The sequence below is a fragment of the Sylvia atricapilla genome, chromosome 1 (genome assembly GCF_009819655.1).
Source record: "Sylvia atricapilla isolate bSylAtr1 chromosome 1, bSylAtr1.pri, whole genome shotgun sequence".
NCBI lineage: Eukaryota > Metazoa > Chordata > Aves > Passeriformes > Sylviidae > Sylvia > Sylvia atricapilla.
Genome location: NC_089140.1, coordinates 68,261,722 through 68,398,804, shown reverse-complemented (window position 1 = coordinate 68,398,804; position 137,083 = coordinate 68,261,722). Strand labels below are relative to the sequence as shown.

Genomic DNA, 137,083 nt, shown 5'->3' with positions numbered 1-137,083 from the left:
ACACACACCAGCCCATCAGCAGAGAACAGCGTGCATTCAGAGCAGTGTCCACAGGCAGAGGACTCAAACCAGGCAAGATATTAGTTATGCACAGCAGCTCCCTTTTAATTCTTTATTCCAGTAATGCCTTGCAAGCATTTCAGTAAAGGATCACAATAGAGGCTGCACACATGTGAATACCAGCTCTTTCAGAGCAGTAAGGACTGCAGTAATGGTAGCATTGGTAGCAGTTCTCTTAGCAACACTTTTTTTTTAGTGCAGGACCACCCCCCTAAGTGGTGTTTGGATGAAATAAGGACTAAGCTTACTTATTGGGTAACTGCTGAACTCCACAAGTAATTTCACTCTTGCTTTGTAGGAGATTAGGATGAATGAAACTTTGCTAACTGCTGTTAACAACATTGTAGATTCATTCAGGGTTCTTGCATCCTATAAGAACATAGAAACATCAATTCCCCCTCACTCACTGTAAAGAAATGACACTTACCTTTGCAAAGGCACACAACAGGGTGCAGCTGCACTGCTCCCCCCTGCCTGGGTAGAGGTTCATCTGGTGCTGCAGGGACTAGGAGCAAACAATTGCCCTGCAAACATGGAACTTGGAGACAGGGTATCTACAGGTGACTAAGATTGTATGTTACACTCTGGACAGCCTTTTAGCCTAGAAAACTGCCCATCACCTCATATCTCCTAAAGGGAATTGATTGCCCTGTAGAATCAATCCCTTTACAGTTAAAGGCAGGTTAGTGGTTATCTTTGGGAAACATGAATTTTATTCTTGAAGAGAAAAAGCCTGGGTTTTTACCTGAGCTCTTGGGTTGCCTGCTAGTACAGGCTTAAGCTTCTTTGCATGAAATTTTTGCATATAGAGAGGAGAGCTGAAGGGAAGATAAGTGAGCTCAGCATCAAGTCAAATCACATTCAATACCCATATGCCTGTACTATAGTGCCTGGAACAAGTTAAATAAGCTGCTGAACAGCAGTAGGGAAGCCTGCAGCTATCCTGTGAAATCAATTTTGACAGCTTGTAATGTGGAATTCAATACCTTCTCTTTGACCTCTCTACCATGTATGTCGATAATGAGCAATTGCACGATTCAAGTGCAGTGTCTTGTTTTTATCAGCTAAAGCAGCTTTTGCCTCAATTAGCTAAGCTGTTAAACACAGGAGTTTCCATATATTATCTCTCGTCTTTAGCTGAGCTACTACAGTTTCCACATGCTGCTAAATTCGCTGCTAAATTCACAGCCTGAGAATTCTTGTTTTATTGAGCTTAACCTTTCACTGATGTTCCGGAATAAACTGAGAAGTGAAGCTACAGAAATCTAGACAAAACTAACTTGCTTAATCTAGAGAGAAATAAAGTAGAGGAGACAGTTTAGGACACAAAAAGCCTTTATGTTTGAGAAGTTAACCATTTCAACAGAAGACTCTGAAGTATTTTGCAACTACTGTTACATTGGACAGTCAAGGATACAAAACTGCTGACAGAAGCAACAGTGGAGAGCACCAAATTAAAAAATGCATGCTTCAGCACAACTGCACAGATTCCTTCTCTCAATGAATACTTGCCTGCTCAGACTATACTTAACTCCTATCCATCTCAACTTTACGCCTCATCCTCCTCTCCTTCCTCTTCGAACTCGCCCTGCTCATCAGCAGTGGCGTCCTGGTATTGCTGGTATTCAGAGACCAGGTCGTTCATGTTGCTCTCGGCCTCGGTGAACTCCATCTCATCCATGCCCTCGCCGGTGTACCAGTGCAAGAAAGCCTTGCGCCGGAACATGGCCGTGAACTGCTCCGAGATCCTCTTGAAGAGCTCCTGGATGGCCGTGCTGTTGCCAATGAAGGTGGCCGACATCTTGAGGCCGCGCGGGGGGATGTCGCAGACGGCCGTCTTCACGTTGTTGGGGATCCACTCCACAAAGTAGCTGCTGTTCTTGTTCTGCACGTTGAGCATCTGCTCGTCCACCTCCTTCATGGACATGCGGCCCCGGAAGATGGCGGCCACCGTCAGGTAGCGGCCGTGGCGGGGGTCGCAGGCGGCCATCATGTTCTTGGAGTCGAACATCTGCTGCGTCAGCTCGGGCACCGTCAGGGCGCGGTACTGCTGGCTGCCGCGGCTGGTCAGCGGGGCAAAGCCCGGCATGAAGAAGTGCAGCCGCGGGAAAGGCACCATGTTGACCGCCAGCTTGCGCAGGTCGGCGTTCAGCTGGCCGGGGAAGCGAAGGCAGGTGGTCACGCCGCTCATGGTGGCCGACACCAGGTGGTTGAGGTCCCCGTAGGTGGGGGTGGTCAGCTTCAGGGTGCGGAAGCAAATGTCATACAGGGCCTCGTTGTCAATGCAGTAGGTCTCGTCCGTGTTCTCCACCAGCTGGTGCACAGAGAGGGTGGCATTGTAGGGCTCCACCACCGTGTCCGACACCTTGGGCGAGGGCATGACGCTGAAGGTGTTCATGATGCGGTCGGGATACTCCTCCCGGATCTTGCTGATCAGGAGGGTGCCCATGCCGGAGCCCGTGCCTCCGCCCAGAGAGTGGGTCAGCTGGAAGCCCTGGAGGCAGTCGCAGCTCTCCGACTCCTTCCTCACCACGTCCAGCACGGAGTCCACCAGCTCAGCGCCTTCCGTGTAGTGCCCCTTGGCCCAGTTGTTGCCGGCCCCGCTCTGACCTGCGGGGCAGACCACAAGCCAAGTGCCACGTTAGCGCCCCAGGGACAAACACACAGAATGATGCAGCTGCCCCTTCCCTACGGGCTCCTCCCCTCTCTTCCATCCCCACTCTGCTACGGGGACTCAGGTTCCCCAGGGCCACTTGCTCACTCCAAATCTTTTTCTGTGTGCACAGTTCCTACTCTGGGAATTCCTCCATCCCACCGTCACTCACCAAAGACAAAGTTGTCAGGACGGAAGATCTGTCCAAAGGGGCCGGAGCGCACGGAGTCCATGGTGCCGGGTTCCAGGTCCACGAGGATGGCACGGGGGACATACTTGTTACCTGTGGGAGGAACCATCAGCAGCGTTACAGCCCCCTGGCAGTCGGCAGCCAGTGTCACAGGAGCCCTGCTGGGCTCCTTTCCGCTTCCCCACTATTTGCTGCTGAGGGCATGGAGAGTGTGGGAATTCAGAAAGATCCGGGGATGGGAAAACAAAGCAGCCATTTAAGCTATGCTGGGGCGTCACCCACTGCAGGGAGGGCTGAGGGACCCCTGCCTGCACATGCTATGCCCCCTCCCACGGAAAGCTCATTATAGAGGGGCGTTACCAGTGGCTTCATTGTAGTAGACGTTGATCCTCTCCAGCTGCAGGTCGCTGTCTCCGTGGTAGCTGCCCGTGGGGTCGATGCCGTGCTCATCGCTGATGACCTCCCAGAACTGAGGGGACCGAAGGGTGGTCAGTGCCGCCACGCCCCTCTCTCGCCCTCTGGCCAAATCCCCGCCACGTGGCGCGCGGGGATTCGCGGCGCGTGGGTGCGGCCCCCCGGCCAGACGGAGCCGCTCCCGCGCCCTGCACACCCCCCCGCCACGGGAGGGGTGTGGCACCGCCGCGATGCCCCTTCCCCCGCCCGCCCAGGACCCCTGCAGCCTGCCAGGGGCTGATGGACAGCAGCTGATGCCCCCGCCCTACCCTTCTTCCCCAAGGCGTGTCGCACCCACGGCGCGGAAGCCCCACTGCGTTTCCCCCTAAGATAAGGCAGCCGGGAACCGTCCCGCGCAGACCCTCCGAGGGAGGGGCGAAGCCGACGGTGCTGCATAGCGAGAAGCCGGCGTCCCTCCCTCCCGGCAGCGCTCTCCCCGGGACACGCGGAGCTCGCCTGAGCGGGCACCGCCCCACGCGCGGAGGTCCAGGCGGACGAGAGGGTCTCCGGCCCGTACCTTGGCGCCGATCTGATTGCCACACTGCCCGGCCTGGATGTGCACGATCTCACGCATGGTGCCGGTGTCCGAGGGTGCCGCCCCGCTGCTCCTGCCGCCTTCACCACCTGCGCCTCCCGCTCCTGCACTCGCTGCTGCGGCGGCCGCGCCCCTCGCCGCCCCTTAAATCGGGCAGCGCGCCCCGCCCCGCCGGTGACGTCATGCGGGAGCGGAGCACAGCCAATGAGCGCGCGGGGGCGGGGCGGAGCGGCGGCATTGTGTTTCCCGCGGGGGCGTGGCCAGGCGCCGGGGGGCGTGGTCCGGGGCGTGGCCGGCGGCAGCGGTCGGGGCGCGCCGCCACCGCCCCGGTTCGGCGCTGACAGCGGGGACAAAGGCGCCCAGCGCCACGATGGGGCGGCCGGGCCGGGCCGGGCCGGGCCGCCCACGTGTGAACCACGGAACCTCTCTGCGGCCGCCGACCCACCCTTCGCCCTCCCGCGGCCGCCGCAGTCTTTTGTTCCCCACGAAGCGCATCCTTCCCTGCCGCAGCAGCGGGCGTTGCCGTCGGGGGGGTGGGAGGGGGAACCCCGCGGCTGCCCCCGCCCCCCGCCGGTGTCTCCGTTCACACGGTGCCGGAGGGAGTCTCCCGCCCCCGTGAGAGCACTGCTTACCCGCCGGCATCACCAGGCGCCCTGGTTGCCGCCCGTCTGCCCGCACATGCCCGCACCGGGTTTATCTACCCCCGGCACGACGCGGGTGGGCTTTCCCCCAGCACGGGCTGTGCGGTGATCCTGTCCGCCAGCCCTGCCCTCGAGCGGTCCCCGCCTGCCTCTCCTCGGTGCCGAGCTCGGCTTCTCTTTCTATGCCTAAAAAGGTCGGGTTTGGTCCCCGAAGCTGAGCCAGGAGCCGCTCTCCAGCCAAGCGCCCTGTTCCGCGCTGTCCCCCGTGCGGCCGCAGCGACCCGCGAGCAGACAATAGCGCGGGTGCTGCTGCACAGGGCCAGGGGCTTGAGGGGGGTGGTTCCCTCAGCTCTGCAGCAAGCGGGTCTTGCTTGCTCTTCGTCTCTACGTTGCGGATTTACAGATGCTGAGGGATGAAGAAAGGAAAGGGGGGAAGCAGTAGGAGAGGGTTGAACATGTGGTCCCCAGAGACGATTTCTAGTCCCCCACTTTATTTTCGAGCAGCCCCGTATGTCCCCGCGGGCATTACAGCGGTGGCAGGGAGGGCAGGAGGGGGCCCCGGCGGCGGGCAGGGCACGGCACTTGCCCACGCCGCCGGAGGAGGAGGAGGTGGCGGGGAGGAAGAGCACGGGCAGGGCGGCACCGTTCCCGCCGTGCCCGGTGCCCTTCGGCGCGGTCAGCCCGGCGTGGCGGCCCCTCCTCGGCATCGCCTGTTTCGCACCACGGTCTCGGTGTGCGTGTGCAGAAGCGGGAGGGTGCGGCCCCCTCGGGAGGCTGCTCCGAGCCCCGCACAGCACAGGCAAGCTCCCCGCAGCCAGCGCCGGGCGGGACTCCGCTACACCCCGTTTTAGCGACCCGCTAGATGAAGGCTACTTCATCTATTCGACACTTCAGCTACTCTAGAGGTGCAGATTAAAGCACATCACCATTTTCAACCCATATTTCTTCAATATATTTCTTCTCCTTTCTCCCTCCTTTGTTCTATCCACGTGCCGATGTCCCTAATCTCCCTAACGTGGCTCATGCAGATCGATAGCCTTGCCTATGGATTACTCCAGATCTGATTTTACCTTCTTCCGAGGCAATCATCAGCACAACCCGGTTTCCTCTGATTGATATGCCAAAGCATTTACACCTTTCTTTTGTTTGCCTTACAAGATGGAGAAGGCATCCCGTCTGCAAAAGACATGCTAGAGAATACACCCTCACGTTTGTCTCTCCGGTTGTGATTTTGAGAAAAATTAATCCCATCATTTGCAGTCCCTGTGAAATCTGTTTTTACTGGCCTAAGCCAGGAGCAATTTAATTATTTGGTTGACTACGCTTCGCAAACAATGTGTAGTTGTAATTCCAAGCGAACATTTTTGTGGCATGCTAAGTGCATAATCAACATCCTCATCCACAATTATTTGTTCAAGAATAGCTTGCAGATTAGTAGCTCCAGGGGACCACTGACCGCTCCAGGTAATGATTCAAAGTAATGCCAGTCTTTCCCATGGCTGCGGCGGGTGTGCTCCTGAAAACCCTGTCATAGCAAAATTCGGTGACAGCAGAGCTGGTGCAAAATACAGGTACTGTGACTGTTTGCTGCTAGCATTTCCAAGTATCCTGCGTGTTGTACATTGAGTATTAGGGTTTTTTTACAAGGAGAATAACTGCCATTTCGATGTGTAGGGGAGTAGCTGATTTTACACATCCTCCATACCTACGCTAAGCTCATTCCTAACAGCTTGAGGCTTCAAAGGAAGCCATTTTAAAATCCAATTCAAGGAAAACAGATTATTAACAGTGGAAGAAAGAAACCCACCCCAACTACTTTGCCTTAAAATAAATTGTTACACATTTTTGAAGCGAGGGGGATTCAAGTATATCTGCTGTATAGAAATTGTTGAGACTGTAAGAAAAATAAAATGGGTGAAATGCTTATTTTTAAAATAAACAGCTGCTTTTCAAAGGGATGAGAGGGGAAACCCAGGTTTAGTGTTTCTGCAGCCCTTAGACCAGACTCCTTAGAGGTGAATGGCAGCCGCTCAAATCACTTCGGGAGACTTCAGACCAAGTCCACTTCAATTCGAAGGTGTTTGGGACGGAGGGTTCCTCAAAGGTTCGGCACAGCTCGTCGCGAATTACTCGCAGGAAAATGAAGTGTTCAGCTGTTGGCTGCCCGTGCCTCACACTGCTGTGTCTGTCAGCGCAGCCCCTGCCCCAGCCCCGGGGCCGGCCCTGGCTGGGCTCCTCCATCCCCATCTCCCCGGCAACCGCCCCCCCGGCCGGCAGAAACGAGCTAGCTGGGGGGAAAAAAAAAAAAAAAAAAAAAAAAAAAAAAAAAAAAAAAAAAAAAAAAAAAAAAAAAAAAAAAAAGAGAGAGGAACAACAACAAAAAAAGCCTGCCTGCAACATTTTCACTCGCCAGGCTGATTTCCCGCGGTGCAAAAGCACTGTGGGTAGGGGACTGCGGAAACGGCGGCAGGGCGGGTGAAATGCCAGCTTGCAAGGTTGTTCGCAGTCGTTCTCGATTTTACAGAGGAGGAATAGCACCATTACAGTCAAGAGTTTGTTTACTGAAGCTCAGAGGATCAACCCAGTTTTATCTAACGTGCCCTTTTCCCACTCGCTTTTGTGGTTCCCATCCTCCCATTACAAGTTTGGGTGTGATCACTGTCAGAGCTATTGAAGTGGCACTGATGAAAGAAAGTCCTGGTTTCCTTGCTAGATGCAGAAGGTTGAAAAAGCCAGCTAGCAAAAGCCAGCTAACAAAACCCCAAGGGAAAGACTCGGTCATTTTAATTTATAATAAAAAATATGTGCTTTTGTGGGATGCACTGCAGCATAGTTTGTGGGTCATTAGAATGTTTTCTCTAAAAAGAAACTTGCACTCATCCTATGGCTTAGCATCGCATTTCACAGAGATCCCACTCCTTGTCTGTGGCTCTTTTCAGATGGGTGGAAAGTCCTTACAGACCTCGAAGTTATGCCTAAACGGCCAAGAGAGGCACCTAAACCTTCTGTAGGTTGGGGGAAAGGATGCTGTATAATGCAAAAATTAGAAAGAGGTTTGGACCCTCACGAATTGAGGGCTTAGACCAAAGACCAAGCTGGACACTCAGGGTGACTCATTAGGTCATTTAGGGGAAACCAGTATTTTGCTCCTCAGCGTGAACTCAGGAGAAGGTCAGTGAGGGGTGGGCTGGGAGGACCCTGTGTACATTTGAGAGGAACTCAGGGTGATGAGGTGGAGAAGGAACATTTTGCAAACAAATTTTGTTGAGTATCTCCGTTTCCATGTGCCTTCATGGCTTTATGTACAGCTTGCTTGCCGTCTGTGTCAGTGGCTGGAGCCACCTGTGCCAGCTGCTGGGAAAGGACAAGGCTGGTAATAGCCATAGCCGTGTGCTGTGACCCTCATGATCCTTGCTCCCAACAAAACCCCTGGCTGTAACACAGCCCAACTGCACCACCCAGACCCAGACCCCTGGGAAAATTGTTAAGCTGTGGGAAAGCCAGCAGCACAGCCCCCTGCCTAACGAGAAAATGTACTAATGCAGGCTGAGAGAAGGTTATAGATCATCAGTGGCTGAAGGGCAAGGTAGAATCAACACCAGCATGGAAAAATGTGAGGTCCTAAAGTAGGAAAACAGGGAGGCAGCAGAAGACTGCAATGCATCAACACTGAGGGTGCGTTCATGGGAGCAGCAAAGTCCAGCCCTCCTCCCTCTGCCTGCAGCTGCCTGGCCAGCACACCAGAGTCTGTCTCTGCCCACCGCTGCAATACTTAAACCCCACAGCTCATCAAGGCCAAGCTGCCTTCAGGCCACAGTACCCAGGGTTAATGCCATGAGACACGCACAGGGTGATCCAGGGCTGGGCAGTGAGGGGTGGTTACACTGTCAGCAGAGGCTCCACACCATCCTCTCTGCTGGGTGGACTCTGGTCACCCAACAAGCCCCAGTGGATGAGGTCTAGGCCATGGACCTGCTGTATTCACAGCCCCATGTCCTCCCAGGCAGCATCCCAGGGGAGCAGTGTCACCCTTACAATGCTGCCACGCTTGCCAGCGGGGCCCAGGACCAGGGCAGCTGTCCTGTAGCCCCTGCCAGTGCTGCCCATCCTGGGCCATCTCTGGGTCATCTCTGCTTAGGCCAGGAGCTTCTGGTGCATCCTCCCCACAATGGGCTTCAGCCAGATGGCAAATTTTTTTTTCTCCTTTACTGCTGCTACAAGTCATTGTTCCTAGCGAATAGTTAAAAGTCTGTGACTGTTTAACTCTTTTTTGAGAGCACCTACCTGCTCACCAATTCCTCTTTATTACACAAGGTAAAGACTACTTTCACAAAACGAAAAATGGAGCAAGGCTGTCAGCCAGAACCCCACTCAGTACTCCCAGAAAGGAAAACCCCAGCCCTCAGCTTAAGGGCTCTCACTGCAGCACTTTGTCAGCAAAAATTACGGCAGTAAGAAGCCCCAGAGGAGGCTCTAAAGGACATCCCAGGACCACATGACCCCTTTCATGTGCATAGTACCACATATTGTGCACTTGGTTTCCCATAGCACATAATGGACCTGTGACAGTGTTATTTCCTGGTTCATCTCTTTCACACTAAGGCTGACAGGCATGCCCCCATATAAGCATATAATAATAATAATAATAATAATTCGAGCATTTATAAAGTCTTTAAGAATATATAATATGTGGGAATATAAACCACAGAAGTTCAAAAGAGAGATGAAAAATGGTTTCTCTTGTCCTTTCCCTAATTAGGAAATTACTAAATGACAAGAAGCAAAGAGCGGGTAAGAAGAGGCAAAGGGCACTTTGCCTACTACTGGGCGAGAGTGTTGATGAGAAATTGATCTGCTCTCTAATAAATTCACTTGCCTGGCCACCAAACATGCCAAGATGTTGAATGGATGCTGGGGTCCCTGAACCAATGATGGGAAAGCATTTTGATTCCTGTGTGCTCTGCTTGCCAGGCATAAATATTAATAAGGTTCCAGCCTCAGCACTGTTGCTGATGCAGCTGTTTCTACATTCATGTGGAACAAATTCAGTAAATGCAAAAGAGCAAGGCATGAAAGAAAATGTTCACTTGCTTGTCTGAGTTATTCTTGAAATCTGGTCTTGCTCCTTTCTTTCATAAGTAGGAATTTTTTTTTTTTTTTTTTTTTTTTGGGGGGGGGGTGTATGTTCGGGCAAGTACAATGGGACAAATTTGCACAGTTTGAGGATCTTGTTGCAAATGGTAGTGTCAGAGGGTTGAAACGCTGGCAAGACCCTCATTTGCAGCCGTCAGGTCAGAATCTGGAACCGCAGCGCTACAGGAGCCACATGTTCAGCGAACACTCCCTTTTCGTTTCGATTCTCCTTAAAAATTTTTTCTTTCCACATCAACGAGTCATCCTTGAAACCCCGATAGCAACAAGCTGCCCTACACCAGTACTAAGTCTAATTTCTACTGAATCTGTTGCCTCCCTCGACCAGCTCGGATTTGGTATGTTAGGGAAGCAGCAGTCTTTGTAACCGGTTTGAACAAAGAAATTTTTTTTCAAGGTCTTCTGCCACCACCCTGCTCTCTCCTCCCTGCAGTTACATTGCGGCTGGCAGCGCTGCTTGCTTGTAAGAAAGAGTGTGCTTGTCAACTCGTTAACACTTCCTTTTTGCCTTTGCTAAAGGCATGATCGTGCAAATTAATTGTGAAGACCTTATCAAGCAGCTGCGTTGGCCACTCAGATGCCTTTAATATGCATTTTCAGAAGAGCGGAAAGAAATATGGTTTTGAAGGCTGAAAAAACGCTGTCCCAGATCACTCACATGTATATTAAATATCTGTCTTTCTGGCAAAGAAAATGACGGAGAGATTTGCCTCCCCCCGGCACCAGTTGCCGTCCCGTGTTGGGCAGGAGGGAGATGATCTGTGTGTCAGGAGCTTGCAGCTGAGAAAAGCAGGGTTTGGGGGAGCTGTGCAGGGCTGTGCCGTGCTGTCAGTGCGGCAGCACACCAGTTCTCCTGACGGCTGCATTTACACAAAGGCTTTGATCGTCTGCCTTATTAAAGCTGGAAGCATCCTCACCAAGACAGAACCAAGAGCACAGCTGAAAGCACCATTTCCACCCCTTCCTTCCCCTTGTGCTTTAAGGAATTCCTGCGCTGGAGTCGCAGTGATGAGGAAAAGGCAGCAAGATTGGGGTGTGGTGGCAGAGGACCACTGCGCCAGCGCTGACATTGTCACTCGGGGACATCAGTGTAGGCGATGGATAGGCGCTTGTAGGGGAGCAGGGGAGAGAGTCGACCTGTGCCTGCAGAGTTGCCCGGGTTTTACGGGCTGAGGCCTCCCCTTGGCACAGGTGGGGATGCAGGTAGGTAAGCAATCCATCCAGCACTACCTCTGAACACACACACTGCAGCATTTTACACAATGGCTAGGTGAGGTTCCTCATTACAAGGGTTATCTTCTGCTCACAGGAGCAGGTATTTTTTCAATTGATTTGTGTAGAGGCTGGCATTCTGAATGCATTACAAAAAGATATCACTTCCAAATGACATGAATTCCTTTGTCTCGCTCTCTCCTCCTGTTTTCCCATTTATGGGTCTTCACAGGATTTAGGAATACTTGTCACTGATTTGTGTTTGCCTCATGAGAAACATATAACTACATACACACAAATCTTTCAATCCTGAGGAAGGCCATCATCCACCCCACGACACTGTAAAAGCAGCAACAGTGCCTGGCACCAGCTTTTTCAAACACAAAAGCAGAAAAGGGGGATAATCTCTCATGCTTTCTGAGAGGGAGCAGAGAAGGATATTTTTCAGCTGCTGTTCAAGGGCAGGACACAGACTTTTTGAAGATGCAGTTTCAGCCTCTTGGGATCATATTTTGAAAATGCAGTAAAGGGACTGATAACATTTTCCTGGGGTGATGTGTTCTGACAGCAAAACTATTCTGTCTGTTCTGTTGTCATGCAAATAGGGAACACCCCCATCTTTGGCTACTAGTGTGAATTATTATTTTAAACGTTTTTTTAACTCAGGAATGTGGAAACAGATCACTGAAGTGATGTTTGCAAGAGTTATATTTGTGTATTCACCAATAACATCAGATACACTGATGAGGTGTTAAACAGTAGCTGCTTGACATACTTGTGCTAGGAAATAAAATACACACCAGACCTGTATCATGCTTTCCAAGAACTGTACTAGGGACCTGGAGATCCTGGCCAAAGCAGCCATATCCTTATAGATCAGGTGACATTTGCTGCTCTCTAGTAATGTATAAACTATTGCTTGAGATATTTGCTCTTTCTGCCAAACCACTGTGTTCGACAGAGCTGCAAGGAAAAGCCAAGAGAAAAAACTGGATTGAGCTGAGGAACTTCTGAATGAAGACTGGAGGCTGCTAAGGGACAATGCCAGGCTTGTTAGTTTCCTGCCTTGCCCAGGGAAGAGGATGCAAAACAATCAAAGCTGATTTTGTACAGCTAGTTTTGCTTGCAAATGGAAAAATCAAAAGGCCATGGCATCACTTTAAAAAGTAATGAAAGAGAGTGGCTGTTTGGAGAATCAGACTGAGAGGCAGGCCCTTGCTGGCATGCTGGAGAATGGGACAAGCCATATTCAGGCGCGTCCAGTTGGACCTGCAGGTTAAGGGTCTTGCGACAGAGACTAATAAGTCCAAGGCTCAAAGGCTTTTGCTTTTGTAAAGAGCAAAAGAAGATTCATGGAAATCCTGGCATCAGCAGAAGGAAAGCACCCAGAGGGGTGGGGAAGAGACCAGAAGTGCAGCAAGTTCCATAACCATGGCAACAGCAAACTATCTGTCAAAAAAAGGAATTTCATTCCACTCCCAAAGCAGCCTGAATCTCGGTCAAACCTTTGTTTATGTGGCTGCCAGTGCTGCATGTTGAATCAGTAATTTCCATGGCTATGAACGTGACTCTCTGCAGACTGAGCAGACAAGTGAGCCCCTGAGTCTGCAGCAGACTGATGTTCCCTCTGGCTCAAGGACACCACACGCCCTCTGCATGTTCTGTACCCTGGCCTTGCACCGTGCTAGGTGACCCAGGGACAGAAAAATGTCAGAGTCCACCAGGTGTGTTGTATGTCACATACGACCTAGGAATTGAATTGAGCAATATAAAGGAAAACATTTTTCAATACTATCTCATGGGGGTTTTTTCCCTTCCCTTCTCAGCCTTTCAAAAAGTCAGTTCCATTAGGCTTTCACACCTGTGCCCTTCCCTGTCAGGTCACAGGTGTGTAATAACCCATTGCTCCTGGAGATCTCACCACACTGCTGACATTTGTGTAGGAGAGTTGGTGCTGGTAAGATGCTTTGGGATTCTCCACCATGAAGTGATCTATCTGCACACAAAATGTGATTTCCAGTTGACTGAATAAATCTCCTGTCCCCAAGGGGAGCAGTGAGTCACTCTGTGTTAGTGCCTCCCCTCCAGCAGCTACGAAACCACACGTCCCAAATGCTCCAACAGATCTGAGACAAGGTCCTCCAATGACTCATATGACAATGAAAGGAAACTGTCTGATTTGATAACAGCAGAAATTTAGGCTGGGCTCACAAAGGTCCTTACAAGCTGTGTGTCACACAGAGTTGTGCTCAGCTGCAAGGAGATAGGCAACAGTTATTGTACTCTTCCAGTCTGCAGAGGAGTGAAATAAAGCAGGGTAGAAGAGATTTGCGGGAGGCCACTGGGTTAATCAGGCACAAAACCTAACAGGCATGATTTCTAATTAAACGCACTGTGCAGAGGATCACAGCTCACAGAGAATTGCTGTGCCACCTGAGGCTTTGTCCCACCTGTACAGAAATTCTAACAGCTGAGGTTACAAACCCCATCCTCCCCCCAAAAAAAACAAAACAAAAAAACCCCAACCAACCAACACAAAAACTTGTCAGCTTAAGTCTTTTGGAAATCAGGAACTGAGTTTCCTTGTAGCAATACCTGTCTAGGTACCAACATGTATGTTGAAGAGGTGTTGCAGCAGTTCTGCTAACACTGTCATAGTAGCTACTGCAGATGTGGAATTGTTTGTACATCTATATTTTGCATTTGCTTACTAGTGGTTTTCAGACTTCTTTTTTCAGAGAGGGCTGGTTTTGACATTTCTTTGGATTGCAAGATTCATACCATGAATTTGGTCCAGTCCCCTTGCAGATCTCTTAAACTGATTTTCATACAACTTCACCGATTCCTCCATTCCAAAAGCCCTCCACAACTTTTTCAGATGTTCCAGCCTGCATTCTCTTTCCATCTCTTTTTCTGAGACCACAACTCAGGCTAATCAACACTTGATGAAGTGTTTTGAGTTTTCAGGTTACCCCTATAGCCATGGTTAGATGATTCAGGAGCAACTTCCTATCACGTCTAACCAACAACCCATGCCAGGACCCTAGGAAAAGGTTTTGATTCCCCAGACTGACTTATCATCATATTAGATGAGCATGAGAAAGAAGGACTGGGCCAGCCCCGCCTTGAACTGGTTTAGATGCCCACTGCATTGCAACCATGGTAACTGTAAAGTGTAAGCAGACACTTCTCCCTTTCTTGCTCACCTGATTCTGCCCTCCATGATGCCAGAACAAATTTTTGAGCAGTGGCACAACAATCTACATCAGAGGACGGATCTGGATGAGAAAAACTATTCAATGATGGAAAAAAAAAAGAAAAATAAAGAAGTATTTTTTTCCAGATTTTCAGGTGCCTTTGATGTAGAGGGAGAGAAAAGGGCCTCATCAACCTGATGGAAATCTACATACAATGAACATCCAAGTTTCAAACAAAGTACATCCCTGGAAGCCTGGGACTGCAGCACAGCTACTGCAGCAGTAGCCTGGTGTCATGGAGCCTTAGCAGAACAGCTGGAAGATTTTGCTTGGCTTTATCAAGAGTCATTTACTCCTCTGCACAAGGATGATAAATCAAGAAAGTCATAATATCCTAGGCATCAACAAGAGCTTCACTCACATACACTAATGGTTACCTGCATTCTCACACATCAAATTCACTCTTTATTCTTGCAGAAACCAAAGCACAGAATACATTTTGGAATGAGAAAAAAAAATTGCTGCTCTCAGTGATATCCTGGTTTATAAATGTTCTTTATGGGTCTTGACTCCACAGTTGCCAGGAAGAGGATTTATTCCTCACTTAAAACCTTACTGGAGGGAGATGATGATCAGTAAAAATCAAGGTTTAGGATCTAGTGACTCTTATGGGCAACCTAACTTTTGGAGAAGAACAAGGTAGACAGAAGTACATACCTTTAAATCACCTCTCCTGGAGTTTGGATCTCACCTAGGCAGCAATACATATACATCCATATAAACATGCAGTGCTTTTGCTAAGGTATGTTTGCTTTATCATTATTTTTCTCTCCAGTGTCTCACTACCGCTGAGGCTCATTTTAGCCTCACACCTGACAATCAAGGCAGACTTATGGATGCTGCTTTCAAGGCCACAGGAAAAAAAAAATGGACATTTTAAAGGGAATCCAAGAGGATCCATACACATAGAGTGCTTTCCCCTCTCATTTTGTAGGGATTGTCATGACCTTGCAGTGCTGAAATCAAGAAATTCATTTCACACTTGATGGTCTGGTTCTGCACAGCTCTATTCACACACCTGCACTGCAAATAAAAATGCTTAACCAGCATTTTAGTTGCTAGATGAATGTTTTTCCTTTTCTGAGCTTAAACAAGGATTTAGCACAATTTACAGAGAGCAGCTGCATTTCACAGAAAAGCACTGAATACACAGAACTGCCAATGTGCAAAGGAGCCCTGTGACTCACTTTTAGGGGTTTGCAGGGTTTAGGATAAGGGAAGTTACAAGCACTTTGGAGAAGACTCCTGGTGAGAAGAGGAACAGATCACAGCATGATAAAATAGGGGCACTTCCCTTTAGGGAGAAGCAAGCCTCAGAAGCAACACCAGACATTTGCACCTGACGTTGAAAGACCAGTGAAGAAAATTCTTATTTCAATCCAGCAGATTATTTTAACAGAGGTTTAGCACATAAGGAGGCCCAAACTTCTACTTTGTGGGAAGACACACTGAGCTGGAACTTTGTTAGAACAGATCCTCCACTAGGATTCCATTGCAGAGGCCAACTCTGACCCACCATAGCAAAGAAACTGGCTCTGAAGGAGAAGGATTTGCCTGCATGAATAAATCTGTCTGTAAAGCTGAGCAATGCCTTACTGCTCACACTCACCTGCTTTCAAGTTCAATGGAAAGCAGCCAAGAGCGGTTCTTTCTCTCTCAAAAGACAGACCAAAAGTAGCTCAGGTGAACTGTGACCTCATATTTCCTCTTCTCTCCATTGATCAAGCAAGCCTGGGGCAAATTCCTCCATCACCTGCAGGCGTCTAACCACAGGAATCTCATCACCACCACCACCACCTGTGTGGCTCCCAGCAGACATTTTATCCTGTCCCTAGATTTTTATTCCTGCAATGCTCCTGGCTCCCGGCTGTTTTAGCTGGCAGGCCTACCTACCCAGCTGCAGAGTGAACCTGCAGCTGCAACAGGCAGAGAGAGAGAAGTGTTTGGTGCGTGCAGCCAACTCTCTCTCCCTTCCAAGGTGGTTTTTGTCACCTGTTTGCCTGTCTGCTTTCACAGCTGCCACAGGCAAAGTGTGTCAGTTTGCAACAGGCTGTGGGGCCAGGGAAAGGCTGATTTTTGAACACCAACGCAAGACTCAGCTTCTGCAGTAGCTCACCTTGTGGGAGGCCAACCCATGTTGAGGGAAAGAGCTGGGACTGGCTGTAGAGTGGGGGGCACGGGAGGACCAGCACAAGCCTGATGGTGCTTCAGCAGCGAGGCAGGGGACAGACACAGTGAGGGGCACACATAGATCGATCCCACAACGCTTTGTGCAAGAAGCAAGTGACAAATGTAGGGCAGGGAAGATGGCGTGCGACCCCCCTCCCCCCAAGCTGATTCTGTGCCATGGGATGTCGGAGTATGGCAGCTTAACCGGGCTTAGCTGCGTCCTGGGATTTAGTGTCAGTGCGGCAGCATGGGCAGAAATTAGCAGGGCTGAGGATTTTCTTTTGGCAGATGCCAGGAGAACTGGAGCGGCTCAGGGAAGAAAAGTGATGAAGGGCTCCTTCCACCCATTTCTTCAATGGGAAAATGAAATCTTACAATTTAGAAATGGAAATTTTGATTCCTAGCGGTGTGTAGGAATCTGGATGCAGAAGAAATGCTGATTAAAATGCCAATCTGTACCCTTAACGTGCTCGTTCTTTGTGCAGCGATGAGTGCCCTGCCGGTGGCGTGAAGATACGTGTTTCAAATCGTAAAGGGCCCACGGCCATCGGGGAGCCGACAATGTTCTTATCAGCAACAGACGGCACAGTTACTGAAAATCCTCTCCAGTAATGACCGACTTTGCTGCACTCCGGTGAAAAGAGCGATGAGCACAAAATTCACACCCAAAGTAGGGCTTTTAATTATTCACGGCTCCATATTCTCCAGAGCTATGCAAACCCGAATCACTCGCTTTGTAGATCCCCAGTGCTGAAAATCTCCACAGCCGAACGAAGCCAAGGTCGCCGTGACCTTCCTCCCCCTTCCCGAGGCTGCACAGCACCACGCTGTCCCTTTCCCTTCAGTCTGAAGCCGCGGGGCTCCTCTCGGGCCACTCCCGGTGTGCCGTGAGCGCCGCCCGCACGCAGGGGCTCACCTGCCACCTAGTGGGCTCTCCCCATCCCTGCGGCCGCCTCCGCCCTAGCCCGAGCCCGGGCGGGCAGCGGGGCAATGCCCGGGGAGGCGGGAGCCCGGGGAGCCGCGCACGGCGCTCACCGGGGCTGCGGGTGTGCTCCCACACAAGGGGGGTGCCAGCGCACCGGGAGGGTCCCTGTCTGCTGGGATGGGAATAGTGGGAAACGGAGGGGATGTGCAACCACCGGGGGGAGCGAAAGTTCGGGAGGCAGGGGGCACGGAGGAGGCGCGCCCCCGGGGGGCTGCACCCGGCCGTGCGTGTTGGTGCCGGGGGCTCTGTGCACGGAGCGGGGCGCGGGCACCGGCGTGCGCGTCCGTGTACGGGCCCGGCTGTTCCGGGGGGAGCGGGAAGCGCGTTGCCGGGAGCCGGACGGGGCGGTGCCTCCGGCGGGGCGGGCACGGCGGAGCGGGGCGGGCACAGGGCGGAGCGGGGCGGGCACACGGCGGAGCGGGGCGGGCACACGGCGGAGCGGGGCGGGCACCGCCTCCCCGGGGCGGGCCGGGCTCGGCCTCCCGCTCGGGCCTTGCGTGCTCAGGCCTGGCCGCGGCTGGGGAAGCGGCGATGGAGGCGGCGGGCGGCGGCGGAGCGGCGGGCGGCATCGCCCTGCACGACTTCAGCGGGCAGCTGGGCGAGCAGCGGGTGCACTTCCACGCCATGCGGCTGCGGGACTCGCTCTTCCTCTGGGTGGGCGCCGCGCCCGCCCTCGCCAGCCTGGCCGTCGCCATGTGCAGCCCCCGTGTGAGTGTCGCCGCCCGGAGCCCCGCCGCCCCCAGCCCGCCGTGCCGGGACTAAGCCGTGCCCTGTGCTGTGCTCCGCTTGCAGGACAGCATCCCGGTGGCCGCCTCGCTCCTGGGGGACCCCTCGGACACCGCCTCCTCCTGCCTGGCGCAGCGCTTGGGTAGGTGCGGGGAAGGGCGCGGAGCGGGCCCGGCTCTCCGCTGGCCCTGAGGCGGCAGCCCGGGCTGGGCGGGCGCGGGGGGATGCGCTGCCCCGGCCTTAGTGCCTCCACTGCTGCGGGTTGCGACAGCTTCCATCCAATCCACCGTGTAAGAGTCTGCGGCACCTGAGTCAGCGGCCTTGCGCACGCTGTGTGCTGTCAGAAGTGAATTATTTGTTATCCTGGCTTTGGGTGCCAGGCAAGGTGCGATGGGTGCGATGCTGTGCCTGTCCAGTGGGGTCTCAGGTGACCTCCCCTGTGTAAACCTGTGACACGGCTGTGCTGGTGGGCGAGGTGGCCGTCGTGCCAGGCCACGTGCATTTTACCTGAAGACGAAGCCGACCCTCATCACGTCTCGCACCTTTTAGCCCCCACATTCCAAGAAGTTCTGGTCTGGGAAGTCCAGGGTTGTCTCACAGATGCCTGGGCTTGATCTGACTGACCCAAATGGGCACTGCTCGGGATGCCTCCATTTCCATCACGTGCAGTATGCTACAGCTGCTGCAATCGCTGAAATCCCCAATCTCAATGACAACTTGCAAACTCCTATGTCCATACTAAAAATATTAAAAATGCACGGCCTAATGCATGACAGCACTTTCACCTCTGCCAGCTGTATCATCACCCACCAGTGGCCGACGCAGCTCCAACTGGTGAATTGCTGATGTGCTTGTTGCCAGGTTTTACAAGCAACACGCTGCTCAGTCTCACCTTACTTCCTCTGTTTCAGATGGAAAGGCCACAGAATTATTAATGATCTGTGTGCATATCACCATTTCAGATAGTATGTCCTGAGTTTTGTATTGTCAGGCACTTCCGTGAATCTACACCTGCTTTTCCACCGTGGTCACATATAAAAAAGGGTTGCTCACAAGACTGATCTCTGAAAAACAGTATTAGCATCTTTTCTTCTTCACAGTAACTTCTCTTTTAATAGACACTGTTTTAGTCGACCCTTGTGGCACGATTTTCTCTACACACTTAGTTCAATCTTTTCCACTTTAAGTAATAATTTTATGGGGTGCTGTATAACATGACTTCTTTATGTGTAATTAATGCCTTATCCTTAGGAAGTCAATAAAGATGTAGTCAGAGAGGATTTACTTTGGATAAAGTATAATAGTTTTTTCCATTTTCCATTTGGTCTCCTTGTAAGTTATTTCTTCTGAATCTTGCTTGCTCTAATCATCTGTGTAGCATTGCAACCCAGCTGACAGCTCTAAGTTATCTAAGTGACTCCCATACTTTTTTTTTTTTTTTTTTTTTTTGTACATGTGCTTGGTATTTTCACTCTTAAAAGATTTATTACATGTTTCATAGCTGAAGTTCATAATAACTTGCCATTTCTTCCATTAGTTCTGTCAGTGTTCCAGGACAGAGGCTGCCTGAGTCACCTGACTTCTTTCTCCTTGTGAGTTGTGTCCGTTTTGCTGCCTTTTTTCTTATCTTTTCCTCCCCCCCAAGGTGCGTTTATTATTTCCATCACTAATTTCCCATACTTTGTTACTGAGAATTGATACTGTTGCTTGGTACTGGTTTATAGGTTACTGTTTTTCCTTGGAATATAATGCACCTTCCTATGTTCTTTTTCTTTGTGTGCTTTAGGTGTTTTTTGTTATTTCATCTTAAACTTCTGAGCCAGCTATGGCCATTCGAGGCTTTTGGTCCATGTTCCTTTGTATCCATGACATCTATCCACTGGGTTGCAAGGTTTCCTTGCCAGTCAGCTCCTTGCTTATCATTTTTATATAATGTTCTTGCTTGTCTGATCCTGATTTAGGTATGTTATTTTGAGGAAGGCCTGTAGACCTTTTTCACCTTTAGTTCAAAGGGGAAAGTTAATAATACACATATGGCTTTGAATAATTATGTGCTTGTTCTTTACCCGAGCTTCTGGGAAAAGAAATGTATCTTTTTGAAATCTCACACCATGGTCTTTCAGCTGGCTTTTGACAGTCCAGCAATTTAGGTCAACTCATGGTCATTTAGTCCAAATTTATTTATCCTGAGACTGGTGGATCTGCAAGATCATCAACAAGCATCCCTGTATCTTTGTTTCCCGAAAGTGCTTGGTAAGGAAGTGTGTGCTCGGTAAGAAAATGCGTGCTCCACCTCAGCTAGAATACCCAGCTTTGCTGTTACTGGTGTTTAGTTTTTCTTTGGGAATTTAAATCCTTGTTACTCCCACAAAGTCTGTAATAGCAGGGATGCTATTCACAGCTAAGTCTGACTTGTCACCATTTTTTCCGTGCAGTTTCTTGTCTCCACAGGCAGTAGCAGGAGTAAGTAGCATGTGATGCCATTTGCACGTAACTATTTCCATTTCTTACACTTGCCAGTTGCATTCCATCATCTGCTGTGTGTTCCTGCAATGTCAGGTTTCCTGCCCTGGAGCAGGAGTTTCAGTGCATCACGGTGCACACGTTCTCCTTTTGTTTTATTTATAGTTTGGCAGGGGTCCTAGCTACAACAGCTGCATTTCATGTATTTGCTCTATCTCCTTCCTTATTTCTGAATTGTTTTTTCTGTTGCTGAAGACACATGTGCTTCATTCTTATTCCTTTTTCTACATACATCTATCTATATCTGCTTGTATAAGGTGCAGGAACTGTTTCCCATCCTGCCTGATTGCTTTGGCACAAGATGCGTCTCACTAGTCAATAAACCCAAATTCTAGGAATGTTTCCTGTATGATACTGGTGGCCAGTTCTTGAGGAAGTCCTTGTCCATTGGTGCCTCCCTCACGTGCATATCCTGAAATCACAGTCCTTTGGGCTGCAGTACTGGTTGGTGCCATGTCTTCAGTCTTCCTTCTGTAGGGACTGGCAGACTCTTGGTGAAGATCACCTCAACCTTTTCTTTGAGTATTTCTCAGCTGGGCACTGGTCACTTTCATCACCTCTTTTCCCAGCATAAATAAATTCATATCTAACCTCTTCTGCTCCTGCTGGGCTCTTCTTCAAGCTTTGGTTTGGGCCTCCGCTCTGTACATGAAGTTGTAGGAGCAGATCTGTGCTGCTGTAGTTTCTCCTGGTATTCAGCACATCCCGGATGATGGCTGTTGAGGATGGTTTTTTTCCACTTCAAAGAGCCAGTGCAACAGGGGTTATTAACCAGGCTGCATGGGAAGCAGACCTGCCAGAGGGCTTTTTAGGTAAGCCTTGTCCTTTGCAGTTTTCTGCTTTGCTCTGAAGCTGCAGATGGTCTTCCATGGAGGCATAAGATCTGCCCTCTTTTGTCCTTTCCACAGGAGTGCACATGTCCAACTGAATCCTCAGGAAGCAGGAACAGAAAAGGTCCCCCTGCCCCTCAGAGCTGGGGCAGAGCCCTGGGAACAGAGGTCCTTGGCACACAGAGGGACTCCCAGATTCACACTGTTCCTGGGAACTGGAACAGCATCCCAGAGACTCTATAGGCAAACATAATTAAGAAGTTCAGTTTTGACACTGCAGTGCACTATATAGTTTTGTTAGCTAGGATAATGGCATTAATTAGTTCAGAATCAGCATTGCATTCATTTAGGGCATGATGATGAAGCACTAGTGCTTAAAAAGCATGCTGATTTATACCACAAAAATCTAGTGCCAGGTGCTAATTTTTGCAATCAGAGCACCACACTGCATTATATCAGCATTTTGTAGTGCCAAGTCTTAAAAGGCAGATGAGTCCTTGGATTTCAAAAGCAGCTCTACTTACTGAGTCAGGAAGCTGGTAACCTGTTAGGATAAAAAATAATAAAAAACTCATTTGCATAATGAAAATGCCTTAAATGACTTGTTTAACTATGTTTTATATGTACATATATATATGGGTTTTCTGTATTTATTTAGTTTCCTATTTAGAAAGAGACACTAATACTTCTAAGATCTCAATCCTATTTTGAAGTTTTAAAAATTCAGATAATTTTTTTGAATATTCAGCAGAACAGTCTAAATTATGTCTGGGATCATTAGCTCCCAGCTCATTCCTGGACAAGAATATCTCATGACCCAAAATCTATTTTTTGTCTTCTATTTTACCCAACTCAATTTAAGTTTAGTGCCTACTTTTCCTATATGGTGCTTACATTTCTCACAAAGTTTAGCTTCAGTAATGTATAAAAAGAGCCACAGATTTGCTATATGACCATGGTAAAATCTAAATAGGATGGTATTTTATTTATAAAACACTTTGTAGTGTTATCTCTTCTACTCTGATAATTAAGTCTTCTTGTCCCACTGGACAGGACAGGTTTTTTTGTCACTGTTAATTAGCTCTGTCATGGAAGGCAGCTCTTAATTTTGTAGCACCTCTCTCTAGGTACTTGTCATTACAGTAGCCTGGAACTTGTGCTTGGCTTCATCATGTTCAGCAAAGGCTCTCCAGCCTCTTGGAGGATTCATGGACACTATGAAAATAAGACTGAAGGAAACAAAATTGTCAGCAAGCTTAGACAGAACTGTTGCATAGCTGTTGCATTTTGGGGGCTTTTTAAGGCTGAATTTCAGTGCTAAGAGTCCATTACAGTCTGTGGTTTCATTTACAATGTGAGATATTTAAGAAGTGTCCAAAAATCCACTACAAGCACTGCAAGGCTTTCCAGTGACTAATGGTGTCTTGTGTCAGGTCAAAAACTATTTGACAGCCACCAGTCTTACATTGCTCACTTCTGGGATGTGCAAAATCTTGTCCAACTCCCCAGTGGTCAGGGACTTGTTCTGCTGTTCCTTTATAACTGCAACCAGCACAGCAGGAGTGGAGAACATCTTAAGAGATCTGCATGATGTGGCTTTTTAAGAGGCTTGCTCAAATACCATCGTCACTTTTATATAACAATAGACTCTGGCTGACTACTCTGTTTTGTGTTTTAGCCAGCAAGACCAAAAAGCAGATATTTGTCAGCTACAATCTTCAAAACACAGACAGCAATTTCACCTTACTCATAGAAAACAGGATCAAAGAAGAAATGACAGCTTTTCCAGAGAAGTTCTGATTGTGCATCATTGTAAAAGAAGATGGAGGTTTTGTTTCAGAAAAACTGATTGCAATTTTCCCACTAAGTTAGTATGTTTCTTTTGTATTATTTTGATTGAATTTGTGGTTGTTATTAAATATAGATACACTTAACTCGGATTTTCTTTTTTCAAATAGTATTTGAATTTTCAAAGTTGGTTGGTTTTTTTTTTTTGGTTTTTTTTGGTTTTTTTTTTTTTGGTTTTTTTTTTTTTTTTTTTTGCTATCCTGCCAAGTAGGATAGCAAATGGATGCTGCAATGGATGATCATCACTGGAAAAGTGCATGTGGTGTCTGGCCTCCATGCAGTACTAGGATCTGATGGCAAATCAGTTCCAAATGCTATCTGTACAATTAATCTGCTATGTAGTAGCACTGAACATAGTATAGCAGCTTGTAGTGTTCAAATAAAGAAACCTCACATTTTTGTATGGTAAAGCTGTGACATGAGTGGTACTTTCGTCCTTTCAGCAACCCTCTTGGCTGTAGGACTAGTGCTAAACAATGGATTTCCTTCCATCCCTTGGGCACTAAGAACACTAGATGGATTTCACAAAGGGTTGTGTATGCATCCCTGAGGACTACACAGAAGGAAAAAGCACAAGCTGAGTTCTGGAGCAAGAGATAAATCTCTCAGGCTGCTAGAAAAGCATCACATGTAAATTGAGCTTATACATAAAATCAGAGAAGTCTACTACCATGACCATCAGTGAAAAGAATCCTGCTGTTGCATCTCTGGATTTGCTTTCAGGGAGGATGGGTAGGTATCCTTTGAGAGGCAGATCTAGGGACTGCTGGAGTTAACTATCCAGGTTTTCCAGATTTTGGTGGTGGTGGTTTGTTTGTTTGTTTTTTTCCCCCCAAGTTGAGCCCTGACTCGAGCTCAAGCATCAGCTTCTGATACAAACCAAAACTAAACTGCTGATGCTGCTTCTAGATAATTGTCCTAAGCACCTACAGAAAAGTGATGAATTTACCTTGCTGTGCTGCCACAATCAGCAATTAAACACTGTAACCAGGAGGCTGCTGCTGTAGAAGGCACAACTGCTGAGTCTCTTGTCCAAAAGTGTTTGAACACCCAGAAGCTTCAGTGTCCCAGACGTGGTGTGGGTGCAGAGGGCCCCTCCTTACCTGGTGGGAACAGCTGCCTGTCCTTGGCCACAGTTCAAGATCAGAATAGCAAAAAGCAACTGTTGAAGGGTATTTTCTTTTTAATTTACACCACCCAGGAAACAGAGTCAACTATGCTTCTGTAATTGACTATAAGGGATAATTAGTTGCAAATCAATGTGCTGCTTTAATTAGCCTGATTTACAAACAGCTCATTCTGTTTGTAGAGCAGGGTAGGGCTATTTGCTGAGACATCAGCTGCTGCTGGGTGTTTGAGAAGTCCCTGCAAGGGAGCCAAACCAGGGAGAGCAAACTGATGGGACAACGTCATTTTATTCTGTACATTTACATACAAAGTTCTTCTCAGTAGGTACAACAGATGTAACATCATGCAGACATTTAGCTTGTAAGACTGTTTTCAGTACTTGATTTAAGCTTGTGCTATGAGGAAGCACCACCAGACTATTCATGATCAAAACATACAGTAACACGATTCTTTAAAACTTCATCAGAAACTGAAATGGGGAGGGAGATCTCGCCCACTAGACAAAACACACCGTACTCCTTTCCCGAAACATTTTACACAATACATTTAAAATGAGGTTTGTAATTTCATTTTTTTTTCTTAAAAAATAAAATAAAAAAATGTTACAGTGGGGGAGATCATCCCCCCACTCAATAGTGTTGTCTTATGTGCCAGCTACAGGCGCAACTTGATTTGACATTCACAGAGTTCAGTTAATGGCACTTCTGCTTCCAATTTGGTGACCAATAAAGTGTGTGGCTCCAGGAAGTGGCAACAGTTAAGTAAAATACTTCCACTAAAAAGAATGACAACAACGACAAAAAAGCCTGCTCAGTGAAACCCAAAAGTAAATCACACAACCCCCTTTCAGAGTGGTCACAAAACGCTTGCAAACAGGTGACTGTCGTTATCCGTTTGCAGTGTGTCTGGCAACAAAAGCAGTACTGAAACCTTAAAATGGGGACAAAACCCCCAAGATTAAGCATAATGTCACTTCACATTTTTGTTTGAACTTGCAAAGGTGGTGAAAGCCCTTATGGTAAACCCAAAGAAAAATCTACTGATGGGCTTAGAGGTTACTGAAGGTTCACAGAAGAAGGCCAAAAATGGACAAGACAGCTTGGACTGCTTCCCCTGTTGTGGTGGCCAGCAAGAGCCGCCTGAGAAAAGCCTTTCCTGGTGATGGCTGCAGAGGAGACATGGCAGGGCAAGCATCCCCATGCTTCCTTTCTGCCTGCTGCATCAACCTGGTACCTGGCTCCTCCACACAAGATAGGTTTAAGTGAAAGCTTTCCAACTCCGTGAACATGTGTGGAAGAACATAATCGTCACAGAAGTGTTTATGTTTTCAGGAAAAGGAGCAAAACTGGAACTTCAAGGCAGGAAAATAGTTTTTGCTTTTTTGTCGTGACAGAGGCAGAGGGCCAGACCGACTAGAGAAGCTGGGGCTCCCTTCATTGCAGATCAGTACCAACTACCTGGTTTCAAGCAAAAAACCAAAAAAAGCAGCAAATCAAATCAACCTCATAAGATACTTTTCTTAAAAAAAAAAAAAAAAAGTTGCTGCATGTTCCTGTCACCTAGTGTATTTACTATCTAAATGTTGTTATCTTTAAACAAGTGTTCTTTTCCCTGTGCCTGCCTGTCATTGGAGAGCAGCCACCAGAACAGGAAACGATAAAGCGCTGTGGACAGCGGCGGTGAGCTCACCAGGGCCACTGGCGGTGCTGGAAGCAGCCGGGTTTACAGGCTTGGGATGGTCTGCAAGAGCTGTACTGCAGCTTGAGCACACGGGCCACGAAGGAGACCATGAAGGAAGGAGCTACTGGCTCCATGGCACGATGGATGGCAGGATGCTGCTTTCTGCCTCTGTACTTTCACCTCCTCCTCCTCTCTCAGGCCCTTCTCCTCTTCCCTGAAGCCTTGTTTTGCTTCTTCAGCTTTTTGTCGTGAGCCCATTTCTTTTGTCCCCGAATGCGTGTGCTTGCAACAAGCTTCTCGCATCAAAGGTATTTCACAAATTTGGTGTGTGAATACTGCACGAGTGGGGAAGGGCTGGGTCCTTTCCTCGGGTGAACAGAGACTGCAAAGGTCTCAGCACAGAACAAAAAGAAGCGGCTGCGCTCAAGCCTGACAGTAAAACTTGAGTGTAAGAAAGATCAGGCTCTTCCTGTCACAGCAAGTTTAGCAAAAGGTGAAAAAAAAAACCAGTAGTGTAACTGGGCAAAACTACCATCAACTGGTCCAGTGTTTCTTACCAGGCTCAAGAAGAACCCAAATGTCCACATCATCCTCTGTAAAAATTAGCAGCTTTAGGACAACATTGTTACTCTGAACACAACCACCTCTGTTGCTTCTGCAGGTCTACCTGTCCCCCTGCGTCTGTCAGTGTCTGGGGCTGTGCTACTTTACTGCATGGCCTGCCGGGGAGCATGGACCTCTGATTTACTGGGGACTGTAAGAGGACATCGGCAGCCTAATGGAGGATGGAAATCGTTAGGTACAGTAGTTAATCGACAATATATACAGCAAGGGAGGAACGGGGAGGGAAGGCAGAGGAGGAGGAAAGTGCAAATGAGCACTGCCCCCTGCATGCGAACGCAAGATGTACATCAAACAAAGTGGCAATCATACGGACACTCAGTACAACATTGACATCCTGCTGCTCTGTTTGAACGTCTGCACTACCGAGCAATCACAAATGGATGGCCTGAGTGAGAAAGGAGAAGAGGGAGGGACAGAGGGGAGGGTTAACTACAATGCAAGAAAGCTGTTTACAAAGTCCTTGCATTGAACTAGATCCTCACAACAGTCTCTTGAGTGAGAACCAAAAGCCAATGGCCAGAGAAAATAGTTGGTTTGGGGGCTGCAGGACAGAAGTTGAGTGGCTGCTATCAAAGTGCTATCTGCACAGCAAGAGGTAAACTGGATGTTCATGTTGTTTAGCATTAATCCAATTTAAGTCAACTTTTATCCTGAACTAAAATCTTACAAGAGCAGTTGGGAAAGTGGGGAAATAAGGGTGAATTCATTGTGTATTCTTGGATCAGAACCAGAACACATCTCTTAAGAGCCCAAGACAGCTCAGTACATCATTATTCACAGGCTATCAATTAATTCCTTTCCAACAGTCATTTAACCTGTTTTTCCACTTAAATTGAAAACCCAAACCCTGGTTCTAAAAACACTTAAGACCATACCAGGACACTCATTTCCCAGGAGCAGAAATCCCAGCTATGCTACCTTTTGGAATAAAGGTATAGATCATTGCCCATGCTCCGTACTATTTATCACTGCTGGTCTATGCTTTTTTTTCCTGGAGCAGTCAGAGATCCTGGGCCTCCTGATAATTATAGCCATTCTAGGCTAAATTCATTTTTGCATCATAGGTCAAATCATTTGCATCATCTACATTACTATTAAGGACCAGTGGCAACCACCTAAAAGAGATTAATATACTCTTAAAATGCAGAAAGCTGATTCTCATTGTAAAATCAGCTTGTTTGGGTAGGATTTTCTCCAATGCATTCAGTGAAAACAAAAAAGGACTAATTTAGAAAGTAACTTTTAAGTGCACATGGGCTATAAAGACAAATACAAGCTGCATAAAATGCAGTCAGAGTTTGAGTCACAACAGGTTTTGCTTTGCTTTTTCTTCCTTTTTTTTTTTTTTTTTTTTTTTTTTTCATGTATACAAACACAGCAGGCAATCTGGGCACTTGGACTTCCTAGACAGGCAGAAGAATGTTGCACAAGTCTAAGTTTAAGTCAATTCAACTTTGCAGTAAATCCCTCTTTCCTTTAAAGAAACACAAAAACAAAACAGAAAACAACACTCCCCCTCCCCCCATGGTTTCTTTCTTGGAATGGCTGCACCTCTTATAAGATGGCTTCATTTTTGTGATCTATGAAAGGAAAAGGAAATAAAGTGCTTCTTGAGAATAAATCAAAATAAATATACATATTTAATGGCAGGAAAAAAAAAGAGTTCTGAAGGGCTACCGCCAGCCAGGTCTTTTCTCAGAAGAGTCTTTTCCCCCAAAACTTTTCAAGAGTAATCTGCACAACCATTGGAGATGCCAAAATTTGCTTTAGTAGCAGAGTTGAATTCTTCTAAGTTTGTGTCTGCTCCATCACTGGTTTGTAAAATCTGTGCAAAACACCTTTGCCCAAAGTGCTACTCCTCCCGCACAACAGCGTCAAATAAAATACAAAAGGAAGAGAAGAAATATAAGAAGGGGAAATAAAATAATTAAAAAAATAAAAAGGAGAAGGGAGAAAAAAAATCCACCCAGTTACATCTACTTCATCCCGTTGGCAGTGGTGTTCTCCGAGATGCCGTCACTCACAGCTGCTGAGTCATGGAGGCCAGAGTAATCCTTGAGTTCAGAGTTTGTCAGGAGCAGGGGCTGCTCCCCCTTCTTGTGCGGCAGCAGGGGCTGCCGGGTGTAATGTTCCCCGTCCGGGATGTTCTCCGGCAGGTTCTGGTTCTTGCTCTCGGGCAGCAGCAGGATGCAGATGATGCAGATGAGTGTGCAGCAGGCAAAGATGACGTGGTGGAGGAAGTAACCTTTCTGGTTGTGGAGCTCCATGATGGGGGCGGTGAGGCGGCCGAAGCCCGCGCTGGCCAGGACCAGCCCCAGCCCGCCTCCCCTGCAAAGGGAGAGGGGGAAATAATGGCACTCCAGTATCATTTCACACCCATTTAACTGCCCCCACATAAGAAGAGGAGAAGCTTTACTGTATGAGTGTGTAGACAGCACTCTAAAGTGTTTCCAGTTCCAAGTATTCCCACATTCAGTAAAGGAAAACCAGATTTTGCTTAGCATGCCACCCTTCTCCACTTAGACAAGACACACCAAGGAGCAGTAAGTGCAGGAGTCAATTTTGGCTGCCTCTAAAGTATCTGGCACCATTCAGCAGTGGAGGCAGGAGATTAGACTTTACAAGCCACTGCCTTGATCCATTATACCAAACACTGAGTGCTGGAATATTTCCTACATAAAATCATGTTATGGCTGGAACTTCTCAACACATTGGAGATGTGAGAAAATCCATAACTTTAAAAAAAAAAAAAAAAAAAAAAAAAGTAGTGTGAAAATAGACTCATCTTCCTCCAGCTGGAGGCTGGAGGCACAGAGGCTGCTTGTGAAAGGCGAGGAGTTCCGTGCTCTCTCCTGATGCTTGGCTATGCAAGCAAACTCTTGCAATTCCTTGTCTTGCTGATCAGCATCTCTCCAGGCCCTGGTGCAGGAGACCCGGCCCAGCTCACAGTCCTGGGTCTGTCTCTGCTGGGTGCCCCCACACAGAAGTGGCCCTGCAAGGGCAGGCCATTCCCTCCTGCTGTGACATGACTGAGGTCTCCTGCCAGCAGCGTCATCCTAAAACGACTCATTTTAACAAAATCTGTGAGAGTGGCAGCTCCTCCATTTTCCAAAGCCCCTGCTGTCTGCAGAGGGAGACCTCCCTGCGAGTTTAATCACTGGCACTCTGCTTCCCTACTGTGAGGGCAACACACTTCCTACGGGACATGACATCTATTCCTAAACCCTCTGGAGATCAGAGAGGCTCAGATGTTCAGACCCTGGCCCAATGCAGAACTGTTACTATCAGCAAAAAACTGGCCCTTACAGAAGATGACTTGCAGAGGGCAAATGGACTGCTTTATGTCAAATACTTGGAAAAAAACAGTTTCCCTGACTATTAAGCATCCTAGAAATCACTGTGCAAATAAACCTACAAATGCCAAATTCACTCAGCCAACCGCAGTGTTAAAGCTGATCTTCACTCAATCCTTTCCAAAATCCACTGCTGCTTACTTGACAGCTGAAGGACAGCAAACATAGGTTTCAAAAGATGCTCTTGGGACACTGACTGGATCAAAACCTCATATATGTATGTTCCAGTTCTTCAGACTCAGCAGAGCATCTTTCATAGACAACAGTGACTTCCCCAAATGCTGCAAAAGCCCCTTTTAAAAACCTGCCAGCTTTCTGATGGCAATTTAGAAACCCAGCTGAATGCAACTATTGTGCAACTGGCCTCCCTGCAACTTCATTAATACACTCACATGAGTAATTGACACAACCAGTCCCAAATGCATGGGAAATCTCTCTCCAAGCTGGCTCTGGAGCAACAAAAGCCTGGCTCATTTACATCGGTGATTGCAATGGCTAAATTGTATCTCAACCCCCCTGAGAAGGACCTGAGGTGAGTTTTAAATGCTGCTGTAGAAGGACATCAAGCAAGCTGAAAGAAAACGGGAAAAGGCAACAACAAAGACGGCTCTGTCATTTATGGGTCAAGTGGCTTCAGATTTGCAGGGAGGAAAAGAGTTTTTCCATATGACGTCAGTAATTAGAGTGGGCATTACTTTTTCCAGTGCCATCAAAACCTGGCAGAAGAAGGCTTGAAAATACATTCTGGTGTGTGTCCTTAAAATGGGTGTCTTTAAGGTTTAACTACACCGCAGATGTGGAAATGTGAAGGGAAGAAAAAAATAGAGAAAACTGAGAATGCTGTCACGAATTTTTTGTTGTTTCTGTGCACATCAGGAAACCAGCTACAGTGCAAGAGAGGCAGCACCCTCATGATTCATGCTGTCTTTGCAGGTGACAAGGGGCAGCAAGTGGAAAAGAAAAACATTCTGAGTGCTTTGGGGTATTGCTCCTCCTCAGCATGGGGAATTCCATGGCAGGGGCCAGTGTCTGTACTTCAAACTCTCTCCAGATGCAGAGTGGAGCCTGGAGAGGGAGTGCGAGGGCTGCTGGCACCCCTGGCAAGTCCCAGCTTTCTCCCTCGCACCTCTGCCTGCCAGTGGCTGCCGTGGGAGGCATTCCTATGGCATGATGCCCACGGATGGTGGATCAGGGCCACTTTCCCAACCCCTGCTCAGCCACTGACACTGGGGAGGGATGGTTTGCACGAGGTTTATGGTTCTAACCTATGTGGGCAAATCACAAAGGAACCTTGGTTCAAAATGTTGTCCTCAGAAAGGTACTGCTTGTTCATGGGGTAGAATTTCCTTGCTTGCTACCTCAATGTTTGCCAGAGAGCAGCAAGACATCCTCACTAAGGGAAGGGTCTTGTCCTTCTCAGCACTCGGCAGGAGAGCAGAGAATTGTTAATCCTGTCTTCAGACAGCCATGTCTGCACTGAGCAAATGGGTCAACACACAACGTGACTCAGAGTACAAGCAAGCCAGAGAGATGCCCAGGGGGCTTTGGGAGAGCATCTGGTCCAGCCTCTTGCACAAAGCAGGGCCAGCACTGAAATCAGACCAGGTTTTCCAGCTTGGCCACTTCTCAAAGTCAGTCCCTGAAAAACCTCCACAGCTTTTCCCTGCCTGTACATAAGGGATATTTTGTGCACTCAGTCGTAGGCCAGAGATTCAAGTAATTCACCAGGATACCCTTGGCCTCATGGAGCAAGCACCGCCTTTGAGAAGAAGCCAGGCCTTATTCAGGTCCCAATAAACAGCTCTGCATCCCACTGTGTTGAGGAATACATTCAGTGCAGTAGCTGGGTGGGCAAGATGTGGTGTCAGCTGCAGACTGAGCTCTGGGGGGCAGGATCCCAAGACGAGAGGCTGTGAACTGGTGCAGACTCTCTGAGTGAATGTGACTGCCCACTGGCTCCTGGGTGGTCAGACAGGAAAGTTTCCTCAACAAAGCCACAACCATCTTCCACTTGACAATAACTGAGTATGTGGAGGATGAGGAGACGACAGGCTGTATTTTGTTCAGCCTATTCTGATTTAGTAGACATGCAGGCTGTAGTGGTGTGAAGATTATTCCATATGGATTATGATTGACACTTTGTGCTTTAATTCAGCATTTGGATGGAGGTCTGCACTGAAGTCCTGGGTACAAAGAAGTGTAGGTCCTGATGAAACCCCCCCCGCCTACTGCCAGGAGACTGGGGTGCAGTGCACAGACCAGAAGGACCCTTCCGTGACACGTGATGGTGTGGAACACATGTTGCTGGAGCAGGTGTCACCTCTTAGTGATGAAGATCTGGCTGTTCTCCTCCTGGAACTGCTCATCTCAACACCACAGCAGCAGAGATGGATGGGTGCTGTGGGTTTGCTGTCATGCCACTGCTACCCCAAGGTAATGGCAGTGCTGCTTTCTGCTCTCAGGGATTTGCAGATAATGGATTTGATTTGGGAAACCCCAGAGACAACCCCAGTGCTCTCTTTGCCTTCCATTTCCTTAAGGCTCCTTGAGATCCAACCAAAAGCATATTAGTACCATACAGTGGTTTGGAAGAGACCTTAAAATCATCTAGTTCTAAACCCCAAAGGGCATCCAGCGTGGCATTTTGGAGAGCAGGCTATGAGGGAGTAGCCAGATCCCACCAAAAGGCAAGACAGAAGGCAGCTTAAGCACACCTCTGCATGAGACAGATTTATACACTAAGCTACACCTCCTAATTGCAATCCTGAGTGGATCTTATAGTGTTGGTAGGATCACAAAGCAGTGCAGAGTGTCATCCTTTCTATAAATAAACAGGGACCCTGAGGCATATCTAGCTGTTGTCACTCGCCTGGTGTCACCCAGCAGAGCCAGGGGAAGCATAATTTTGTCTCCCAACCAGGATTTTGCCTCCCTCCTGGTAGCAACAGAAGTGATTTAAAGGAAAAAAAGCTTGCTACATTCAGACTACACATCTGACCCTACTTGGCAGGCTCTCTTCTGGCTGACATGGTCAATTCCTTATCTGTGTGTCTTTCAGACAGAGACAAGGAGAAAATTAAAAAGGCATAAAACCACCACACTGATAGACACACACATAAACAAATAGCTATTAGTGTTTCAGGCTGCTGTATAACCTCACTCCTCACACTGGCTTTTCCTGTGGAAATAATACTATCCATAAAATGCATTCACAAATTTAGATAGCCTGAAAAATAAGACCATGGAGCAAGGAGACTCTGGCTACTCCGATGACAGTTTTGCAATAATACTTTTGCAAAGTTATTGAAAAGGCATATAAGTTGGAGGGCACAAATAAAAATGTATCCTCTTTCCTCCACTCTCTCTCCTTCCTTCCCACCTACATGACCTACATTCCTGGGAAATTCAGTGAAGTCAGAGCAAACTCCTGAATTGCTGTGGCACTGCTGAAAGCATAATCCAGAACACAGAAGCACAACCTCTGTGCTGTGAAAGATAACAGTGCATGTATAAAATGATACAAACCCCTGACCATACAAAGATGCGCTATGGGAAACTCTCTAACAAAGACCATTTGTCTAATTTCTCCTATTTCCCAGGATGCAAGTGCTCCTCTTTAGAAAAACTTTGAGCCTCTGCTAAGCTACGTCTCCATGTGAAGAGAAAGACAGCTTTATCTGCAATAAAGGGCTTGCAGAGGACCTCTATGCACCAAAAGCATTTACACCACATGTTTCAACACCTCCCTTCTCCTGCAGCACCCCTGCAGCTGTCCTGGTTAACCTGCTCTATGGAGGCAGGGATTACTGGCACCTATGCCCTCCTCTGCACAACCATGGAATTTCTCCTTTATTATCAAGATGCAGACTCATCCGATTACTGCTTGAACAAATCCCACAGGGCTGGTGAAGCAATGACAATGTTCAACCACACAAACTGGTTCAGCTGAGTATTTAAGACCCCACCAAGCTGCAATTCATGCGCTGCCAGGCCTGCTGATCATCACCATGATGGGACACAAGGTGGAGCCATGGAAAACAAAGCCTCTCTATACACAGACACGCATTTACTGGCGCAGACTGACTGCAGCTACTGTAAAAAGCAGCCCTTAAATTGCTGTCAGGTCTCCAACTACGTGGGGCTTCCCCTCCCAACAATGTGTTAAGTTACACAGCCCATAATCAATTAAATGAGGATAATGTTGTCCCCATCTTTTGAGGGGGGGGGGGCTCGAAAGTCTCACCTGATTACTGTGGGCGTGATTTCAGCACAGAAGAACACGCTGAGGCTCCCAACAGCATGCGAAGAAAACATACCCACGATGGAAAACGCAACAGAGAATTTGTCTTTGACGCTGTCACTCATACCTGGCAAGACAAGTGTGTGCATAAAAAGTAAGAATGAGGTAAAACTTCTAAGGAAGAAAACAATTAAAGAAGTTTATATTACTCTTCTCCCTCAATAAGAATTTGAGTAATTTTGTAATATTAATTTAAAACTGATATTTATAAAATCCACTCCCCAAGCATCTGAGATACAAACACACAGGAAAAACACATAACATTATGCCTAAATTGGCAGTGATCTCTGATTTTTTAATGCTCAGTCACCGCGGAAAAGGTAAAACCCATGAAAAAACAAATCTTTGGGCAATCTTGTAGGCACCAGCCTCTTCCCTCTCATGTTTAACAGACAAGTGGAGGCAGGCAGCATTCCTCAAGCTGCCAAACATCTTGTAGAGTGGGGCTTGGGCACTGGAGAGGCATCCAGGACAAGAGGGGAAAGAACTAGAAGTGCTCCCATCTCTGTGCTAAGCCTCTGCATGTAATCAATCTGCAAACTCTGTTGTAACTCCCAGCTTGACAACTCTGGGTGAGAACAGCCGATGCCAAGGACAGTGAAGCACTCCCTCAAGTCAGGGCTGTTTGCTCAATCATTTCACGGCTGGATGGCAGCAAGGTTTCCGGAGCAAACGGTGTCTATCAAGCACTTGCAGAAACCCCAGTAAATCTAAACAAAGCTCAAGGAAATTGTCTCTGGCCATGATGACAGTACATCTCCCATTTGACCCCTGCTCTCCACCTTCTGTGGGCAGGGTTTGGATGGCAACCCATCTCTGACCAGGGTTGTACAAGCTCATGTGGCCTGTCCTGGCCAGCGAGGAGGCCACATCACTCACAGACACTATTGCACCGTACAAGGGGAACAAACACATCATGCCTGACAGCAGCACTGGGGAAAGGACTGAGGCTTTGCAGCCAATGCTCCCTCACCTTTCTACACACACGTGCCAAGGCCTGCCCAAGGAAAGAACTGCTGTGTGCAGTCCCAAGCAGGCATACTGTCTGGGTTGGATCCAATGAAAATTAACACCTGCTTTTGTTCTTGCTGAATATATCAGCTATCAGGAGAGCAAAAGGTATTTGGGAGCTCTTTGGTTACATCTTCTGAAATGTGCTACAGCCTGCTCAGGGCTAAGCCCTTTCTGCAATGCACCCCAAGGGGAGAGAGCAAATTCTGCCAGCTGATGAGGATGTGGGCACAGCACCTTGCAAATTATAGGTCTCTGGCCACTCTTGCATAGTGGGTGAGGCTACACCATTGATGCCCTCGGGGAGTCAAGAGTGCTCAGCAGAACAAACCTTGGAAAAGCTGGGCAAGGGCAGGTCCATACAATCTGATACACAAAGGTGAATTTTTTCCCCTGTAGTTTGTCACTGCATTGCTCTTACAGTACTTCAGCTTGGGAAAGTATCTTTTTAAGGTGTTTAAGCCCCCTTATCAAAAGCCTCCCTAAGGTGTTTTAGTCACATTTCCTTTTCTGGAAAAAAAACCCCCCAACCTGAGATTCCTGAACTGGGAATGCTGCTTCTCAGAAGGAAACTTTCTGAGAAAGCCTTACCCTGTATGTCAAACCCTGGGAGACCTCTGCACCTTTTCTTGACATGCAGAGATGAGCCTATGTGGAAAAGATGCTACATGAAGAGGCTGCACATAAATGTCCAGGCCTGCCTGCGAGTGGGGTCTCAAGGCACTGCACAGAAGTGGACAACTGGACTTTCCCCCTGAACCTCTTTGTGGCAGTAGCTCTGCTCTGGGTGTTTTTGCCCAGGTCTTCTGGATCTACCCATTCCTGGGGGAGTGCTTCCCACAAGATGCAGATTTGTCTGTAGACCATACCTGAGTCTGGAAGTTGACTGTATTTTCCAATCACTGGATCCAAGACCATGGAAGTCAGAGAAAGACAAAAAAGAGAAAAGGAAAGAAAACAAGAACATATGGTTTTTATATGTTAATTTATCTGAAAGGAAAAAAAATGGTAAAGCCCACATGCCACCCTAGCCCCACCCTCTGACTCCCAATTCTTTCCCATGCCAAAACCCTCACATCTTTCTCTGGCCACCAGATAGAACATGCTGTTTCCAGGCACATCTCAGCTGGAGGACAGCATGCTAATGAGACAGTGATAACAAACCAGCAGTAAAGCATATTTAAAAGCCCCAGAATTACCACTGGGATTAACACAAAGGCCTCTTTGTTGTTAATGAAGGGGGAGAAGAGAAAATGCCCTCCTGCTGCAGCCCTGAGGGAATGGCCAACAGAAGCTTGGGTTAGAGAGCAAAATCTGGGCATCAGTGCTGTCAGACTGGTGGGAGACCTATTCTTCTCCAAAACCATGAGCTGATGGTCCATGAGTCACACCAGACATCAATCCTAACCACGCAGAAGCACACAGCAGCACTGGGCAGCAAGGGGAAGGGCATCAGTGCAAGCTGGGCACAGTTCTGCTGGTCATCTCCCACCAGGATTCTGTGACTTCCCAGGTGACATTCCAGAGTCTAAAGGAGGGGTCAAATATGGAGACATTCAAGGTCTGCTGCAGGTTTGTAGCTGGTGGAGAATACTCCTCCCTCTCTCTCATGCATCATTCTCAAATTCTGATTTCCTTTTCCAGTTACACCCAAATTACGCTAAATTAAAACATGCAAGATGCTATGAGAGATTCCATAATAAAGAGGGTGACTACTTCTCTCCAAACAACATCTAGGTCTTCTGAGGAAGAGGTGGCCATGGTCAAGAGTGTGGAGAGCTGCTCTGAAGTTCAAGGCTGCCTTTCCCTCTTCTCACAAACGAAAGAGTGGAGTCAGAAAGGCTAACAATGGTGCTGCACTGACAGTACCAATGTAGCACAAAGCACCTAAAGCCATGCCTGATCTTAGTTTTGGCAACTTGGCTCACAAACCCACCTCAATCTGTTATGGAAAAGGTTGTAATGAGTCCTACAGGGTATTGCCTCCAACCTCCCTCAATTTTGAAAAAATGCAACCAGATTTTTGTGGCTGTGGAGCAGACTATAGGCTCTGACACACTGTCTCTCAACTAAGCAAGTGTGTGTTTATTAACAGCCTCAGCAAACATCTTCCAGCCTTAAAACAAAAACTAAAATGGGCAAATTCAGTGTAGAGAGACCCTGATGGATACCTCTAGATGGAATTTTGTGAGGCTGCACACATGCACAGCATGAATCTGCATGTGAATGGGCTCGGTCCATCAACAGACATAATGAGGAACAGCCATGGGACTTCTCCCACTCTCAAGCTGGGATTGCTGGACATGATAAATATGTGCTCAAAGGGAATGTAAACATCTGTGCCAAGCTGGGAGCAAACACACACGATGCTGGAGTTTCCTCCATGTCATGAAAGAAGTTCCCTGTTTCCCTCCTACACTCCCACAAATAGCTTGTTTGCTAAAGGTTAACTTAGTAAATGCCTCCGGGAAACAGAGTCTGTAAATATGAACAATTCCTGTTGGCTCAAAGCTGCCTTCAGTGTGCAAGAACATGAAAACTTTCCATCCTCAATGCAAAAAGCTCTTTCTTATTAAGGCCTCAATTATTTCAAACTTAGAAATTAAAACCAGCAATAAGCAGTGTTCTGGTGTTCATCTCACATCCAGTTTGTTCAAAGTATGTCTCAACCCTCTTTGCCCTTCCTTGGGGTGGGGTTTTATGGGACAGGGACCTAATGATTGGCAACTGTGAGAGTGACAAAGCACATCCCACATTCCCTCTACTTCAACACCTCTCTGTTTCAAGTTCAACCTCCTCAACCAAGAAAAAAAAAAGAAGAGAATGAAATAAAATTGAAAAAGGAATGGGAATATTTCTGTAGCAGTTTTAATAGCTGAAGCAGCTCAAAAGAGCCAGACAAAAGTTACTGCCTGCAAAGGAAGAGGTAGGACACTCTCACTTTTCACAGGAACAACCCATTTGAAATTCTGTGTCACTTCCCAAAATCATGCGTATACATTCACATGAACCATATATACAGAGTGTGTTAAAACTGGACTCTTCCAGCTGCATGATTTCCTGCGTATTACTTGTTCATAGCAAGATGATAAAAGCAGGCAGAGGACATACACCTTCTGCTCGGTTTAGAGGCCACTTGAGAATCAGACTTGAGTGGGAAAGTTTTCCCTTCCCCGTCTCTATACAGCTCTTTCCCTGGGGGCTATTTCACTACAATAAAATTGAAAGAGTTTCTTGTTTTCTTGGTGACTACCCCGGATACAGCACCATTGCTCAATAAACTTCACCATGGGAATCATCGAGAATACAATGCCTTTTGTTAATGAGCCTGAAAAACAAGTGTTAGGAGAAACCTGCAAACAAATTCAGATTCCAAAACTATGCAGGTGTATAACATGACAAATCAGGGAAAGGTGAAGGAAATGCTAGTATTTCCTGCTCCCTTATTTGCATGTGAGGCTTGTGTGGTCCTCGGAAGCTCTCATCTCCAACTTACAGTTGAGAAGGCCCAGCTGCAGAAGTGATGCCAGAGCTGTCAGTATCATGAAGAGCAGGAGTCCTCCTCTCCTCCCCAGGAACCCGACCACGGGGCACATGGCCAGGCAGGACGCCAAGGCAATCCCAGCCATGGTGTAGTAGTCCGCATAGAAGTTGTGGGTAATCGCCATCTTCGCCTCGTGCCCCATCATGCTTTTTGCAAAACAGTGGTGTATGCCATAGCCAGTCAGCCTGGGGGAAACAGCAGAGGGCAAGAGAGACCATTGCTGAGAGGGCAGAACACACATCGCAGTGTAATTCAGTCTGGGGAGGCATTAATGCAGGAATACAACGCCTTAAGTTAAGAAACCTGTCTCTAGGTGCTACTGTGAAAATAAACGCTGATAAAAAGAAGCAAAAGAAAAAAATTCCATTCAACCAAATATTTGCTGACTTTATTCATATAGCTGCTGCTCATGGCATGATCAAGGCATGGGGAACTTGACAAGAACTCCTAGTGCATGATAGGTTTTCCCACTGTATTTGAGAAATCCTATTCCCAGAAGAGCACATCACTCCCAGGGCACCTGCTGACAGCTACACAGCCAGCACTGCTGTGACAGTGTAGCCTCTGTGCTTGGACACCAGGAACACCCCCACCTGCCTGTGGCATTTGGTCATACTAAATACAAGCATTACACCTCGCTTCCCAAGCTAGCCTGTTAAAACTGAAGGCCCCTGAGAAAGGAATATTTGAAGTTGTATGTGCTGCAATGATTATTACACTTACGAAAGAATAAGCTCTACTTGAGTCTACACATTTACACCACCTTTCATAGCAGTGTGTCTCCTCCTCTTTAAAAAGTTTCTTTGAGATGCCACTGATCAACATCTCACCATTGCATTTCACACCCCTTTCTCCTGTCTCACCTTGTGCCTCCAAAAATAGAAAAAAAAAAAAAAAAAAAGAAGAGAGAGAAGGGGGCTGGAGGTACAAAAGTCAGATGAGAAGTCCCAGTATCACCCCTGATGTTGTACAAAGTAGCAGCAGAGGTGCAACAGGAGAGAAGTCAATGCTCTCAACTGCACCCATCACAGCTCAAGCACCTCTGCCAGGAAGAACCTCCTGTCCCTGGCACCTATACAAGACAAAATCTCATGGCACAAGTTAACAGTGCCTGAGAGAGTGGGAGGCACATATCCAGGTCTCAAAAAAAGAAAAAGAATGGCAGGTACATTACACTGATACACTTCCATCCTCCTAAAGGTCAGGAATCTGAAGCTCTGTCAGTGTAAACTGGATATAAAAATAAGCATAGAAACAGCTGGGGGGGATATGCAGTTGCTGAGTACCTGACAGCCCAGGGCCTGAGGAGCTTCTCTTGCAAACTTGTGAATCAATGCTCTAGTTCAAAACCCCACCCTCAATACCAAACACCTTGCCCCTGATAAAAACCTAATACAAGTGCTTGCTGTTACACAAAAATGGCATTTGCTTTCAATAACTGACTCCTCCCAGAAAAGAAATAATAATCAGCAAAAGAGCAGTAATAAAAGGGCAGATCTAATCAGCTTTTCTTCTGTCTTTCTCTTCTACGTATGCAAACACAATTGCAGAAGCTGCTATTGAGGCCACGATCTATAAAATATTGTTACAGCCTGTTTCCTAAGAATTACTCTATTCTCTTAACTTGGTGAGCAGCTCAGAATAGTTACTTTTAAAACTAAATCCTTGTCTCCCTTAATTTCTTTTTGCTCCTTGCAGAAGGTTCCTTCTCTGTGTACTAAAAATTCAGCACAGCCCTGTCTAACAGGAATAACAGAAGTAAAATTAAATATTTTTTTCACCCTTTAAAACAAACATGAAATCTATTGCCTCAGACTTACATCTGCTTCATGCTCTGCTTGGATGGCAAACAGCCTCCGTGTGCTAATGCCAGAAGTTATTCTTTGGGCTGCCTAGTTCTGATTAAGGGAATTTCCAAAAATGCAAATTAATGTGGGTGAGTTTACATGAATTCCCCATGTAAAAAAAGCCAGTATTCACAAATACATTTAACACTGTCTATTAAATGTACCTGGTGAGCCTAAGGAGAAAGCTCTCTTTCAGAACAGAGGGAGTCCCTCACTGGTGGGTGGAAGAGAGACACAAACCTTGTAAAACCAGAGTTGGTTCTGCAACCAATAACACTGGAGACTGACCAGTCTGTGTGCTTCTGGGTGACTATTTGCCCAGCACAGGGTCCCCTCTGGGTGATGACTGATCCATAAGCCTGCTAATAGGAGTGAGGGCTGCAGAATAGTGCCCTGACGTGAGGAAAGAAAAGCCACAAGAGAGCTACACACTTTAAAACCTAGCAGAGAAAGGGGATTCCCAGTCTTCTCCATCCCCACTTCCCATTTGAAAAACAAACCAATGAAAAATTCAAATGGGCATTTTACAAGATGGGATAACTAGAAAATGCATTGATGGTGCCCTTCCAGAATTTGCAAGCCAATGTATTTCCTCTTTACAAGGTGCTCAGTTCTGGACAGAAGGTCTCAGAGCCTGTAACCTGCAAAACCCTCAGGCTGATGCTTGTTTTTGCCCACATGAGCATGTCCTGAAGCCTTAGGAGGCAAGCATCACGTTGTTCTTTTGGAGACTGCACGTTCTCCCTGTGACCCCCTGCACATAATTTGGGAGTGCTGAGGCACTTTGGAATCTGCCTTTGAAGACACACCAAGCACAGCTGTTACAAGCGGGAGCAACTTGTATTTACTGCCAAGCAGCATCTTCCTCTGCAACACAGCCCTGTCAGACATCAATAACTTGAACCTGCACTCCTGGGGCATAAATGGCTTCAAAACTCCCACCTGGGATGCCAAGCAGATGCCTGCATGCATGAGCACCTATCAGCATGTGACCACAGGAGACAGCAATGCAGTTGCAGCACAGCACCTGAGAAGATGCAGCTCTGCTGCCTGAAACAGCCAAAGAGCTCCTCCAGGTCTGCCATAAAAAATGCAGATCCCTGCAAGAGCTGGTGTTCTTCCAGGATCATTTATCAGAGATGTTAGTGAAGGGTCTCACAGTAGGAAATAGTGGAGGTCCCTCATCGCTTCCCATTGCTGCTCCAGCTCACTGACCACACAACCATGGAAACAAAGAGACTGGACTTACGAGTTCACACACAACACTACGATGTTTTTCCACAGGTTCCTTGTTCCCACCACTTTAACAATGCAGACTTTCTTCGGTCTCCTGGTGATTTCCTTTTCCAGCTCTGAAACAAACCAAATCAGAATTATCATTTCTCTGAGGAGAATGAGAAGGAGAAGATATACTTGTGAACTAAGATATTCTGAGGGATATTCTGGAGAGCAGAACACTATTGATTACATTAACAGGAACTATAAAAACACTGAACTGCCTGTCTAAAGTCCAGTACAGATTCCTCCTTTTCTTCCAGACTTCCTTTCATCTTCTTGGGGCAAAAGAACTAAGAATGCCTTAAAACTCCAAGCCTTCTCCCAGTTAAAAATGTGTATGTAAAGTGGGAGCAGTGTGGAGCCTGACCTCAACAAGCATGATAGCAAATTTCTTGAAGAACTTCAGGATTCTGTTAACTTTTAAACCCCTTCACAGGGAGGACTGCACTGGTGCAGCTAAATGCTCTGCTCCCTTTGTCCAATGCATACCTAAAAAGCCATGGAAAGGACTGGAGCTCAAACTCATTTTTCACGGGTAATCTTTTGAAGTTTGTTCAAATGCAAGTTTCAGAATGAAGTGGCTAGGACATTATGTCAGCTCATCCATCTTCCACTCCATTCTCTTTCGAAATATTTAATTTTTTTTCTGATGGATGTCCAGAACATTAAGGCATTTCCTTAAAGAAAAATCGTTGGGGCATCAGCAGCTGTGCTGTCTTTGCATTTCAGAACTAAAACCCCACCATGTCCTTCCAGTACTGGGCAGCTTCAAGTGAACTTTTCATTGCAATGCTGAAATAACACACAGGACCTTACAAATGTTGCATCTGATACCCTTGTTGGCACGGGACAAAAATGAAGGGCACTGCTTATTTCCCAATTATCATAAAGTTAGAGCTTGAACACCTACCTAAGTGTGCCAAAGCAGCCACTGTTTCCAAGCTACCGGATCAGTGAGCAACAAGTCCAATAAAAGCAGGAGAAGCTGTAGCTATAACGAAGCATCACAAAAAAAATGCCCTCCAGGAGCACAGACTAGGTCTGTTTTTTGGGGTAAAAGCTTTCACTGCTGCTTTCTAGCCTGACTGTGTTTCAAAGGCAGCAGCGTGGCCCTGTGGTGAAGGGTGCACGTACGTGTTCCCTTCGTGCATACACAATGAGCTCGGGTGTCCTCAGTCGCCCACACTGGCCTGCCCTGACCTCTGCCTTACTCTGCTCAATAGCAACCTCCTAAAGAGATGCAAGACAAGAGAAAATAAAAGCAAGCTGCAGGGGGAGGAGGTTAAAAAAAAAAAAAAAAAAAAAAAAAAAGTCACCTGAATTTACAAACTTAACAAAAAAGCCACGTTTGCCAGCTATTATTTGAAAAGTGCATTGCAAAAATAATAAATCAAGCAAACGCTATTTTCATGCAAATACTTGAGCTATTAACTGCTCACAGGTCACTCCTGGCCTTCTCTCTAGAGTAACTATTGAGAAAGGCTTCTGACAAAAGCAGCAAAGGGTATTTATTGTTAGTGATTGTAATTAAGCAGAATATTGCTATGCTACTTTCCTAAGAACCTGATAATGGCCATTTCTCCCCAGAATCTATGCAGTATCAGGCAGTAAAACTAAGGCAGAGCAAAAGAAGAAATTGGTTAAATTGATATTTGTATTACAAAATACATCAAAAAATGGAACCTAATCTCAAAAAATAAGGTCAAAATAATTCTTGTAGCAAGATTCTAGGAAGGAATAACCAAGAAGAGAATAATTCAGAACAATGGAAGCAGTTAGATAAAACATAATTGTAAAGCTCATGACTGAGCTCAGGCCAAACTTTCTACAGCAAAAAAAAAAAAAAGGCAAAGCAAGTACTAGAAGTACAAGGGTTTTGAAAGGCTGTTGGTGGGTGTTAACTGTTTCAGCTGAAGGGCAACAATGAAAGTCACTACCTGAACAACACATCACACAGACTTCATGCAGACAAAATGGTTCACTCTCAAACCAAGAATGACCAGTTCTGGCCTATAATGTAAAACATCTCATCCTCTGTCAGCAGAAGGTACACATGCCACATTCTTCAGATTTTCATAATCTGATAGGGTTTTTTGTTTGTTTGTTTCTCAGAGAAATTTTTGCCTTTTTCTTTTAGGACAGAGAGCAGACTTACTTGTAAATACATGCTGTATTGAGTCACAACTTAATAAAAAAATCAGAGAAGCAACACTCAAGTTTGCTGCACTTTTCTTTGGAACCAAACATTATTTTGCCCTCCACTCCTGCTTTGTTCATACATCAAGGGTTCCTATAATCCATATGTTCTTTGTTTATTGTCATGCATCCTTCTCATGTGCACTCAGGCTTCCCCCCAACTTCTGAGCTAGCTCCCATCAGTGTTTTTCACTGAACTGCTCTTCTGCCCTCAAGCAAAGGCTCACGTGGTTATGTGAACTGTCAAACACCTCCTGTGTCAGCTGCAGTGAGGATCAGACATGACAGAGGAGCTCACCCCTTCTCTACCCTACTCATGGAGCAGTCTTTAGCAGTGGACCCATGCTTCAGCTCTCACGAAGGTTAAACTCCATGCATACATCACAGCATTATACAAAAATTACTCAATTACAGATTTAACAGCATTAAAAAAAAAGGGGGGGGGGGGGGGAGAAAAACAAAAGAGGGAAAAAAGAATCTGGCCTCAAGCCTTACACCAAAGAAAGCAAACAGAACCTGGCTTTTTATAGAGAACCTTGTGACTCCACCAGCTATTTATGCCTCCATCCCTCTACAATGTTAAAACTCCAAATCTATGTCACCTGCTTTAGACGAATGACTTGTGTCCAAGTCTCCAACATAATCCATCTTTCTGATGGCTTTCTCCCTTCTCTGCTTCTATGAATACCAGTGAGATATTCACCAAAAATCCCCACTGCACTGCAAAATCAATGACTTGCAAGACCCAAAATAACATTCCAATAGGAACAAATAAGCTATGTGACTTGCAAAAAAGTCATCAGCTACAGAAGTGGCTCTCACATAAGTCACCCACTCTCTTTGGAAGGAGCCTTCTGAAAGGACCTGTTCTGACTTTGATGTGCATCAGAAGAGTGACAGCTCTCAGGCTGACTGATTTCACAGGTCAAAGTTAAGACATTAAAAGCCTATTAAAACCTCATGGAAGCAAACTATTACTCTCTCAGGACTAACACCAGAAAAAACTCCCTGTACACCCAGATTACTCTTGGATTTTACACTGAAGTCATTGGTACAGAAGGAATTGGCAATAAATGTTTCAATTTTGATTTACCAAAAGGGAGAGCGTGGAATAGACAAATATTTCTATCCATTTATTCAGAGGCCCCTAATAAGTTTTCCCATGCTCCAAAGCCCACACACACTCTAGGCTTCCTATTCAGCGACTTGGTAGAAGAACTGTCAACAAGCTAACTCTTTACATCTCAGTGGAAATCAGAACTATTCACTGGCAGACTTTAAAAGTCTCATGGGAAGGGGAACCCTACCAGCTTCCAACTCACAGTGCTGCTGAAATCTCATGGGACACTCTGCATTTCAGGAGCATGCCTTTCAAAATCAGAAAGTATCTTTAAAGCCTTCAGATGAAACCACCCATCTCTGCATCACTTGGCATAGACAAAACAGACAAAAGCCCAAATCAAGTCGCTGAAAAATGATGTCCAAAATGACAAGTGTCCTGTGGTGATAGACTTCTGCTGGATTTTCCTGGCTGCCAAAAGATACTGTCAGTAGCTCTTTGAACATGAAAAGATCTATGGAAGCCTAGCACAGAGCCTCAGTCAATCCCTGGAGCATGACAGCTCTGCAGCAGGAGGTGGACCAGTCCAAAACACAGAGACAAAGCAAACTACTCTCAGGCAGGCAGAGTTACTGGTACATAGGGTTTTTCTAACTTCCAGGACTTTTGTCCAGCTCTCAAGTCATATACAGAAATTATGAGGTAGGTAAAATACTGACTGATGGGCAGAGAGCAATAAAGGATAGAAAAATAAAAATCATAAGTGGATGACAGGACATTAGTCGTGGGATGACTTGTCTTACTTAAAAAAAAAAAAATCTTGTTTAATAACCTGTGTAGGGAGCTTGGCAAAAACCTCAGAAATGTACCAATAAGGCCTGCTGGTGATAAAGTGAGGCACTACTTTACTATCAAATGTAAGGAAAAGGCAAATGTGCCCTCAGAGGGAACTGGGTGAGCCTGAGATCCAGTGTAGCAAAAGCAAGTGAAAATGTGAAACACAAGGCAAAATTCTCAGTAATTAAGGGGAATTGTTTCTGGTGGAAGATAAGCAAAACCTGTGTTGGACTTGGTTACCTACTATTTGAACACAAGGGACTATATGGCACCAGTTTAATGCAGCCATGATGTATTTGCAATTCAGACAATGAAATAAATGCTGGAATTCTTTCACAATTCTGGTCATCAATATTTGAGAAATTAAAGCTCCGGCATGCTCATTTATAAAAGGAGAGGACGTAGAGAAGAACTTCATCTCTGACCAGGAATAGGGCTGCTCTATTCTCATATATGATGAGGAAAAAGAGATTTAAGATAGGCACAGACAGGAGCAATTGGGAAAGGGAAAAAAGAACTAACCCAGACAGCTATAGTATATTTGAATTGAATGCTAAAATGTACCCGCAGTATAAGAGAGATATGGAGACTGGAATGGCTTTCTAACAAAACCACTGGACATAAATACTAACAGCATTTAAAACGAACCTATTTTCATGAGAGCAACTCTATAACTCTAGGACTATAAAAGCTATGCCATTACTTATTTCAATCCTGTATTTCTAATTACATACCAAAAAGATCAAAAAGTCAGACATAAGGTTGCTGTTGTCATCATCAGTTGCTCATGTGCATTATGATACAGCATTTAGATGATCACACATTAGTTTTTCCCCCAGAATGTTCACTGCAGTCATCCAAAGGGCAGGTGTTAATGAGGTCTCTGCCTTTCCCATTCAACACGTACCCCTCAACCTCATTATCCAAACTTCCCAGTGAGTACAAAAAAATCATAGATTTCCTTAGAGACATTCCTACAGTGCTGTCAGAATATATATGTATTTCATAAATGCAGATGAAATAATCTCTATCACTTTCTTGTAAGAGTAAGAGCAAAGATTACTCCTGTTTTGCAGGCAGGAGATAAAATAGAGAGGATTTGTGTCCAGAATGAGCAAAAATCATGCAGCAATATCCCTTGTAGGTGTTGATATAAATGCTCCCATCTTTCTGCAAATCAAGCCCCAGAATTACACGCTAGAGACAGACACTAAATAAACTGTGATTAGTGACAGCACTGAAAGGGCCTGATTCTAGGGAAATCTCCATCATCATACAAGAACATCCCTGACAGACACAGAGAATGAGTACAGCTCTTCAGGAGGTATTCAGCTTCATTTCCCCAACACTGTCCTCTTTCCTTCTACAACCCTCTGCCTCATTCACTACACACCTTCCAAATTCTGCAACAAATGAGGAACAGACAACAGCTTCATTCCCACATCATCGTCCATCCTATGCACTGATTCGTCCATCCTATGCCCTGTGGAAAAAATAGGTTGTAATCATGTTATTAAAGGCTGTATCGTCATGCCTTCATGCCAGGGGGCCAAGCAGGGGTTGCCCAGGCAACCTGACTTCTTGTATTTCCCAGAGCACAACTTGCCAATGCTTACATTCTTCTAACATCATCAGTGTTAAAAAAAATAAATCCACCCAACAACATGAAGAGCACCTCCAATGTCCTTGTGTGGAACTGTGGCCATCAGGAGGTTGCAGGTACCCACACATGCACTGCTGCTCTCTGTTGTGGGAGCTATGGAGGGAACCTCAGCAAGCGAGCTGGGCAGCAGGGAGGGGTGAAGCAAACATTTTAGGAGTGGATTTTGCAAAATAAGAGTTCTGAGATTGAACCCTTGGGCTTGACAGCTTGCTCTGGAAGGAGGGGGTAGCAAATGATTGCAGCCCCTTGGGTCTCCATATGCTCTAGCTCTCCTCTGTTCTTCCTCCATTACTTCCTCCCAGTGCCTTCTGCGCTTGCCTCTCTAAAGTCTCCTCCAACTATCTTTATTCTTTGCTCCCACAACTTTTTAAAGTCTGTTATTTCCTCTCTTCTCTGGCCACTGGTCCCCTCTTACTGCTCTCCACTTCCACCTGGATCTTGAGATCTCCCCTCCTACCCTTCATATCCACATTCAGACTCAACAGTCCTCCTTTCTCTGGTGCCTGTGGGCTGGGGAAATGCTGGCAGCACCAGGGCTTGCTGCCAGGCCTCTGCACATGGTTCCTGCCCTGTAAAGCTGGCTCCTCTGGGAGGATAGGTAGCACTGTGCACAAAGAGCCAGTGTGCCAGCGGGGCACAAATCAACAGGCTGGAGTGCAGCCAGTGAGAGTCTGCAGAGGACTCAACTAGTGAGAGAGACTCATTCAAATTGGAATAGGGGCTGACAGGCCCCTCTTCTTTCTTTCTTTTTTTCCCCTTCAAATTTTCTAGCATATTTAGCTTTTTCCAGTGGCATGAAAAGGCACATTCTCAGTAGAGTGCACCCTTTTCCCCCTGATCCCTCCAAAACCTGATACTGTCAGATATCACTACTACCCCTGCTAAGGATACAGTCAAGACATGCATGGGCTCTCCTCTTCCATTACTGTAGACCCAGCCAGGAGAAGAGGACCTAACTGACCAGTTTTATTCTTGTTAATCACTATCATGTGCAGCACATCCTGAAAGAGTTGCACAAACTCCATCAATTCCTGCTGCTGGACAACAGAGGCCCAGCAGGAGAAACCCAGACCCTCCTGAAACTGATTTAACATACAAGAGGACAACAGAAATCACTGGCTGAGCACTTTTTTTAAAAAATTTTGAGATAGAAATCTCTGTGGCTGACACACAGCCTTCAAGCAGCACCTTGAACTGTTTTAACTACATTTCCCACATTTACCTGACCACCCTCTGTGAGCTGCATGGAACATTTAAGTTTAACACCATTAAACACCCAAGAAACTGGATCTGGCAAAGGAGGAGATCTGGCAGGTTTGAACTTCACTATCACCATGGAACTATCACTACACCAGTAGTGTAGTGATAGGCGTGATGGTCTAAGTTTATGAGTAAAGCTTGATAGGGAAAGAGACTTTCAGACACAAGGCATTTTCACCCTTCCCTCTGCTATTTACTCAGTGGAAAAGGAAAATGCATATAACCACATAGATTCAAGCCTCATGCTTAGAAAAAAAAAAATATACAGCAGAACAAAACAGAAAAATAGCTTATGTTTAAAGAAAAGTAATGGCAGCATGTTGTTCAGCAGCAAGAAAGGTGAATGATAATTAATTTTTTATTCTTCAGAGGGAAACTCCCTGAAAACCACAGCTTTCCCAACTGCAATCCATACACATACACACACAGAGTACTTATCACCGCCGTACCCCTTCATCTTTTCCATGTTGTGTCCTGCATGCTCAAGTACTGGCAGCTATTTGGGTGCTTTACCTTTGCTGTCCACCTTTCATGATTATATCAGTATATTTCTCTAAGCTTAGAAGGGAATTTTGGGAAGGAACAGCTATAACCTCTCTCCCCACAGGAGCACCACTGGCTTTTGTTTCCATCCAGAGAGGAGCAAAAAGGGAGCTTTGTTTATCAGCCTGGCCAAGCAGTTATTTTCATGTTAAGGAACACCTGAAATGTCTCCCCACACAGGGGAAGCCAAAGAGAAGTGCACAGGGGTGGGTTTTCATGGAAGCATCACATGTGACACTTGGGTAGCTGCTGATACAGCAGGGTCTCAAGTGGAGCATTTCCTGGATGCTCAAACACAGCAGGGTTGGGTGCTGGTGTAGCCAAGGTCAGCTGGCAGCAGACAATCTGTTCCAGGCAACAAACAGACCCTTCAACCCCACACAAAGAAAAAGAATGCATTCTATCAAAATAATGAAGGCCACCTAAAGTGTAACACACCTTCAGAAGGTGTAAATATGGTTGGTGCTTTAGGATTTCCAACTCCCCTAAGCACTCTTTCCTCCTGTTTGTTAAACAATCTTCTTACTTCCTCAGCATTTATGACACTAAGTTCAAAATTACTGTCCTGCAGCTGCACTGAAATATATCTTTGGTTCTCATTCTACAAGGGATCAAGGAAGAGATGGTTCTGGAGAAACTGGTAGTGAAAAATCCATTCTGAATTAATATTACCAAAATGTTTAATTTGCTCATGACTGAAGCTGACTTTTTTGGTAATGTTTTGAAATATTTGTCAACAAAATTCAGCAAGATTTTTTTAAAAATGGCATTTCAATTCACAGTTGAATAAAAATAATTTCCTTGATGCAAAAGCAGATTTAAACTTTTATTTCTAGAAGAGGGTAAAGTTTGAAGCCAACTGGTGAAATTTTGAGTCAAAACATACTAGAGGTAATTTAACCAGGTCTAATTTACCTATGTTTCTTAAGCATTTCAGAAGAAAATGCAACCACCTAAACCCAAAAATCTCATTAAAAAGGCAAATTATTCCTGCACAAAATCACAGGGCACACCAAGTACTCAAAAATAAAGCCACTTAAAGCTGCTGAGGAAAAAGGTCCCTTCATGCAACCACCACCAGCTCTGGGACAGGCTACTGAAGATAAGGGCAATGTAAATTTACAACACTCTAGACTCCTACCAGCATCCCTTGTCTGTCTTTAATTTGTTTCCCATGTAAGCACACTCCCACTCCATCTTGCTGGCTGGGCACTGCCCATCAGCTGCCCACCCTCATTTTCTCCTGGCACAGGTTGTTACGGCAGCTGCTGGACCTTTCAGCTGCATCATTGTCTGGACTTTTAGTTGTTGTCTTTAGAGACATCTCCCAGGGGAGCACTGGCAAGCTCTCCAACCCAAAGACTGTCAAAAACAGGAGATAAATTTTGCTTCATTTTCTTTTCTCCCCACATGGGCCAGCTCCCCATGGAGCAAAGAGGCCCTACAGATGGTCAGTGGCACTCTCCACTACAGGCAGTGTAGCCAAATGGACGAGCAAAATCTTCCAGCAGGCAGTGGAAATGGTGTGATTCATCAGAAAAGAGAGTCATCCTGCCTATTGCTTGGAGAACAATTCAAAATTAAATTTTCTTGCATCCCAGAAATACTTCGAATGCTGCTTCTTTTTGCTATGGAACTCACGTGAAGTGCCAAAATAGGCTTATATGAAATTCCTGTAACTCCTGTAATGATGTGTTATATCAGATACACTAATTTGACTGGTATGTATGAGTAAAGTTACAGTGGGATTTTCAGCTGGAAGGGACTGCAAGTGAGCAGTTTATCATTTAAATGCATTGGGAGTAATTCGATCGCAGGAGGCTGTTACAACAATGCAGTGAGGAATAATAAACAGCAACACAATGGCCCTGAACTAGAGCAAAACAGTTTCCAGCCCTTTCAGATGGAAAACAAAGAATAAAACAAATCACAAACAAAATCCCTCCACACAGTTAGGAAAACTCAACAATGGAATCAAGGGAAAACAAGGGATATCTGCATCAGGCTCAATGGCATCCTTTCTCCCAGACAAGTACCATTTTTTTACCCATTCCATGCTAGAGCAACAATGGGCATGTTATGACAGCAGACAAGAGCAGAGAAAGGGTTCCTCCTCCTTCCTGATCCACTGCAAGACACAAGGCCTGCAGCTTGATTACATTCTTAATTCAAGAATCCTACTATTCTCCTGTCCTCACTCAGACCATCAACACCCCCATGCACCCAGAATGAGAGAGGTGGTCCTTCCTTCAGTAGTTCGTAGTTAATCTTATTTCATCCTTTTGATACTGCTCTTCTCTTACTCTTGCTATAGAAAAGCAGCTTCCCTCCAGGGCTGCATCAGAAAAGTCTTAAAGTGTGGGGCTGCAGAAAGAGTTTAAAGAATAAAAGTGAGGGAAGAGATAATAAAAAACCTCAACAACCCCATCATCAACAAGGAGGCAGAAATGATCATGACCATGTTCTGAATAATTTATAAATTGCAAATGGTGCTGTACTGTCAACTGCTATGTCTAAATGAATTTGCAGTCAAAGGATCCATAGTACTAAGATGTGAAGTAATGCTCTGTTTTTTCACCCTCCTTAAACAGGAATGTTCTCCTGTGTACTCCTACCATGAAACTGCTGAGAAAAGTAATCAGTCACAAATAACAGTCATAAAAGCCATTTTGACATTTAGCATTCCTCCATGGGGAATATCATTATACACATCTTAAATAAATCCCTCCAGCACACGGTTGTGTCTTTATTATTTTCCTTAAAGGAAATTCAGGTAATTTGTATTTTCTTTTCCCTAAAATACATTTGATTTCATCTCCAAATTCAAGAAGCTGACTGACAAAAGCCAAATGTCGGAATTGGTTGGGAAACTCCAAGGCTAATTGTTGGCTCAGGGACCCATCATTTCTCAAGATCCATCATTTATTCTGAGGAAGACTTGCAAAAAATGAGCTGGGGGGATGCAGACCAACAGGTTAATGATGGCTCATACACCCCTCATGCTTTTGAGAACTTTACCAGACAAATGGCATTTACACTGCAAAGCCATGTTGCACGATGCAGATCCAGGAACTGTAACCCCAGACACACAATTACATGCAAGCCAGCTAATTAACACCAGCGTGCTGACTGCACCAAAAATCACACCAATGACCTGGGCATGCACACCAGAGATCCTGAACTGTGCCTTTCATCCCTCACTGATGGAGACAGCTTTATTCATTAGGCACTGATATTAATGGTGACAGTTTTCTGTCCTGGATTAAGCCTGTTCCAGTGGTGACTGACGCCTTTAACGTTGACTGACAGAAACTACATTTACCCCAGAGACCTTTGGCAAGGATCAGACAAGTGCAGAAGTATCACTTCCACCCACTGGCAGAGCTACTGGCTGAGGTTCCCCTGCAGCCCCTAGGGTCAGAGCAGGTAGTGATGGAAAAGTGGGGAAAATGTGTCCACCATTCTCTGACAAGTGTGTAGTCTGATACAGATTGCAAATGACATCGCAAAATGAGTGTTTATGGGCAGAATCAAGACATTGCAAAAATGAGTGTTTATGGGCAGAATCAAGCCTGTGAGAAGGAAAAGGGAGGTCTGAACCAAATCTGACAGGTGCACTAGTGAGATAAAGATCCAGAAGATATTTGCCTTTGTTGTAATTAGACAAACACACATACACATGTGCACAGAGTCTCTTCTGCACAGCAACCTGCAAGACAGGATCTTGGCTATTTCAGTGACAATTTTGGTGATGAAGGGAGCCAACTCTTTCTAAAAACATCAGTAAACCAATTGATACTTTCAACTCTCAAGCAAAAACTGTACCCTACCACTGTCACTTGCAGCAATCTCCCATCCCTAAAGCAGCATCACTCAGACGATGCAGGAGAGGAAAGCAAACCAGCTCTTGGAGCAAAGCTTTAAAGAGAAACTCTAATGTGGTTTAGGTTTCCCATGGGGCTGGCACTTTAGAATAGGGAGTTTGAGTGCTGCTGCTTCTCCAAACCAACAGAGTAAGTGTTGGGTGATGGGCAGGATCCCAGCAAGCAGCTTCCTTAAAACACAGTTTCCAGAGGCACACAGAGCTGAAGACGCACTCTTGTAGCCGTGGTAAAATTCTTCAAGAGATGTCTCTAAAGACACACGGCACTGCAAGACAAGACTATAATTACTAGGACTGTTCAACAGGCCACGTAGTTTTTAACATAGTGCTGGAGTTTGGAATGGATTTTCAAAAAGGCAGAATGAATGAATGAATGAATGAATGAGATGATTTACAGGCAATAAATAGATAATTTAATTCTGGGCAGTAATGCTACGTGCAGCCTTTAGAGAAGAGCTGGGGGTTCGCAGCTGTCTGTCCAACTCACCCGGCACCACTCCTTTGATGTCGGTTTCTGTGCTCATCCTGTTCTTGTGTGTGAACTGAAGGATCAGTTCCTTGGATGCCTCAAACTGTTGTGTAGCCATCAACCACCGAAGAGACTCTGGGAAAATACTTTAAAGAGGGAAAACAGGTTAGGGCTGCTTCCAAGTTTCTGTCAGAGGATGAACTGGTAGAGCTTTAGCTGCTCATTTAACCACTCAGAAGCTATGTAATTATTTCAAAATACAGAAGAATAACTTATGAAACAAAAATGAGGGAAAACAGATTCAGAATGTGCAAATTTATGATACTTCCTTTTACCCTGATTCATAAATCATAGAGGAAGTATCCTATCACACGGAAATATACAACACACTGGAATTTCATAACATATTACAGGTGCTCTGTCCATTAATATAACTTGAAAGAAATGAGAGGAAGAGGCAGTGCTGTCTGCAGTAGGTATTTGCTGCCAAGAAGGGCGTGAATGAGATGCTCAGTTCACACATGGTAATTCAGAGCAAAGAAAGAAAACAGCTGACAGAAGTAATCTGGGTTCTCTTTTAAAGACAGATGAAAGAGAAGAATTACTTCTTAGAATGATAAGCTTCCCCTACTAAAGATAATATTTTGTTAGTTGCCTTAAAAATATGTACATGCACACATTTTAAAAAGTCCATTTTCCATCCAGTTGTTTCTTTCAAGTGCTGATATTAACTAGATCAATGAGCTTTACTGGTCACTCTCCCTTCTGTTGCAAATTCGTTTCTTCTAATGCAAAACCAAAAGAAATACACAGCTCTTAGAACAAACTCCCAGAACCTCCCATACTTCTAGAGACATGAAGAATTTAATATCTCCCTCTAAATACATATTTTTCATATTAAGACATTGTTTTTACCACTCTTCCAAAAGACTTTACTAAAACCAAATTTAACAACTAATTTTAACTTCAAATATGTAATAAAATCTCAATTTTCCTTCACAAAGCACTGATCTTTGCTGCGAATTCTGCCCAGTTCTTGTACTTCTAAGCAGCCAATTGCATCATTATCGTACCATCTCTGAGGGCTGATACAATTTGGAAGACACCTTAGCAAAGCGTCCAAGACAGAGAAAGTATTCTTGGAGAAAGAAATAAAAAGGGGACAAATCAGGCAGACTAAATTATAATCTGAATTGTATCAGCCAATAAAAATATATAACAACTATGATGACAGCCATTTAGCTTGACAGCATACTTACTACCCCTTGTCCTGCACAGATGATTTGGCACATCTTCCAGCAGAAAGACTTGTAAAAAAAAGGCATTTTTTTAAAACACTAAGAATGTTTTGAATGCAAAATCTCTGCATCCTTGGTCCTGTAGAGGGTACAGCCTTAGCCACCAGATTATAAATTAGAGATTTTCAAAAGTCTGCTTACAGGTTCAAACAACAAGTCCTGTGATGACCACCCACATGTAGGGAAAGGAAAGGAACCATGAGGATGGTCACCTTTTGGGACAATCCTTTGGCTTACAGTTCCCATCAGCTGCATTGTTTTAAATAGAGCATGACCACAACCCCTCTGTGCCACTCCATCCTTTGTTTCCTGTCTCCCTCAGAGCAGTACACCAAGCTCCCTCAGTGTTCCTGCTCCAAGGCGTGCATTTTGTTCCTGGTGAACCACAGCCAATGCATGCACTCCTTCCTGCTGAACCTCAGCATTTTCCTTGCATAGCTGGTTGATAGTCTGCTGCCTCCAGGTCATGGGGCCATGCTTTTACAGTCAAGGAAAAGAACTGAAGGTGGAGTAGGGTTAAACTTCCATCTCCTGTTCCACAGCTGCTGCTGCTTGGGAGAGGAGATGGGGAAGGCACACTGGGGGAAAAAAGATCTTAAGTTTGAGAACTCCTAAGAGGAGAGAAGAATCCTTGACAAAGACCAGGAAGGTACCACACGTAACTGCTAGGAGAACTGTGATTCCATGCAGATGGGAACTGGATGCCCAGGGAAAAGTTGCAATGTGTTGTCAATCAGGGGTCTGCCTCAAGAGTAAATCCTGTCGAAAAGCACCAGAAAAGAACTAGCCAGTTCTTCCTATTTCTTTCAGTTTTGATTAGAGTGAAGCAGGAGTTTATTTCTAATTATTGATATCTTTACTGACATTCATGGCATCATGCTGTCTGGAGCTTCCTTTGTACAAGGGAGAAGAAATAAGGTCTCTGTATAACTGGAGCCCCCCTTCCCTTATGGCTCTAATACACACACACTTGAAAGGAGTCTAACTTCTATTAAATTACCTTTATACACCTGTCACAAACCCTTGGGCCCACATCTGGCTTACATGGGTGTCTTTCTGCCCTTTCAAAATGATCTAAGATCCTAGTAGGGCAACCTAAGATCCCAGTAGGGGCATCTGCTCCATACTTTTGTATCCAAGCCCATCTGCCCATCCTTCCTAGACAAATCTGCTGCCTCTCCCCTTTCCCCCATCCATGCCCAGCTTCCCAATGCACTTAGCCACACACCTCCTGGGGACAGTCTAGCCTGCCACGTGCATGTGGCCAACAGAAAAGCAAAACTAGAGGTGGGAAGAAGGCTCAGCCCCAGCCCGGAGGGGGAAACAGCACTCTCACAGCAGGAGATGGAAGTAAGGGAAGTACAGAGGAAGGAGGAGGCAGTGCAGGGGCTATTTGCAGCATCTGTTATTGGACTCACTGCTTTGGGTACATGATGGAGAATTAACAAGCAGTGCAGGTTTACAGTTCTTCTTTTATTACCAATCAGTTAGTTTTCTTCCTTCATCTGTAACACATGCTGCAGGTCCATGTTCCATTCGGAAGGAAAGAAAGAGGTAATAAAATGGTAACACTTCCCAGAGAATATGCAACAGATGGAAGCAAAAAGCCTAAGAGAAAAGTACATACTGTACTGACAATATAATTAAAGAGGCATCCCAACCGAGGTTCATTTCTGCAAATGCAAAAACCCAGGGCAAAACAAATCCTGATCCTAGGGCTATTACCATTATTTATCAAGCTGCTAGGTTCCACAATATGTAAGGGGGACTAATTGACTTGGTTTGGCTGCCCTGCCCAGCTAAAAAGCCACAGAGCTCTTGCAGATTACAGAATAAATTTTAACATTTCCTGCCCCTTTCAATGTCCCTCAGGAATGACCTCTCAACAGGAATGTGAGATCCCGACAAACTACCTGGAAAATGCGTGGCCTCCAGAAGACTACTGAGGGATGCCTGCTCTCCATGCCACCCCCCACGTCCATTGGGCATCTCCATACTACAGTACTGTAGTACTGTCCATCATTTTGGACACAAATGTCTGTAAATATTCTGTTTGATACAGTGTTTTACCCAGTGGCAGACATCAGGTATTTCAGCTGGCAGGCATTACTACATGAAGCTTTGGAGCAGACCAGCATGTGTATAACATACACAGGTAAGGGAAGGAAGAACAGCATCACAGATTAACAAAAACACCCTTCATTATTCATCAAGATTAACACTGTCAAGATGAGGCTATTTAAAAGTTGTATGTTGGAATACAGGGGTAACCCCCCACCTCCACTGCCATTATTTTGCAAGGGACTTGTAACTCTCCTGAGTGTGAATTTTGCCCATGCTGAGGCACGTCTACCTCGGGAATAAGCAGTGAAACCCCCACTGGGGGTTACCATCGTCAACACAGGAGGGCTCTGTAAGAAGTTAATACAAAAATACAACTGTTACATACTGTAACAAGTTTTTACATGTTGTAACTTGTCAGGCATTACAACTAGCAGCCTAGCCCCCCATGGTGCCTAACAAGCTTGGTCCTGGGCAGAGTAGTGGCTTTTTTCCCCATTTTTCTCAGTGTACAATAAATAAATATTTTAGACTTGCTAGTGTTCTTATTGTTATGGTTTTCTACAACACTGCTGTCATATGGCACCACTGCGTGTCACTATTAAGACAAAACAATAAAGAAGGAGTTTTTGGGATGTTTAAAGTCATGGTAAAATGCTTCAGGGGATGGACCTGGCACTATTCCCAAGGTGAAAGCCATCCTACTTCTCTCAGGGCAGCCGTACCAACACCACAGTGTCACAGGCAGAGAGGAGTGTGACCAGTTGGGAGTGGGGAATTCATTGTAGGAACAATCCCGAGCCACTGCCTGGCACAGACCAGCTACCCAGACTTCAGCATAGCATATGCTAATTTGGGCAAAATGCGGTCTAGTTCATGGCTGACTACCACATGCACACAAAACGTCCAAGTGTGCTTGTTACAGGGCTGACAGATGTTATTTGTAACTCTTCTTGGCTCAAAGAAACCAACAGTGTCAGTCCAGAGCCACAACACAGGTATTAAGGGAAAATATAGCCATGCAGTCACAATCTGATGACAGCTAGGCTGGGATGAATCCTCTCAAGAACTATTTTAGTCTTTTAAAAGCAAAGTGACAGCCAGAATAATAACAAAGTACAATTTCACCTCAGTGAAAGGGGACCATCTCCCAGGTGCCCATTGTATTGCAGGGCGTATTGTATCTGCATGCTACAGCGGATTATGAAGTTATTCTTTCTTATTTCAAATCAGGCCTTTGCACAAGGTGAATGGAAGAACAAAGGGAAAGGCTCACACGCATTGTGAGGCACACACACTTCCCAACTGTGGCGCATCTCCCAAGTCCAACACCAGGAGCTCGCTGGCAGGAGGAAGAAATACTTACACCCAGTAAAACAGCATCAGCAGGAAGGGACAGATGATGACTGCCTGGAGGACCTGCCAGTCCCTGCAGAGGGCAGCCAGCCCTGGCATGAGGAACTGCCCTGCCATCTCGATGAAGCTTGCCACCATGGTGATCATGAACCGGTGCCCGGGAGGACAGAGCTCTATTCCTGAAACACAGAGCACACAGACAATCAGCCCCCACCACCAAAGACACCCCCAGAGCATCTCTAGGAAACCTGAAGGGAGTTCATGTCCTTCAGGAGCTTTGGTCAAAGCTATGCAGAATCAGATACATTCTGTTTTATCCCATATTTAGGCTTAGAGAAACCCATTAACAGGTGTCTGTGCTGCAAATATTGCAACTTCCATATAACTGCTGTATCCTCATTGCCAGATTTCCTTTAGTCTCTGCCTAGAGAAGCATTTTACCAAATAATAAGGTGTTTATTTTTAAAAGGGCATGTTTAATTAAACACAAGCCAAAGATCTTGGGTGATGCCTTTTTCACGCTTCTCAGAGACACCACCTGCCTTTCCAAACAGTTTGCTGGGAGGTGGAAGAGCACAGCTCTCAGCAGGATGCAGGCTCCCAGCACAAACGGGATACCACCTGCCCACAGCTTTAATATGCTCCGACTCAGCCAATTCCAGGCTGGATTTTGCTGAGCATGTTGTTTCTGGGTTTGCTTTTCTCAACAGCTTATCTTTATCAACTTTCAAACAAGCCAACCTCCCATCTGTCTTACCCTGTCCCCCATCCTTCCTTTTGCTGTGGGGTGATTTACCACCATCACTGGCATCTTTGGTTGCCTCAGCTGTCTTGTGACATGTGAGTAGATAAAACTCAGCTCACTAGACCAAGCGTTTCCTTAAACCCTGAATTCTGGCTATCTTTATTCAGTCAGAAGATGAATTTATCAGAATCACAGCCTAACAACAAAATTTTAAAAAGTCACGGACGAAATAGCAAATACAAAAATTGGACTAGCTTGTGGAAACTTTTTCACCAGTGAGATTGTCATAGAAGCCTCTATTTCATATTTCCCATTTGCCCATATTCACTTGCACAGACTAATACTTTAGCTCAATAAACCTGCCACAAATGTTGTGTAGCACTTATTGGAATGCTGATACAGAAAGAGGCCTGTAAACATTCATGATATGTTGCTGTCAGCCCTGTTGCTTTTCTATAGGGTGTTTCCAATGGTGGTTTTAAATTAGAATTTACTGGTTATTAAAAATTTAACTGAAAAGCTGTAAGAAAATAGGAAGAGATGACAGCTGCTCCTTCATTCACACTCTCACCTGCAGTTTGCACTTATCACTGTAACACATATTTAAACTAACTGACCAGGAACTAGCTTGTAGATCAAATGTAGGACTAAACACCACATGTTTTGCTCCTTTTCTTTTCAGCCAATAAAAAAACTACCAATGGATTTTTGCCAATACAAAAGGAAAATGTATCTGTTGTAAGGCAGCCCAAATTTTCATTAGCCTAACCACAAGCACAGCAGCTTTGGAAACGAAAAGGGAGAGAAAAAGCCCTCAAAGACTCTCACATGCTATAAACAGCTTTTACATTTTAATTTGGTAAACAAGATTAAAACATAGAGCTCCTTAATACATTAATATGGTTTCATTCTTACTAATGAAGTATCCCAAGCCTAGGAAATTTTTTTCTATGCAAAGAGGTCACTTCCGTTTTATTTCTCTAATCTCCAAATGTAAAGTGCTTCTCTTTGTTTTTCTAAACCTTAAAGTCACAGTTACTCACGCTCCAATATTCCTTCATTAAGTACAAGGTCGAGTTTTGTTGCTATAGAAACAGGAAGTCTGCATTAGATACATAAGGCTTTGGCATTTTAATTGCATTGCTCAGGTTAGTATCAGGTGAAAAAAAACCAATCTGAGATATCAACTTGTACATAAAGTCAGGAAGAGGTGACCAAATAATAAAAGTATATTTTATTAAGTCAGTGATGCACAGTAAAAAACTCCACATGCAGCAGTTATTAATTGTATAGAAAGGAAATAGCTTCAGAGATTGTTTAGCATCTCTTTTTTCCTCTGGATTATCACATGCATATAATCAGTTTCTGCCCTTTCCTCTTAAAAAGCTGGAGATGACAAAAAAATAATCCCTGCTGTAGCTGGGTGAGCGTGACTTTGAAGAAACACCAGCAGCATATGAAATACCACAACTCTGTTGAAATCTTTTACACATTAGGGCAGCCTACTGACTTTCCAACATATCTGGCTTCAATTTTATATGATAAAAGATTCAGCACTGCAGTTTTTAGCAGGCATCTATCAGTCAACCCTTCCCCACCTCTGCAGGAGCCTTGCCCTAGCAGCAGGAAAGGCACCCAGCTGATGCTCACACTGGGGCCACCCAGGCACGAGGCCTCTGTGGCTGCAACAACTTCCAGACAGAACTACTGACTCAGACAAACCCACTGCAAGACTGAGATGAGCTTTACCCACCCATGGCAAATGGAGCAAGCAAGCTTCAGCTCCCCAAATCAATGAAAAAGTTTCCATCTCAGTTACTTTGTGGAGCACAGAGCAAACTGTCATACATGCTAATCGCAGAAATTATCATCAATACCAAAACCTCCCAGATACATCCATTTATTTGCTCTACTTGGAAAATTTTGTGTGGGCAAGGAGACATGCATGTAAGAGATGTTGCTTCCTTGCCCAACATTTCTACTCTATGCAGCTCAGCCAGAGACATAATTTCCCTAAGTCCCAGGCAAGTGATCCTATGGGCAAGTTGAATCCTGCCTGCAAATCCATCCTGCACTGAAATCAGGCATGCTCAGGACACATGGGACAAACTCTCTCACAGTCAGCAGGCACTCAGCAGCAATGGACTAACAAGCCCAGACCCAGACAACCCCTAAGGCAAAACTGCTGCCAGCAGAACCCAGCCTGAAGGCAGCTGTCTTACCGCAGGTGTGATCCAGAGTGGGGCCCACAGGGACCCCAGGCACAAGGCACTGAACACATGAGACTCAGCATATTGCACCTCTGGCTGGGAAATGTGGAAACTGGGTCCTGGGGCCAGTCCTGTTATGCCCACGAGCTCTCAGGCTCACTGGGGTGTGAGTGAGGGAACTGCTGAAGAACCTCTGCAGCACCCTGGGGGCTCAGCCCCACTGCCTTGTGCAGGAGATCCCTGCCCTGGGCATCAGCAGAGGCAAAACCACAGGTCAGACAACAGGTTAACCAATGCAAATGCAACAGGCACTGGTGACAGGAGGTACAAGGACTTTACATCAGAAAGGGCAAAATGTCTTTGCTAACAGCTTCTCTCCCCGGGACTGACAAACTGGGCTGGTATCCTTTGCAACAGTTTTTCAGGCAACCTCTTCTGAAAAAAAGACAGGAAAGTGAGATAAAACCACATAAGTATGCCACAGCCTGACATCTGAAATGCTGCCCTCTCCCCTTTCCAATTAGCTTTTTTATCCTATCCTCTCCACATGCAGCTGTGGAAGGAGCAGTCTATGAACATACAGACCAGGAAGAACTACAGTATTACTAGGTTAACATCAGCTCATGTAGCCACAGAGGATGGCCCTGCATAGCCTACCTCCTCCAAATCCCACCAGGCAAGCTGTCGCATTGAAGGACCAAGAGCCACATCCTGGCTCTCCTTTCTCACTTGATCTTGCACTTGCACACTGGTAACAATCTGTTTCAGATTTCAGAAACCCTCTCGTTTGTCTTAAAAGGCTGACATTTATTCTCAGAATATTTGCACAAGGATGAAAGGCAAATACTTCTATTAAAAAAAAATAAAGAAGTTAAGTCATTTGCAAACAGCATAGCAAGAGGAAAAAGAGGCTACATTGCACTGCTTGAACAACTCTGTAGCATTCACTTGCCTATCTCCAGACTCAAAACACAAAGAAATTCTTGTTTTGCAGCCCAAGTTTTAGCTAATCTGAAACCACAAGGTAGCAGCCTTTTGTGCCTTCCAATGCTCTCCCCTGCCCAGTTTCCATCTGTGAGTCACCAAGACTGTAATTATATAGGAGTATCCCTTGGAGAAAATGGCCAAGACAAAGCACCTGAAGTCTGGCCAACAGCATTCACGCTGAAAAAAATCCCCAAGGAGACGGTCTGATTCTAGATTCAGACTCACAGTTGCACATTATATTAAAAAACAAAACAAAACAACAACAACCAAAAACCCAAACAAAATCCCCCAGTTTCTGTCAGTTTCCCCCATATTACTGCACACCCAATACTCTTAATTCCTTCCATCTAAGCACCCCTCTGAGATGTTTCTCTGCCTCAGATGGGAGGAAAAAAATGAGACTCAGGTGAAAAACACTCATAGACTGAGAAGAATTCTCAGGCAGCATAGCTTTAGGTGTAAAATGTGGGACATAAGAAATTCCCAGTGGCAGTAACAGCCTACAGCACCAAGGCTGTGTTTGCCTCAGCCCCAGCAGTTGCTCTGCTCAGCCAAAAGTCAAACGCAGGATGTGACCTTGAGAAAGAATTTTGCATTTGGACTCTGCTTTTCATCAGAGCACGAAAGGAAAGAAAAAAAACCTCTAAGCGTATTTAGTTTCCCAAGCTGTTCAGCACCTCCAGCACATCCCACCACCTCCGTGCTCCCTGAGGTCACCCTTTTGGCACCATGAGCTCTGCCACCTCTGCCACAGTGATCTTGAAGACTGCTGGGAGGTGACCCTGTCCCTGCTGCTGTGTTTCCTAATTCCCACCAAGCTCTCTCAAACCTCTGGGGCCTTGTCTTCCTCCAATACTCTCTACGGGATTTGCCTTCTGCTGTAAACAGATCATCTCACTGGATACTCCTAGAATAACACGGCCCCCAAGCTAGCTTTTGGCTAGCTGACCAGATAAAATTGCAGCAAAAACTATCAGTAACTCCCAGACAAGTTTGTAGCTGGCTGCTAAGGGGACAGAAAAATAAAATCCAGCATATCTGCTTATATACACAAACTTCCCCTTGGTTACTAGACACAAACTTCTAAGAGCTGTAAGCCCTACTCACGGCCTAAGCACACTTCTCATCTCTCAATTAGCACAATTCTGATTCAGCCCTGGCTGAAATGGCCCAGGCTAAGCCAGAACTCACTCCTGCATGTATTTAGACAAGGAGCGCATCATCTTGATTGCCTTTGCTGTCACCAGAAGGAAAGAAGCATCGCGTGTAAATACAGTTTATTAGGGAACAGCAAATGAAGTAACTCGTGGAAGTAAAGGTTATCACACACTCTGCAGTGCACAGACAACCACCAATTGATGTAAGCACAGGACAGAGACAGAGTGAAAGGGAAGGAAAAATCTAATTTCCTCTCTGGAGAAATCCAATCCACTGCCAAGAAATGAGAACGGTAATAGACTGAACCTCCAACAGCCAAGTAATAGTATTATTTTCCCCCAACAGCACATCAGGACAGAAGTTACTCTAAAATACACCTGTGAAGCGACACAGCTGCTCCTTCAAAGGTACTTTTCTACACATCATCAATTTGGTGAGAGTTTTTAAACACATGCTAGCCCACCATTTAATTAACACATTTAACATGTGTCAAATCAGTCGCCTGAGCACTGACATGAGCTGAGCTGCTGGAGCTGTCAGGCTGGCACCAGGGCAGGCAGCCAGCACAACACCTCACCAGATGTAAAGCAGCACACTTAATTTCTGACCTCAATAGATAGCCTGGATCTACTGGATGGAGCTATCTTGATAGGGAAATATCTAATCAGAACAGATTTTTTTTCTTATCAAAACTTAATCAGACGATCATTTGGTATACAAAGGCCAGGACAGTGCCAAAACTGATGCCAGACAAAATACCCTTAAGATACACTATGAAGACTCAGAGAGAGGCATAGCATGAAAAAAGTAAATATAGCTACACCTTTCATGCAAAATCCAACTTAAACACAAGGTGCAGCCTTTCCTCTCTTAACTTTCCACATGCCTTACTTGCTCCTGTAAGGCACAAATGAGTAACACACCATCTCTATTTCAGGCCTGGTACTGCTCAACTGCGTCAGGGTATTTCAGGAGGAGCTCTCCTCTGAGTTGCAGACAGTCTGTAGCTACCCACAGGTAGAGGGTTTGGACCACAAGCATGGAGCCAGGTTGGATTCAATGCAGGGTGTTTACTCAATCCTCATTAACTCGGCTGCAGGAGCTGTGGGCTTCCCAAGCACAATGTACATGCAGCAGGGCAGGGCAAGGCTGACCTCGGCTCCTCCAGGGACAGGAGATCCTGAGCAGAGGCTGCCTGAACAGTGTGTGGGATGCAGAGATGTCTGCAACCATGCTCTGGATGCAAGCTGTCTCCCAAGGAGCAGCAGTGGCAGAGAAAGAAGCATGTGTCTTTCCTCCCTTCATCCCATGGCATCTGTATTTGCCGAGTTTTACGTCGCACAAGACAAACAACATCTTACAAAACAGAAGGCTGACTGCATAAGAAACCTTTAACACACCACTCTGCCTGCCACTCACAAAGTAATAAACCTAAAGAAATGTTAAATCTCATTTGAGGCACTGCAGTTGCCATCTATCCTACTTCCAGAGGAAAGCAGCAGCAGCATCTCTGCAGCTCCCAGCCAACACTGACTTTTGGTGACAGTTCCTGTACATGAATAACAGCATTATGAAACAACACAAGGAGAATGCCCCTGGAAACCTAAACAGCAGTGACAAAGACCACAAGGACTGGGTAGATACAGAACACACTAATTTCAGTATAAAGATGACTTAACTTAAATGCAATTAAAAAAGGATTGAAAAGCTTTACCATGACATATGTTTTTATGTATGTTAATTGCCACCTAGAGAAAAAATTCTCGTCTACCTCCAGTCTAAAATTTCCCTACTCCCCCTTAACATACTTTCCATATACTCCCCATATGAATATTTATTTATTTTTGCAAAAAACCTAAGATTGCACAGAAATACACGGGACTCTTTTTTGATCCAAAAAGGTGGCTTTTTCTAGAGGAAATGCACAATTGGTCACAGCGATGCTTTGCAAACCTAACACCTCTGCTGTTCACAACAGCTGGCGCTTTTTCTCTTAGCAGGATCTAAATCATTACTGACATCTTTTTGACAGGAGTGTATGAGAGGAGCTGAAACAAAAACTGATGTGAGATGTATCAGAGGAGCTCATTTTCTTTGATGCTTTAGTTGAAAGGGATCTGCATCTGTATTTGTTAGCGAATTTTTAACAATATTGTTGCTACTTAAAATAAGAACAGAGAAGAAATTCAATAGCTGGAAGTCTGCACATCTCCTAATTTACCAACTGGCAAAAAATATTCCAACAGCAGCTGTTTCAAAAGCTCAGTTTGCAACCTCCAGATGGATCATGGGGTCCTCAAAGAAGCAAGAACAAAGAAATAACAGCCTAACACCTTGTTTCAGGTCTATTAAACACTTCCCAGCTCACTGAGACAGCAAGGCAGCCCGTTTCTCTGCAAGCATTGCTCTCAAGTGAGGTGCTCCTCCAAGGAGGATTTTTTTGCCATTACCATCATGCTGTTGGATGAGTGAATAGATGCACTGAGTCCTGGATTTGAGCATGTCATCAGCAGAACTGCATATTGCTAACAAGAATTTGACATGGGAGACTTGAGTTGGTTGCAGCCTAGCTTATCAAACAGAAAAGACAAGCATGGAAGAAAACTAAATGGAGGACCAAGAAATGTACTTAGTACTTTTGAGGTCGTAATAAAGCTTTTTCTGCCCTGCACCCTCTCCCTCAGATCAAAAGGAGACAGCTTGTCTGTAGCATCTCACATCCAGAGGCACAACTCTGGGACAGCACCTTGCTCCTTTCACCTGTGTCAACTTCATAACCAGCCCTCCATGGGCTTAGACACACGGAGTCTGAGCAAACATTGGGTGCTGTTTATGAAACTGCTGTAAATACAGTTGTAACCCCCCACACATGTGCATATATATGAACATACACACCCACACAACTGTAAAGGCAAAAGCCCCCAGCTCCTTTTCCTCCCCCGATCCCCCTGTGTGTCAGAAGCTATCAGTGGAAATTAGGGTGATGCCCTGAATAACCCATCCCATCTCAGGGGACCCGAATTGCTCAGGTGGCATCTCCATGTCGGAGAGAGCCCTGAACTCCGCAGCGCTGGCTGGCTGAAAGCGTGCACCGAGGGCCAGCAGAAGTGCAGGCGATTTAATCAAGAGCAATTAGCGAGCCTCTTTGTGAAAGTCTGTCACACATTTGGCCCCCAGGGCACCCTCGTTTTTAAAGATTTATGCCACGCACTCTGGATAGATATTTAATGAACACTGTGAAAGGGGAACTGCAGGGATGCAGAGCCAATGAGCTGCTATACTTCGAGTGCTTTAAGCAACAATGCATTCACTGGAGGAAGAGTTGCCACTCAGACTAAGGGGTGACTTTTACATTAATAATTCTTGGTCTCCAGGGTTCAGCATTAACCCTGACACAGGTCTGGGAAAGGCAAAGGCAGGCAGACAGAATTGGGATACCCACCCAACCATGCCAAACCATGCCAAACACTGCACACAACCACTGTGCCTGAGTAAGAACAAGGCAGGACAGCCCCTGGTCAGATCTCCTCTAATTTGTATCCCATGAGGACACAAAAAGAAGAGGCTGTGGAAATGCATAGATGGTGAGAAAACATCTCCTGATATAAAAGCAGATGGTGCACAGATAGAAGTAGTACAGATATTGTTTTTCCTCTTTCACTTCCCAATGAGCTTTTATCTTCCAGGAAACATTCCTATAAGGAAAGAAAAAAAAATTCTAGGGAAAAAAGAGGAGGGACCAGTGAAGATTTCCTTTTGGTCAATTGATTTTAAAGTGAAAAAGATATGACATCCAACCTTAGGAAAAAACCTGCTTCCTGAAGCAATGAAAATTCTACTTTTCATTCAAAATCAAGTCTTAAGCATTTGGTTACAGGCTTTTAGCATTTGGTTACAGGCTTTTATTCCTTATGTTAAATGCATCCTCTCTGTAAGAGAACACTTTCCACCACTCTGTGCACACAGAGTGCTCTGTGCGGCGGGGTTTGCTTGTGGCTGGTTTGTGGGCAGCTCTGCAGCAAAGAGCATAATCCAGTGGGCTCAGTGACAGTGCACAAAACTTGTCAGGGAAAGGGCATTTCCTTTCCAGCCGTCTCCAAGCACATCTCTGCTTCCAGCCAAGGGTAACTCAGCAGGCTAGCACTTGTAGGTGCACACACACAGAGGTGAACACAGTGCAACCTTCCTCACTTGCTGTTGTCACATATGACACAAAATGACCTCAAAATTGCTAAAGGTTGAATATTTCTTAAATTTCTTGTTTGCTATTTTTACAAAAACCAGTGTGAAAGCTTTTTTCCTGTTAAGTACCAGAATTCTTTGATTTGGTAAAACCTGATTAGAACTGAAGAACAATAAAAAGGGAATTTACATTGCAATGCCTCCAGCATTTCATATTTCCATGTATATTGCTGTGCTAATGATGTATATGCAATACCAAACCAGACCACCCAGAAACATCCACTGAGATTCAAAGTTTATCCAGAATCAACCCTGAAAAATGTATGAGTTTATTCAAGAGTTTCTCACAGCCAAGATGAAGATGTAGATTCATCAGTTTCAAATACTAACATATTCTGTTAAAACTGAGGTAAGAGATAAATGTTTTTGCTGAATGGACGAAAAACCTCCTATTGCTTTGCAATAACTTTGGAAAAGAGAAAGACCGTGTTTCTTCACATCTTCCTTCCATGGAAGCTGGCAAGCAGGCTAGGAATATATGGATCTTCCTGAGTAGAAGCCATCCTCCCATGGGTATGTTTGCTCTTCTGTGGTGAAAGATCTCTTCTGAGAAAACTCCTGCCACTTACAGAAGAGTTCAAATATGGCAACACTTGCTGAGTTGTTCCAAGGAAAACTAGAATGAATTGCTGAGCTAATTAATAACCCAACATTAAAAGGAAACCAAGCTCTTTGGAAAGAATCCAGCTGCAATTCATGAAAGCGGATTTCACTTGTTTTGATTACAGCAGCAGTAGACTTTGTACACATCACAGCTACAGCTAAAATTGTGAAGATATATGGAATGAATTGCTGTTAACCTTCCCTTAGCAGTACCTAACTATTTCTCTACGTGATTTTCTGTTTCAAATGCAAGCTCCTGTGAAGTGGTGCTTCGCTGTACCTGTGGTGGGACCTGTGGAAAGCCTTTTCCTTTGCTGTACCTGTGGAAAGCCAAAGGTAAGAGCTGTGGGCAGAGGTAATGCTGTCTAGGAGACCTCCCAGCAGAGCCTGGGGACAATCAAGCTGTACCCTTAAGGCCAGAGGATCTTAGGGAATTCTCTCTGCAGTAACTTCTGCTACTGACTTTGAAGCCAAACGCACATTGCAAGCAGTTCCTCCATTATTTGTATTTTTGTTTGTGCATGAATACTTACATTGCTTATAGTACATAAATGGCAACATGAATCTTATGCACTGTTTACTGTGCAAGGGTTGCATATGGTGTGTGGTGTAGATAATGCCTGCTCAGGGAACAGTTTCAGGGACTTCAAAAAAACCTCCTATGTTTACCACCCTTATGTAGCAAGAGAAAAATATACAGAAGATGGGAGAGTGAGAAAGAATGACAGAAAGAATATTGTGGTCATGGGAGAGGAGAGAGATAATTAACAGAAGGATTGCTCCTGGCTCATCATATCAGATTTCCTTCCCACACTCGGCTTTGAATAAATCATTCCACTGCTTGACACAACAGAAATAATTCAGTTACTGTCTCCAAATTTTCCTTTGTGTCTTCTTGCAGAGCCAGCAAGGGGATAAAAAGGGCTGAACTGGAAAAGTACAGGAGCTGAGAAACAATTTTCAACTCAAACACCGGTTTGCTTCCTAACTGTATTCAACCACCTAAAGGAATGTGGCGAACTATGTGAGAATTCCTATCCATGAGAAAAATGCTGAGAGATGGAATGAAAAAAAAATCCTGGTGGCCTTTCCTGGTGTGACAGTGGATCACCAGCAGCCCCATGCAGGGCTCAGACACCACCACCTCCCAGGGCAGGTCCCTGTACCTGCAGGCACACAGCAAACCTGAGCACACTGTGGGCAGGTATTCCTCCTGGCATAAGCAACACAGGAGTCTCTCAGGGGCTTGACTATTTCCCAGATCAGGTAACCACACATCCAACAGAACACAAAACACTCTCCAGAGCAGCACCAGGCACATGGCTCAAGGGCAAAGCAGACCCCACGAAAGGAGGGCAGACCATTCACGCCACAAACCTACAAACTACTTTCTCAAACACTTGTGGGGCCAAGGAGGAACTGATTCCTGCCTAGAAATCTAACAAGTGGCACAGTCCAATTAGGAAAACCACCTTGTACCTTATATCCAGATTTTACCAAGTTACCAGCTAAAGAGCTATATCCAAAAGGTATTCTGGGTTTTGTGAGAAGTAAGCATAACTAAATCCAAAATACCTGTTTTTTTCTGAAACGAAGTCTGTGGACACATAATTTGAAAAGCTAAAATTAATGTTCTCTTACATTTGCATACATTTACAGAAGCAGAGAAGACAAAAGCTGCTCCCCTGTCTTGCTGAGTGTTGTTTCTAATCAAAACTAGAATTTCTCCAGACCCATAGAGAAAGCTGAGGCTTTCTCTGCACATGGCTGTCTGGCACTGGACAGTAAGCAGGACTCTTTATACATCCCTGTCCACTTTCATGACATTCCCAAACACAGGGAAGGTTTAATGACCATTTTCTCATCTAAAAACAGGGCCAGAGGTGGAGGAACTGGAAAACTTGGATTTCAGGCTGGAACCATTGAGCACTTGGTCTGCCCCAGGTGGCTCCTGAGGGCCTTGCATGGGGAAACACCTTCCTTCAGCAGTGCCTGCCTCAATGCAGAACACCAAATTTAAGCTCGAGTTTTTAAGAATGAAGCCTTCTGTTATTATCACTACTTGCTTATTTTAACAGCAATATGAGACTATATATGGCTATGCCACAATGAAATACAGAATTTAGAAATCAGAGCTACAAAATTAACAACCAAGTAACAATTCAGTTAAGCCATTTCTTCAGCCACTTCTTCACATTTATAATTTAGCCAGATGCTTCACAAGGGAGCAGGAATATCTTTTCTACACGGGTATGAATGGACAGAAGTAAACAAAAAACCCACCTCTTTTCTAAATAAACCAACTTCCTTTCCAGCTCTTGCCCAAAGGAGAGGAAATGTCAGGCATTCACAAAGGCTGGGTGACATAACACCCTGACTTGCTCCAGATAAGTGAGGTGCCAGACATCTGCACCAGAAATCACAAATGTGGGAGCAGCCCAAACCACACAGAACCTGAGGTTTGTACACAATCTCACCACAGTGCTGGGAGAGGGCACAGGTACCACCTTATCCCAGAGCAGCAAGCGGGGAAGGGTCCTGTAATTTTGCTCGCTCTGCTTCTTGCAACCATTGTGCAGAACCAGTTCACTGGTGGCGAAATAAAAAATGACTTTTTCATGAAGAAAAAAATTTCAAAGCAGCTAATTAGCTTTTGCCCTCTGTTTCACTCTCCAGCAAGAGGCTTGCAGCTCCCAGGGCACCAAGATATGCTGTCATACAGTAAAGCTCACTCCTTTGCCCTCACCTCCCCCTGTTTGTATTTTCCAACATTCACTGCCCAAGGGTAAATTGCCAGTAAATATAGAGGATAAGTGCTCCAACAACACATAACCAGCCCCCAACAGTTTCACTACCAGTAATGAGTTTCCCTTAGCCCAAAATCCAGACATCACACCCTTGCACCTTTGTCTACACAGAGTTAAGTCATTCCTATAACCTTCACCCTGATGTGGTTTTTGTTTCAACCTGACCAGGAGCTGTTGCTCAAGATCACTTTGCACCTGACGCTGTAGGGCTATAAATAACACATCCACAACACAACCTTGTACTCACAGTCATTTGATTAAAATAAAGTCAACTAAAAGGCAGACCACCTTTGAAATGGAAACGAATGGATACAGAAAGGCTGAGGATTTGAAAGAAAATTTCAAAGAGGTGCTGAGGAAATTTGACAGAATTTCTGAGCTTATTGTCAGGCTGCCCTCTCCATTGCTGTCCTGGTATCACCAGCAACGTTTCTGCATAACCACATAAAGAAAAATGGAAGCAGAAAGAAAAATACTAATTTTTTAGAGGGCGTAGAATTGAGAACAACACATTGATATAATAACACCACCACCAACCAGGGACAACTTAACCACATTAATCTATTCACTCTTGACTGGCAGAAAGTGGTATGCAAGCCCCTAAAAGGAGAAGATAAACACTAGTAAACAAAACAAATCATGAGCCCCTGCCTTGCCCCAGGCTGGCAGTGCAGTTCGCTATCAGGCTGGAGATGGCTGAGCCTTGTCACTTGTGGCCTTCCTCCCTTCAAGGGAACTCAATTTGCAGCCAATTTCAGAACTCCAGATATGAGAAGTTGGAGACACTGATAGGTTTTAGGCAGCATAGCTTGGTTTTAATATTGACCCTGCTGACTGGCAAAGAATCATCTGCAAACATCAAGGAAGATTAAAATCTGAAGTGTGGCAAATCCATTCCAAATCTTTCTGCAACACAGGAAAACTCCCTGTGCAGCTCACCACACACAGGAGAGTGGGGAGCAAAAAATATCCAAGCTGTGTTCAAAGAAGGAAAAGTGTAGGCGTGCAGGGCTTGCACTGACTTATTACTGGCTTATCAGTAGCTAGCATATAAAACCAACTATAAAAGCAACAGATGTAAAATATTTTCTATTTTAAAAATCATTGCACGCTCTTCCTTCCTAGAAGGTACAAAGACTCAGAGCTGACTTTTCAATTTGAACAAATGCCTGCACAAGCACAACAAAGAGGGGAAAAAATGTTAAGGAGGAAGAAAAAAATCCCCCAAACCCAGACTTGCTCTCCTTCACCTAATCACAAATAACGTAACAAAGGTCCTTGCATTCAAGTACAGGCCTTAAATACACAAACTCTAAGCTTCATTTTTTGAGAAACTGAATTCATTCAGAGATATGCAGAATAAATAACAATGCTTGAATTTGTTGCTATTAAGGACATCTTCATGTCTAAATATTAAAAATATTTATACCACATTTAAAACTCTAAGCTTCACCATTAATTTTCATACATCGCACCAGATTCAATTGCATGTTTAAAGGATCATCCCTTTTGCTCAGTAGTCAATAATTCACTAATATCCTAGAAACATGCAAAGGAGGCACAATTTATTTCAGAGACAGATAGGAATTTGTAATTATAAAGATACCTGAATTTAATTTTTTTATGATAGAAACAAAACACGAGACAACAAGGCACCCAACTGGCCAACATCAAGATGAGCTCCAGAAAAATAACTTCGGATGTGATTTTTGATGTCGAAAGACCATATCATCACAGCATCTGCAAACATTTTCAGCTAATGAAAGTATGCCCAGTAGGAGTCTTACATTAAAACCACTCCTTCAGCCTGTGAAACAAGTTAGCCTGGACCCAACTCTTCAGTTGTGCTTCCACTTAGTGACTGACCATGCTATTTTTGCTTGAACAAAACATGTTGGATGTTAAAGGAGCCAAACAGACATTTGTACCACTGTGAGCATCATCAAGTGCAATAGACAAGGCTTAATTAAAAAAGGGAACAGCAAATACCTGTTGGGAAAGACGGGACAGGAAGGGCTTATGGATGTGATTGTCTGGTAAGAAATACTGGAGATACAAAATCTGTGAGTGAAACAGAAATGAAGGCCAGCTTTGAGACGTAGGCATGGCAGGCAGGAAGACGGTGATTAACTGGAGATAGGTTAAAGGACAGAAAACAAAAGGACCCAAGAATGCAGTCTGCCTCTATCCAGCCAAGGCATCAAGGAAAAAGTAGATGAGTATTCTTTAGAGTTTAGAATGTAGGATGATGTGATAATTTAGTAGTTCTCGTAGGTTGCATGCAAAGTTTGTCGGTTTTGTATCTTGCGTCAGTTGGTCACTGTAAATTAGAATATTCAACACAAAAGGAGATACAATGTGTTGGAACAAGGTCCTTGCTCTCTTACTGCTTACCTTTTTGCCTCTTCTCTTCTCGCCCCTTTTTCCTCTCTTGCCTCTTCACCCCTTCTCTTGCCCGCTCTCTCTCTCTGCTTCTTCTACCTCCCTCTCTCCTACCGCCCTGACCCCGGCACTCTTCTTACCTCCCTTACCTCATAGCCCCCCTCTCTCTCTCCCTCTCTGTTTAAGGGCTTCCCTTCAGCCGAGGCTGGTGGCTGAAAGCAGCCCTCTTTACCCATGACCCTTGCAATAAAACCACATGTTTCCAGAATATCTCAGGTCTGCAGAGTACCTTGTCCCCGCCGTCCACGCATGCCCCTACAAATATCCAACCACTCTAAGAATATGTTTCTCTTGATTATATCTCTCACCACCAGGTATTTCACATCAAACAGGAGAAAGTGTCTCAGTTCCAGCCTCTTCCACCCATGGTTTCACACATAAACCACTCAATGACTACGTGCTGCAGCATATGCAGTCAGTTAATATTTATCCACACTTCCACTACCTACCTTGTATCACCAAAGGAGCCTGACACAAAAACTACTGATTCTCTAATATGCATCTGTCTCTTCCTGTTTGCTTAGGGTCTGCCAGCTCCTGGGACAGGGTAGAGCAGCTTTGTACAAATCCACTGCAATGCTTTCTTTCCAGCTCAGAAAATCAGCAAATATAAAAAAAACCCCAAACAACCGAACTAAAACCAACCAAAAAAATCCCACAAAAAAACCCCTCCGCATGCTCTGCAATGAGATGGTGAATTTACCTAGTTATGAATGTGGCCTGTAACACATCTTCATTATAAGGTAGCCTGGGTTTCTCTTTCACATCTTGCCAGAAAGGTGGTGGGCTGAGGGAAGAGTATTTCATCTTCACATCCTGACTTTCCTGACTCAAGCAGGGCAACTACAACTGGCCTGTGGATTTTGGAAACAATTTATAATGCTTCAGAAAAAGGGAAAACTACACATGCTCCAGTATCAGTAAGCATCAGAATGCAGCTGACTTACATTGCATCTCCAAAAAGAATTTAATTAAAAATATCCAGTCTCCTAAAGATTCACAAGTCGGGCTCCACAACATCTGAAGCAAGTTTTCTCAAGTTCAGATGGCTAGAAGTTGAGAGCAACAAGCAATATTTGAGACATGATTTCATTCTGAATTCAACAGAACTAAGATATTGTATTAATTAAAAACATGTCTGAAAACAGCTAACTGCAAAATTCTCTGGGGTGTGATTAACAGAGTGCTGTTTGCTGCTGGGACACTTGTACTGTTTGATCTCCGTTTCTGGAAAATGGACTACAGTTCTTCCACTTAAGTGAACTTCTCCCCTCTTTCCATCTTCTTTTGGAGTGAGAACAGGAAATTAACTTGGCCTTAAAGAGGGGTTTTCATTTGGTTAGTTTTGTTGCCGTCTTTTTTTAATAAAAACATACACAAAACTACTGCATGCTTTAAGCAGTGATAAGTAAGAGCAGGAGTTGGTAGTCTCCAGCAAGGGGAGTGGCAGATCTTTCTGCAAATGCATGTATCTGAGAACACCTTGTGCACACTAGATCTGGCCACAGGTTGCCTGGAAGAAGCCATGCATAGCCGTGGTGCAAGGAGCAGCATCTCTCCAGCACAGCAGTTTTTGGGCATTTGCACAGATACCAACCCACTCAGGGCTCTCATCCCTGCCCCAGATCTTGGGGCTGCTTTGATACCGGGGTGATGATGGAGGCCATGTGGGGAACAGAGCACTCAGCAAGAGTGGGAGAAGATGAAATAGGGAGAGCAGGGATGGCAGCAATCAGTGGCACCTTCTTTAAACATAAAGAGGAAAACAAAAGCCTGAGTTTGGGGCTAACCCTGCCACACCACGTGCCACTGTTGTCTCAACAGCAAGCTGTTATGTCAGAAAGACTACTGGTTGTGCAGCCCTGGGGAATTATGTTTGTCACCAAAGCACCACAGGCATAGCAGAGGAGACACTTCTGTTCATGAAAAATGGTCCTCACCACACTCCTTGTCAGGTGAGCAACCAAAGCACTGAATTCCCAAATACACGTGCAAATGTAGATGAGATGGGCTGGGTGAGGTCTGGTTTTCATAATGCTTTAAGATAACTACTGATGTCTGTAAGTATTGAAGATTTTTAGATGAAGCACTTGATAAAAGAAATCACAGAAGTCTAATACTACCCAGCATTTCCCATACATACTACTCCTTGAACTAACTGATCCCTGTGATAAGTTAAACACTGGAGGGTATGAAGATCCAAAGCCCAAGATCTAATGCACTTTATATAGGATTAGAAAAAAAGCAAAGCCATGGCTGAAAAAATTAAGTTCTCTATGACTGCATTCCCCATGAGAAGCTCACTACAAAGTGCTGTATGAGCTCCAAATGCAAATGTCTGTTGGAGTGAACGTAACAACCTGGGACATTAAGGGGCTTAACATCTTTGGAATTAAATAAGAAGAGGCAATAGAGAAATAATTTCTAAGCACATTTACAATGCTGGCAACAGAGCAGATTTTTGTATCTTATATTAGAAAACAAAGGCATACCAATATGTGGTGTTACAGACTTACTGTTGTGGGCCAAATCCGCTCCTAATCCAAAGGCACAGATCTGAGTCCTCATAAATAATCCCCAAAACAAGCAGCCTGACCTGCCCTCTTTCCCTCTTCCTATTTGCTTCTGTGGTAGATGCCTGATCATGTTTCTTCCCAAATCTAGCCTTGCCATTGCATGCATTTCAAATGCTTCAGCAGCCACCATCAGAATTCCCTCTGGGATAGCTCTTTAAAAGAGTAAGATCTTCCTCTCCTACATATCATAAGCACACAAATGCAAGTGACTTAAGTGAGAATTTGGAGAAGAATAATTTCTTTCTCAGGAAGAAGACAGGATGTATTCTGCATGGGAAATCAAGGAACACAAGCGGTGATGTGAAGGAATTGAGGCATCTCTCTTCCTTGGAGATATTAGCAAAACACAAAATTTGCCTATTCATTGATGCAGTCCTGCTTATTTCCAAACTGAGCAGCATATCAGGTCTCTGCACTGAATAGAGATATGGAGTGAGCAAAGGGAAGCATCCTTGTTCAGAGATCCTGGCTCTCTCTTCCAAAGGAAGTGCATCCCAACCAGCCTAGCACCCAATTCCTTCTCACAGCCAAATACCATACACCCCAGACATTCCTTGCTTCTGGTACAGACTCACCATCCTTTGTACCAGTTTCACAGCTATGGCTAAGTTGAGCAACAGCATCTGAGAACACTTTTTATTCTATTGCATCTTCAAGGCAGACTTTGATAGAAACATTTTAAATCATGTCTAAAGCTTGCCGAAATCCTAAGGTGCACTGAAATAAGCTGGTGACCTTTGATTTGGCAATTTCATTCAGACAAGAAAAATTAAAACAAAAAACTAAAAATCAAGGAACAGTTAGAGAATGGGAACAACACTTAAGACTGAAGCCGCTTGGGCTCTTTCCCCCAGAGAAATTCATTGCATAAAATAAGATATCCTTATCATTTCTTCTTAAACTACTGCTTCTCCTTTCCCCACTGGGCACACACCCACCTACAGAGATAAACACTGACCTTTCTCATTCCCAAACTCCTGACAGAGGATTTGTGCCAATCTCCCTGCAAACACCACTCAAAGAGTCTTCCCTAACGCAAGAACTACCGCACACCACAGGAGTCAGATAAAGTACAAAGCTAAATTTAGAAAGTCAAATACATCAAATGACATTTTTGCTGTTGCTCTCCCACACTCTGAGGTGACCCGGGCATTCCTGAGATGGGGTGAGCGATGCTCCTTCTTACACAAGCAGCAGTTGATGACAGGTTTCAGTTTTAACCTGCTGACAAGTTAAGTGCACTGCAGAGATACCAGGCAGCCCAAGAAAACCTCACCTCATTTTCAGACATACCCCCCTGCCCTTACTTTTCATCTCCAATATTGCACTGTGCTATATAGGACTAGTCTCCCTTTCTAGAAAACTCATCCAGGTGTGTGGCTTTTCATCTGGAGATAGTTCAGGGATGACAGTTGGCTGATTTTTATTTTAAGGAAAGGGTTAACATGCAAAGGCAAGAGCTGCTAGGGTGGGTGGGGGTTTAGGGAGTGAGGGAGAGCCCTTTAAATACAAGCCAGACTTTTCTGCACTTTTAAAGCTGGAATTATATCAGCTCTATTTGAATCTCTAAATAAAATCCTTTTAATTCTACTTTTGAAAAACAATACTTACAATAAATTAAATTAATTCTTAAAAAATTAAAACTATTAATTCAAAACACTGTTCAAAGAAACAATGGTTTGTTTCTCAAAGACTTCAAGCAAGGCAGACACTGAGCTTGCAGTCATAGGCCAATGCCCTGAAACAAGAGTTTGCAGAAGGTCTAACTCAGTTCTTGACAGCTAAACTTTTCTCCAAATGGCCAAAACACAGTTTGTAAATATAAGTTTGTTTAAATTATCCTATTTCTGTGGGCTTTGAACTTGCCACTGAAAGCAAGCTATGGGAATTGGGAAGTTTCAGGATGTGGAAAGCTTATGCTTCTCTTCCCTCCAGAATCCACTATGTTATCTACTCTATCTAAACTCCGACGGACATGATGACCAGAAACAAAAAACCACAATGCTTCCTTTGTTTAATGACATCTTAACTTGATAGAGCAAAACCATATTTTGGTAAACTTCTATTTTGCTCAAAGAGAAGATAATTTGAACAAGCTTTTGTTTCACTAATAATCAGTCTTTAAATGAATGCTTTTTAATTCTGTTTTCCATCCAAGCTCATCTTGGCGAAGATCACAAGGGAAAAAACAACCATTAATCAGGGATCTGAACTAGTGGATGCTGAGCCCTGTAACTACTTCAGTGAGCACTTGTAAACACATGCAGCATGCACACACCCAGTTCTCCAGGAATAGTGCCAAATGAATGTGACAACCACAGTTAATTACACGTCGACACATTTGAATTACTACCAGCCAGTGACCACCTACTTCCTCTCGAAAAGCATCTTAAATCATGAAATTCTGACTTTACCTTAAAAGTTTCAGCCTTGCTGTCTGAAGGCAAAAATATGAAATCTATAGTCAAATCCTTGACTTTCTGCATACCAAACCCTTGTCTACTTTAAGATCCAAAGCTGAGATTTTGGAGGAACAGGAACCATCTCATGCACTGACTAGCAGACACTCTGCAATTTTGGGTACTACAAGAAGCACTCTGCCTACTTCATTTCCTCCCTTTCCCACCAACTTCTTCTTGAATTCTGTCTGGCACACAAAACATTCAAGACCTTTGCATTTTGAAACTGCTCTGGCTATCCTTTCACTATAGACAAAAGAAGGTTTTCTGGCTCAGATGTTCATGGTTGTCACCAGCCATGTTAAAAACCAATCAAGTGAAGCTTTAGACCTCACATCATACAGCCAGCAAAGCCTTAGTCTTAGCACTAAGTTAAAAAAAAATTAAAAAAATATAAAAGCATCAACATCCCATTCAGGTATGCAAAACCACTCATGGTTCTCTTACAACAACCAGCCAAGCTCACTGCTGGACAGGCTTGAACAATATCGTCCAAGGCAGACCAGCAATATCTGACAGGTAGAGTCACAGTGGTAGACAAGAAGGGATCAAAATCATCTTCAGAGGAGGAGACAGCATATTAAAAAAATTAAAATAGACTTCATATATTCTAGCGCATGCAAAGGAGATCTGTCAGTGTAAAACTGTCCTGAACAAACCTATCAAGGCCACATGGTTGCAGGGTCCCTCTGATCCCACAAAAGCCATTTTAAATCCAGATTTACTGAATCATAAACTCACAACTTTGATATTCTGGCCCACTGTAACTGTATTTTACTAATGTGATTTTTGTTGAGACAAAGAGCTGTGCAGCTATGGGGCAGCAAAGGGAGGCCTGACCATGGCTGTAACTTCTTAAAATTTTTTACCACTAAAAAGGCCCTCCCTCAATTAGTTTGGAGAGGGGCATGAGGGGGGCTGTTTCTTTTACTGCTTTGATATTTTCTGTTTAGAGATATAAGAAAGACAGTGTTCAGAAACAACTCTGTATGAAGCTTTAAATGTGGATTAAAGGAAAAAAAAAGAAACAGGCCCAGATGCAAAAAATGGCAATGCACATATAAAACCACACAAAACCAATCTAACAGGTAAAATGCATTTATAGAGCAAATTATATGTTTGTCATAGGGATTAGACAAATACATTTAAATACACTAAATAAAATTTAAATTCACTTGCATTTGGGTTCACTACAGTCTCCCTCTTTAAATATACCCCTAAGCAGATCCATGCAATTTCCCAACACACAATCCTACTGCCAGACACAAAAATTCAGCTCAGTTTGATGATCATGACACATCCTTCATTCTTCTCATCCTCTTGTTTTAGGGGAAGTCCAAAGATTACATATCCTCACAAACAGCCTGCTTAGGCAGGAAAAATGTGGAGTCCTGCCAGACAACGGTCTTTGCTTGGAGGATGGAGACCCCTCAGTGTGACTGCTGTGCTGCCTGGGCTCAACTCAGCTGCCATGCTTGGATGCATTTTTTCAACAGGCACCAGCCACCTCTGACCAAGATTACCTGCACCACTCACCAAACCTCCAGAATACTTTGTTTGAGCCAGCTACCCCAAGCCCTGCCCAGCATGGGTTTCAGTCTCCTGTGAACAAGTCAGAACTGCCACCAGCCTCAGAGCTCTGTATCTACTTTTTTAACCTAGAAGGAGAGGCCACTCCTTTCATCTCCAGGCTGTGCTACTTCTTTTTTTCAGTTGCCTTCAGGGGACTCCTCTGCTCCAGGAGCAGGAAATATTTCACATCATAGCAGTTTGTCCAGGAAGCTCTGAGACACCATAGCATTTTCCAGCCTTGTCAGCCATGCAACAGAGCTTGGTCACTTGGTCATAGTCTAGTTCACAGAGTCATTAGGTCAGTCATTGCCTTGGTTACACATAGGCCTGTGCGGGGGTTCTCAGTGAAACATCAGTGGCCAACTACACAGGAGAAGGGCGTGGGCTGAGATTTGTTTACAGGAGCACTCAATGTTCTAAACATGTGGAAGCTTGGCAATAGTGAGCAAAGCTTAAATGCCTTATGAGCTTTTACCTATTTAGCTAGCTACTTTTAAAGCAGATGCAAATGCCTCCTCCTGCCCTTCAGCTGAAGCTGAGAGCCCTCTGAAGGTGCTGAATGCCAAGTGTTGGAATTGGCAGGATGGTATTGCTTTGAAACAAAACACAAAGCTGGGCCAATATACCTCGCTCTGTAAGTCTGCTGACCTCCCTGATTCCAGATGAACCTCCTCTTTGATTTCTCCTTCTGACTTTCCCAACTGTCAAGCTTGGCTTCAGAAAGAAGGCCAAGGTAATGAGGAGGAGCTGCATGCCAAGTTTGTGCTGTGCTGCTGACAGAGATCCTTGTAAATAAAGGAGGCTGGACCAAATCCCCAGAAAGGATCTGTGATTCACCATGGTATATATGGTACTTGGGGCAGCCCACGTTGGCTTGTCTGTAAGCCTAGCTTCCACTCCAGGTCAGGGCTTAGAAGAAGGCAGGCATTGTCTTCCTAACTGTGCTGGTCCTCTAGTCTTCTTTCTGGATGGCTTCTGCTGAGCAAAGAAACTACCTGTAAGCAGAGCCACTAACATAGCCTGGACTGTGCCAGGTCCTTCCTCCACCCTGAGGAAAAACCTTGAGGATTTTGGTTTGATTTTGTGTGACTGAATCTGGTTAACAGGCTCAAAGTGATGCCAGGGGAGAGGAGAAAGTAGTGGGGCAAGGGGGAGGATACACTGTGACTTAATGGGCTACATGAGTTGATTTTTCTTAGAATAGCAAGTTTTTAAAAAATTTAAATGGAACAACATGCACCTTGGCTTAAAGACACAGAAAATTTAAGGTGAAGTTGGGAAATTTGGAGCAGTGTTTCTGACTGTGGTCTGTGGTAGAAGCATGCTGCAAGACTTCATTCAGGATATTTACTTTACAAGGCGAGTCCCCACCTGATGCAGCCACAGAAGACAGGTTACAAAGCTGCTTTTGAACTACAAAGCCAGAGAAAGGATACTGCTAGAGGAAATGCTCATTCCTTTTGTGGGAGCTGCCACACCTTCAGGACTGAGTGCTCTCCCCTTCCTGGCACACAAAAACCTGCCAGAGCATTTAAATTGGTTTGGTTCTGATTAACACTAATTTCCTCTGTCACTAAACTCAAATAAGCTGCAAAACTTGCCTGAAAGAACTACATGCAAAAAGTTCAGTTGAAGATCTGTGCTGCTAAAATTAGCTACCAATCCATTAAAAATACCCATTAAGTAGCCTTGGTGCAGCATGGGTGGATGTTATGCTCTGATGTTCTCTACTTGTTTTCTACTGACAGATTTCATCTTAAGAGTACAGAATCAGTTCATATAGGAGATGTATAGAAAGCTTCAATATAGCAAAAAGAAAATTGTTTTACCTTCAGGGCAAGTTGGTTTGATATTTCAGAAAAAAAAAATCTGGAGTTATTATGCACAATAGGAGATCATATGTACTATGGAGAAGGGAGAGTGTGTTGGCAGCACAGAACATGAAATGATATGGGCAATTTGGCTGACAGCAGGAAAGATTGTTTGGATTAAATAAAAAGTAGTGTTGAATGTTTGCCTGTGCCAAGAAAGCTTGACCCCTGCTTTTAACAGGGATATATAAATTAATTCAACAATTTAACAAAGTTTCAGTTATGCAGTACTTAATGTCTGGGAAAAATAAAACCCAACCCTTTATACTTACTAATTGTGGATCCCTGCAAGCATGTCTGCTCAACACTCTTAGCACTGCAAACACAACACCAGGAAGAACTCTTTTTTCCCTCCCCACTTCTGCGGGGGTTCTCTGCCTTCTGCAGGGTTTGTTCCATACTGTCACAGTCTATCAGTTCTGTCCGGCACAGGGCAAAATGAAAGTGAAACAAAGTATTCTCTCCATCCTTTCCAAAGTGATACAGACAAGCTAGCAGACTGGATTTCACTTCAGCACCTGAGAAGCAGCTCTCATAGAACACCTTACAATAACACACCGGAGAAGCAGTGCTCTTTGCAGTAAAAGCTGGGTGTGACAATGCCCAAAAGAGTATGGAGAAGCTATAGCACAATCTGATATCTGTATTCCTGCATCAATTCTGTCAGGCCCAGTCCTTCTACTGGTAACAAGTGGCTATGAGCATTTACCCTGAGGGAATAACAGTGCTGCCTTACATAAAAAATGAACACTTCGTGTGGAGACAGAGCTCAAATAGGGAATCAAAATCAAGAACAAATAAAGGAAAACTCCAAGGAATTAACATGCTTTGTCAAGCTGGCAGCCAAGCTGGCTGTCTTCCCTGCACTCCCGCCTTACTGTCAATTATCTGATCTCACTGCAGTTACTTTTACTTCACATATTCCAACATGTCACCTCCCTGCTCACAGGTACATGATCATTACTAATAAAAAAGACATCGGAAATTCTGTTAAATAACACAGACTCAGTATGCAACACTCTGTTTTTTCACAAGACAAACTGTATGACAATAAACACAGAAAATATATATTGCAGCAACAAGGAAAAACCCCACAAACACGTACCAAACACATATGCAGCAGGAAGCTTTGTTTGGGAAGCTTTCCTGTGTTTTTGTGGGGTTTGTGAGGGTTTTTTTGTTTTCTTTTTGTTTGGTTGGGTTGTTGTGGGTTTTTTAGAAGAGTTTTTTCTTTCTTATTTGCATGTAAATAGACTTGAAGATTAGAGTTTGCCGAGGCCTCCCAATTTTGATCCAGAGCTACTTGTTCTCGCCACACATAAAAAAAAAACTTCCAGTGGGCAGAGAATCTCACCCTGAGTGTAATGAAATTGCAGTTTATGTGCACCTCAGCTCTTCGGGAAGCAACCTGCCAGTTTGCATCCAGTTCCTTCAGATGGCTCTCATACTTGCCAAAGAGTGCCCAAGCTGCTGGGAGTAAGATCACTGCTTACAGGCTAGCACGTAAACTTTAGTGTAATGACACTGTAAATTTTAAAGTTACAAGAATAAAAGCTATTAACTGTTCCCACAGCCAGCCTGCCCACATCATCTTGGATTACAGCTTAGACTGAAGGAAGGAAAAAAAAAAAAAAAAGAAAAGAAAAATGTTTCCTTTTCTGCATGGCAGTCCATACAAAAAGCCCATAAACATAAGGAATTCCTCTATGTTTGAGATTACAGTCTTCCCTCAGAATGTCATTGCAGTTTTTCTGAAAGAGAAACGTTTTCTTTGGTTCTTTTACCATAAAGAACAGGTAAAAGTTAAGCAAAACTACATCAGTTTGGTCAACAACCCACTGATTCTCTCTTAAAAAAAAAAGATCTGAGCGAGACTACAGTCAGAAACATTAACCTCCTGCAAGAGGAAGAAGACATCAATAATTTAGATCCGCCTCTTGAGCCACAGTGTCACAGTCCTATATCCACAGAGGGCTCTGGCTCTGCTGGATGCAGCTGAGGATTCAGACACTTCTCTTTCACCCCATTCCTTTGGGCCATGTGAACAGTAATGGACTCCTGTGTAGAAGAGCTAAATGGGACAGAAAACCAGAGCATTTCCAAATTAGCTGGAACACGAACTAAGAGCTAGAAGGTGAAGCTACGTCAGATAAGGAAGTGCCTGAACTCAGCAGATGGAGAACAGAGGTAAATGAAGCCTCCTAAGACTTGAAAGATATAAGAAATGGACCAGGCTAGAGCAACCAACTAGAAAACTGTCCCAGGACACAGGATGATATGAAAATGCAGAAGGACCAAAAAGATGTTCCAAGGACACAAACAGAAGGTCATCCACCAAAACCAGAGCACTTCAGAGCTGCAGCAACACAAGAGGACAAAGATAACTACTCAGTTATTGACAGGGTCAACACATTTCTCAGAAGAGGTAGGTAGGGACAATCATTTTGGGGAAAGAAATGTGCACTTGCTTTCCCAGTTTCACATGAAGTCTCTGCAATGTCTCCCAGGCTAGATATAATATACAGAAAAAACCAGTGCCTTCCACCTTAGGCCCTGGATGATAGCCTTCCTCTTTTGTAAAAAGCCATTCACACTTTATTTGTACACCTACCTACACCTCCCTGCTCTCCCTCCTCCACTGTTATTTTTCTGGTTGGCAGTCAAGACTCTCCTGCGGTGTGGAAATCAAGATACTGCCAAGAAGCATCACTGAATATAAATGAATTTATCAAAAATGAAGGGAGCCTAAAATACTATCACAACCTGAATGTTCCAAATAAGAATTTCTTATCCCTGAATCAGCATATTTTACAGCTCTCTGTATGGCTTTCTTTTCCTGTTATTGCTTCAGATGAGCTCTGCACCACACATCCGCATATGAGAGATTTGTACTAAGTACACCCAGAACAACTTATCAGGAAAAGATTTCTTTCACACTTCCCCCAACCTTCCCAAGTATATCTAATACAATTCCTGTCCAAATTTTTCAGGTTTTCATTTAAGACTGAAATTGATTTTCATTCCTTAGAGAAAAGTTCCCTCTCATTTTTTAAAGTTTCTGTTTAAGACTTCTTGAGCATATTTTAAAAACAGATCAAGCGAATGTTAAATTTAGAGTTTTAGCTCAGATGATCTTCCAAAAATATTCACATACATTTTTCTATTCACGTCTCTGTCAAAGTTACTTGGAAAATAATTAGCAGTATCTTCTTTGTTGTGGCTGTCTAGGAGCTATATATACATGCACAATGGCAAAAGTTTCCTGGGTCACTTCTAGTTCATTCCATTTCTGGTTCTACAAATCCCCATCCAAGCAGTGATTATTATTAATTAATATAAGAGACAAAGAGAGAGACAAGCGAGGTCAGGAGGAGGGGAGAACAGAGAAAGGAACAGAAGAGCATCGTCATCCTAGCAAACACATCCCCTTACAGCTTCAAGCATATTAACTACCCTGAGTGCAGCCTGACTTCCACTCAAGCCCTAGCACTTCTCAGAATTAAATCACACTGCTGTAACATCTGAGCTTGTCATCAGTTAAAACAAGATCTTCATGTTCATGAAGAGAAAAATATTGCCTGGAGCACTACTAGTGACAAACAGAGAAAGCAGACTCAACAGGATTAAAAAAACCCTGCAAGACCTGGTTCTTGAACCCATCCTTTCCACAACAGCATTAAAAAAGACCAAAATAAGCAGGAGGGAAACCTTATCACTCAGTCATTCTAAAGCTCTCAACATAACATTCACCTTTGCTTTGAAATGCAAAAGATGCACGCCAAAGATCACACTCCAGCAAGAGAGGCAAGGCCGTCACCTCCTTTAAAACAGAGTCAGAAAATAGACTGTGAATAGAGATGGTCAAAAAGAGCTGAACTAAAACACTGATCAATTTTTAAGATACTGATGGAGACAGATTCAAGCATATAAGATTAACAGCTGAAAACAGAACTGATGCAACAAGGGGACACAGAGGAGGTTGACATCTCAGGAAAGCCTGATATACACATTTACAGGACAAACAGCAAGGAGAAAAACAAATGAGAAAACCTGGGGGAGTTATAAGACAACAGGTGCAAAAGAGGTTCCAGACTCACAGCAGTTTAACAGCACTGCCCTATTAAGTGGCAGTGCTGTTATCTATTGCCAACACAGACTAAATCCTGTTTTATTTAAGCTACTGAAAAACAAGTACAAAGTTGACGATTGCCTGGCATCATCCTTATGCAGAAGGTGCTGTGTGCACTCAGACAGCTGCCAGCACTGAGCTAATTGAGAGTGTGGTCTTTTCCCAAAACCACAACTATAATTTTAGCTCATTACAGCCTGCATTGGGGTGTGCTCGGTTTACAACTTTGTACACTCTTCTTTTAATATTCTGATGAATAATTTAATTCCGATGGCAAGCCCTTTCACATGCAGCCATTTTTTCCTCAATCTTGTAGATGTGGTTCCAGAGTATTAAACTGGAGACATCCAAAAGGGGCTATATCTGTTCCTTCCTCGTCTCCCTGTGATTTCCCTGCTCTGTAAAAAGCAGAATGCAGAAGACAGGGCAGCCCGGGACCTACAGCAAGGTGCATCATCCTAAGGAAACTGGAAACACTGCACCATCCTGGTTTAAGTCACAGTGGAGCTGAAGAACAAAGGAAAGGCAAAGGGCTTTTACCTCCCTGAAGAGCATGCTCGCATAATTCATCTTCCCAAGCACCCAACATGCATTTGAAGGTTTGCCTGAAACACGGTCGGGGGTGTTCAGGTCAGGGGGTGTTCAAAGCGGACTCAGCTCCAATAGGAGCCAAGTGACAGATGTGTCAGGATCAGCCCTAAGGCAGCCAAAGGAGGCTGCCGGGTTTCCTCTCACAGCCACTTTGCAGCAGCTTCCAGCTGTGCAGACAGGTCCTGTTATGGAGATCCAGCATCATTTCTGCGCATGGGTGCTCCTTCTGTGTCTGTCACAGAAGGGTCACAGACTGGCTGGCACTCAGCTCTTCCTCTTGCCTCTGGCAGCCCCTTCCCAGTAGGGAAACTTACCTTGCAGATGACAGTACACATCAGCATTTAATTTAGCAGAGAACCAGCTGATTTCTTGCACCACAGAAGCAAATCCTCTCTGCAACATTCAGGAAAGATTCCACCCTAATTCATATGGAAGGTGACAGAGAAGGGCAATTTTTATTTATAAAAAAGAAGGTACTATTATAGCATATGCTTGATATAATAAACACCCTTCCTCCTACAATCATGAAGTAAACTCGAATTTCTCCCCTAACTGTGTGGAAAAGAATGTCATAAATATCCACTTTGCCATCTCTAGCATGCAAAATAATTCCTTCCCTGCTTTATTTGTCAGCCTGACCACAAGGAAGCTCTGCACTGTGGCTGCTGAAGCCTTTCACACGCAGCACACCCATTCCCCGCAACATGAAAACTATACCACATTTCCAAATAGCATCACAGGTTGTTTACAGAGACAGGCTGACTAAAGATATTTTTATCCTCATCTCCCAAGACCAATTTATAATTAGTACAGCCTTTGAACAAGATGCACTTGCAGCACAGCACCAACAGGCTGACTCAAAATAGGGCTTCTTGTAGTGCCAGTGGCCTGCCCAGGACAGCTCTTCCTGATGGCTTTTGGTACTGAATGCTGGGCCACAATAATACAGACACGGGCTGGCTGCAGTGAATGAAAACACCTTGCTGGTAGAGCTGAGAATTTTCCCAAGAACTTCCTTCTGCAAGTGGACCATGCAGCTGCCACCACAGCTCTCTCTGGCCTCTGCACCATTGGTCAGATGTCAAAGAAATTTTTCTCCATTTCATGGACATCCTTAGACTCGCTTTGGTGCAACATCGACACAGAGAAGCTGCTCTGCAGAAACACTTCCACAGCACTGACAGCCAGTGTGCTTCCATGTAGTTCACATTACAGCATCCTTCCTGTGCCTCTAAAGCCTCCCTACAGCTCTGCTGCTCAGCTCAGAGCGTGCTGGCCACACAGATCGTCCCCAAGCACAGCCTCAATCATAGGCAGCTGCCACAATGCTTTTCACAGCATTCAGATACAGCACTCCAGCTCAACAAAGGCTCTCTTGTGCTACTGCTGCATGGCCTGAAATGGGGTGAAAAGAGCATGCCATGGAATATGACTGCCAGGAAGTTAGGAAGAGGCATGAGGGGGTAGAAAAGCAGAGGAAGGCGGCCAGATGAGGGTGAACAACAGGCAGTCTGGATGGAACTGCCTCCTCCTCCCCACAACTTGGTTTGAGCGAAATATCCACAAAGCACAGAGCTTTCCTCCCCTCTCTGCATTCCTGAACAGGGTTGTTGAAAAGCTGTAACACAGCAAGAGGGGCATTCACGGTACCACGGGCTCTGTGGTGCTCCTCCTAAGAGATCTCCCACTCCCCCGGAGGCAGGGAACAAGCAGGCACCACCCAAAGGGCAGCATCTCTTCCTGCCTCTGTCCAGAGGGAAAGGGAAGAAGAGATAAGGCAAAAACCTTTCAAGTCTCATTTGTGGGATAATAAAGTGATAACCCTTTGTTTGCCCAGAACCATTCATTGTGAAGGCAGATAGTTTCATCCAGCAATTAACCCTCCCAAACAAATCCATGTAGAAACACACAAAGGAAGAAAAGGAGTAAAGTCCATAGACTGCAGTGACATCCACCCCGAATTCTTCTCTTCTTAGAAGATAAACTCTGTGCGCCTAAACGCAGTGAGAAATATTGCTGACAATCTAACAATCCTCCCAGACATAATTAGTAGTCTCATTTTATTCAATTATGAGGTCACAGAGACTTCTTTCTATACTTTACTAGCTTTTGCTATTGGGGCGAGGGGGAAGAAAAACACCAGCAGAAACCTTATGCGTAAAGCCCATATTAAGTTAACTCAGCTTCTTGGACTCCTTTGGCTTCAAATAAACAAAAACATTGCCTAGGGACAAAGTTTGACACCTGCACGCATGGCACTCTAGGACAGTTTCAATACAAGTGAGAAACCTGATCGAAACAACCACTGCAGTGACCTGAGAAACAAACATTGTCCAGGAAGAACTGCTTAATTAGGTCTGCCCACGGTCTTACTGAGAAAATAATTTCCCATGTGCATAAAGGAGGCATTTCCAGACCACTGAAGGTAATCCTTCAATGCCAGCTTTGCCCTTCCACCAGGCAAAAATTTGCTTTACTCTGTTCTGCTGTCAGTTGACCAAAAATTAGTACAATAATCTCCTGCAGCACACTCTGTAATCACAAACCAGCATTGATCCCTGCAAGTTAAACCCTCATGTTTTCAAGGAAGACTGAAGACTAGTTGCATATGTGCAAGAGATAGCACTGACTATCTGCCATGGATGGGGCAGTGTGCACTTCTGGGCTGCAAACCAGGGTTTCTGAGACCTGAATTAGCCTTTGGTGCCCCAAAACCAACCGTTGCATTGCTTTGCCTAAATCATCCTGACTATAACAACTATAACAAAAAGAAGTAATCCCATGGAAAACACTGGCCAGTTTCCAAGACAAACAAATAGCTCTAAGCTGAGAACAGCTCAAATAGTAATTACAGACAATAGTAAGTTGTGTGGTGCATGTGGAGTAGACAAGGAGAATGGATAAAATGTCTAATGCAAAGGGAAGCAAGAGGGGACACCTTATTACCTCTACAATGCAGATGGGCTACAGCCAGGCCAGTATAAAAAACACAGTTTGTTGTTTAAAAACAAATCTCTTGAGAACCTGTGGATGCTGTCCAGAGAACTGGCTTCCTAAGAGAAGCTGTGTCTAACCCCAGCACAAAACCATCCTCTTCAGCTCCTGGAAGTAAGAGTACTTGAGCCTGTGCTAACCACCTGACATCACCAACATAACTAAATTGTGATTTATTAGAGCTTTGGTCTGATTCTATACAACTATTCCTTACAGAAAGCTAAATTTCAGAGAATAAAATTAGCAATCACTGTTTATAATGTAAAGTCCATATGGCCTTACAACAAAAAAGCAGTATTTCTGATGACTTAAAGTGTCACTGCTACAGCAACCGACCAAGCTAAATCATATAACATTGCAAATCTAGAAGTTTGTGTGTTCAATCACTTAAAATAAAATTAAGAATATTGTATTTCTATGATTGCTATGGGAATGGCGACAACTTTGTTCTGATGGGGCACCCTGGCATTAGTGGTGGATATTCTGCTGCAGGCTGACAGAAATGAGGAAAGAAGCACTCCAGATTGAAAAATAATACCAGTGTTTCTGCCAGCCTTCAGCTGTAGCCAATGCTCCTTGTGTGTGCAGTTACAGAGCTCCACAGGGAACAAAGCAGCACAGGCCTGGTTTAGCTGAAAAATTGCCCACCAGTGAGGCTGGGCAGTACAACCATGCTGTTCTATTACTTCTAGACAACCTGTACAACATCGTTTGGAGACTGAAGAATGCTCTAACTGAATTAAAAACAGTTCAATGAGGTAGAAAAAACATAACTTTCTGCCTCTGGAAACCTGGGTTCAAATCAAAGCTTCAGCCATACAGGTAAACGTCGTGTTCTCTTAACTGCACGGACTGCTGCTACAAATAGGAAAAAACTCACCACCCACCAAGGAAGATTCTGCCCAGATGCAATTGGAGGTGCTGAAGAGACCTTCAGAATTCAAGCTCTGCGTACATGAAAAAATCAAATGCAAACACAAGGAAGGGATCTATTCAAAAGGATTATATTGACCACTAAGTCACTCTTTGTACTAGCTGGAAACAAATCCTGTTAGAAATCCATGTTTTCATCTCTCTTTCCAGTCCTTGTGTTTCAGAAATACATGATTGAGTCAGAATTCTGTTATTATTTGTTTCTATCCTAAGTTTTCTTTCCCTTCCCTCACCCCAGTGCACAGACGCCACTACAGCAGCTCCTATTTTCATTTCTTCTGCTTCATCCACTCTCCCACAGAGCTATCTCTCCATTCATAGTTAGGAGGGCTTGCATAACTGGCTGCCCCAAAGTGATTGCCTTCAACAAAACACTTCCTTCTTAGAATTACAAAAGCTACCTTGAGACCCCTGAGTGTGTTGCCTCTGCCGCTCTCCACACTTCTGGTATCCCACATCCCAGCCTCACTTCTCCCCTTTATCACAGGGATTAGAAATACACCAAACGTAATCTAAAGGATAAAAGATGTTTTCCTTCATCCCACCTTGCCTAGCATGATGCTCAACATACAGGTGGAGATTCTTCTTCCTGAATGACACATTGGAGCATGCACACCACACAATCCATGGCAGGCATCACTTACACGTCATGGAAATCAGAAGGGTGAACAGGGCAGAGCATGGCACACAGTATTGATTCTCCCACCTGATGGAAGCAAGAGCTCCTCATTTCAGAGGAACGAGCCATCAAGAAACCTAGTGGGATATTCACAAGCAAATAGGAGCAGATGAGCATCCTGCTTCACCCCACTTTCACTGTGGCAGACATTATATAGTAATCCAGCACTTTTCTACACCAACAAGACAAGACAGAAAAAAATAAAAAGCACACAGGCACCAAAATACTGCAGTGCCTGCTGACAGGTCCGAGTAACACATCACCAAGAGAGGTCTCCTCCAGGAAGGCATGGAAAGGCCCTGAACTGACTCAGTCATTGACATGGGGTATGGAGTTTATCCCATAGGCAGCAAGCTGGAGACAGAGATGCAATAGCCCTTTGAGTCACGCACATGCCTTCTTTCAAAGCCTAGAGTTCAGAGAAACCTGCCATTTACCATTGCTAGTTGGTAATGGACCAGCCCTCCAAACTAATGTAGACAAGATTTGCAGAATGGCATTGGAGATTTTATGGATTTTATGTCTGAATCTAGCAGCAGAAAGGGATTAACTATGGTTTCTATGAAGACACACGAACAAAGATGGAACAAGCTCCCTGCAGCAGATTCTTGTGGTACCACTTAGCTTTCAGGACAAGGTGGTAGGCATGGGGATGTTAAGAGTGCATTAATCCCAGGCAAAAAGCCTGCAGCTTCCAAAGGGCAGATTAATTATTAAACCAGCAGCAATAAAAATATTCAGCAACTCAGAGACATATACCTCTATTATGGACAGATAAGAGCTCAAACAACCTTGAACTTCAATTTATAGATTCACTCCCCCTTCCCTGTAGATAGCAACAGTTATATTTTTGAATTTGTTCTTACAAAGGGAAATTGATGAAAATGGTGGTTTAAATTGGCTAAGAGGCACAGTGTACACAGCAATAACATTTTTTTCCATCTTTCTGTCTTCTCTCCTGTCAGCACCCATAAGAATAGAGTATGCTTGCTTCCCTGGCCAACAAACCAAAAGAGGGATCATGATAATGATTAAGGGCTTTTAAGTACACCTATTTTTCCTTTAAAATAATTGGGATGGCAAATACTGGGATGTAAGAGATTAGGCCTGTTGGAGTTTGAAGAGACACTCCTTAACATCCTTGCCTTTCTAAAGTCAGGTTAGTCACTGGAACACCCGAAACTCAGGCACTCAGAATAGGGATGGGCACATGTGCCCTCAAGACATTGCAGTTTTGGGGTTGCTGATACGTACGTGCAAAGATCACCCAGTTTTGGGAGTGAAAGCAGAGCATATTCTGTACTTGAATGAAGAATACTTGTTATCAGATGACAGGAATTAAGTTTCACCTCAGTGTATTCAACTCAGCTGAACTCCAAACCACCCATTTGTCGACAGGAAATGCAAAAAAGCAAAAATAATATTTTACAGTGTTTGGCTGTGAGTCATTGAGTTGAGCAACTCCAGCTAGCAGTATTTAACAGGGTTAAATGAAAAAGTTGGTAGGCAGGCTGGAATCTCAGCAATTTCTCAACAGATTAATTTACTGTATCATCCCTTGAAGGGAGGAGTTTGAAGTCTCTAATATGTATATCACTATACACCGAGTATTAAACAGCAGAGGACAAACAATGGCCAAGCTGGCTGTCCTCCAGTTAATCATCCTGCTTTGACTCAGATTCATCTGCTATTGAAAACCAATTGCTTGTTTAATGGGGCAGAAAGATGAAATCAATTTCAATATGCATCTCTAAATTGTCCCTCTTATGTAAAAATGCTGCCTGAGGGAGCAAGAGACACATACATTTCCTTCTGCTTGTGCCAGTTTCACTTCCAATTTGCTATCCCTATAGGTACCAAACTCTAAAATTACGTGGCAAAAGAAGCTGCAGCCGAATGTAAAGCATCTCTCTTTGGTTCACGGCATTCTCAAAACACAGACGGAGCTTCTCCAGGGAGGTGACAGCCACACACCCAAGTGAGATTAGTTAACACTGACTCATCAGGTGTTTCATTAAGGAGCTGTGTCAGGGAAGAAACCGAGGGCGGTGAGCAGTGCTAAAGCCAGTGGCGCGGTGCTCTGGGGAGGAGCGGTGACTGCTGGGTGGAGGACAGCTCAGGGACAGATGACACTGGCACGGCTGGGAAAGTCAGCCCAGGCCTGTCTCCAAACGAGCAAAAGCCATTAAGTGGCACTGCCCGGAAATTAGGATCAATAGTAATACACACATTATGTGCTTTTGGTCAGCTGAGGAGTATTCAGACCAGATCAAAATGGATTTGCTGACTGCAGGGCATCCCATAATCTTTTTCCACACCATCGATTAAAGGCAATAGCACCGTTTGGGACTTCACCTTTTTTCCCTCTTCTTTTTTAAACAAGAAATCTTCCCTAAGCTGAAAAATAATTCAGTTTTCCATTCTAACTCGGGAATTCGAAAACTGCATTAACAGAGAATCCAGGACTTTTGATTTTGCTGTTGTGTTTTTTTATTATGATTTTATGACAGAATGCCCACACATGCACAATTTATGTGATTCTTTGCTAACACGATAAACCAGAAAACAAAATATTGGTGCTACTTTAGGAAAGCATAAGTCACACCACAGTCTGGACCAGTGGTCAAAACACCACCTCCACAACCCACCCACACGCTCCCTGTGCTTCCCAGCCACATCCCATTGGCCTGCGGCTATCGTACAAGGAGACATTCCTGGGTCACACATGCCTGTGTACTCGCTGAGCAGGCACTGCACAGCACGCATCTTTACACACATTTTCGGAGCGCCAGCCTCATTTTTGCAGTTATCTGGAAAACAGGCATTCCCAGAAGCGTGGCTAGCCGCCTCTGTGTCCCTCACCTCAGCTCAACGAGCAGCGTTAAGGCGCTTGAGGCAATGCAAGTGGCAGGATGGTTTGCCAAGGCACTAGTGTCAAAGGCTTCAGGTTCACAGGGAAGCTGCTTGGTGCCACAGTAAGGAATTTCCATCACTCCAGACAAGCCTAAGAGATCACCCACATACACAAAAGTCTCCTCTTATGTCACATGTACCACATTAACATTACAAAAAGAACCAAGCACTCAAGCATTCCAGAATTAAAAAAGCCTGCGTTTACTGCTTGTCAGCTAACTGCCTGATCTCATATCAATTTTATCATCACGAAGTTATTTAATGAATAATAAAGTTTGCACTGTGCTTTTTCGCCACACTGTCTTGGGGGATAAGGTACCAAATACTTCCAACTCCCGCCAAAAAGATAAATAGAAATGAAGAAAACACAGACCCTGGCACTTGGGAATTTGTTTCAGTAAATTCCAGCAGTGTGCAGGACATGAGGAGTAATGTCTGCACATTTGGGGAGCAACTGCCTCTCCCACCAAACATCCATGCTGCACACAAGTATCACCAAATCACACAACATATTGAGCTGGAAGTGACCCACAAGGATCAAGCCCAACTCAGGCCTGTACAGGACAATCCCCAGAGTCAGACCATGTGCCTGTTTCAAGCCACTCTAGATGACAGTGCTGTCTGAAAGCCAGTCTCTGGTCACTAAGAACTCAATGAAGAAGAAGAGATACGAAGGAATTGCATGGGAGACTATGCCAACAATATATTATACATGCTGTCTGTATGGGATGGGGCGTTTCTATCCCATGAGAAATTTTAATATTTTGACATCTGCTTTCACCTAATCTGTCCTTGTTGCTTAAGGATTCCCATGATACAATGGACTAGTTTAGCAAGGAAAGAATCTGCAGCAAAAATGTGGCCCAGGAATGCAGACATGAGGAATAAGACATGCACAGTCTTTAAAAGTAACACATTGTCGCATTTGAAAGTAACACATTATCTCCAGAGACCACAAATATTAAATGTGACCCGAAACAAAACATCCAGGGTTTCTCCAGCATAGGGAAATGCCAAAAAAGCCAAATATTTTCTGTAGAAAGTTCATATCAAAATACTGTACTGTTTCCAAAGAAGAAATGTGTGTATATGTATGTACATATACACACAAGCACAGACATATATATATTTATTTACATATATTTATTTTTAGGCAATCTTCCCCTCTTTTAAGACATATCCTCCCTTATGCCATGCTTTTCTTCCATTGCTTCATAATTTGCCTTTGACCTGTTTGCTGCCACAACAGATAGAATGTTCACTCACTCATCTATCTTTGCTAGGTCTGCTGCTAGTATTCCAGAATTTCAAATGAAAAAAGACCACAAATTGCCACTAAAAGCAGTTGAGTGAGAGTCTCTTCCTCTCCCTGACCTTTCCATGGGAGGGTGGCCAGCCCAGCTAAAATCCACACATGCACCATTCCTCACCCATCATTTCTTTAACTTCCTTTAGTAGTGTCCAAAGACCATGACAGAAAAGACTGTGATGCTGTTAGAAAATTTTAGGCTTGAAGAATTCAATTTTCCTCATAGAATGATGCTCAGATTTTTTTCCCCTTTTGATTTTGCTCCATCTGAAATACTACTCTGTAGTACACAAGAAACTCATCTAAGTACAGTTCATCCTGAACACACAGAGACATCGTGGTACGAGAAGGAAAGAGCACATTACTGGTTATGGTTCCCTTATCTGCATAATTCCACTACTGTTGCAAACACAATAATCCTAGGGTGGATCTGTGAAAACAACAGAGCAGAGAAACTGACAGTGCTGGGAGTAATATTTTAGTATTTTTGATTTCTTTTGTTTAAGTCTTATCATCTTGCACAGTGCATTTTGAGTGCAGCTACAAAACCAGCCAAACTGGCCAAATTCAGGAGGTGTGTCAATATGTGGCAGAAAATTCTGACACTGAGAGTGCTTTGAGACCTGTAATGTATGGTCACACCTTTGCTTGGTTTTCAAAGCTTCCAGAGATAATGCTGGTCAGGATACAGTTTGTCATCCCACCACATAAGTCACCTTCCTACATTCTTCACACCCCCTGACATTTACCTCCAACATTTGCATCCATTTGCTCCTGAAATTGCTATTTCAATGAAAGAGCAAAAAATTGGCTCAGCAAATCCAATTTCTGTTAATTTGTTGGCTGGATTGTGTGGCTGAACAGAGCCAGCAGAGAGAAATGCAGGTGAGCAGGGCTGCTCCTCCCTGCCTCAGAAGCTGCTGGGATCCCCCCAGGTTGGGTGTTCAGGAGCAGTAACAGGAGCACAAACACATTTCTCCTGCATGGTGACCACATTAACAGGAACGCTACATCCAATAATTGCTGAACATCAGTATCTTAATAGGATCACAGCTGCAGCACAGTTCCCATGGAGTTAAGACTTTTTCTTCAAGACCTTCAGGGGAACACCAGTACTGAGGAATGGGCACACGACCACACAGGCAGCAGCCCTGCTGGCCCCCAGACCCACACCACGCTGACAGCACCTCTCTCAACAGGTAGGTGCACTGGGGCACGATCAGGCTGTGTCAGAGCTCCCCTCTGCTGCTGCCAAGATCTCCAGGTACAGACAACACGGAATGGCTTTGCCAACCACATCCTATTCCTGTCCTGATTCACCAGTTTGCAGAACAAACAGAAAATGGAAGTTTCAACAAATTGTATGTGTAGGTTACTCAAATGCGAGATAATTTTACGTTTACAGTTAAATGAAATTAAACTTAATGAATTTTACACTGAATGCCTGTCCTGAAATTGTCTCAAGGTTTACATTTCAAATTTAACCATTTAAATTTACCATTTCATACCAATTATACATTGTTCAAGTGTAACTACTATGCAGTATATTTTAAAAATCAGCTTAAATATTGTTTGCTTTGGCATTTAGCCTTCTTGCAGCAGTAGCTTTAAGTCACTAAAATTCTGTTTGAAATCAGAATTGTCCACAACATTTTGCAGATCAGTATTCCAATTCAGAATTATCAGGAAAAACTTTTATGTTTTCACGTAAATCTTAGTGAACACTCCTAATATATTATAGCAAGTGTTCTAGAGTACATTTCTCATAGATGTTTCACCAAAGAATAAGCACTATTACATTCCACTGCTGAAAAAGTGAATCTCACTTTTCAGTGAGTAGTTTTCAATACCGCCATTTATAACAAAACAAACAGGAATACAGCTAAAGCCTAAACACATGAGTCCAGAAACTTCCCTTTGTATTGCCTGTTTTACACAGTACATTTTAAAATAGAAATGGGCATGCTGTAGTCAGATGTTCTCAGGCAGCCACCTGATTAAGCAATCCAAAATTAATTCAGAAAGAAGAAATAAAGTAAAAAAACAAAACAACAAAATCCCCAAACACCAAAATCAAACCAACCAAACAAAATCCTACACTTTGGCAATCCCAAAGTCTTTGAAAATGTTCTGATTGAAAGATAAAGGTTATAGCAGCTTGACAGACAATTCAGTGCAGAGAACATCTTTCAGCATCTTTATACTAGACACAAACATCATCATCTCTGCCCCCAGTTCAAGACCTAACCTTTTCTTATCCCAAAGCCAAAAAAATAAAATTTAGTCTCATTGAAGGGTAAAATTTACTGAGTAAAACTGATGGGACAGCAACAAAATGACCCTTTCAAAGCTACTCTTTCCAGTACTGGAATATCAGATTGGTGGTCTGCATTTCTGCTCTTTAAGGTTAGCACTGCCAAGTTCTTGATCAAGAGGTTTTGGTCTGAATCACAGATTTTTTGTTGTCGTCAGCAGACTGAAGGGTTTTATTTATTCACTAATTTGGATGTTGCTAAGAAAAGCCAGCCAGAAAAGTGGAAATCTCGTAACTAGGACCTGATCATATTTGGTTCTCCAACTGAGCTTCAGAAGTTTTCAATAAATCCAAAGCCAGGCTTCTTACTCTGAAAGCTTAAATAAATAAAGTTAAAGCCATACAGATCTCTGTAAATTATTTTTGAATTGCTTTTCTCTGCTGCCAGTTTATCTGCTTTTCTTGAAGTTAGTCACTGCCTAGAAAAGGTGGAAGGACTTCCATCTGCTATTGCTTCAAAGGAACTATTCTGAAAGGAAGCATCAACCTGTCCAAGACATATGTTTCTCAACGTATTAGACCTGCTGTCTCTGCCAAGATGCAATTAAACACGGTCTAATCTTTAAAAAAGCTTGCAAGAAATAAGTTTTAAATCCCACATTTAAGAATGACCCACACTAAATTAAGTCAAGCTTTGCCACGACAAGCAACTGACTAATCTGGGAATTTCCTGACCCAAGGTTGCTGCAGTAAGCTTGCAAGAATTGATCCATTTGCAGTACAAGCAAGCCACAACGTCTCTTACACTGCTTCTACAGTCACAGCAGGGCATTATGGCAAGGCAAATTTATATGGCCATGGCCTTTGCAGTCCCTCCTCTCTCCTCGACTCCCCAGGCACACGCTCCTTCTCTCCACCTTTGTCTGCCTATGCTTATTCCACCCGCAGTGAGCTTTTGTAAAGAGAAAGACCAGGGGGAAACTGGCTTAAAACCAAAGAAAACAACAAAATCAACAGCTTTCTGCTTGTTTACACTGCTGAATCGGTTCACTGTAGGGCCAGCAGTAGGTGGGAGCTCCAGCCAGGGCAGGATGGACATACTCAGAACAGGCAGTGTCAGGTCAGCATAGGCTGTCCCTGAGCTGCTGTCAGATTCTCCTGCAGGGCAAAAGCTCCAGCCAGTTCCTCCTGCACTGTCATTTTGAGCTTTTAACTACTCCCAGAGTGAGAGCAGAAAGGATCAGACACATAAACAAAAGGCTTGTCCTGCTTGCACAGCCAGGTGGGTTATTTCTCCCAGAAGCCCACTCCTGTGAGCTTTTCCACCTGCACAGCACTGCCATGGGCAGAGCCACACTGCAGCTGTTGGCTGGCAGCTGAGCAGCACTGGGCAAGCAGGACATGCTTCTGTGGCCTGAAGGAGGGATAGAGACAATAGGTAAATAAAAGTATCCTAGTCAGAAGTCAAATCCAAAGCTGTCCTGGCAGGAAAAAAGCATTGATATGCCCAGTGCAGGTCCCACCTGGTACTAAAAACCTCCCAGCCAGGATCCCAGCAATGGACAGCGCTGAGGCAGCAGAGCTACTCACATTCACACATGCTAGCAAGACATGCTGCCAGCTTTGTCTGGCCATCTTTTTGTTTCCAAAACAACTAGGACACAAAATCTCTAATTGCTCCTATTATTCTTCATTGGATTGGAGCAGATTTCTTATTTTAGAAAAATATCTGTCACATTGTCTTTTATCACAGCATGAGAAAGGAGGCAGCTGCAGTACATACTGTATAGTCTGGGTTTTTTTATTTTCCCTCTTTGGGTCATGCACTAGCTATTCTTCTTCTCTGCTTTGGCACATGTTACTAACCCTAGACCCACACAAAACACTTACCCTCAGGGAAAGGCCACCTTTAAAGAAAAGGTCAGGAAGGGAGGAAAGGCACCTGCATGAATGCTTTTTTATTGAAATACAATACTCAGCTAAAAAGGATGAAGTCTGTCTCCTGAAAAAGTCAAATCCATCAGGTTAAAGGTTTCCAAGATGCAGATGGGATTTTACATATTTTCTTCCAGACTTAGCACAGACACTGAAGAAAAAAAACATAAGCAGAATGGGACAACTGATTGGATAGAATGGGACAATGACTGATTCACTATTCTAAACTCACACATGACATCTGAAAGACTCATATGAGTACAATGAGGGTTGATATAATCAAAGCTTCTCCTGCCCAAATTCCAAAGCATTGGAGTTCACTAATTGGGTTTCTCTGTTGTACAGATACAAGAGAAACAGGCTTTTTTTTCAACAGATGACAAACACTGACAGTTTTATTTATTTATTTAACTTTCAAAGCCGAGTCATTTTTAATGGATCTGTAATTCAAAAGCTCTTTAATTAATTTTCCTCAAGCTTCCTAGAAACACAGATTTGGCTTTCTGCATTGAAAAACAAGTCAGTCAAGTTCTAGGCAAAGAACCACAACCAAACATTTCAAAGTCAAACCTATAAATGAAACAAAAATGGAATGTTATTAGGAACACTGGTTGCAATTTCACCACATAAGCTACTTCCAGCATTACCCAATCTTTAAGTTGCTCTTATTTTTCCTTCCTGCCTTCAATCCATTTTTGTTTGCTACAATAATAGTAAAAAAAAAACCCACAGAAATTCTTCCCTTATATTGCTTTTTGCCTCACCACATTATTGATTCTGCTCCTGTGCTTTTTTTGTAGCTTTTCTTTCTTCTGACTCTCTTAATCCAGTGCTCCATATCCAGGAGACAGCTAGAGTGCCTACAAGTACAGGACTGAAATCTGAGTGGAAGCAACAGTGGAACTGGAAAAAGTCCCTGAAGAGCTGACAGGCTGACACTTTGTTCCTTCTGGAGAGCACTTTCACATCAAGCAGAAGACCAGGGATCCATTTGTTTATTTTGGACAACAACTCTGGTGCTTAAATATCCACTGAACTCAATGCTTCATAGAGAAAATGCCCTCCTCGTTTCTCCAGGGAATTAATCTCAAGTGTCTGGATAACAGTAACATAAAGTAACCTACCTATGTCTTAGTAACAGGACACGCAGGTTCTCCAGTCTGCACTTTGAACAAAATCCCAACTACAGTGCACAGTGCTCCAGCAGAGCCTGGCCTCCCCCACGGCGCTTCTCAGGTCCTAGTCCAGCTGAGGCATGTGCAAACACTGCTCTCCCCTGCTGCTTCTGCCAGAGATTATTCTCCTCAGAGAATAAACAACAGCAGAATGAAATGTCTGTCTTTAACCTAGTACACTGATTATGTGAGCTAAGCCACTGATGGAGATGAATTTGCACTTAAATGCCTGATTGCAAGAGAGAGGGCTGTGGCATCACAGTACAAGAGGGTGGTCTCTGCCATGGCACTAGGTCAGAAAGCTGGAAGGAAAGGCCACAAGAATTGTTAGCCTGCCAGGAATTCCTCCAAGCATAGGCCAGTTAGAGATAAATGCTGGGACATCACCTAGAGAGGTGCATGAGCATGGATCCAGAATTTCTGATGCAAGTACTGGACTGTGCTTTCTTCCACAGTTCAGCATAAGCACCTCATCAAGGGACAGCTATATTTCCAAGCCACTGAACCATCTTCAAACATACTTTTTCTTTAGGATACTACCTAGAGTTTTTTACCAGGCCTAAGTTCAAGAATTGTTGCAAGAAAAGTTGAAAGATTCTGTACAGAATGTATAGGTGACTATAGCAGACATACAGCTTATATATCCAAAATTGGAGTAGTCCTAAGATTTGCACATCATTCATTAGAATTCAGTAAACTGATTTCTTCTCTCACAATTCATACCATAACCAGAATTCAAAGAATGTGAACAAACAAGTTTCCAAGCTATTAGCAAGCACTTAGGTCTCAACTTATCTCTAAAAACTGCATAAGTGTCTCTGCAAGTCATTTAAGAAGGGACCAGATGTTCTCAAAAGACAAAAACATAGCTCACACTTTTAGGTCCATCAGTAATTGCAGCATATAACTTATGAACAAATTCTTTTACAATGCTACATCAAGGAGTTTTCTTAAAAAAAATAAAAAGAAAAATGAGCGTTATGAGCATTGGTATGGTGTGTATGATTAAATTCTTTACACTGTCAACAATTAAAATGAAGCATTAAAACAAAAGTGAACTTTTTATTGTATCTGACTAAATAATACAAACTTGTAGAACTATTGCAATGAGCACTGCCTGCAAATTTCATGCTTTGAGTGAAATTTAATTAACTTGAACTAGTAAAAATCCCACAGGGTTACATTATTTGTAAGTGAGAAAATAGGAGTCATGTGTGCGTGACTGGGGATGGGAATTTGGCTAGCATTGTCTAATTATGGTTCCTCTTGAAAGGCACATAAATATTTATGTGAATTTGTGCACTGACATTTGTTGCTGGACTCGAATGTTCAAAGTCACTACAGATAACTTCTAAATGCACCTTCTACATACACACAGCTTTTCCTCTATGCACATCCTGTTTCTATAACTTGGCTTGTTTTCCTGACAAGCTAACCTGTAGGGATAGGCAGGAAAGGGAAGTAGAGCACTATTCATTCCTAGGTGATTTATGAACCTATGCGTCCTTCCTTCTGCAGCAGAAAGCTGGCACACGCACACACAAAAATATGTGTGCATGTCTGTGCCTTCACTGGAAGAAGCATCTGGGGGAAAAACAAATCCAGCCCTGAATGCTGTCTGTCTGAAGTGCAACTCCTGAGAATGTCACTGCTCATCTCCTTTCCAACATTAGCCCATCCTGTTTTGAAGTGCTGCCAAGTGCCAGGACACAGATGAGGAACAGGGCAGTTAAAACTTAGTAAGCCAACAGTCCCAGCACAATGGACTTTATATGTACAACTTCTCTCTGATATCCTCTGTAAAAAATTTAGCTTCCTGCTAGGAAAAACTGAAAAGGTGTAAAAAACCAAAGCCACTTGGATGTGGCCTGCACAGATGCATGCACATGTGTTAGGGGAAGCTTTTGCTACCAGCCAGCCTACACAACACAGAACACTATCCTGGATCTATGTAGCAAGAAAAAGTCATTTAGCAGCTGTCTTACAGCAAGAGGAAAAAAAAAAACCAAAACAACAAACCAGTGGAGGGAATAGACATTTCACAATTTATTCTTACACTGAGGCTATAACACCAAGTCAGTTGAGTCAAAGAATTGCAAGTGAAAAGCAACTTTTTGGACTTAATTATCCATTTTAAATTCTCAGAGTCTAAAGTCATCATTTGTATCAGCAGCTGAGACAACACAAAGTAATTTGGAAGAGGAAGAGAAAAGCCCTTCTCATTTCCTTTCAGTGCAACAAGCTTTCAGCTGTGCAACAGACTTATGAATCTATTTGACATTGCTCAGAATAAAAAAAAAAAATCAATTAAAAAAATCCCTAGAAGTGCAATTACACTTCTGAACAGTTACAAGAATTTGCGTGACAGAAGGTAAGATTCTGCAGACTGAGCATACCCACAGTGTTGGAGCTGGTCTGGAACAATTAAAAGACAGACATTTTAAATGGTAAAAATGCAAGCTAGGTTCTGAGCTGGGGAAATTGCAAGTGCATTCTAATCTCATGTGACTGTCATCGTCACAAGTGTAACAACTGCAGTGTTCAATCTTAATTGCATTCACAATTGACCAGTCATACGATAAGTACCTAAAATAAAATTAATTCCTTAGGCTTTTTATCACTTTGACAACACATACGATTTTCAGTAACCTAAATGGAAAAATTTATTAACGTTATATTCTGCTACAACATCCATATCAAACAAACGTCTCTTAACCTTCCAATATTCTTTAGAAAGAGCGTACTTTTAGTCTCCTTTGGCATACTTGAAGACTTGGTATAAATTAATTTCAAAAGGGCTGCCTTCAATGGTACAGTTTTTCCAGGATTCAGGACAATATGCTAGCAATGCTTTGAGGGCACCTCTGCTCCAGAAGCATGTAGGGGTTAAAATAAGGATGAAAGTCCACACCCTAATGGCAAACACTGTGTCCCTTGAAGGACCTATACCCACTTGGACCATCAGAAAAGGGAAGGAAATTCAGCAGTAGTGAGGAAAAAGAGGCAAACAGATTATTATGAGTTGCGATTTGACTATAGTGAGGGAAGCAATGCAGAGCAAGGAAAATTTATACTTATAAGGAGAGTACTGCAATTCCAATAACCTTTTCCACTCTTGCATAAATTGAACCCTCAGGCACTTGATAAAAGGCATGCACAGCACTTTTTTTGAGCAGCTGGAGAGCTGCTACTGCATACTATTTTTTTTTTTTTTTAGCAGTTCTCCCACAAAGCTATCAAAAATTGTAGCAGTGCTGTTTCCAGAGAATCACATCCCGGCTCAATGATAGAACAGCCTGTGGTGGCTCTATAAACAAAGTGGTTTTGTACCATTTGACAATTAATGATCACTTTAAGGTGAGCCAGATAAAATTTCTTGTTCAGTGGATCCCTCTGTGATCACTCCTACCAGATCTGCATCAAGTGACTCAGACAAAGGAAGGCTGGTTACATAAACAGAAGGTAGGTGGCTTAACAACCTTGATCTTATCACAGACCTGTCAGTGGAGAGAACTGCACGTTTCTGCAGAGCTAACTCACATGTCAATGCACTGGAAAGGAATCAGCTGTTTTCCACATCCTCCGATTTGGGAATGCTTTGCAGGGTTATTTATTGAGTCAGTTCAGATTACACAGAATAGTTTCAGAGCCTGCTGTTTCCAGTGCTTCACCTGCCTTGCCAAGGCCATGCTTGCTACTAAAGACTCATGAGAGGAAAAGTGAGAATGAAATCAATTATAAACTTGGAATGCTTCAGGATTTCAGAGCCTATACACTTTTGAAAAATAAAGAAGGAAAAGACAAAGAGATAAATCTCACCCTTTCTATTAACACCTGACTGGAAGCAAAATTATTTTTACAAATTTGAAATCATTACAGCCCAACACTCAGAGGGGCTCCATTTTGGCACTTGCTCATTCTTCAGTCAGCAGCAAACTTTCTAGCACTCAGCTCTAGCTTTCCAGGACATATGTTTAAAAAAAAAAAAATCTTAGGCCACATTTAGCCTCTCAGCTGACTGTCTGTGTAATTTACAGGAGTAACAGGTTAGATTGACCTAGCTATAAATGAGAAAGATACATCACAGCTGGACATACTACCTGGTCTGAAAGCCTTTGCCAAGCTTCCACAGGGTTTTGAAACACAACCTATGATTTTCAACAATGTTTCTACCTTTTTTCTCCCAACAGTCAAAGAGAAGCAACATGCCCACTCATTCTCCTACTGTGCACTGGAGGGATACCCCTGCTTCCTTGCTCCAACCTGAAATGTCATCTTCTTTCCAGCAGAGCTATTTCCAGAGCTTATTTACCAGTTCATTCAAGTCTAGACTTTCTAATTTTGCAGCATAATCTGTAGCTCAGTCACCCATGAAACTGCTGAACAGCCTGCAATTGTGTGCAAATCCACGCCACGGCTTGTGCTGCCTGAGCTCAGGTACAGTCATTTGCAACTGCATACGACATTTTAATGGGAAACACTTTAAACCTTCCAGGAGCATTTGCCAGAAAAATATATATTCCCTTCCTCACCTTCTCCTTAAATAGTTTAATTAATGCCAAAGTCCTATCTTTGGCACCAGAAAGTGACAAAAGCAAAGATCCTGACAGGGAAACAGATACAGCATAGGACATGAACATCTGAAAGAGAAGGCTTTTTTCTTTTCATGCACTTAATGGCCCTGCCCAGTGTGAGCCCCCACTCCCACTCTATCCCCCAGGCTCAGGCAGCACAAGAGACACTGTGCCCTGTAGATCTCCCAAAGGAAGCAGAGGACAAGATCAGAAGGCACATCCCACTGACAACAGCACACTTGGTTGTCTCTGGAGGGAAGGTGATGGCTTGCCTGGCAGAGGGCTCAGGCAGGTGCTGGCACCAGCCTGACTTGGGCAGCAGCGCATGAGAGGAGAGGGGCTGAAGGGGGAACTCTTGCCCTCAGCCATGAGAGCTCTGGTGTCGGCTGATGGCAAGGAGCCCTAAGAGAGGGAGCTGTGCTGAGTCAGCCACAGCATCTGCCCTTCTCCACAAGCACCCAGGAAAAGGCTGCTCCATGGCCAGGGCCAAGGCAATGACCCAGAGAGACGAAAGTGACCCAGATGCAACACCCTCCCCACCCTCCAAGTAATCAGATTTTGCTCTCTCCCATGACTTCCACATTTGCTGAGTGTGCTTGGTCCCACGTGAGTTGCAACAGCAAGCAGAGCTATCTGCAGTGAGACTGGTGTGCCTTGCCTGCTGCTGCAAATCCACAGATACCAGCAAAGGCATTACTCAGGCACCCGTGACCCTGCTCAGGGCTCCCACACCTCTTCCTCTCCCTCTCAGCCTGTCCAAAGGAGAATTCCTCTCAGAGCCATCTTAGGGCTTTCCGCCCCAATGGTTAAACTCAAACCTCCTGTCCTTCAGTGGGCAGCAGGCTGTGGCATGGTGCATCCATCTGTGCTGAGCTAACAGGGGCAGAATGCCCATCCTTCCTCTCTGGATGTGCACATGGCCACAAACACCAAACAAAAGGCACCCTGAGAAAGAACTAGCTTTCCCCCTGCCTTCTCTTGACCTGTCTTCCTCCAGTCCCTAGTCTACACTCTTTTCTACACCTAGCTGCTGGGCAGGCCATACATGCCCTTTCAACCACCATGGTCAGAATACTCCTCTGCATCCTTTCACCATTTCTTCCTCCAGCACCATTGGTGCCAGCACCATTTTCCAACAAGGAGTGGCCCATTACTGCAGAAATCTGCTCAGCAAAGATAGTAGTGGACCCACCCAGCACACCACAGTGGGCAGCACCAGCTGTGCATCACATTGCTGCTGTGTGACATACTGGGAGACACTGTACCCTCCTGGGAAGAGTTTCCTGAGGATTTTTGTTGGTCCCTGACCATACAAGATGTGTGCTAACTGCTGAGGAGCACAGGAACCCACAGAAGATGAGTAGGAAAACCTGTTTCCAGGCAGGAAAAACACTTCTGGAAGGCAGTAAAAGCTCCTCCTGTTCTACATCAGAATGAAAGAAAAGCCTTTCAAAGCTGCATGTGTTTGCTCAATGGACTAGGATTTGCTGCCTTTCATTCTTCTGGATGATGCAAGGACCCACAGCAGCCACTCTGCTTCCCTCCCTCACAGAAAGCACCATCACCTGCACAAAGCCTGTCTCTTCCTGCAGCTTCACTAAACATTTCACCTGAAACACCTCTTTCCAGCAAAACTATGGCAGTTGCAGGAAAAATTTTCAGTTTAACAAATCAACATCCCAAGGTAGTTCCTTCAGATAAGCCCCGAGCAGCTCCCAGTAGACGCTGTGCTTGGAGGCCACAAGAAGTGAGCTCCCACAGCACTGAGGAAAGCCGCAGAGCAGCACAGGCAGCTCTGTGCTGTCCCTCCACACAAGGCAGGGCTCACCCCTGGTGCACTCTCCACCGTAGGGCACACAGCTCAGAAAACAACACTAGCCTGATGAAGAGGAGTGTGGTTTGGATGAAAGCAACTCAATCTTGGCAGCTTTGTGTTTTAAAGGCAGCACTTTGGTGCTCTTCTCACTCCCAAAGCATCCTGAACTGTTATTTACAATTTCCCTCAGGCAGGCCATAAATCCAAGCACAACTAGCAAGCTCAACACAGTGTAAAAGGATCCCAGAGGCAGACTAATTACCTTTGCAGGCTATGCAAGCCTATGCAGTTTTCCCCTGCACAGTAGCTTTGGAAATTTTGGCTAATGGCTGCCACTAACAGGTCAAACTTTCCACTTTCCATTGTTCTGTTCAGGGCAGCCAGCTGGGAGTTCACGGGCAACAGATCTCCAAGGGAAGAAATCAAGGCCATTAAGGGAAAGGGAAGAGAGTCTATGAATCACAAGAATACTCCACACACTTTTCTGATTCCAGCAGAAAAGATAGTAAATAAAGACCGAGAGGAAGCCCAGCAGATTATGAGGACTAAAATCAAACCCACCACCAAAAAGAAAACCCTACAAATCCCAACCTCTTGAGACTTTACTTCTCTCTGAGTACTCTATACCAAGGTGACAACTTCTTTTTTGTTTAAATTATTTAATACAGTGAAGACCCACTCCCCTCATCTCTTGAGACAGAAGGTCAGAAGATCTATCAGAGGCGCAGGTGCTGCATCTTTCACATTTTCTCACCTCCACAGAAGTGTGCTGATGTTCAGCCTGCAGCTAATTTCACACTCCTAGCACCTACTAGATGTGTTTGGATATTGTCTATCCAGACAAGAGTGGCTATAGCAAACACCTGAATTTTAGAGGGGGTGGGGATAAAATAACAAACTCAAATCATTGCTCTGGACCAAATAGTGCATGAAACAACCAGAATATGCCATTTTCTAAATGAAAGCCTGGGTTAACAAGCTATTGTCTGGTCTAAAGCAACACATACAGTCTTTCATAGCAATCATAAAAATGTCCATAATCAAACTTCTACTTAGTTGGCATTTCCCCATGAAAATCATCAGTTACAATCTCTGAAAAGTTAAAAAAACCCCTCATCACATAAGAAAAACTAACGTGCTGCAACTGGGCTGTGAAAAATCCCGACAAGCCTATTATCCATCTGAACATCACACTGGTAATTGCTGAAGCCCCCTCCCATGGGAGCCACACAGGTTAAATTACTTCCCAATAAAAGTGTAATGTTTTCAGTGGTAGTTTCATTTTTGGTGAAAGATTGTCACTAGAGATTACATGAGCAAAGGCAAGAGAATTAAAAAAAAATCATGTATCTCAGGCACCATATCAGGTATAACAATGAAGTACAATACGGAACTCTTGCCCATTGCAGTCAGGCCTATTTCCCCTTGGCATAGGCCAAAAATAAAACAAAAACTATGGAACTTAATACTATAAAATACTCCGTGCAAAGTAAGGATACTGTGCTAAATCTTGATGGGTTAGATACCATCCACAACAGGAAGTAAATAAAATTTTATGAAGATCTGCACAGCAACTTCCAGAATATAATTAGATCATACTTTTCCAGAGCCATAATAAAGAGGAGGAAGTTTTGTGTTTTCTTTGGTTGGTGTGGTGCTACCTGTTAATTACAAACAGCCAAGGAAGCAGAAGATGCTCTCTGGAACATATCCAAGGGACACAGATTAGGCTGGTGGCATCATGGATGCACCTTCCAAAGGCAAGGCCTCCACAGGAGGTTTTCAAGTGTTGTGGCTACAAGTTTACTAGTCACCTCAGATGGGAGCATGTAGGTATTTCTCACAAGCTTCAGCTCAAGTTTCTTTTAGAGATTTTTTTTTTTCTCCCTCATGAAATAGACAAAAACAACAACAGCCAAACAAAACCTCAAAATTACCCAAACAAAAAATAAAAAAAAGTTGATAAAAGGACTTCAGGGTCTTCTGACATATTTTTGATGTAGCTTTACAATCCTGAGACAGAGACACAGGATATTTCTGCAAGTAAAAGAGGAAGTTCTGAAAAAGTGCCAGAGTACAAACTGCTAGAGGCAGCCAAAGTGGTAAGTCTCCCACTGAGCTCAATATCACAGAGTGAAATCTACTCCCATTCCACGTTAGGGCTATGACCTAACCTATAACCTATAACTTCTAGGTTTAAAAAACAATGGACAAACCCAAACCACCTGGTAACTTTTAAAATTAACTCAGACAGCTTCATGGACTGCTTTGTAGTAACCTGAAGAGACAGCTGCAAAATCCTCCTCATCAAAATTCAGGCTAAAGCTTTTGCAATCAATATGATTCTGGTTTGATCTGTTTGAACAAAAGCAGGAAGCCAGAGAACAGCAAACCACATACTCGATACAAACACATTTGTATGGGTGATGAAGGAATACTCACGCAGTGCGTACAGGGAGAGGACAATTCCAGCCAGGCAAAATCCCTCGAAAAACCTGAGTGTGCTGAACATGGTCACATTCACTGAGAGTGCCACAGTCAGTCCAAATATCAAAATGAATATGACAGAGAAGAGTAGTACAGGCCGTCGACCAACCCTAAAAATAAGGAGATATGGAGAAACAGTGTTTAAAAGCCAGGATGGACATAATGCTGGATCATTAAAACCATCAAAGAAGGGAACAAGTCAGGCAATCCCTTCCAAATACTGCCACCCATTTTTAATGTTTGTTCCATTCTTCTCTTTTTTTTCCTTACTAAATCCCAGATTTCTCTGCCAGCTTTGCATTGACAAGTCCATCTCAGAAGAGATTAAGCAGAGACAGCACATTGTACTGGTGCTTGATTTAACCAGCATTTTCAAAACAACAAAGATAAACAAGGAAGCATCTAGGAACTACTGTAAGGCCATAAATAAGTCCCTTGGAAATGAAAATCAACTTCTCAGAGCTTTTTGTAGTGGCACAGGGGGATATATGGTGTTGCTGGAGCCCTCTTATTAGGGCGTAAATATGATCGCAGGCATAGAGTTCTTGTTAAACACAGCACAGAAAGGGTCCTGGTTTATTTCTCTTCATGGCTTAGTCATCTTAACTCCAGCTATTCACTGACTCTGGCTGCAGCAAGCTCCTGCTGTAGGTTTCCCTTGCAGCCTCTGACTGCTGGTTATTTCCTGCCAAACTGTGACTGCATGTGTTAGTTGGCAGACTCTGACTGCAGGCTTTTACCCAGCTAGACTGTGACTGCAGGTTCCAACAACAGGCTCTAACGGCTGATCCAGACTGACCTCACAGCAGTGATTCTCTCTTCCCAGGAGAGATTCTCTGCTTCATGATTCTCTCCTTCATACCCCTGAAGATTTCTCCTCCATGATGATCCTCCCCTTACCAGCTAATCCCCATCTTTTATCTCACTTATCCTTATTGGATGTAGCTGTTACTCATCAGGGGCAAGGCTGTATTCCTTAACTAACACAGTTGTTACTTATCAGGGTGAAGTCACCTGTATTCCCTTCTCCTACATACGGTATTACATGCTGCATGGCATAATATTTTTAGCTGCAGAGGTCTCCTCTTCCCAAGAGATATGTGTTTTTCAGTCTCATCTACAAGAGCAGCCAGCTCAGGAAACTACTTTTCTTGGTCTCATTTGTTGAGGAGTGAGCACAAAACTGAGCACAAAACAGAGCTCAGCGCGCAGAGCCTTGGAGAGTTGATAATAACACTCACAGGAAAATTGCGAGCTCTAAGTCCCTCCATCTTGTATCGCCACAGCAGTTGGAGAGACCCACAAAACCAGCCTGCTTGGAGAGTAGGGTGAGGAATAAACCACTTCAAAAATCATTACAGGCAACAGGGGCAGAGGACTTGCAACCCTCCTTTGCAGCTGCAGCCTGTAGTTGCATGTATTGGGACAGTGCTGAGGAGGAGGAAGAATTATGTTACCACTGAATGTGGGGGCAACCCCTGCAGAGTTTGGCTCTTTCACATCCAAGGAACATGAGATTTTCAACATCTTTTATTCATATGTTTAGAGTTCATAATTCCCCTTTCTCTCCCTTCTTTCTGTGCAAAGAGAATGATATGAAACACCAGAGCACAAGGCTATTTTTAAGCAAGAATTGGATCATTATGTGGAGATTTCCAAAATTTTTCAACTTGTCAACTCCCACAAGTTTTCCAGTGGAACTGAGGATCCCTTTTAGTCAGCTCCATATGCCACTTTCACAAAGAATACATGAACTTGCTTTTCGTAGGCAGCTTTCACAGACCCATTCAAAGCAGACTGTCAGCTGCAAGCCAGCCATCAGGTTGAATGTCAGCACAATAAAGAGCATTTAAATCTCACAACTTAGTCCAGTTTCACATGCTGTAGCGTTTCTATTCAATTATTTCAGCAGATTGTCACCACCAGTTATAAAATGCATTATACATATGCATTCACAATTAGAACTTTGGATTTTGCAGTTCTTGAAATAAAATAGGGAGTGAAGGGCTGAAAAAAAGACATCATTATAATCTTTAACATTTTTGGGAACTGGAAGAGTGTACCAGTCATCATTCAAGCTTTTTCAAAGTCACACCTAAGAAAGCGTTGTCATGGCTCCTTGCATAGAAGCAGGTTTATTATTATTTTCAGCTATAGTATCACCTATGAGGCCCCTCAAAGATTTAGCTTCTTGGCATTAGACATCCAAAGCTTTTAAAACAGAACCAGCAAGCTGAAGAAAGCAAGGTCAAAGCAGTTTGTTCTCCATCAGGTTTTGAGCACAGCCCGCTGGAAGATGAGCTGCAGTGGGGCTGAGGGTGTGAACACAGTGTGCATCACTGACTCTGTGATGCACAACACACTGGGCACATGTTGGACACAGGGGCAGTGACTGCTGTCCATGCTTCAGATTTTGTATTTATGGAACACAGCACTTGGGCAGGGAGGGGAAATACCTCCTGTAAAACCTTGAATACAGGAAAAGCAAAAGCCTATGAACTTGGTGTTACCAGCTATCTGCACAGATTTTGCAGCCTCATTTTTGTTATGCCAAGCTGTAATTCGTACCAATTAGTATTTGTGGAAGTGTTTTGCAGATGAAAGGCATTATGCAAACACTTAGAATTAGGAACTTAATTCTCATCACAAGCCTGACCTGCCATTCCCTGATGTTGATTGAAAAAGACCTCATGCTTAGCATAGTTCAGTTCCCTTCCTCCCCTCCTCCCACCCTCTGTACTCAAGGTTATCCATCATTAGGACACAGAATTTCTTCTACCATTATAAAAGTTACGCCAATGAATGGTTGCTGCTAATGAAAAAAAAAAAAATCAGAAAGTCCAAGAGCCTCCTGAGCCTGTAAAAACCAACTGAGGCCAGATAAGCCCTCTGGTAAGAGGCATTTCCTCACAAACACAAAACTAGTCATCTTCACCAAGGCATACAGCACACTTCTCAAAAAACAAAAAGCTCCAGGGCAGCTATCAGCCATATATTTGGTGATCCAGCAGTGTTTTGACAGGATGGTGTCTTAGAGCATTAAAAAAAGCGCCTTTTATATGCAGACAGAATTATCTAACTGTACATGGGAATGCTTGTGAGAAATTACACCATACAGAATTTCCCTGGTAAAACAGCCCCAGGATGCTATCTGCTGCTATCCAAACTGTTCCAGAGAGATATTACTGTATCACGGAAGTCTCAGCCTACACTGCATGCTATTATCTAGATCAAATGCTAAATGCTGCCTGCACAGGTAAATAACCAGGGATACAAGCAACCCCAGGCTTTTGAAGAATCAGCAGCCCCCACACAGTATGATAAGCAAATACACTGAAAAGATATTCCTAATGTCAGAGTTGCACTGCAGGGGGAGAATGAATGGGCTGAGGATGGGACCTGCTCTTCCCATACTCCTACACATGTACCTTGCCACCCTGAAATAACCAAGTTTTGCTCTCACAGCTGATCAAACTGCTCTTACCATACCCCTCCTTGCAGGCTGTCTCTTGGCTTTTGGGACTGGAACTGACTCAAAGGCTCCAAAAAGCATTAGAGCAGGTGCAAAGCAGGGGCACTACAGGGCAATGAGAGGTACAGACCTACTGTCTTGGTGCTACATGAACACCATGCCCACCTGCTCCATGAGGAAACCTTCCACACAAACCTCAACTGGCTCTGCCCAGAACAGGCAGAATTGCCAGCAGCATTCTCAGCCTGTGGAACAAGTAACTTATTCAGGCACTGCATACAGCTGGTCTTCCCACAGCCAAGCATGTTTGCAGATCTTCCTCCTAGAGATTTTCCACATAGAGCTGTCCCAGTGTGCACACCTACTGTGTTTTGAACATGGAGCACTCAGTTTACTTAGCAAATTGCCTTAATACACTCTATGCCTTTGCCTCGTTCAGCTTTAAAAGCTTTTTTCAAAGAGGAAAAGCAAAGCCCCTAATGGCACAAAAACTCCAAAGCATCTTCTAATTATGTGAACTGGAGAGTGGTATATAAGTGAAACAAAAACAGATTTTGAATTTTTATAACACTTTTTATGAATTACTCTGTTTAGTCTCCCTGGCTCTCACTCTTACTGGGACTGACATCCTTTTTCCTTCATTTTCTCTTTCTACCAGGTACAATCTGTACAGCCCTTTTGTATCCATCTCTTTACACAATCCCACTCCTTAGCAGAAATTCAAGCTGTGATTAAATAGCAAAGTAAATTCCATTTACGTCTTTTTTTACCAGCCCCAAATGCTACTGATAAACAGCAAAAAACCTATTGAGCTCCTACAGGAGTCCTGCTGTATCAGGTGCATTAGCTGGCAATGAGGACCAAAGTGGAGTACAAGGACCAGCTTCAGTGGCAGCAAAAAACGTCCATTCCAGTCATCCACAAAAGGGTCACTGTTCCCTCCAGCCACCAAGTTACCCTTTATCTCCTTTGCACCACAGCTGGAAACCAATTCTCCTAAATTCACTAGACATTTCTCGATATTTGAAAATCAGGGTAATTTTATGCTGCATTAGCTCTGCTAAGCAGCTTGCAGAGGGATCCAACAAACTCATGTGGCAGCACAAAGAACACACTGGGGACAGAAATGGATGGAAGTGCAGGATGCTCCTTTTGGTGGTAGAGAGTTATTAAATCCTCTCGCTGCAGTTCTCTCTCAAAGCCAGTGCCTTAGGCAACAAGTTGTTCACTTATTTGTGGCTTATTTGTCAATTATAGCAGCACTTTCCTAACTTGGTAATAAGCCTGCTTTGTCCACACTGATGCCATTTTAGGAAAGCCAAGCAAGATCTCTCATTCATTTCCCTCTATACTTTCTATGGGTTCTTAGAGTCCTGTTTTACTGTGGCATTTTAATCAAATTCAACTGCATTTCATGCATGTTCCCTACTTCACTGAAAAGTCATGATTCGTCTCTTGGCCAAAAGTTTTCAGTGACTATTCAGGAATTAAGATGCAATTTTGCTAGGAATGCTTGGTCCAAATTACTGCAGAGCTGCAGGGGGCCTTTTCTCTCCCAGCCGACTGGCGAGTTGCTGAGGTTTTATAAGGTTTCCCTAATAGGCAACTCTTCTTCTTTTCCTGTTTTAATGAATGGCAAAAGAGTTAACTTGGGGCTATTAAAAGCACCAACACTGGCAACTGTGCTGGAAGGCACTGAAGTGACTGGGACAGCATTGCAGAGCTATTGTTTCAGATGCTTCAAATTTCCACTGAAATCACTTGAGTCACTCATGTAATTTTTCCCCCTCTTCTGCACTACAAGACCATCTTTTTAAATTAAAGCTGAACCCTCAGCATCATTGAAGCATCCCAAAATGTTTTAACTGCCTCAATTCAAGGAACTGTGATCTACTATTTTTAAGTTTAATACCCTAATACTAGCAGCACATAAGTCAGCAAATCCTTAATGCTACATCACAACATTTGCCTAACAAGAACTTTAAAAAAAGAACAATTGAAAGGTTTGCAAAAAACAGCTTTTCACTCACCAAAAGGTACTGTGTAAGCACAAGGTTGACATTACATTAGTCATGTATTCAGTGAAATCAATGCAGCTTCCAATTTCTTTTGGTCCTCTTGCTTGGTTAAGAAAACCAACCCTAAACTAAAGGCTTCGCTTGTATAATTAGAAAATATTTAATTCTATACTAGCTTTACAGCTGCAATAAATTGTGTCAGTGGGAAACAAGTAAGCCAAATATCAAATAATCTGTGCTACTTAGCATGGTATAAATTACTCAGGTCCAATTAACACACTTTCACACTATTGGTCCATCATGATTCTCTCAGAACCTTAAAAATCATTATGCAAAGGTTCCTAATGAATATAAAGTAGAAGGCAATCAAAACAATATTTAATATTGTTATTTATTTATGGTTACATTGCATTAAAAGATTTTTCACTTACCAGTCGGCTATACATCCTGTAATCAAGTGGCCGAAGATTAATCCTACAAGCAGGGAGAACTTAGCGATGTGGACTTTCCAGGCAGAATCACAAACAAGATCCCACTGGAAGAAAAAAAAAGATAAATTGAAATAAATTGATATCTCAGATGTGTTTAAACATACTAATACAGTGTAGAGTTTCTTCCAAAGGTCAATCCTAGCACAAGTGCAAGGAAATGGCAGAGGAAATCTTTCCTCCTCAAGTCAAAACCCAGACCCCAAGAAGCAAAACAAAGACTCATTTGTCTCAGCGAGTTTTATCAGATCCTTAATTATAAGATGACAATATCCAACACTTAATGGTCCCCCCCTCTCCAGGCCACAGGAAGTTAGCCTAATGGGAAATCTCCATGAGGCACTGGCAGCACCACTTTGGCTGCTGGAGCATCTTCACCATCGCAGCCCCAGAAAACTATTACCAGAGCCCAGGGAAGCCCACCAGCAGCAAGCCTGACAATTTAAGAGCAAGTAATCCAGTCAATCTCCTCAGGGATGCTTGGAAACGTGGAGAAAAGCAGCTCCAGCTTTGCCACAGACCCCTAGTGGCCATTTGCTCCAGGCACTCGCAGTGTCAAGAGGCTTTTGCTTTCAGAAAAACATCTTGATTTCCCTAGGTGGTGGAAGGGAGATGAAGACTGAATAAAAGCACAGCCTGTCAGGACAAGTCCTGGCGTGGAGTTGGACAGAGCAGCTGGAAGTCCCAGTGCAGCCATGCAACTTCTTAGGACAGCAGCCCCACAGTGATTTTTCACACCCCAGAGACTGGACAGGATCTGAACCTCCACATTAAAGCCATGCTAATGCTGAAATTAATCTTTCTGACCAAAGAAAGGGGAAATGGACCATTTCAGGCAACCTGTCACTAGGGCACTGCCTCATTCCCATGAGAAAGACAGGAACAGCAATGTTTCTAGCGAGGCTTCCCTAAACTCCAAGCCACTTTCCTCTGAGGCAGAGGAAACCAGAAGAACAAGACTGCATTCCTGGCTTCAGCCCAACATCCTCACTGCCCTCAGACATGCAATGTAATCTTTCTTATGTGTAAAGTGTGGATAGTTACTATTATACCCTTGAATAAATGTAAGAGGATATGCTTGCTCGTGGTTTGTGAAGTGTTCAAATATTGATGGTAATGGCAGCCACACAGTTTTCATGACAAGTAAGTGCAGCTAACTTTGGAGAGTCAGATAATCCAGAACTGAAACTTAGCAGAAAAATGGCTGTTTGTGTGTAATGTAATAGTAGCAGCCCTTTTGACACCAGTAACTGAAGTTTCATAGCCAAAAACACAAAGTAGAAGCATACAATTTATTTTTAAAACTCAGCTGCAACTTCAAAAAAAACTTCCCTCCAGAGAGTTCAGTTAGGTGCACCACACTTTTAAGCATTTCCACGCAGCCCTTCCAAAAACAAGGCAAGACTCAGCCCTCTGGTCCAAGACCACAGATGTCCTTGCTACAATATACCATCTCACCAAAAGGTATAGCAATTTTGTGGCTGAAAGAAATGTGCCAGCGCTCAGGCTCAGCCCTTTTGTTTAGGTTAAATGTATTTTGAGTTCCCCACTGCACCCATTTGTAGAAGTTGGGATGTATATGTCTCATCTTTCACCCTACAGACTGGAGGCACTAAAGAACCGTAACAAGTAGTATGAGCAAAGATTTTTTTTCCACCAAATAGCTATGAATAATTTGCAGCAAAGAATTCAGCAAGGCACTGTGGATTGCTCTCCAAAAATGTTGACTTTTCAGAAGCAAGCAGAGGAAATGAAATTACTAATACTAGCAATTCTAGAACCAACTTCCAGCTAGCAAACAAAAATATCTGCCCAGACAAGCTGCAAACAAAACAAAATTCAGAAGATATATCTGAGGCAGAGGCAGGCTTTAAAATTCTCCAGGTTCATTCTCACAGTACAGAAGGTCTATATGCTGCTTAAAATTGAGAAATCATTTTCATTTGTAGATAAAAAATTAGGTTCATTAAAAATATTCCTATTTATACAAGAACTGGTTTAAAAATTCAATCATTCATTTTTATATTAATTGATGCCAGAGGAACAGTAGTGCCCTCCAAGTGCAAAAAGAAAAAGGAGATATCCTGGTGCCTTTCCATTTTCACAGCTTGCTGCTGCTAGCCAGTGATAGCCGGCCCTCACGCAAGCCCCGGGCAGGGAACGTGCAGTACCAGATTACATCGTGGCTGGAAGAGCCAAAATCTCATGAAGGGCTGTTGTGAAATTTCAGTCCAGGACAGCAGATGTCAAACCCCTCTGGCACACTGGCACAGAGAGCAAGAGTTTAAAAGCAGGAGAAAAGTCAGTCTATCAGCTTGTCCTTCAGTGGTGCCCAAAACACACCCACTCCTTTCGATAACTTATCTGCAAGTCATCCTTTGTTTGTTTGTTTTTGAGGCTATTGTCCAACTCTCCAGCTGCTCTGAAAATAAAAACATGTATTTCCTTGCAAACCCTGCATCTGGCCCTTTCCTGTCCTCTGTTAAGCACTCACTGCAGGCCAGCAGAAACCAGAGCAGATCCCCCAAGCCCACATGGGCAAGCTCTTGACTGACCAGGCAGCCCCTGACCTTTCCAAAATATCTCCCTCTGCAAAACCCTCCAAATCTGTAAATACACCAATAGTGAAATATATCAACACACAATTCCAGAGAATCTGCCATGACCCCAAATTACTTGCTCAGTACTAAGAGCTGAATTATATCCTGGTTTCTCCTCTGGCAGCTGTCACAAACCAGAGAGAGGTCACCATGAAGCAGTTACCCAAAATAAATTTGGCAGGACAGTGGTAGGTGCCACCAGGGCATTCAGCTTGCAAAGGGAGATGAGAATAAGGAGAAGAAAAATGGATGCTGGAGTCAAAAGCAGCCTCAGGTAAAGATGACATTAATAGGACGAAATACATATTTAATAGTGAGCATATCATCTCCACATATATTAACAGCAGCAGAGCAAACCAGCAAAGCTTTGTCATGCTGAAAGCACAGAGATTTTTGCCAGAAACCTGAGTTGCCTCTTCCCCCTGGAAAAGCCTCAGCTTTGAAGAGCCAGAAATAAAGCAGGAACCTTTATACAACATCAGTGCTGCCTCTCCGCTTACATACAGCTGGGCTCAGCAGAGCAGAACAGAGCTGACATGTGCCCACATGGCACAGCTGTGCCCAGAGCCATGGCAGGTCCTGCTCCAAGTGCCAGTGGTTTCATCCTGCAGAGCCAACACTCAGATTTGCTTTGAGGAGCAAGGAGTGACAAGTTCTCATGGCCCTGCGGAACAAAACACTGGGGTGGGCAGAGCTGATGACAGTTCAAGTGGCACTCCAAGTAAATCTGCACTGGGAGATTGTTTTGGCTGGAGACCGGACAGTAATCCTCTACCACCTCTGGCAAAGGGTAGATTAATCTGTTACAAGCACGGAAACCACTAAATCCTATAACTGCTCTGGCTGAATCCTCTGGTATTCCACTTGGGAGTTGAAAGAATGCTTCTAAACTTGGGATTTTCCTTGGGATTTCTCTGTGCGTCCCTGGGGTTTTGTATGTCTTTCTGTCCTCCGTCCATCCTCCCAATACAAAAAAGAGAGCAGATAAAGGGACTTGCTAAACAAAAATAACTGTGTTATTACACCAAAACATAAACAACTATATTTAAAATATGCTGGTGGAAAAGGGACATTAAAGAGCAAAAGCTGCTTCTTCATAGCAGTACAGCAACACAGAGAATTTGCTACCTGTGCAGATGAGCAATATATTGCAAGAGTTTTTCCATGTTGTGACAGGATATTTTGGTCATAGCTGAAGGAGTCACACCTTCAGGAGCCTAATGTTTAACTGGTATCAGTGAGTCACCACCCATGCTGTGACTCACTGTAATTCATGGCAAAATGGAGGGCTATTTAAAACACGGGATGCTTGGGAAGACACCTGGCAAAAGGTAACACACCCAAATAGTAACCATCATGTAACTTCTTACAAGGGGTAAAAATCCAGACAGGGCTCACGTGGTGTGCCAGCATTTGCACTGCTATAAGTTATTAAAGTCTGCTGCATGTTTGTAACTACAAACACAAGATGTCTGAATTAAGGGCTCTTGTCTCAAAAAGCCCTTATGTTCCAGTGGCCATAAAGCTGTCTGCGGTACCTAAACACAGTGAATACCCACTGCTAAAAGGTAAGATGCCTGTTAAGGATTTGACATCACGAGATATGCAAGGCTGACCCTTCTGGCCTCTAAAGGAGCAACGAGAAAGCAGGAGAGATTCTGGTACAATGCTAACCCAGGAGTCTGGGACAAAAAGCCCACGAGAGAGGAACACGACACACAAACCCTCTTCCCACCCTGTGGCTTCACAGTCTGCTTCCAGTATTCAATGCCCAGATTGCTGCTGAAAGAAAGCACCCCCTTTCCCAAACAGTCTGCAGGTGGATTGTAGCTCTGCTGTGACTGCTCTCTGCAGTGGTTTTAGCAATAAGACACCAGAGGATCACCAGAGCTGCTGCCCTGGAAGGCCCTAAGGCAGGCATGAAGGTGCAGCCTTGGTCCTCCCGCAGCCAGGCAGCACCTGGCTGCTGTGACAGCCTTTTGTACTCTCCACCACACAGCACCTATGCCCTCCCAATCCCTTGAGAGGGAAGGGATTCCCACCTGGGAAGCCCTGTCCTCTATGCATCACGTGTGCCACAGCAGCATCAACCCCTGCCTGCGGAAAAGCCACCAGCTTGCCTGCTCATTAGGGAACGATTTCAGGACCAATAAATGAAAATAAGAATCGATTCTTCATCACTGAGGTATGCTGGGTCTCATCTTCCTTTGTTCCTCTCCTTCCTGTTTCATCTTTTTATAACCAAATCCTGTCAATTTACCCTGCACCGAACTAGACTCCATCTTCTATACAAACATCTTAACCAGTAAGACTTTAAATTTATGCCTTCATATTATTTTAGAGTGTTTAAAAAAAAACAAACACAAAAACAAACCAACAACCTGAACCAAAGTTATTTTAAAAAATAATAAAATAATACAGTTCTTTCTCATACAATATCCATAAAAAAAGACAGAACAGTCTCCAGGTACTTACACCTGGAGGAAAAGCTCCAAGTCAGCAGACCAATAACTATTAGAAAAAATCCCAAAACAAAGAGGAAAGCAAAGCAGTCAGTAGTACTAATACAATATACTTACCAGTAATTCCTTTTTACAGAACTGAATAATCTGAGTAGTACTCATAATTACAGCCACAGGACAGCACTGTACCAAGATTTCCCTCTAGACTGCTAAAGGACATAATTTCTCTCCTCGCTTTCTCAGCCCCCAGTAAAAAATGACACTCTGGCAGCATTTAATCTCAAAGTGCACGAGATCCAGAAAGTGGTGTGATGCCCAACTCTACAGAAAACAAGTGTGCAATAAAACCACACAAGGGAGGTTGCAGAAGAAGCCTCCCAGAGGGCTGCTCCAGCCCAACTGCAGCACCTAAAATAGAGGGGGGGGGAGGTGGTTTAGTGCCACAGGCATCTCTGTATCTCCTTCTCAGCCATGGCAACATGAGAGCATTTAAACTATTTAACCTTCAGGGTTCAGAGTAAGGGTATCTACCTCTCCTCTGAGATCACAGCTGGGCAAAGTACTCCCCATCTGTATTTTAAGTGTCAATAAAGTGTTCTTGAGAACACGTGGCATTTTTGTGACCATCAGTACAATCAGCTGGGTGGAAATATCAAGATCGCGTTTGAAAATAAGAACATTGAGTCAAAAACTAGTAGAATTGATCCTGGAAGACTTGAGAAGGTGGTATAAAAAGTAATAATTTTATCTGTTTTTTTTACCAGCCACATTGAGAACCAAACCTCTCCAAACAACAACTTTCCTTATGTTTTTAATCAGACACAAGTGGACTGGAAACCAGAAGAGTCATTAAAAACACAACACACAAGAAAAACAACAAACCAGCTATGAAGAGGTTTTGTTATTTGTTTTCTCTGAACAGCCACTCAAATGAGCCTACACCACACCTACACTGGAATGCCTCAACCCGACACACAGTCAACACCTGACTTTCAAGCTACTTCCTCTCTGTATGATGCTAGACTTCTAAAAGGCAAGTACACCTAACACTGTGCAGATTTATCATAAGTGGACGCTTTTACTGAAATCTTTGACCACTGCCTAAGTGCTTAGAATCTCAATACTTCAAAACAAAATTTTTACTGAGCAAGTACACACTGGTCTTTTGAGAGGTTTATAATCATCCAGATTTGCAAGAACTTTTACTCAGGTGTGAAGAGAAATATTGCTGGTACCACAGTATGACCTTTAGCTCAACATCTGCCTTCTTCCCACGCCTGACAAACCTGGGGTCCCTATCCCCGTACACTGGAGCTTGGTAATTCAACAGATGCGAGGGCTTGTGTGGTTCATCTTCTTAATCAGTTTGATTTTCTAACAGGGGAAACAATGTTTTCTGTACTTTCCATTCTCAGAAACCAGTAAACCATTTCTGATCACAGCAGACACCTGGCAAGGAAAAGTGCAGTCCAGAAAAATGACTTGTGAACAGTGAACATGAGGTCATGTACACAGAAATTGTCAGATTGTTTTAACTACGGACATGACTGACCACCTGGGCAATGCACCATTTGAAAAGTAAAGCAAAGAAACTACTTTAGATACTACCACAAGGACAAAGGTTTTGAGGACATGGGGGAGGGAGAGGAATGGGGAGAAAAAGAGGGGGTGGCACATGAGCCAGGGGACATGTGCTTAGCTTCTTCCAAGAAAGATATAATTAGATTATGCAGCATAATATGAACCTATGAAAACAGCTTCCATCCCAGCTTCCACAAAATAGTACAGGACTACATAACTATTGACTTCACGAATTTCCTTTAGTGTTTCTGAAGTTTAACATAGTTTAAGTTGCTGAAATACATCTCCTTCAAAACCACAATTTTCTGATATGCACGCCTTAGCTGTGTAATTTCTGCATTATTTTTTGAAGTGCATATATTTGTGCTGCACATTACTGTGTGAGCAGAAGTACAGAACACAGCACTTCCTCCTGGTGTGAAAACCTTGACTCCATCACCAGAATGGGAGACCTAAGGCACAGGTTTCTTCAAGCTGCTTGAAACTGGAAAGGCAGAGAGACAGCGCCTCTTGTATTAATTACCTCAGAGTAAGCTGTGCCCACTGTGCCCCACAGGGAGATGCTGTCCTGCTCACAAGCAGGATGTGCATGGCTCCATTCCCCCCAGGCAGCTGAAAGGCCTTTCTAAAGCCTTTCAGTCATGCCTCACCTTTAAGGGACATAACCCCAGGGTGAAGAGAAGGCTCAAGCAACACTGCAGTCACAAAACAAGCTCAGAATTTCAAATATGCAGAAGGACACACACTGACTCCATTGTAATGCCAGTTAACTAACTTGGAAAAGATTTTAAACTTAGTCTTCTGCACTAAATTATTCCTTAGTCTATGCCATAAACCAAAAACGACCCTCCAAACTCTCCACTGACCACATCAAGAGAATCCCAAGATAATGCCCCTTGAGACACTGCAGAGCTGAAAGATTTCATCTACCCTTCAACTTCACACTTTAGTCAGGAGCAATTAGCTCTTCTATTCCCGAACTTGCTCTCATCACAGATCTGTTTCTTTTTCCCACTGGGAGAGGGAAGAAGGAAGTTTGCTAAGTAAACATTTGTTAATATGCTAACAATTAAAATATGATTTGTTAATCATATGACAATCTTCTGAACACTCAACATGATTAAATCAACTTTAGTAGCATCCATGTACCACCCACTTCTCCATCACGACTTCTTTTATTTTCAGTAGGAGTTCCCTTTATTCTAAGACATTTAGATCTTTTCCAGCCTTTCCCATCCGCAGATTAGTGAACTAACTTGTTTCTCAGCTGACGTGATCTGCTTAGTTTTTCCCAACTCCATAATGTCATCTAACATCAAAGAGCTGGGAAACACAAAATCTTGCTTGCAGCTTTCCTGCACAGTGTTCATAATACTATATTAATAATTTTCCACAGAGCAGCATCAGGATAGTTCAGTATCTCTTTTACGTCTCTGTGCTGCAACTAAATCGCTTTTCTACAAGTATTCTGACACGATTAGAAGACTTTGCCACAAAACCGACTTCAATTTTCAGTCTAGTCTTTGCTGTAAGACCTTGTAGCTGTTTGCCTCCCTCTGGCTGCATAAAAACACCGTGAGCAACCCCACCCATCCCTAGGACTGAGACACACACACTGAAAAGTGCCATTTGAGTACCATACCACCGAGTTTTCGGGTGACAACCACATTTATTCTGGACAAGGCACGTGCTGCTGGGACTGACTTCACAACCAAACTAAAAGGTTAAACTAGCTATCAAATTGGTATTTAGAACTGGTCTAAGCACTGGAAATAGAAGTCACACGTAAAAAATCTGCAACCCTGTAGTTAAATATTAACATTCACTATCATCTCATTATCAAAAATAAGTTAATGCTTTGTGGACTGGTATTTTTCAGGCTGCCAAAACATGCATGCACAAAATATGTTGTAGGCTTGACAGGGCTGACATGACAAAGCCTAATTTACTACCTTGTTGGGCTTTTTTAAATCCAGGGGGAAAAATACCCAAACAAACTGAAGCATGGCATAAAACTCTGAAATGCAGAAGGGTGAAGTGGTAGACAAGAGGAGAAAGTCATTCCTCATGAGAAATACTTGCCACCTTAGATAAAAAGATCAGACACCTGAAGTCTGACATTCAATTATTGCTGCCATGGCCTTGCCCTCTCATCATTTGCAAACTACAGCTATTGCAACTCAGGCAAGAAGAAAAGGAGAGAGAAAAAAAAAAAACCCAGGGTCTGGAATTAATTCAGACCAAAATAAATACTAAGAGAGGGAAGAAGGGAGAAAAATATTCCACTTGGTTTACAAATAAGAAGGTGAAATTGGTCCGTCAAGCTAGTATTGTTCAAACAGACAACATTTAACACAGCCCTGGAAGACACAGCAGGGAAAAGGTCTTAGAGTTTAGTTTACAGTCCCTATCCTTAATAATATTTGTAGGGTGGGCATTGCAACACTGTCTGCACGATCATGGACTTTAGCCTGAAGGCCAGGAGGATAGCAGGCAGCTCCAGAGTGCTGCAGAGTAGCAGGGAAACAGTACTTGGGCCAAAATGAATTCCTCCACCACTGCTGGAGGCAAAGAACCTTTTTTGGGGAACCAGACCACCCTGCTCTGAAAACAATGCACAACGGTAACTATAAATCACTTGCCGCTGGAGAAGGAAAACATATCACTTCCCTGCATCTCACAAGCAGCATTCCTTGTTCTCACAGCTTTGTTCCAAGGGATCTAGATAGGCATCCCAGAAATGAGCATCAGGATGCATCCACTTACCTAATCTTTTGTTTTTATTTTGCAGTGTATCCACTGGTAATTGGGGCTCTCCCAGATTATAAGAAAAAAATTTTAAAATGCTAATAAAGCCTTGTACTACACACTGAACTTTCCTACCCAGCCCATCATGCCCAGAGCACATTTACCCTCTCCTGATCAGCTCACAGGACAGGCAGGTGGTTCGACCCCAAGCATGCCAGTCACACCAAGCACAGCACAGATCCTTCCTTGTGGGAATAGCTACAAACCTATTGCATGTTCCCAGCAGGTATGCCGTGCCATGGATCAGCAAAAACAACTCAACACATGCATTAATCCCTGTTGCCTGCCAGTTTTCACAGGCTAGTGTGGGGCAGGCTTCCCAGCACAACACCGGGTGTGGACCTGTGCAGGTCCAGATATTGCAGTTATCAGACAATAAAATGGGGTTTGCCTGGAAACCTCTGCAACACACCCCGACGACATGGATTGAAAGGGTGTTGAAACTCCTTTCTCCCTCCTTCAGGTTACTTCCTTCCCCTTCGACTTTAATAAGGATTTCAGAACACACACAAAGCCATCTGCTCTCAAAAGTGAGCTGGTAAAAAAATATAAAAATAAATTACATTACAAGAGCTATGCACACATTTGAGTTGAGGTGACCAAAACTTGTGAGAAGCTGTTTTGATAGAATTCAGTGCAAGAACTGAACACTCAGCACTGCTGCCAAACTGCAGCATATTCCTTCAACAGGCTACTCTGATCTTCTACACATTGTCTGCAGCAAACCCCAGTCCTTTGTTCTGTAGCAAGATCTCAGCCTAATTAATTCCACAGTTACTTGCGGGTAAGCCAGCGCCAGCCTGGCTGCGCTGAAGAAGAGCGGGAAGAGGAAGGAATATGAAAGGGAAGGAGTGAGAATAGCTGTCCTGAGCAGGGATGCCAGGTAGGAACAAATAGACTGACAGAGAAAACAAAAGATGAGTTACACAAAAGCACTGTATCTCTTTTAGCATTTTCTAAATTTAGCAGCTCTCTAGAACTGATCTGTTAAGATGTAATTTAAGGCTTTTCACCATTAGTATGGCCGAATTTTTGAAGTTCAAGAAAATCATAAGTCTTCTGCTATTCCAGCTGTTGTTTCATTAAGAAATGAACCCCTGAAGTTTGGCTGTCCTGTAAGCATCTCAACACTACCATCAGAACTGGCTCCAAATTACATGCCTTCCTGAGTGCCTGTTCCTTTCTTTGACAAATGCTTTAAAAAAACACGAGGTCACCTTTTATAACTGCAGTCTTGTAGCCAGGTTAAGAAGAGATAGAACTGTTAGTGCACCTCAGAAATTCGGGGTTAGACTGCCTGTACAGATGGTAAACACTCACCACAGCCAGCAATTTCTGTCACAACATGGGCAGGGTCGGTATATTTAAATTACGTGACAGAGATACAGGATGTATTAGGGAGTGGAAACAAAAACAAACAGAACCCCAAGCATTTCAAACATCACATCCATCCAGGAGGTTTAAAAAAAAAAAAAGAAAAAAGAAGAAGACAGTTGTTTGACATATACACAGAAAATGACTGATATGAAAGACTCAATAGCAAGCCTTGGAAAGCTGAGAATGTCTTAAAGAGATTTCAATATGGAATTACCTTCCTGAAGGATCATTGTTAGTTCTAGCAATGCCACAAACTATTTATGGTAAGCTGAAATCACATTCCTGTCACTGAGACACTTTATCTTAAGGGTGATAATAAACATGAACTGCATGTACATTTCCTCTAGTGAGAAAGAATCTCTTGCCAGACAAAACCCAAAACTATCGGAGTTCCTAGGTCAGTATCAGTCTGATTCCAGTCTCTGTTTTCTAGACCAACTGCTTTAAAAGGCTTTGGCCAGTACATAACACCCCAAGTAAGTAAAACCAGCATTTGGCTCACTAAACAAGAAGCCTTGTGATATCATACTTGGTTATTTCAAACGTCAGATTATTGACTGTTTGCAGGCAGAGGACAGTTCTTCAAGTTGCAGGTGCTGTTCCCAAAACAGCAATACTCTTCCTTGGTGCCACTCAGCCAGAAACTTGCCCTGTTTTTTCAGGGTGTTGCTCACTCGTGCCCTGATAATTGGGAGACTCAGTCACCACACTCAGTGTGTGCGAGCAGGAGCCAGGGCAGCTGCAGCAGGACAAGCCAACATCTCTCCTTTGCCTCCTCGTTAACAAAAAGATTTTTCAAGTCTGTGAAGGCTCACAGCAGTGACCATGGACTCTTTATCAGCTAACACAGAGGGAAGAAGGGAAAAAATAGTTTAGGATTGCTCGCGTAGCTGAGGAAGCCATGAAATAAAATAGAAATAGATGTTTGCTCTGGTCTGGTATCCAGTATTTCTGGATACCTCTGACCACAGGGACATGTTGAGCCCTTCAGCGCCCATTAGAAGTCGAGAGTCACTCCAATGCCTTGGCTAAAAGAAATTTAGAACAGACTTTCTGCCCATTACAAGTCTCTGCCTTGCAGGTCCCTACACCCCCTTCAATCTGCTCAGTGGAAACAAAGTGATGTAGTAGTTTCAATATTGCCACTTCTGACCCAACTACTGCAGTGGGTACAATAACTCAAAGTTTTCATTGATTTGGGACTAGGTAGAAGCCAGTCAGCCAGAAACTAACACTGACAAGACAAATCCTGTCAGTTACAGGGAAGAAAAAGGAGCATCAGCATTTTTAAAGTCTATTCCCAGAGACCAGCCAACTGGAGAATATGCAGAAACAAATGAGATTACAGGCACAAGTGGGAGGAGATACAGGTGGCACAGATCTTATTTTGGGAAGGACCTTGTCAGAATGATCCCTTCAAAGTAATTAATAACTATATTCTGGAAGTCCATTTAAAATGTACACCTCTCTCTACCCCAAGAAATATTATTCTGCAAGCTGTGCCAAATTCATCATCACTATTATCACAAAGAAATTTGCTTGTTTTATCATTTCTGGCTACTTGCATATACCAACAATAATCCCACAGACTAAAGCACACGTTACTGAACAGAACAATTTAACTTCAATTAACCCAGTAGAACACCCAGGAAAAGAAGAAAAAATTTCTTTTAAGAGGAAGTTTTCTACCAGGCTAACAAGTTGAATCAGATGAAGGTGTGCCCAGAAAAGTGTCAGAACTCCAATAAAATCAAGGAGAAGGAAGACCGGTTAAGCATAGACATACCCCACTGCAGGAGCAAAGAGCGCCAGACACAGACCAAACCAATCCAAGTTCAAACATCCTTGCCCCTGGACCATTTGGCTCTTCTGACTTCAGCTCCATGATTTTTGGCAGGGATAATTTGCTAGAGGCTCAGCCAAATTGGCATGAGAACGTTTGAACCAGTGGCAAATAGGTAAAATGATTGCCATGTTACTTTGGAAAGAAGATGACTCAACCCAAATCAAGTGGGAAGTTGAGAGCCAAGCAAACAGCATTGCAGGGAAACAAGGCATCTGGAACATAAAAGCAGTCACAACAGGAATTCCCTTGTGACTAGACATGAAATATTATTACGTAATTGCTCCAAGTGATTAAAATGCAGCCTTCAACTAAACACTTCCCTCTTATGCCAACCCCAAGAGGTGGAATGATCTGGAACGTTACAAGTGCACACAGAGGGATGCTGTGCCATCAACCTCTGCAATCTAATCCAGCCCAGTCCTTGCCCATCACCAGCTTTTGGTCTCCATTGTACAAATCAGCATGCAGAACAGCAAACAACTCCACTGCTTAATGCAATCAAACACAGAGGACGGGTCATCCTAGTAACAGAGCGAAAAAACCAACAACCACCAATCCTGTAACTAAGAGCTTCCGTGAAATTGTTGTCCCAAGATAACAGCTGGCTTTGCAGATGGTCAGAAGATGCAGGCACTAAAGAAGTTAGGGAGAAGAGTTAGAAAAGTCCCTGCTGAGCACACACTCCAGCTTCCTGCTAAGCTTCATGGCTACATATGTTTAGTTGTCATTATGTTGCTCGTTGTGTTGATGCTAATAATTTACCTGAAGCACCACTTCGCAAATAGATAAAAGGAGATCTCAGGTTTTCCCACAGAAAAAAAATAAAGTTTCTCAGCATCCTTCCTTTGGACACTGGTGAGATGATACATGAACCATTAAAAAGACTTTTTTTAAACTAGGCTTTTGCCTAAGGGCTGGTTTATAATGTACCTTTTAAGAAAATACAGGTGCACTCTTTATAACAGTATGGTGATGATGTTGTGATAAAGAATAGATGAAAATCTTCAAAGAATCATTTAGCAGTGAAAAAGCCTTGCAAGTGAATTGTGCTAAGGGAAGATATTTATGTACAAACCAAGCTAAAGACCAAGATTTATGTGCCAAGTCAGGACATTAGCTCAGAAGGGTGATTTAATATGGCCACTGGATTCCCTGTGGTTAAATTATGCATCTGACCTCTTCACTACGTGTATTTCAGCAGTGTTAAATAATAAGCACTATGTCCTTTATTACCATTTCCAGTTCCAATAACTGGCAGCACTATAAAAAGCACCGTTCCCAGTGACTCAGTCAAGCAGGTCAGAGTAATGACAGTGTCTAACACGGCAATGCCAGTCTTCAAGAAAGGTGCAAGGCCACCCCTGGCTCCAGCAAACACTCAGAGAAGTGGGGCTAAACAAAGCACCAAGCAGGGCGGGAAAACAGCAAGACCTCCACTCCATCAATCCCAAGCATGACACAGGCTTGGAAAAAATGGGCACCAGGGAAAGGACAGCTGAGAAAGCCTGGACAGGGATTCTGCATTTGAGGAAAGGTGTACCATTAGAAGAGAAGCTATGGAGACAGTGGAACTTAACACAGTTTAAACACAGCTATCCTACCGCTGAGAAATGGGGGGAACAGTGATGTCTCACATGCACATACACCAAATAGCCTTTGTGCTAAAAAAACAGAATTGTTTGATTGTTTCTGAATACAAGGCAATGATGGAACATCCAGCAGCTATTAGCTCATAACACTGAAGGTAAGTACAAGAGGATTTACTTGCCAAACAAAAGTACATTTTTTATTAATATACTTTTGGCTGTCTTTATGATATTTCAATATAACCCCTGGCTACTACACAGATGAGCATATATTAGACTAAGATTTAATAAAACTCTATTTAGAAAGATGAGAACATTGCATAATACATTACAGAAACAAATGTATTTTTGAGGAGAGTTAAGGGTGATCTGAACATCCAGTCTCTTGAATTCATCCAGACCAGCTCTTTCTCACAAAGGACAGTGAGATGCATGTAAGAGGAGTCAGCAGTTACAAGAATTGCTCTCACAGTATCAGAGCTCCTGGGGATTGATAAGTCCAAATCAAGCTATCATGATGCTCTGTCTGGGTTTTTCCTCTCTTTCTTCATTACAATAAAAACAGGCAGCACACCCACCCAGAAAATCCCCAAAACAAAACCAAAGCACAAACTAAGGAAGAATCCTGACCCCGAGAAAACAATCTAATTATAATTACACAGGATTACAAATCAAAGCAAAAAAAGCTGCCGGGTTTTTGGAAGTGAGTATACAATAAAAATAAAAACTCCACACTGGAAAAACCCATAGTCTCAAAAGATGATTATTATTCTTCCTAACAGAAAACAAGACAGCAGGGGCCACAGATGTTTGTTTATCCCTTAAAATTGATCTGCCCTTTACCGCAAGTTCTTCCAAAGAACACTTTTTTTATTATCTCTAAAGAAGCACGCAAGACAGCAAACTAACTCTCCCTTGACCTTTTGTGGCCAACTTGACGATGACCTTCAAAAGATTCAAACATTTAAGAAATTTTTTTCTTAAAGTTTAAACTAAATATTTCACGATAATTTTTTCAAGCTAAAACTTCTGTGTTAAAACCCCAAACATATGAGTAGCTCAGTCTCTGGATATAAACAGAAGAAAAAATCTGACCTTCTTAAATGTCTAATTTTCTTACACATTTCTGTGTCACAAATCATTCAGATCCAACATGTGCCTATGCTTCTCTCATGAAAGGAGTGTGGCTGGGTTACCTTCCTTTTTAATCCATTCTGGGTTCAAGGTATTGAGGGATTTGCTTCTTCCCTGTTGCACACTCTTTCAAGGGACGCAAAGAGAAACCGAAATGATTTTCAATTATTCAATATAAGTGTGTGCTGGCTGACCAAAGCAGTTATGTTGTTCATCTGATTGTTGCCTTGTTTCTTTATCCCAACTAGATAAACACAGTTAAGCCACAACGCTGCTCCCAGGCAGGAAGCAATTTTTGCTGATCTTAGGAGGGGGTCTTGAGATTAAGGGAACTATTTCCCTGGTGTTACCATTTCATTTTACATTTCCAGGAGCTCCAGCTGCCTGTTAATATCAATAAGGCCCATCTGCAGCCAGCAAGGCTTTTGCAGGGCTGATGCTATAAACAAGCAAAAGCTTTCAGGTGAAAAGGGAAGGTGATTTTTTGATCTGCACTACTCAGCAAATATGAAGCAAGAGCAGAAAGCGGCATAATCTCTTCACCAGAAATTTTCCACTTTAGCTATTACATGGGGAAACACAAAACACAGCAGCATGCACTTTCTGCTTCTGGAGTAAAGCAACTTGCGTGAGACATTTGTTTAACCGCTCTGCCAAAACAGTTTTCAAGAGAAAAAGTACAAAACCGGAAGAATTCCAGAAAACTTTTGCCTTATTTTACTCACAACAGTCACCATTTCTTCAGCTTCCCGAAAAAATCAACCTGTTTTTTAACATATAGGGCTGCTTTAGTATACGTGCACAAAGATCAGCTGGAGCCCTCTCCGCAGCCCTTTCCCCTTATCATCTGGGGCAAATGCCTACAGCATCTTTCCCACAGACACCCAGAGACAGCAGGACAGCACCAGGAAGCCGAAGAGACACACGGGATCCCCTTTCAGGACGTAACTTTGCAACCGGTGTGCGGGCACAAGTCCGCAGGCTGGAGACCCGCTGTGACACCCCGGGGAGGGAAAGGGCTGCGCGGATTTGAGATTGACTTTCTCCGGGTGGGGGAAGTCGCCTTTCTCACCTTGCTCACGACGTTTTGGACGAGGCCGGCTCTGATGCGGTAGTGCCACTCGCGGCAGGCGCACTCGCTGGCGTTGCCCCCCGCGGGGGTGGGCAGCCCGGGCGGGAGGAAGACGCTCCCGTTGCCGCTGTGGTTGGCGTGGATGGGCGCCAGGGTCCCGCTCCAGTTGCCCTGCCCGTCCGCCTCCCGGCACCAGAAGTCGGGCTGGTCCAGGAGGAAGGAGTCCGAGAACTTGCTGAAGCCGATGACGAGCGCCGGGACCCAGGTGAGCAGCACCAGGGTCCGCTGGTACCGGCCGCCCAGCCCCCCGAGGAAGGGTAGCACCGAGCCGTCGTAGTCGAGGAGCAGCGGGCTGCAGACGGCGGCGGGCGGCGGCACCGGCACCGCCTGGATCTCGGCCCCGGCGGCGTTGGCGGGGGGCGGCCCCGGGGGGGCGGCGGCGCCCCCCCCCCACGGCCCCCGGCACCGAGCCGTTCTCCTCCGGCAGCGGCCGGCCCCCGCCGCCCGCCTCACGGCGCCGGTCTATCGCCATCCAGCCGCCCGGGGAGGCTCACATAGGGGGGGGCCGGGGCAGCCCCGGCTCCCTCGCGAGTCCTTCCCTCCCTCCGCTCCGCGCACACAACACGCACACCTTGCAACGTAAGATATTGCACACACGCTCCCAGCCGGACCCGGCAGGAGACGGATGGGGGAGGGAGAGAGGGAGGAAGGGGAGGAAGGGCAGGGGCGAAGAAAGGGGGAGGCACCGAGGGAGCCCCTCGCTCGCTCCGTTCCTCACCCGCACCCTGCGGCCACGAACCGCTGCAGCTGCCGGCGGTGCCCCCCCTCTCCTCGCCTGTGCGTCAAGCTGCACTCATCCCAGCTCTCCCTTCCCCCTTCCGAGAGGCACTGCCGAAAATAAAAGGAAGGATCCAGCCGGATCCGAGCATGCGATGGGCCAAAGGAGAGGAAAGGAGCAGGCGGGGAGGTTGGAAAAGAAAAGAGAAAAAAAAAGAAAAAATAAAAAAAACCAGCCACCCCGCGAACCAAACCCTGCAACAACAAACCAAGCAAAACCGGTGCAGCAAGGCACGGAACACGCCTCCTCTCCCGGTTTTGGTGAGGAGGGGGAGGAGGGACGAGAGGGAAGGCAAAGGAAGGAGGAGAAGAAAATAACAGCTCCCGACGCGGCTTCCCCGCTTCCCGCACAGCTAAGGGCTCTCCCCCGGCCGCGGCAGCAGCGGCGGCGGCAGCCCCCAACACCTCCCCGCCGACCCCTCGCAGGCCCGCGTCCCGTACATCTGGCTCTGCAGCAAGGGGCCCCGCCGGCCCCTCCGCGGCCCGGGCTGCGGACGCGGTCGCCGCCGCCGCCGCCGCCGTGCGCCTCCCGCGGCAGCCCGCTCGCCGCGCCGTGCCGCCGGCCGCACCTCCGGAGGCGGGCGGGCAAACCCGGCCGGCTCCTCGCCCTCCGCCTCCCGGCAGCCCCCACCTGCCGGCCCGGCGCCGCCGCCCCCCGCTCCGCCCCGCGGTGCCGCCGGCCGCACCTGCTCCCGCCGCGCCGCCGGCCCGGCCCCCCCGCCAGGGAACCGCCGCCGGGGGCGGGCCGGCGCCGCGGGGCGGGCAGGGCCAGGGGCGGCTTGGCGGGGGCTCCGCGCCGCCCCGCGGCCGCGCTGCGCTCCGGCCCCCCGGGGCAGGTAGGGCGGGCACGGCCGGGGCTGGCCAAGGGGAGGAGGCGCTCCGGCTCCGCGGCGCGCCAGCTCCGGATCAATTATTTACACGGTACGTGTGTGCCTTTAATAACGCGGCGCGGCTGCGGCGGGCTGGGCGGGAGCGCACCGCATCGGCGAGCCGCAGGAGCGCCCGGTGTGGCTAAAGAAAGGACGAGGCTCGGAGGGAAGAACCGAGAGGTGAAGGGGGCATTTCTGAGACCTAGAGGGCGGCGAGGAGACGTGCCTGCATCGCTTCAGTCAGCCTGTCACATTAGTACACGCTTTGAAGAAAATTATATCCCGTTAGCACCTGACGTTGATTGTAAAACAGGCATTTCAAATTTGTGAAGGTTATTTTTATGTTCAGCTAAATTTACTTCGGCGTGTAAGTGCCTCAGACTATTTTCATCGTGGATCACAGCTTTTGCATTACTGAAGTGTGCGGTTATTTTTTTCCTTTGTGAGAAGGGAAGGAGAGAAAACAGATCAATATACGCTTGTACACATGAAAACAGCAGTGAGCAGAAAACACTTGTGTGCATTAGGCGAGGATGGGTGTCATTGCCAAATATAAATGGAAGAGCAAGTTGTTGATGGAATTTCATGTAGCTAATTACTGCACACCATTAATGCCTTGGATCTTCCTCTTGGTCTTTGTCTTACAGAGGATACCAGGAAAGTTTCACGTCTACACCACTTCAGTGTGGCTCTGTGTCCCTTTTGTGGGGCTTCCCTGGGTTCTGTTCTGAGGAACGCTCAGTACTTCAGTGGCTCTACAGCCTCTCCAGGTGACACTTTATCCTCCTCTCTAAAAATTCCTTGCTGAAATGTGGATGTAGTGGTCCCTGCCAAGGGAAGTCTCATCTTTCTGTGTTGCAGTGTCCTTTTACATCTGATGGCTGCTATCTCATCTCTGTGCCGTGTTTTCTTTAAGATGACCAGCTGCAATTTGTCTGCTTCTCCTGCAGTCTCTTTGGCCACCGGCTGCCTGCAGCTCTCTGGTGTCTCCTCAGCTGGTGTCTGCAGCAGTGCCCCAGCCTCTGTGCATGCCGGGGGTAACCCTCCCTGCAAAAACAATTCCTCTCATCGCTTTCCAGTCATGTTCTTTGCTTTCCAAGCAACTTCTTAGGGTTATTTTGAAGTCTTACTTCATCCTCCAAAGAGTTTGCAGTTGCTCCCCAGTTAATGCCAGCTCAGAAGGCTGCAAATGAAACGCCCCCTTTGGAACTGCATTTACAATCCATCCTCTTGCTTGTAAACCACTAACAGCTGCTGTTTCCAAGCTTCTGTACCCCCTGCCCAAATTTTTCAAATAAACTGAGCTCCCTTCCTCGTAAGCACATGCACAGAGCCTAACCAAGGCACAGATGAGTGGAGTCCACTCTCCCCTCATCCATAACAAGGTCTGCTCCTCATTGCCAAAGGACATTTGCCCAGATTGTCCCAGTTTCTAGCTGACAAGTTCATGTTAATAGTTGCTTATCCTAGTGTTTCCTTCTACCTGTTTACAAATTGTGTGTCTATTTGTACTAGATGCTTTCTGGGATGAAAGTCTGGCTTATTTATTTATTTTCAAATGCCTCTTTTAAAGGCAGGCATCACTTTCTTTGCCATCTTTCCTGGATTCTCAGAGGTAAACACTAATGTTTCCAATGCTGTTTGAGCCACTGTCTTCACAGCCCTGGCATAAAGTGCAGCCAGACTGTTGCTTTGAACATATCAATGTTACCCAAGTCCTCTTGTAACTGGTTCTGTCCCATCCTGGGCTGAAGACATATTCCCTATAACTTGTCATTAATGTGTATTGTATCAGTCACCTGATCAAAAGGGAACTCTTTTAGCCTAGACTGGTGCAAAGAAAGCCTGAGGTAGTCTGAGCCCTCTCTGGTATCAGTCAATATCTTTCTCTCTGATGAGTAATCCACTTGCTTTTGACTTCCTCTTACAAATGATGCACTTACCAAACAATTTCTCATTATTTGGGATGCTCTTGCTAGTTAAGTTTTATTTGTTGTATTGGCTTTTTTGTTTGTCCTTACCCATTCTTGCCAAGCAGCACTTCTGCACTCATCCCATGGAAAGATCTGCTTTGTCTGTGCTTGCTTTTTGTGAGCTCATGATTAGCCCAATTGCCTGCTTCCTAACATACCTAAATTTCTTCTGCAACATGATCATTTGTGACAGGTCTTCTAGAAACTCCCAGCTACCACTCACTGTCTTTTCCCACAAAGGGGAAAAGGCCTCATCATGGCTTGAGATTGACAGAGTGAAATGTTGAGGGGAAGAGAACTTCTGGAATGGAGGTCTCAAGTTGAAGTTCTGAGGAAAGAGAAATTTGACTGAAGAAAGCAAAGAGTTGAAAACTGGGGAGAAATGGGAAGGAAAAGCCCTTAGAGAAGCCAGTAAGTGTAGTAGATCTGTAGAAAGAGAATAAAGTTGTACAGTACAATGAAAAGCCTGTAATGAGAGGTTACAACCCTTACTCAAACTGATCAAACATTTTCATCCCAAACACCATTTCTGGGCTGCTTCTACATCCTGAGTTTTTGTTTGCAACTGAAAAGTTTCAAAGGTAGCATATTCCTGAGGGTTACATATTTTTACATAGTAGGAGTTTTGCCCTTGAAACAATGATCCTCAAGAGACTGTTTCTGAGTAGAAGGTTGCAGACAAAAGAGGAAAAAAAAACACATTTCCAGGAGCTAAGAAATAAATTTTTGATGAAATAAGTACTGCTGAAGCAAAACATTATGGAAAAAAAAAAACAACTTCTAAATCAGAGAAATGCCTTTACCTGTTTCTGTAAAAACTGGTTTTAGTTTAAATGAGAAAATAAAAATTGCTTTATAGGAGCATTTCAGATGTG

At 44.4% G+C, this 137,083-nt stretch overlaps 3 protein-coding genes across 3 annotated transcripts; 1 reads left to right on the top strand and 2 right to left on the bottom strand.

Annotated features, from left to right (window-relative positions):
- Positions 1-1,377: 1,377 nt before the first annotated feature.
- Positions 1,378-4,001, bottom strand: LOC136365088 (tubulin beta-2 chain). The gene is made up of 4 exons (XM_066325378.1): positions 3,874-4,001; positions 3,264-3,372; positions 2,886-2,996; positions 1,378-2,670 (listed from the first exon to the last, which is right to left on the bottom strand). The coding sequence occupies exons 1-4, from the start codon at positions 3,928-3,930 to the stop codon at positions 1,610-1,612; spliced, it is 1,338 nt and encodes a 445-aa protein (XP_066181475.1). The 5' UTR covers positions 3,931-4,001; the 3' UTR covers positions 1,378-1,609.
- Positions 4,002-17,771: 13,770 nt separating this feature from the next.
- On the top strand, positions 17,772-23,643 carry PSMG4 (proteasome assembly chaperone 4). The gene is made up of 3 exons (XM_066325363.1): positions 17,772-18,014; positions 18,099-18,174; positions 23,064-23,643. The coding sequence occupies exons 1-3, from the start codon at positions 17,838-17,840 to the stop codon at positions 23,183-23,185; spliced, it is 375 nt and encodes a 124-aa protein (XP_066181460.1). The 5' UTR covers positions 17,772-17,837; the 3' UTR covers positions 23,186-23,643.
- Positions 23,644-24,629: 986 nt separating this feature from the next.
- SLC22A23 (solute carrier family 22 member 23) lies at positions 24,630-133,967 on the bottom strand. The gene is given in 12 exon segments (XM_066325351.1): positions 24,630-28,993; positions 34,262-34,385; positions 36,199-36,231; positions 38,826-39,058; positions 41,970-42,072; positions 47,485-47,574; positions 53,928-54,055; positions 58,635-58,803; positions 110,041-110,195; positions 116,007-116,110; positions 132,530-132,979; positions 132,981-133,967. Coding segments are annotated over 12 exon segments (2,022 nt in total). The 5' UTR covers positions 133,062-133,967; the 3' UTR covers positions 24,630-28,641.
- Positions 133,968-137,083: the final 3,116 nt, after the last annotated feature.

Excerpts from the sequence above, each read along its gene's own strand:
- LOC136365088 (XM_066325378.1), bottom strand. The coding sequence starts at position 3,930 with ATGCGTGAGATCGTGCACATCCAGGCCGGGCAGTGTGGCAATCAGATC. Across the intron at positions 2,997-3,263 it reads CTACTACAATGAAGCCACTG|GTAACAAGTATGTCCCCCGT; the intron begins GTAACGCCCCTC and ends TTCCTCCCACAG. Across the intron at positions 2,671-2,885 it reads TCCTGACAACTTTGTCTTTG|GTCAGAGCGGGGCCGGCAAC; the intron begins GTGAGTGACGGT and ends TCTGCCCCGCAG.
- PSMG4 (XM_066325363.1), top strand. The coding sequence starts at position 17,838 with ATGGAGGCGGCGGGCGGCGGCGGAGCGGCGGGCGGCATCGCCCTGCAC. Across the intron at positions 18,015-18,098 it reads TCGCCATGTGCAGCCCCCGT|GACAGCATCCCGGTGGCCGC; the intron begins GTGAGTGTCGCC and ends CTCCGCTTGCAG. Across the intron at positions 18,175-23,063 it reads CTGCCTGGCGCAGCGCTTGG|CCAGCAAGACCAAAAAGCAG; the intron begins GTAGGTGCGGGG and ends TTTGTGTTTTAG.